This window comes from Globicephala melas, chromosome 4, assembly GCF_963455315.2.
Source record: "Globicephala melas chromosome 4, mGloMel1.2, whole genome shotgun sequence".
In the NCBI taxonomy this organism is placed as follows: domain Eukaryota; kingdom Metazoa; phylum Chordata; class Mammalia; order Artiodactyla; family Delphinidae; genus Globicephala; species Globicephala melas.
Window position 1 is genome coordinate 5,868,351 of NC_083317.1, and position 144,179 is coordinate 6,012,529.

The following is a 144,179-nucleotide window of genomic DNA, read 5'->3' on the forward strand; positions in this document are numbered from 1 at the left end:
TTTTTTTTTTTTTTTTTTTTTCAGTACGCGGGCCTCTCACTGCTGTGGCCTCTCCCGTTGTGGAGCACAGGCTCCGGACGCGCAGGCTCAGCGGCCATGGCTCACGGGCCCAGCCGCTCTGCGGCATGTGGGATCTTCCCGAACCGGGGCACGAACCCGTGTCCCCTGCATCGGCAGGCGGACTCTCAACCACTGCGCCACCAGGGAAGCCCCTCTCACCTTATTTTTAACTAGGGAGAAATGTCTTCAAAGTAGTGTACTTCAACAATTTGGAATAAAATCATCTTCATTCTCCTCAAAATGCCACTTTTTGTTACTAAGGTAACAAGAAAAGAGCTGTTTGCCAGAGATCTGTGAGCCACACGACTTCTGCCACCAGAGACTACATTCCCCAAAGACACCAACAGGCTTAGCTGCAAAATCAATAGGCAGATTCAGAAGGAGGAAAAGCTCATGGCCACTCAACCGATGGCCATCATTGTCCTTAATTAGGAAAACAGCAGGGGAAGGGCCCTTCTGAGAGTACAGAAGCAACGTTGGCTGCAAGAAAAAGACACAGAGCAGCACATTCACGTGTAGGGGAGAGATGTCAGCAACTTCTTACCATAAAGAAAAACATAGCTATCAGACACTGAGATGGGACAGGTGAGCAGAGAATCGCTTCAAACCTACCTGGTGAACAAGTCATGGGGCCGGACCCGCTCTTGCTGAACAGACACTCAGCATCAAGAGGCAAAATTACAGTCACGGGCTTTGCACGTAGCAGCCATGACTGCAAATCAACCAACGCCAACGCGAGAGAAGCAGAAGCAGCCACTCCCTCCAGCATAGAAACGAGCAAAGGGCACTGGGTGGAGAATTTATTTGTCTGCATCCTGACCCCTACACATGTGGACGGCAGTGACATTTAAACAAGGCTTCAGAGACAGTGTATGCAGCGGTGTGTAATATAAATACGACATAACAAGACATGACATTTGAAAACATGGACCGAATAATCAGTGCAACAAAAAGGATCAATCCCAATGGAGACAGAAAAGTTCTGCTGAGCATTCAGGCTCTGCAAGAGACAGATTGAGTTCAGGTTATACACAGAGAGACTAGAAATGAAGAAATCTCCTCCTTGGGACAAGATATTTGCTATTCATCTTTATTAGTATGATTGTTCTCTATAAATCTCTTCATTTTCAAAGCTAATTCTGAGAAAAGTAGCATAAGGCACATACAAAGAAATACTTTTGTCATATCACAAAGAGAAGTTCTATATTTTGAAATTTTTTCAGGGTATTAGAAGGTCTATTCATGCAGAGCAAAAAATTAAGCAAAGGCCACAAATGTCAGGCCCATGAAGGTGTGCATGTGCTATCTTCACATTTGATTTCATGTTGATATGATTAAGCAGGTATATGCATGGAGATCTAACCGTGTCGGATCATACAATTCCTCGGTGAACCCTGGATGTACTGACAGACGTGTGCTAGCTTCGGGCCAAAGCATTTTGTTGAATTTGGTTTGTGGGAAGAGAGTTGAAATGGTGCTTCGTGGCTTGAGTTTCCTAAAAGAAAGGGAAAATATTAGGGAGAAAACTGTTAACGAGAGACAGAGAATGTTTATCAAAAACTGAACTCTTCAACAGGCAATCAAGGGAAGTATTGCTTTTTATTCTAGAAACCACTACTCATCAAGTGCAAAGAAAGGAAATTAATTTTTTCTCATGGAAAACCAAATGATGTTTATATCCTTTCTCTGTGCTAAACTATCAAACATAGAAGGAAGTTGGTATCTTCCACAGACGTAGAGAACAAACTTATGGTTACCAAGGAGAGAAGGAGGGGCTGGGACTAATTGGGAGACTGGAATTGACATATATACACCGCTATGTATAAAATAGTTAACTAATGAGAACCTACGGTATAGCACAGGGAACCCTACTCAATGATCTGTGGTGACCTAAATGGGAAGGAAATCCAAAAAAGAGTGGATATATGTATACGCATAGCTGATTCACTTTGCTGTACAGCAGAAACTAACACAACATTGTAAAGCAACTATACACCAATAAAAATTGATAAAAAATTTAAAAAATTTTAAATGCAAAAGGAATTGAGAATGATTAACAGGGAAGTGTTAAGTAAATACTAAGCAGGTATTATCGTAAAAGGGATGTAGACATTGTCTCCTAATACTGGTAGGGATGTCTGTGGGCCGTTTCTCTTATAATTTTGAAATTAAATAGTCATAAAATACCATTGCTTCAGGCAAGAAAATGTAAGAATGTAAAAATAAAGACATAAGAGCCTTTGGAAATAAATTGGATTTCAACATTAAAAAAAAAAGAAGGAAGTTGACACCTTCAATTATAGTTTCCCCACCGCATTTTCATGGAAAATGGAGAGGCTGAATTTATAACTTAGTCCTGGGGGAGGAAATTGAAATGGGCCACAGCTAGACTGGAGGACAGTATTAAGCAGCAGCCTGTAAGGAGACAGAACTCAGTCTCAGACTATACACTGTTTCTCCTGGGGCATCAATTTAGCATCAATTTCAAACACAGGAAATGAGAAATGTTTCATAGTTCCATTCATTGCCACAGTCCTAGAACCATCTTTTCAAATAAAATGCCTGGCAGATCCATGAGCTATGAGATGGGTTTGTCTTTAGACCCTGAATGGTCTGCCCAGTGAAATGCCTTATTGCACAGCCATGTTGCATTTTCAAGAAGGACATTGGATCTCTCCGGGGGTCGGGAGTGGGTTTTAGGAAACTGTCTGATTCCCTCCTTCAGTGTCAGGCATTTTGACCTCATGACAAATATAGTAATTCCAAACTAGAAGCCATCAGAGAAACAGTCAAAATGGGCTGGCCACAGCGATATATGCCTTTTTCTTTTTCCCATAATCAGCCTATCAAGCCATCTGGCTACGTGAAGGATTTCCTCTCAGCTGTGTCATTTCACATTCAACATTTTTTAATAATTACATTAAAATTGAATAATTTTAAAAGAACTTTACAAACGGAGTGAAAGGAAATGAATTTAAACAGTATTTATGAGTCTTTTACTGTTGGGGGAGTTGGTATAATGATAAATATTGGCATATTTTCCTTTCCCATCATTCTTCAGATAAAATGTCTAAAAGTAAAACTCACCAGTTTTCTTTTTTGCCAAAACTGAGCCCCTATTCATTCCTTAGAAATGGGGTTAGGGACACTAATCAGACTGACAACAGACTGCTCAATAGTAATTTTTTATTTTCTTTTATTTAGAAGAAAATAAAAAATAAAGAAAGGAAATGGGATCACTTCCAAAAAGACAATCATTGGCCCTAAAATAGATGTCTATGTGTCCACAACATGAAAGAAACCACCTGGGAAAACATCAAATGATGGGCTGGATTTGCTTTGTAATTTGAATAAAGGAGTGATGAAACTTTCGTGGTCCGATAATAAAATGTGATGGCTACTCCCACCAGCTCCAAGATTTCCTAAAAATATATTCATTTTTAATAGTAGTATTTTATGTATAAGTGTAAGTAAATTAAGAGGGGAGATTCTAATATTCAAATCGGTCTTTGGTACATAGAGCAGAGCTGTTTGTTAGCCGATATTTACAAGCACTGGGGATTTCTTTTTCTTTATCCAGCGGAAGCCTTTTGTCCGCCCTTCACTAGGCAGGCTCCACGTGTGACCGCAGACCTTAACTGAAGATCTGCTGTGTGTCCAGCGCTCACTCCGTCATCCTCCTCTTCTTCCTGCTCCCCTGATATCAACAGCCCCCAAATCTCTCTTACATGTTTCAGCGGAGGCATAATGTGGACAGAAAGGAGACTAAAATTTTTTTAATTTAAATTAACAAGAACACTTATGGCACCAGAGCAAACTGTAAGCCTCACTGCCCTAGAGAATAAACAGCTGCCTTGGTTGCAAGGTCAAATAAAAAAGGTCAATAAAAACTAAAATAAATAAAATTAAATTAAAAAATAAAATAAAAAAGGTCAATAAAAACATAACAGTTACATGGGTATTTGCTAACTGTCTGTTAAACCAGATATTTTTATAGCTCTTAATGATCTTTTGATGTTTTCATACCTACCGTCTTATCTGTATGGCCCACAATATTTGAGCATTTCCCCTGTGATCTCAATATCCACTATAATTATCTTATTAATATATTTATGTGGCACTCACCAGACTATTAAGAAGTACATAATTCTTTTTTAATGGTCAGTATAAGTTTAAAATTACAAGGCAGCACTATGGAGAACAGTATGGAGGTTCCTTAAAAAACTAAAAATAGAACTACCATACGACCCAGCAATCCCACTACTGGGCATATACCCTGAGAATACCATAATTCAAAAACAGTCATGCACCACAATGTTCATTGCAGCTCTATTTACAATATCCAGGACATGGAAGCAACCTAAGTGTCCATCGACTGATAAATGGATAAAGAAGATGTGGCACATATATACAATGGAATATTACTCAGCAATAAAAGAAACGAAATTGAGTTATTTGTAGTGAGGTGGATGGACCTAGAGTCTGTCATACAGAGTGAAGCAAGTCAGAAAGAGAAAAACGAATACCGTATGCTAACACATATATATGGAATCTAAAAAAAAAAAAAGGTTATGAAGAACCTAGGGGCAGGACAGAAATAAACACGCAGATGTAGAGAATGGACTTGAGGACACAGGGAGGGGGAAGGGTAAGCTGGGATGAAGTGAGAGAGAGGCATGGACATATATACACTACCAAATGTAAAATAGACAGCTAGTGGGAAGCAGCCGCATAGCACAGGGAGATCAGCTTGGTTCTCTATGACCACCTGGAGGGGTGGCACAGGGAGGGTGGGAGGGAGGGAGATGCAAGAGGGAGGAGATATGAGGATATATGTATATGTATAGCTGATTCACTTTGTTATAAAGCAGAAACTAACACACCATTGTAAAGCAATTATATTCCAATAAAGATGTTAAAAAAAAAATTACAAGGCAGCAAGTGTACCTGTCAAAGTTACCTCAAGTGACTTCACCATATTCCAAAGTGTTTCCACATGAGTGTTTGGGCTAATATTGAATAAACGAATATGTTGATATAAATCAATGAATATAATTGAATAAATGTAATATCAAGCACTTATCGTTGAATCTCTAGTAGCAATATCTTTTTTCATGAGCAGCCAGCTCTGTGGTATTTTTAGGTTGTAATTTATTGCCATCGTCATGAACATCGATTGTAAACTCTCCTATGGATACGTAAGTATGTTGGTCAGTAAAGGAGTCCATGTGATAGAACGCTGATAACACAACACGTCCTGTGCTTTCACTTAAATAAAGAGGAAGAGGAGGGAGCAAGTACAAAACAAACTCTTCCTCACCTCAAAGTTATGCTTTTTCCTAGAAATCATACCAACCACAGGCCTTTCTCGCCCTAGTGCCCAAGAAACGGGTCCGGTAGAGTTCACCAGCCCTGCGGCTCCAGGAAGGGGCAGCCCAGGGCCTCGGGAAGACAGACAAATAGATCGAATTGAAATCCACTTCTATCACCAAGAGAAATGTGCTCTACATGGCAGACTGTAATAAACGAACCTTCAACCCCAGAGCGATGTGGCTACCTGGACAAGTGGAAGAATAAAGCATGAAAAGGCCTAAGAATCTTCTTCCTCTTCTCCTTCTTCCTCTTCTCCTTCTTCTTCTTCTCCTGGCCCCTCCTCTTCTCCTTTCTCAGCTTCCTCTTCCTCCGCTTCCCCTTCTGCTCCCTCCGCAGTTATTTCTTCCGTCTTATTCTAACAAAAATTACATTATTATTGAAAAGTGTAAGGTCAACAGATACAGTAAGGAAAAGAGTGCAAAACATCAGACTAGAGTTGAGGGCCTCCTACACACCCCACCCGACACACACGCACGCGCGCACACACACACACACACACACACGCAAAGATATCATCTTCCTAAACACAGACCCCACAGGCTGAGACGGTTCTGCAGGGCAAAGCATTCATTCTAACAGGTTTCATGACTCCCCTTGAGCATATAGTCTTTACTCATATTAACAGACTGCTCTCATCTTGTTGCCTTTAAAAATTCAGAAGGCAGGTGGAAGAATAAAATACAAAAAGAATCTCAGCAAATAGAATTTTGTCAGAAAAGATGAAGGTTTTAAATGTATACGCTGGTTATATTTGTTATAGCAAGCTAATTTCTTGAAGCCAAAGTTATCAGTAACCTACATATATAATCTGAAACTACTTTCAAATTAATAATACATTTGTCTTATTTTTATATATAAAGATGGGATTTTAAATAATGGAAGCTTATCTAGTAAGAGAGAAACTAAAGAAATTATTATTGGAAAGATATATAGATAATGAAAAGTCACTGTATGGAATAGGTTAAAAATAACTTTTAGGTCTAAGAATAGGGATTAGTTTGATAAAATAATTTTAAAAATAATGAAGCAGATCTATATTTACCATCCCCCCAAAAACATATAGATTAATTACATGAACAAAAGTAGATTACAGAGCGTATTCATCAAAGTTTGATAAATATGTGTATGCGTATATAGCTAGTGGTTGTCTCTGGGTAACGGGGTTGTAAGATATTTTTATTTTCTGTTTTTATCTGTATTTTCTAAATTTTCTATAAAGATTATGAATTTTTTGTAATTTCAAAAATCAACAGAAGTTTTGGGAAGGAGTTTCTTTTGACATTTGGGACCTTATTTAATGTTGATGATCTCCACTGAAATACCTAGACAATACATGTGACCTTTGGTAAATATTCTCTCTGTCCTTGAGTTTTCATTTTTAATTTAGCCCTCTGATCATTTTTAAATGATTAACCCCAAAATGTTCAAAAACAATATTCTTAAAAGTCTTGATTACAATAAAGGTCACTGAGATTTAGCTAACATGAGAGGATGGAATAGAAGTAGAGAGAATCCGAGAATGTCACTTTGGACCTGCCCCCAGAATCCACTAACATCCTCGGAAAAGATTCATCCTCACGTTCACATGATGCCATCCTTGTTAGGGGTTAAAGTGAAAACTCCCCAACACCCAGCTAATAAAGTGCAGATTCCACAGGCAAGCGGCAGGTGAGAATCTCAGTCCTGCTTCACTGTGACACATGTACCTCTTCCCCATTGTCAGCAAAAGGGGAAACAGCATGCTGACCTTGCCATGCTCAATTAATGAAAATTGTCATAAAGTTCCTCACCATGGAGTCCTCCCCCAGTGCCTGTGAGGAAGCAAAACAAAATTTCTCAAACAAAAAAGAGACCATTCTTTGAAGCTTTCACAATAAAACCAGTAGAATTTGAGTGTTTCAACAAGCAGGGAAAGAATGGGAAAGGAGAGGATTCATTTGTGAAAACTTAGATTGAGTTAAAGACTGTCCTCGGTCTTGGCAGCCTGCTCTTTCTCCTTGCTCATTTTCTATTACTCATTTCCATCACCAAAAGAAACTTAAAAGCTCTTTTTCTTTCAACCAACTGCAAGTTCCTAATGTAAAATAAATATGATTGTGTTGGAGATCAGACGGACTTTTTATCATGAGCATCAGAACAGTAGGAGTTCTTGTCTTGACCTCTACTTGGCAACACATGGGTCACCTAGAACCTATGTTCTAATCCAGTGGTTCTCAGCCTTGACGGAGTATCAGAATCGCCTGAAGGGCTTCTCAAAGCAATCTGCTGCCGGGCTCCACCTCAGGATTTCTGATTCAGTAGTTGGGGGCCAACCCTGAAAATGTGTATTTGTAGAGGTTCCCAGGTGAGGCTGCTGCTGCTCTGGGAACCCCACTTTGAGAACCTCTGCTGCAGTCTGTATTCTTTCTCTTAAATCACACTGGTTGATTAAGGCACTGTGAGCCCTGGCAACTAGCAGGTTTGGCATCACCACCCACCAAAGTCTTCACTTACCAGGGTGGGTTATGTTTGTTCCCATGCTGGTGTATCCAAGTTAGTCTTATTGTAATTACACAATTTAAATAAGTATCATGGAAGTCAATGAAATATGAGCATGAAAAGAACATTTTTCCCTGGGGCTTCCCTGGTGGCACAGTGGTTGACAGCCCGCCTGCCGATGCAGGGGACACGGGTTCGTGCCCCGGTCCGGGAAGATCCCACATGCCGCAGAGCGGCTAGGCCCGTGAGCCATAGCCGCTGAGCCTGCGCGTCTGGAGCCTGTGCTCCGCAACGGGAGAGGCCACAGCAGTGAGAGGCCCGCGTACCTCAAAAAAAAAAAAAAAAGAAAAAAGAAAAAGAAAAGAACTTTTTTCCCTATGTAAAATTAATGGAGTACTTTGAAAAGACCCATATATGTAAGTCACCTTAAAAACTTGTCATCAAGTGATGTGTCATAAAGCTCGGGTGGCAGGGGGCAATCTGAAATCCAGAGAGATTTATGCATTTAGAGTACTTTGCGAGTGCTTTAAATTTCTCCTCTATTTTTAAAGAAATCAAAACTGGAATTCCTAGACAGACCAATGAGTATGTTCGTTAGAGAGACAGTGGGTAGTTCTAATCACGGGACTATTATTTAAAGAAAAGACCTTTGTCCTACATCCAAAAAATTGGCAGTAAATATACATTTACATATTTCAAGTTAAAATAAATGTTTAAGGCCTCTACATTTTTATGATTTACGACTTTAATTGAATTATTCAGCTGGTCAACTAGCCTCCAGTTCCAAACATGGGATATGAGGTCTTCCTGGGAATGTTCGTTATTATTTAAGCATAGACCCTATAAACAAACATGTCAGCCAGCCCCCACATAGTTTAAATTGCATGTTACAGAGGATAAATTTTATCCCTTGAAATTTTATCCTTAATAACACTAATACTGTTTTCTAATTTTTCTTTTAATGTTTTAAATGTACTTTTAAATCTTATATCCTCAGTACTCAATTTTTTAATACTGCTTATTTTGTGCAATTCTTAATCTTTTATCTTTGTGAAACTTGATTACCTTATATTTCAGTTCCTCTTATTTTACCTTTATTCATTAAGACATGTCTTTCTTAAATTCTTTATCTTAAACTGTATATGTTTCTTTTACATTCCTAATTTTAATTCTTTTTATAATCTTTTTCTTTCTTGTTGTTGCTGTTTCCTCTCACGGGCATAGGAAGGACAGCAAAGAGGAAGGCTCTGTCCCACACAGGCGGAGGCTCTTATTATCTCTCTGTTTGTCTCCATGCGCTCTGTCCTCCCCTTCGATCCTGGCTCCCCACAATGAAGATTCTCCACCTCAGCTCTACAGGCAGGCTGAAGGCGTGCTCAGCCCTGGAGGGTCTTATCCATGGGCTGACAGAGGCAGGCTTCTGAAGGTTCAAACACACCACGGGTGATTCTAACACACACCACCAGGTGAGAACCACTGTTCTACTATAACCTCAAGTTGGAGAGGCAGGTTAAAAATCCTTCTCAAGGCTCTGCCATCGCCGCCGCTGCTGCCGCCGCGATGCTGTCCCGGTCCCGCTGCCTGTCCCGGGCGTTCAGCGGCTCGCTCTCCGCCTTCCGGAAGGGGAACTGCCCTCTAGGGAGACGTTCCCTGCCTGGGATCTCCTTATGTCAGGGACCAGGTTCCTCTGACAGCAGGAAGATTGTCATTTACAGCAGTAGTGTCTTCAGGGTTCGCTTTTTCGGAGCTACAGCTGTGTGCGAGGACGATGTCCTTGCAGAATCTGTCACGGAAGGGGATGTCAGGTGGGAGAAAGCTTCACCTTGCAGAAGGTGAAGTGGTTTGTGAGACTGAAACTAACAAGACATCTGTGCAGGTTCCATCACCAGCAAATGGCACGATTGAAGCTCTTTTGGTACCTGATGGGGGAGAAGTAGGAGGCACTCCTCTTTTCACACTCAGGAAAACTGGCACTGCTGCTGCTAAGGCCAAGCCAGCCGGAGCTCCTGCTGCCACAGCCCGAAAAGCAGAACCTGCAGCGTCGGCAGTTCCTCCTCCCCCTGCAGTATCCACACCCACTCAGATGCCACCAGTGCCCTCGCCCTCACAACCTCTCACTAGCAAACCGGTGTCTGCCGTAAAACCCACGGCTGCCCCTCCAGTAGCTGAGCCAGGAGCTGGCACGGGTCTGCGTTCAGAACATCGGGAGAAAATGAATAGGATGCGGCAGCGCATTGCTCAGCATCTAAGGGAGGCTCAGAACACCTGAGCAGCGCTTACCACTTTCAGTGAGATTGACAGGAGTAACACCCAGGAGATGAGGGCTCGGCACAAAGATGCTTTTCTGAAGCAACATAACCTCACACTAGGCTTCATGTCGGCATTTGTGAAGGCCTCGGCCTGTGCCTGGAAGCAGCAGCCTGTTGTAAATGCAGCGATCGACGATACAACCGAAGAGGTGGTGTATAGGGATTATATTGACATCAGCTTTGCGGTGGCCACCCCTCGGGGTCTGGTGTTTCCCGTTATCAGGAATGCGGAAACTAGGAATTATGCCGATATTGAGCGAACCATCAGTGAACTGGGAGAGAAGGCCCGGAAGAATGAACTTGCCATTGAAGATACGGATGGTGGTACCTTCACTGTCAGCAACGGAGGCGTTTTGGCTCGCTCTTCGGAACGCCCATCATCAACCCCCCTCAGTCTGCCATCCTGGGCATGCACGCCATCTTTGATAGGCCAGTGGTCGTGGGAGGCAAGTTGGAGATGCAGCCCATAATGTACGTGACCCTGACGTATGATCACCGGCTGATGGACGGCAGAGAGGCCGTGACTTTCCTCCGCAAAATCAAGGCAGCAGTAGAGGATCCCAGAGACCTCCTGTTGGACCTGTAGGAGGAAGCCAGGTGCCCTACACATCAACCATGCAGGAACTGAAAACCAGCCTTCTCCCTGTCCCCTCACGGGCCCCGGGTTAGCCTGGTGACAGACAGGCATATGCTGTTGTTCTGAAGCAAGGAAACCAGGGCACTATGTATCCAGCAGTCACAGCTCTCTCCTTGGTGTTCCTGCCAGGCTCTCTCCCTCTCTGCACCTTCTCTTACATTCGAATGTCTGATTTCCTCAGGCTTGAGGGAGAGAGAGAGCCTTAACGGATGCTCATTAATATTCCCGCCTTTCCTCCATCAGCCCTCCGCAGAGATAATTTTGCTTCTCCCCCATCCAGTATACCACAGGGAAACTGCCGGGGACCATGTGATTAAGTTTCTATCTCTTGAAAGTCTGTTCTCCAGAGATGCCTAGGAGGGTGCTGTGCCTCCCAAGCTCGGAGCAGCCTCTGTCCTGGCTGTGCACGTCCTTACTCGGTTCCACCCGTGTGGAGGTATTGACCAGAGGCCAGGAGGTGCTGCTTTGCTTCTTAAATGGCATCTTCATTCTCAGCTGTCATTGACTTCAAGCTGCCTCTTCTACCTTTTCCAGGAAGCACAGGCTGGGGGATCTGGAGGGGCAGGGGATGGGTAGGCAGTGTTGAGGGGGAGGACAGATTCTGAGGTCAGAGGTTATCAATGAGACTGGAGCAGAGCCCAGGCCTGCCCTCACACTCTCCGTCATAGCTCTGTACCAGGAAGACCCATTTTGGCACAAGCACGCCCAGTCGTTGTGGTGCCGACCTTTCCAGACTGCTGGGACCTTTCTACCACATTGTTCTCAACTAGAGCAGATCCTAGCACATCTTGGCAGGGAGACAGTGTGTCCCAACCAAGGGCTGGATGGCGCCTGGCAGAGATTGGAGTGAAGGAGGCTTCCTGTGGACTGGCTCACATTGTCTTGAGCTTTTAAATTCCATTGGTTTAAGCCTGTGAGCTGAAGAAGCAGTTCTGTTCCTTCCTGTATCATGGCCCTTAGGGGGCAGAGCTTTAGCTCTTCCGCCACAGAACACAGGTCTGGGAGAGGATGGATTGTGGTGGAAACCAGCCCAAGATGCCAGTACACAGTGGGGAAACGGCCGATGTCAACTCTGAGGTACTGCCTTGGGTCTGGGCACAATCATTGGCGTTCTTCGGAGCATGGTTAAATGCACACATCCTGTCATGAAAGCTACTGGGCTTCATCGCTTCGTATCCAACTGCATCCAGGCCTGAGGCTGCTGACACTTGACACGGGGAGCCATTTATTTAGTGCAGGATGTCCATATGCATTTTGAGCAAAGAAGCAAGGCTTCGGGGTTGGGGTAGGGGGAAGGGGTGGGAGCCAGTACTGATTGCCTGCAGCATCTCCTATGTCTTCATATTCAGAATTTGTAACTAAAATATTTAAAGAAGCGGATTTTAAATGCAAATTAAAGGGCAAATGTTCCCAAACAGGGTTAAAAAAAAAAAAGAATTCTTCTCAAGTCGCTACTGCTCCCCTTGTGGGAAGGGATGAATTAGGAGCTCAGGATCGACATATACACACTACTAGGTAAAAACCAGATAACCAGCAAGGACCTACTGTATAGCAAGGAAACTATACTCAATAGTTCATAATAACCTATAAGGGAAAAGAATCTGAAAAAAAATATATATATATATTCTATATATAGAATATATTGAATATAAATATGGATATATATTATATATAGATATATAGAATATAGATATGGATATATATTTTTTCTATATATAGAATATATAGAATATAGATATGGATATATCTATTCTATGTATAGAATATATAGAATATATATGGATATATATTCTATGAATAGAATACATAGAATATAGATATATATATTCTATGTCTGGAATACATAGAATATATATGCATATATATATTCTATGTACAGAATACATAGGATATATATGGATATATTTCTATATATAGAATATGTAGAATATATATATTCTATGTGTAGAATATATATGGATATATATAGTCTATATATAGAATATATAGAATATATGGATATATATACTCTATGTATAGAATATATAGAATGTATATATGGACATATATATTCTATGTATTGAATATATATGGATATATAGAGAATACATATATATATATATATATATATATATCACTTTGTTGTACACCTGAAACTAACACAACATTGTAAATCAACTCTACTCCAAAAAAAAAAAAAAGCCCCCCATACACACATACAAATAATAATGCTCCCCCTGGGTAGATCCCCACTAGAAACTCTGGAACCATGTGGTTACCTAATGTCAAATATCTTCCAGATGTTAAGCGATGAGCTGCATGTTTAAACCTCATGGTGTCTAAGGCACACACCTATAGTGCAAGACCTAAAATTAAGACTCAGTACTATCTGCTGCCTTAACATCTGGTAAAATCGGGAAGACTTAAAATGGTCTGACCACTGGTTCACCTCCCCTTCTGCTCCCACAGATTGGGTCTCCCACCCGAGCAGCCCTCCTTATCAAGGGACCAGACACAGTGCCTCCTTATCCCCCAAAACTATGCAAACAGGCCAATCACATCCTCCATGTGGACCAGGGGACACCCCACCCTCTTGATACTACAAAGCCTACCTCCCACTGCCCCCAATTGTTCACTGTGGTCCCACGTGACCCCCCCCCCAGTGGGGCCCTGCATGCATGGATAGCCTCATCCCTTGGGCTTGGAGAACGTGTGTCTAATAAGCCACTGTCCATCTCACCTGTCCAGTGGCAGGTGTTGTGCCATTCCTGTAACCAGAGGGAGAGAATCCCTCCCTCACCAACAAAGTGAATAGGAGGCAATCAAACAACACCAGTAAGCACCATGCAAGCTGCATAAAGTGTGTGCTACTCAAGGGGGTGAGAAGAAAAAAATGGAGAAGAAAACTCCACTGAAGGACTTGGCCCAGCCCGGCCAGACTTCACTGACGACACCTTCATCACAGGAGGCTCAGAAAGCCACACCCTGTTTCCCCATCAATCTCCCTTTGATAAATGTATCTCCATCTTATTTTATTTCTCTTCTTGGCAGGCTAAAGGAGGACTTTCTGGGAGTGTGGGTTGCATCCGCTTCTCTGTGTCATGAAGAACAAGGAGAATGTGGCTAAAGCTGCAACTCTCTCACCTGAAAGATGCTTTTGTTAAGCACAACACGATTGTGAAATATGCTACTGTACCTCTTCTGTTGCTGTCTCTCCCTCTTCTTCCTTAAGTCCACAAACAGAAATGAAAGAAAAACATAAATTCGCATAAGTTTTTAAGTTGAATCTAAAAATTAAGCAAACTGTATAGCCAATATTTTGTAATACTGTAAATGAAAAGTAACCTTTAAAAATTGTATAAAAATAAAAAAATTAAAACACATAAAAATTTTTTAATTTAAAAAATAAATGGGAATTAAGCAAACTATAATAAAATGCATGTTTATCAAAACGAAAGACATCTATTTATTGAGAAAACATATCAATAGCAAAGATATGATAACTGAGCAATGCCTACATAGTTCATGCATTAGATTTCAATATTATGAAATTAAAGACATATTTTCATCACTCTTACTCCTGAGAAATATAACTAATTAGTAATACTGCTTAATTATATGTTTGATACTGTATCTATATCCAAAGCATATTGCAGACCTATAGAGCTATCAGGGAAAATTCAAACCATATATGTAAGCAATTAGAAAATTTGAACAAAATTATGGCTTTTTGGCTTTTATGTCCTTATAATCATGCCTTTAATTAAGTTTTGAACCAATTAATAAAAACAGATCAAAACCTTTTTCACCATCAGAACAAAATGATAACATTTCTGAACGATGTAATATTTAAACACGGATTTCTGGTTAAAGAAAGAAACTTTAAAGTAAGAAAGGATGAGGCCATCCTGGGCTCAAACATGTCTCCACTCTGCCAACCCACTGGAATTTCTATTTCCCCCTGATCAAAGTGGGAGAACCAGGCGATATCTCCTAAAATTGCAAAGAAATAAGAACCTTCCCATCCCTGAGCTCATGGAATTTTGGACTGAGGGAGTTGAAAGCAATCTCATATTTGCTTATATCCTCTTACCCAGTCGCTTCTATAGACAGATGAGGACACCGAGACCATAGAGTTAAGTAATTTGCCCAGAATCAGAGCACAAGTAAGTAACATGATCAGGACTCACTTCAAGATTCCTGGTTCCTAATTTAGTCTCTTTCCTACTCTACCACGCTGCCTCTCAAGATTCTCGTGGAAGGCAAGTGGTGGAGGAGCTACCACACTGCCACCTTCTCTGGCCCAGCCTCACGTTTTTGGCCAGTTCCAGAACAATACTCTCAGATTTCTGAGACTGGCAAAGAAAATACAAAATGTGAAAACCTGATCCAGCCAGCCAAGACTGAGTCAGCCCAAGACGTTCCCCAGCACTGGGAATCTCCAAATCAATTCTGGCAACATAGCAAGTTTTAAAGCTAAAATAAAGTCCAGGAAAAGAGAGTCCTTCACTTGTTGCAAAATCCAGGTGTTGGTTTTTTGGTGATGTGTTGATTGCACCTCTTTAATAGTCTCATTCTGCCCATGCCTTGTCCTTCCTTTGCCAGGACCGCCATCTTCTCTCACCAGGGTTACATCACCTCTAGTCTTCCTTATCTCCAACCTGTTCTCCACACAGTAGCCAGAGATACCACTCTAGAAGACAACCCACCTTACCATGCTGCCCTCGTGTTGAAAACTTTCCATCTTTTCAAGATAAATCCATAATCCTTAGAACGGTTGATAAGGCCACCATGATCTGACCCCTGCTCACCCCTCTAGCCTCATGATTCTTTATTTCAGCTAACAGTCACATACAACTTTCTCACATCAGCGACACCTTCCAGGACACTGCTTAAAACAATCTTTTCAAGGAAGACTTTCCTGACCCATAAGCCTGAGTTAGGGGACTTCCTTATTTGCTACCATAATCATCATTTATTTTTCTGTCTCCCTAACTAGTCTGTGTACTCCTTGGGGCACAACTTGTGTCTTTATTCATTTTTGGATCTCCGGGACCCAGCCACTGTCTGGAACCAAGGTATAAGCTCAATAAATGTGTTAAGTGACTAGATAAATGAACCTATAAAGTCTCTTATTAACTCTTTAGATCTCAAAGAACATTCATTTTCTTCTTATCCACATGAGATCAAATTAAAATTCACTATATGCAACACAGAATTGTTAGCTATGTAGAGTTTTACACTTCTCTAAATCCAATTATTTTTATTAATTGTGTACAGCTGAAACAAATGAATTAACAAAAAACACACTATTAAAAATGGGATTATCCTTAGAGCTAGGCTGGAGAGCAGTAGGGGTTCTTACAGGAATAAGTGCTAATCTCAACTTTTACAGGTTAGCTAGCAGCAATTACCGAGGGACCTAGGGCTTTATCAGTATCTGAATTGACTTTAATTTCTTGAAAGAGATATTAAATAGAGAAAGTAACTGCTCAGAGAATTTATAGAAATACTTAGCCTCAAAAGGTCAGGTAAGCTTTGAAGAACCTTGGCTATGACCATCACCAGCTCCACCAGAATAGAAGCTCATTTTCAGTCCCTGGACTGCCTCGCATATGGCAGCATTCAGTCTGTCAATAAAATGTTGAATGAAGGTATTTATGTATGCCACTCATGCCTCAAATCTTTCTTAGGAGGAGGTGGGATATATTAATAAAATAAACTTAAACATCCATCCTTAGCTCACAGAATTATAAAGTGTCAAAATTAGGTAGATCCTTAAAAGTCATCTATATACAACGCTTGAATTGATTTTTATGGTTGGCAAATAATTGTATTGGCAAAAGGTTATTTTTAAGATAATTATAATCACATGGTCAATTAAGTTGAGATTCTGCAGGATCTTAGGATAGGGTATGAATCATTCACTTGACGAAGCTACAACTTAAAATCATTTTACCTTGTTGCTCTTCTAAGAAAGCTAATCAGAGGAAGCCTTCAAAGTCTTAGAACCTCACCAACAGTTATTTCTGTTGGGAACCTGGCCAGGGAGGCAGGCTGCTGATGCGGCACGTGGCCAGGACTAAGGACAGCTGTCAGCCACGGTGAGTGTCAGGCAGTGGCTGGTTAGGACAAGTGGCTGGTGTGGAAGGAGGGTGGGGGCCAGTCCAGAGGGACCTGAGGAGGGCAGCCAGCCTCAGAGCAGCTGAAGGTCAGGGGCAAGAGCAGGGTTCTCTCCATCTGCAGACAGTACAGGGACGCAGCCTTAGGCTCACGAGCTTGTGGAGGACCTAAACCAATGCCCACCCCTTGGTTGAGCAGCTATCCTCAAGATAGATTTTGGAGGAAGCAAAGTGGGGAAGATTTATAGACCATAATCATGTAGTCAGTCAAGCCAAGGTCTTAGAAGATTTTGGAGAGGACCATTGAGTTAGCAGAGAATACCATGTAAAATACTTTGACCTCGATGGAAACCAAACACCAAGATACACAAGCTGCGTCTTTTCCATTTCCAGGGTTTCATAATGTTCTCAGGACACCCCCAGTCTGTAGTCCTCTTCTCAGTGTGCCCAGAAGCTGAGGGGGCCTGCTTTCCTCCTTTACTCCTCTGGTACTGTTCACAAGCCTCCCCTCTCCTCTTTATCCCCTCATCCCTCCCTGGGTCAGCAGGGAAGGGGACCATGAAGTCTCCTCTCTACAGGGGGACTGAAGCTACAGGTGACATCTTCTTAGGCAGGAATGAATGATCTTTTCAGTGTGCACCATCTTGCCTCCCAAACGCTGCCCCAACCTGTCAGCAAGTAGGAAATATACACCTCGGCATCTTGTGTGTAAGAACCCCAGAGGCTTGGGCTGGTGGTCAGGGGAAGTCCATCTCGCTAAAGGAGATAACAGTTTCTGTCCTGATCTCTTTTTATCAAATCAACGTGATATTCTTCGGTAAATATTTTCCCCATTAAAATGGCATCCTTTGAACATTTGCAAGTGTGTACTGAGTAAACATGTGCAATAGTTGAGATCAGATGAACACAACTCAGACACTCACTTAGCTGGTCTGTCACTCGTTTTAACACTGCCAGCTGCTGGAGGGAGCTGTTACCACTGTACACTTGAAAATGGTTCTTAACACACAGAGGAATGACTTTTAACACACAAATGAGAGGTTTGAAAAAAATGGCCAACCCTGAATAAGGTCTGCAAGTCTACTTAACAGAGATGCACCAATGTCATACTCCTGGTTTCCATCTCCTACTGCAGCCATCTGAGATGTCATCATTAGCGGAAGCCCGGCAAAGGGCACACAGGACTCTGTACTACGTCCCTGTGAGTCTGTAATCATTTCAGAACAAGAGGTTAAAATACATTTGTGTTCCTTGTCATGAATAGTATGGCTGTATATACCAGAATAAGAATTCTCATTTTGTTCTCCCTACTACCCAAAATTAGAGGGAGGGAATAGAGTTACTGTCATTCCCCACACTCCAAGAAGACAGCCACATACTTGTTCTGGTTCTCCGCCTCTAGGGAAGAAGTTATAAGCCTTGCTTATCAAAATCCTGGGCTGAAAGAGGTGAGGAAGCTAGATAATCCCTGGAAAAACGAGCTTGGAGCTTAGGGCTTGGAGCTGAGGAGATGAAGCAGATTGAAGACAGAAGGGGGCAGAAGGAGGTGGGTGTTCCAGGAGGTGCTACCCAGGCCCTGCTTAATGTAGACGCTGAACCAGGGACCACTGAGGCATCTGGGAAGCACCTGGGCACGATGTACGAGGAGGCATACAACTGGTCACTGTGAGAGGCATGGCCACTTCCAGCCAGGGCAGAGGACCTGAACCAAGCTGAGGGACCAGCGTCAACAGCTGCCAATAGGCAGCAGGAAACCCATGTCAGAAAGCCACCACCACAAAGAACCAGGGCCCTCTCCCCTCCAGTCACCACTGAAGACCCCATGATGACTCTAAGTCCCCAAGAAGGAGTGAGTCTCCAAACGCTTCACCCAGATTGAATCTCCTGCCAGCCAGGAGGTGGGGGCATAAAGCAGATATTATGGTGTCTAGAGAAATTAGTGACGCTGACGGTCCACGGCCAGAAGTGTTATGAACCAGATCTGAACCCGCAAAGATTATGTTATTTATATCCCTCACGGAATGTTGATTAGAGAAGGAAGCACAGGGAGCTGCTGTTTAGATACAATGGGCTGGAGGAGCAAAAGGTACAATTCCATGAGATTTCCCCAAGATGGTTTCAACAGAGCCAGAGATTTTATCTAAAAGCCTTGGATTTATCTGAGAAGAATCTACTGGATGTGACTGGTACTTTAAAAATTCACTTTAACAATTTATTGGGTTGGCCAGAAAGTTCGTCCGGCTTTTTCCCATAACATCTTAGGGAAAAACCCAAAGGAACCTTTTGGCCAACCTAGTACAATAGCCAACACATGGAAACAACCTAAATGTCCATCGACAGATGAATGGATAAAGACGATGTGGTACATACATACAATGGAATACTACTCGGCCATAAAGAAGAATGAAATAATGCCATTTGCAGCAACATGGATGGACCTAGGGATAATCCTACTAAGTGAAGTAAGTCAGAACGAGAAAGACAAATACCATATGATATCACTTATATGTGGAATTTAAAATACAACACAAACGAACTTATCTACAATCAAAAACAGACTCACAAGTATAGAGAACAGACTTGTGGTTGCCAAAGGGAAGGGGTAGTGGAGGAGGGAAGGATTGGGAATGTGGGGTTAGCACATGCCAGCTATTATATAGAGAATGGATGAACAAGAAGGTCCTACTATACAGCATAGGAAACTATGTCCAATATCCTGTGATAAACCATAATGGAAAAGAATATGAAAAAGGATATATATATAATATGTATAACTGAATCACTGTGCTATACGGCAGAAATTAAATACAACATTGTGAATCAACTATACTTCAATAAAATTTTAAAAATAAAATAAAATAAAAAATCATGGTAAAGAGGTAAAACACATGATCTAATTGGCCTTTCTGATCATCACAAATAAGCCCATGTAAGCCTGGGTGCACAGCCGGGAAAGATGTGATGTCAAATAGCCAAGACGGCCTTCCCATCTTAACCTTGAAAAACAACCCCAAAACCAGAAAAAGACAGAAGGTTCTTGAAGCACAAAATCCAAGCAACCCAAATATCAGATAGTTTTTGTCTCTTTCTTAAATGTCAATCGAGTTTCCTATATATTCAGTCCCAAAGCTAATCACGTTATGTCATTTTTAATGTTCACTGACCAATCATAGTTTTTTCCTTACTTAACTGAATTACAGCAAGTCAAAGAGCACGTACCACTTGTCAAACGGGAAAAAGTCAAAATCTCTCTTTATGTAGAATAAATATTATTAAAGAGTTGATCATTAATGTTAATACTATATTCATCTAAAATAAAAATGTCTTCTATGTAGTCATTTCTTCATCGCAGCCCAAGCAAACATAACACAGCGATGTTTTTAATTCCTGTTAGGATTCACAAGACTATAATTTACTTTGTAAAGGGCTCACAATTTTTAAAAATATTAGCAAAGAGAATCCCCAAGCTGGATGGCTCATCACTTCACTGAACTAACCAGCCCAGAGGCTGAGACACTGAAGCCAACCCTGCCCCTGCTGTAGAAGTCAGGGTCTGATTTTAAAAATGCTGTCTTCCTCTTGGTCTCGTGGGAGAAAGGGATTGGGGTGTAATGTTTTTACCTTTGTCTCTCTGTCTTAAAAGGAGCAAACTGAATTTCAACATGCAAATCAATAATGCTGTACCAGTGCATTAGGCAATCCATGACAAGTTCAAATTATAAAATGTTTTTAAAGATGTTTATAAATTACAGGATAATTAAATTGTCACTCTATTTCACCTTAAATTGATTGTTTCTGAATTATACAGGCTGCCATGAAAGCCCACCTAACTTCTAGATCAAGACAGACGATTTCCTCTTTCTTCAAAACAGAAACGTCAAAGGGTCTTAAATCATCAACATTTTGAAATAGCAGTATTCAAACACAAGGGAATTTACTGCCTCGGTTCCTCCCAAATTTAAATTCCTTATGATAAAGACAAGCTGATGTCACCCCCATTTTCCACAACATGGTTGTCAGTCTTGGCCCCTTTCCTAGTCACATTCCATCTGCTGGGAACAAGAATCCAGTGATCTTAAAAGCTGTCCACATCTCTCCTGGAATCAATAAATAGGTACAAATGCAAACCATCGGGGTTTGGTAAATAGTCTTCGCTACAATTGGCCCAAGGCAGAAGCCCACTGAAATTCTCCCAAGAGGAGGCTCAGCCCATTCAGGCTCCCTCGGTGGCTCCAGGGTTTCCCCTTTGCCTGGCTTCCCAACCACATTTTCAGAATTCCTTGAATAAGTAGCCCATCTGATCCACCATTATCTTAGCTTGGTGCTTCCAGAACCACAGTCTCCCCTCGGCCCTTTACCCTGCGGCCCCTGCATTGGAACGCATTAGAATTAGCTCACAGGCCTTGCATCAGTGGGGCCCTGAGAGTCCCCTGATTGGCTTTGAATTGGTGTCAGTTTCCCTCCCCCAGGGACCCTATTATCCTCAGCTCCCATTGGCTTCCCACAAATCTTCTTGGTGGAATTGCCAACTACAAACGGGCACTTGCCATCTGCCTCTACAAGGATTAAATCATGAGCTGTTGCAGTTGCTGACCTTCAACACCCCTTGAAAGGAGTTCAGGGTAGAGATCAGGAACGAGGCACTCTGTGCTCTGGGAAAAACTCGCAGAACAGGTCTTCAGATAGTTAGATGCTTCCAGGAGAAGATTTTATGAGCCCAATTCTTGCATCTCCTTGTATCTAGAAAAGCACTAAAATCCTTCATGGTGACGTCTGCTCCTCGTGACAAGCAGTAACCTTCACGAGACGAGCAGAACCTTCTGCAAAAAATATGCTCTTAATGGCATGGACTCCCTTTATCAAAATCACATATGTACTGACGTTTCCAGCTACCTCTTAGGAGCAGTTTCTCAGAGCTCTCTGAGGTGCTATCTCCCGGGCTATAGTACTCATTCTGCCCCAAACAAAACTTAACTCACAACGTTCACGTTGTACATTTTTTTTAAGTCGACAAGTGTGATAAGAGTCCATCACTACGCATGACCAAGGCATAAGGTCCCTTGCTTTAGAAAGAACATGAACCCAACCTAACCGTAACACACAAGGACAAATCATTAAAGCCTTGCGTAGCCTGTCACTCCAGGCCTGGGTTCAGGGTCCTTCCTCTGGCTTCCTTTCAGCCCTCTACTCACCTTGAGCACAGCAGTTAACACATTAAGTGAAAATTACCTGCTGCCTCCTGGCTAAACCCTCAGTTCCTTACTTTCACGCCCACTCTCGTGTGCCCAGAAAGATTCCTGGCACCTGGCAGAGCTAAATAAATGCTTGTTGAACAGAACTGAATCCAGTGAAACTACAGTGAAAACAGCAAACACTCACATTCTTTTCTGGGGATCCGGTGAGGTCGCCCGCATCTTCACTGCCTTCTTTTTGTGCCTCGTGTTGTCCACTTTCTTCAGCCTTCTCTGTTCCCTGGTCATAAAGGAAACCCATGGTATCACTAACCTTGGATAAGCTTCTAAGGCGACACCAGACCACACGTGCTGTGGTTTCCTTATTTAGATACACAATACATAAACAAAGCAAACGTGGACGTCTGTGTATTAGTCACTGAACCCCTAGAGTATGGGATCACCAACCCTCGACATTGTTGATTGGATCTGTCGGTGTAAGTCCATAGAACCGACTCATGTGCATGGTAGAGTAATAAAGACCCTAATAGGAGTTAATTCACCCATTTAAGTCTTGTGAAGAGAACTCCAAAGGATTCCATATTTAGGGAATATTTATTTTCTATTGCTTTTGTGGAAAGAAGCTTTATAATTTTAGAGATTAAAAAAGAAAGATAGATAGATGAGGTAGACAGATAGACAAACAGATATGAAAAGATTAGAACCTAGTAGACATTCTGAGTAAACGGGTCTCCAGGAGATGGTTCAAGATACCAGCTCTTACCTCTGTGTTGCTCTGTGCTTCTCCTGCCACATCACCATTGGGAAGGGAAGATGCTTCCTTGGGCGATTTTGTCACCTGCATCATAGAAATTGAGAATGTCTGAGAATTTTCTTGAGGATAAATAGCTTGCATTTCAATACCATTTAACTATCCAAATTATGTTTGTCTTCATCCTTCATTTTATCTTCACTACGACACTGTAACCTAATTCCATAGGTCAGTCACCACCACTCACACCTTAGAGGCAAGAAAATAAAGGCAAAATATGTTACATTGCAAGTTAGGGGCAGGGCTAGAATATACCTTCTACTTTATGTTCTCTTGACTTAACCAGTGGTTCCCAGTCTCTTAAAATATTAGGTTATTTTTCTCACCAGAAGGAAAAAAATTGTAACTATGTGAGGTGATGGATGTTAACTTATTGTGGAGATCATTTCACACCACCTACATATATTAAATCATTATGTTGTACCCCTTAAACTCATACAATGTTATATTTCAATTATATCAGTAAAAATGGGGTGGGAGTAGGATTCGGTGATTTTTATTACAAAGGCACTTCAAGCTCACGGGAAAAAATTAAGCCATATACACAATTTCCAGTTCCAAGCTTCTATGATACTCTATATTAAAAATTTTATATGTACCTAACTCTACCTTAATACATACATAGAGGCTATTTTTGTTTCATTTTTGTGGTTTTTTTAAACAGATATGGGAACATACTATGCACAATTTGATTTTTTAGCTTAGTACATCATGTACATTTGTCCAGATTAATTCATATGGTTGTAACTCACTGTTATTAACATCTGCTTAATATTAAATATATAACAACTTATTCAAATATTTCCCAGTTTATGGTTTTTCAGAAAGTTCACACGTTTGTGCCTGTACAAACAATGCTATATTAAAATGAATAAAATGGTGGGGAGGATTAATTTCTTTCTAAAAAAAGGAATTGTAGCAATTTACATTCCATCGTAATATGTGCCTGGCCCCTTTCCCTTTATCTCCATGAGCAATGAAGATGATTGCACTTTTTAATCTTTGCCAACCTGTTGGGAGAAAATGGAATTTCATTTTTGTTTGTTTGTTTTGTTTTGTTTGCGGTACACGGGCCTCTCACTGTTGTGGCCTCTCCCGTTGCAGAGCACAGGCTCCTGACGCGCAGGCTCAGCGGCCATGGCTCACAGGCCCAGCCGCTCCGCGGCATGTGGGATCTTCCCGCACCAGGGCACGAACCCATGTCCCCTGCATCGGCAGGTGGACTCTCAACCACTGCGCCACCAGGGAAGCCCTCATTTTTGTTTTAATTTACATTTTCCTCATTACTGGAAAGGAAAGGCATATTTTTCATGAGTTTTAGCCACTTATATTTGCTATTCAGATAAATGCCTTCATATGTTTTGCCCATTTTTACGAGTTGTTTGTGTTTTATTATCAATTTTTATAGGTTCTTTATACAATAGAAATATTAGCCCTTTGTCAGGTTACAAGGTTTTTTCTCCAGTCTATAACTTTTTACAAATTTTGTTGGGTTTTTTTGTTTTGTTTTGTCGCCCTTTATATACACAAATTTATCTAAGTTTTATTCTCTGAAATGTATTTCTATTATTTTGTATTAATTATTAACATCTAGAGACTTAATCCACCTGGAATCTAATTTTGTATATGCTATAAAGTAGGGCTCTGTTTTCTTTCAGATAGATGACAAATTATGCCCGTACCATTATTTTTCCCTTGAATTGAGATGTTATTTTTGTCGTTTATAAAGTTCTATGTATGCATTTGGATCTGTTAACACACTAGTCTATATATAAATATATAAACATATCCATGGATGTATTTATCAGTTCCCATGCCGATATACAGCTTTTATCACTGTAGTTTTTAACATAAATTTCAATATTCAGAAAGGCAAGACTTTGCTACACAAAATCTCCTTTTTCAAGATTTTCTTGGCTCTTCTCAGACATGTATTATTCCAATTCATTTTAAGATCATTTTTCCTAGTGTCAAAAATATTAAATAGGCTTTTCATTGAAATAGCACTAAATGTATTTATTAGTTTAGGAATTATCACTTCTTATTGTTAAGTCATCCTACTCAGGGCATCATAGGTCTCTCCATTGCTTTAATATTTGTTGGTGTCTTTCAGATAAATCTATTCCTAAACATTTTAGAGATTTTTATCACCATTGTGAGTGAGATATGTTTTTTACATTTTAACTTCCTATCCATTATAGTTGATATAAATAAAAGCTACTAATTTTTGCATTTTTTTAATCCAGAAACTTAATAAACTATAATAATAATTCTAATGGATTTTATTGGAGTTTGTTGAGATTTCTAGGCATACAATTACATCATACACAAATAAAGATAATTTTTATATTTCATATATGCTAAATATATATAAGATATTTCATTTTCTTACTTTTTTGTAATAACTACAGCTTCTAAAACAATGTTTAATAATATGGTGATGACAGGCATGCCTATCTTTCTTCTGATTTTAATGCTTCAGTATTTCATGGTTCATTAGGATACAGTTTTCTTTTGATAATTGGTTTTTATAATATTTACTCAGTTTCCTTCTACTTATATTTTAATCCATGTTTATTTTAACTAGGAGTGTCTGATGAATTGTATCAAATATCTTCTTGGTATTTATGGACACAATCTTACAGTTTTTCTCCATCAATAAGTTCATGTAATGAACTACTTTGATAGAAAAAATTCTGTTCCAGTTTGGTGTATTACCTTTAATTCATTGCTGGATACAGTTTGCTAATATATTATTTAGACTTCCCATCTGAATTCGTAACAGAAATTGATCTAGGTATAACTGAAAGTTTTCTAAGTAATATATCAACTGGTCAGGGATTTCATCTATTTCATATGTCTGTTCAAGTTATATATAGTCAAATTACATATAAATGTATTCAAGTTGTATATATTCAAATTATATATAAATTGTATTCATATATGCACACACAGAGGCACACAGACACACACTTTCTCTTTTGTATTAAATTAATCTTGTTTTTTCTTTTTATTGATTCACTGCCTACTCTTTTTTTCTATTTTCCTAATTTTATAAGTTGAATATTTATTTTACTAAGTTTTTACCTTTCTCCTTTAATTATAAGAATATTTAAAGTTAACAATTTTCCTCTGTATAGAGATTTGGCTGTATATTGGGGTTTGTGTACGAAATAATATCTTTTGCTTATTATTTGATGACTTGTAATATCAGTTTTGTTTTCCCTTGGATATGGAGTTATTTGAAATGGCATATATTTATTTCTTAAGTTTTTATGGTATTTCTCTTCCAGATTGTAATTCTATACTTGGGATAAAAATGTATCCTGTAAAATCATCTCTTTTTGAAATTTATGAAAGTTTCCTTTGTGACCAAGAATGTAATAGATTTGGAAATTGTTTAAGAACGTAATAGATTTGGAAATTGTTTAATAAGTGTAAGAGAAGAATACATTCTATTAATATCTATCTAATATATTCTATTAAATTGTTTGCTGTCACAGAAGATCCCAAGTAACCAAAATAACCTTAAGAAGGAAAGACAAAACTGGAAGTATTATGCTCCCTAGTTTCAAACTATACTACAAAGCTACAAAATCAAAACTGTATGGTACTGGCACAAAAACAGACATACAGATTGATAGAACAGAATAGGGACACTGAAAATAAACCCACACATTTAGGGTCACTTAACCTATGACAAAGGAGGCAAGAATACACAATAAGGAAAAAAAAGTGTCTTCAGTGAATGGTGTTGGGAAAACTGGAAAGCTACACGGAAAAGAATCAAACTGGACTACTTTCTCATACCATATACAAAAATTAACTCAGGGCTTCCCTGGTGACACAGTGGTTGAGAGTCCGCCTGCCGATGCAGGGGACACAGGTTTGTGCCCCGGTCCAGGAAGATCCCACATGCCGCGGAGCAGCTAGGCCCGTGAGCCACGGCTGCTGAGCCTGTGCATCCGGAGCCTGTGCTCCACAACAGGAGAGGCCACAACAGTGAGACGCCAGCGTACCGCAAAAAATAAATAAATAAATAAATAAACTCAAAATAGATTAAAGACTTAAATGTAAGACCTGAAACCATAAAACTTCTAGAAGAAAACATAAGCAGTATGCTCTTTGACATCAGTCTTAGCAATATTTTTTTGGATCTGTCTCCTCAGACAAGGGAAACAAAAGTAAAATAAATAAACTGAACTACATCAAACTAAAAGACTTTTGCACAGCAAAGGAAACTATCAACGAAACAAAAAGACTGCCTACCGAATTAAAGAAGATATTGCAAATACTACATCTGATAAGGGATTAATATCCAAATATACAAAGAACTCATATAGGGAATTCAATGGTTAGGACTCCACTCTTCCACTGCAGGGGGCATGGGTTCGATCCCTCGTCAGGGAACTATTGATAAGATCCCACAACCCACATGGCATGGCCAAAAAATAAAAATTAAAAAAACCCATGGGCTTCCCTGGTGGCTCAGTGGTTAAGAATCTGCCTGCCAATGCAGGGGACATGGGTTCGAGCCCTGGTCTGGGAAGATCCCACATTCCGCAGAGCAATGAAGCCTGTGTGTCACAACTACTGAGCCCATATGCCACAACTACTGAAGCCCACACACCTAGAGGCTGTGCTCCACAACAAGAGAACACCACAATGAGAAGCCCACACACCACAATGAAGAGTAGCCCCCGCTTGACACAACCAGGGAAAAGCTCACATGCAGCAACGAAGACCCAACACAGCCAAAAATAAAATATATTAAATAAAATAAATTTATTTCTTTAAAAAGTTAAAAAAAAATAAAACTCATATAACTCAACATAAAAAAATGTTAAATGGGCAGAGGACCTGAATAGACATTTTTCCAAAGAAGACATACAGATGGGCAACAGGCACATAAAAAGATGTTCAACATCACTAATCGTCATGGAAATGAAAATCAAAACCACAATGAGATATCACCTCTTACGTGTCAGAATGGCTATTATCAAAAAGACAACAAATAACAAGCACTGGTGAGGATATGGAGAAAAGAGAATCCTCATGCACTGTTGATAAAAATGTAGATTGGTGCAACTACTAAAGGAGACATTATGGAGATTCCTCAAAAAATTAAAGGTAGAACTGCCACACAATCCATCTACTGCACTCCTGGGTATTTATCTGAAGAAAATGAAAACACTAATCTGAAAAAATATATGCCCCAATGTTCATCGCAACATTATTTACAATAGCCAAGGTATGGTAGCCACCTCAGTGCCCATCAATAGACGAGTGGATAAAGAAGATGTGGCATATATATATATGGAATATTACACAACCTTATAAAAGAATGGAATTTGCAACAACATGGATGGACCTAGAGGGTATTATGCTAAGTGAAATAAGTCAGAAAGAGAAAGACAAATACTGTATGACTTCGCTTAAATGTGGAATCTAAACAAAGCAAATGAACAAACATAACCAAACAGAAACAGAGTCATAAATACAGAGTGGTTGCCAGAGTGGAAGGAGATGGAGGGAGGAAAGAAATAGGTGAGGGAGATTAAGAGATACAAACTTTCAGTTACAAAATAAATGTCACTGTTATGAAATGTACAGTATGGGGAATACAGTCAATAATTCTGTAATATCTTTGTATGGTGACAGATGGTAACTAGACTTATGGTGGCCATTTTGAAATGTACAGAAATATTAAATCATTATGTTGTATACCGGGAACTAACATAGTGTTGTTGGTCAGTTATACTTCAAAAACAAACAAACTCATAGAAAAAAGTCTGTGGTTACCAGAGGCAGCGTGTGGGGAGAGGGGAATTGGATGAGGTAGACAAAAGGTACAAATTTCCAGTTACAAGATAAATGAGTACCAGGGATGTACTGTACAACATGATAAATATAATTACCACTACTCTGTGTTATATACGAAAGCTGTCAAGAGAGCAAATCCTAAGAGTTCTCACACAAGGAAAAAATTTTTTTTTCTAATTCTTTCATTTTGTGTCTGTACAGGATGATGGATGGTCACTAAACTTCATTTCATGATATATGTAAGTCAAATCATTATGCTGTATACCTTAAACTGCAGTGCTGTATATATACAGTGCTGCAGTTATATCTCAATAAAGCTAGAAGAAAAATTTTTAATTTTTAAACTTTTAAAAATTAAGTTGGCTGATTACATTTGTTTTTTTTGCTGTAAATTGTGCCTGACATGTAATAAGTACAATATATTTATTGAAAGGTATGTTTTTAACAAGTTTTCATTGTATGTCTAGGAGTTTCTGATTTATGAATTTGACTGCCATGTAGTATGATCCATAAAGATCCATGACTACTAGATTTTCTTTATAGATTTTTACAATTTCTCATAATACCTCTTTTACCTAGTTAATGCTTTTGGTCTTGAATTCCTCTATATCTAATATTATTAATGTCACTCCAGCTTTCTTTTTGTTTGTTTATGCCCTTCATTTCCAGTTTTCTTTGAATTATTGTTTTATTGTTATAAATAACATATGTCTCAATCTATGTTAAAATCTAATACCACTGACAACTCCAATTCCAGTGTAGGCAAGTAATATCCTATAAACTGTCTAACAAATAATGACTATAAACTCTGGGTGAATTTTTTTAAATAAATTTTCTTTAAAACAGACGTAAAGGAAAAACAAGAGGAAAATGAACCAAAGTAAGAAGATTCAAGAGGAAGTTGACTTAAAAGATGAGAATGATTTGCACACTCAGGTTCACAGCTGCATTATTCACAACAGCCAAGAGGTGGAAACAATTCAAATATCATCAGTGGATGAATGGATGAGCATACATACAATGGAATACTATTCAGCCTTAAAAAAGAAGGAAAGGAAATCCTGACACATGCTACAACATAGATGAACCCTGAGTACATTATGCTAAGTGAAAGAAGCCAGTCACAAAAATACAATACTGTTTGATTTCACTTATATGAGGAATCGAAAATCGAAAAATTCATAGAAACAGAAAGTAAAATAGTGGTTACCAGGGACTGGGATAGGGAGAAATGAGGAGTTGTACGAGTATGGAGTTTCAGTTTTACAAAATGAAAAAGTTCTGGAGATCTTTTGCACAACAATGTAAATATACTTAACACTACTGAACAGTAAGGTTTTTGAAAAATGGTTAAAAAAAAAAGTGAGAATGGCACTGGGTGAGTTGCCGTTCTCAGGGCTTAAGCCTGAGAAAAAGCAAATCTTGTGAGAGACATAAAACCACAACAGTAAACCCACAGGTTTTTTGCCTGAAAAATCCAAAAAAACAGAATTCAGGGCACCCACAGCCCCTAGAAAATGAGGACAGAATCCTGGACAGGTGAGAGGCAGATGGAGGGAGCCCCAAATTCTGTTTATAAACTCTGTCAAAATCTCCAGCTGAGCCCAGAACAATGTGTGTATGGGACTGGTTTCAGCTAAAGAAAAAAGAGCTCAACTCAGATTTAAGCTGCTACTAGAAACATAGAGTTTGCAGTTTGAGTACGACAAAGTAAATGCCTACTGAAACAAACAAACAAAAAATCAACATTTTTCAGAGGAATGTAACAAAATACAGTCTGCACAACACAACCTTCACTATCTCCAAGTATCCAAAACACTTGAAGTATAAAGAACAGGAAAATGTGACCCATCCTCAAAAGAAAAAACAATAAATAGAGACCAATCCAGAAAGAACCCAGATGTTGGAATTAGCAGACAAAACTTTAAAGCAGCTATTATAACTGTGCTCAAAGATGTAAAGGAAAATATGCATACGATGCTGAAACAATTAGAAATCTCAGCAGAGAAATAAAAACTATAAAAATCAAACAAGTGGGACATTCTATAACAGAAAAAATACAATATCTGAAATTTAAAACTCACTAGACTGAATGCAGAATGAAGATGACAGAAGAAAAAATAAGTGAACTTAAAGGCAGGTCAACCGAAATTATCCAATTTGAAGACCAGAGAGAAAGAAGATTTTTAAAAAATAAAAAAAGCTTCAGGGAAATATGGGATAATGACAAAAGACTTATCATATGTAATTAGAGTGTCAGAAGGGGAGATGAAAAAAATGGGGCAGAAATAATATCTGAAAATATAATGGCTGAAAACTTCCTAAATGTGGTAAAAGACATATATATTTACAGATTCCAGAATCTCAGCAAATCCCAATAAGGATAAACAGAAAGAAAACTATGCCCAGGTACACCATAATCAAATAGCTGAAAACCAAAGATGAAGAGAAAATCTTGAAAGCTACCACAGAAAAATGACTTATTACATACAGGGAACAAAGATTCAAGTAATCTTCATGTCTCATTAGAAACAATGAAGACCAGAAGACAGAAAGAAACAACATATTTAAAGTGTCAAAAAATTGTCTAAGTAAATGTAAAAGGTTAGATTTACTCTTTTTTAAAAAAAATACATAGGATTGTTCAATGCAAAAATTATAATACTGTATAGTTGAGGTGATGATATACAAAAATGTAATATACATGATACATACAGCACAAAGGATGGGGGATGGTAAATGGATATATATGATTGCAATGTTTGTTCATATTATAAAGTGTTATAAGATTAACTATAGACCATGAAATAGTAAGAATGTACACTACAATCACTAGAGCAACCAAAAATAGTTTTGCATTACAAAAAAAAATGGAAGAAGTATCGCTAAAAAGCCAAAAAATAAATTAAAAGGGAATTCTAAAGTACATCCAAATAACCCAAAACAAAGCAAGAGCACATAGAATAGAGGAATAAAAGGAGAGGGGACAAATAAAAAACAAGTAATAAATGATAAATCTAAACACAATTCAACGATTACTTAAATATTAACAAACTAAATGGTCCAGTTGACAACAGAGATTGTCAGAATGAATAAAAAATGCACAGGATCCAATTCTATGTTGTCTACATGGGTAAGCTGAAAGTAAATGGATGGAAAAAGATATACCATGCAGACAGTAAGCATAAGAAGTCTGGAACATCTTTTTAAAACAGCTTTTTTTTTAATCATTATATACAGATAAAAAGACAAAGAGTATTACCAGGGATTTTAAAAAGATATTTGATAATAATAAAAGGGTCAATTCATTAGAAAGTCATAATCATAAATATGATTGTGCTTTTAAAACGTATGAAGCATAAATTAGCCAGATTAAAGGGAAGAACAGACAATTCACATAACTGGAGATCCAACTGTACAGCAACTATTCAAGAATCCAGGCTAGGAAGTTTCAGCCTCTCCAAATTTTTTAGAACAACTGATAGAGTTGGTTTGATTCTTTCTACCATATTAATTCATTAGAGCTCGTCTGTCTTCTCTCATGTTTTTCCTTCCCTTCATTTTGCTGACTTAAGTTTGTCTCCATTCTGTTTTCCTCAGCTCTGCCCCCGTTCTGCTAATCTAGATGTTCTGAAATGCTTTTCTCTTTCACTATTGCTTACCTTTCTGTTCATAAAACTCACAGTTCTCTCTTAATAAATCACAGTTACATAATATGAACGATCCCCAACAAAATGATTTACCTCCCCTGCCCCCCACTGAGCCCAGACCTTCAGAACATTGGTATTTCCCTGCTTTTCTCCATATCCCCAAACCAGAATGGATATTCTCACATATGTCATTGTTCCCATATGGCCTTCCACAACTCCTGGCTATTTCTGAGGTTGTTTAAAATTCCTGACATCACTATTTTGACAAGGTTTTCCTCTACAGAAGTGGTTCTCAGCTTTAGGAGCACATTAAAGTCCTCTGGGGCCTCCCCACCCAGAGATTTCCATTCAGCTCATCTTGGCTACGGCCCTGGCATCTCCTGGTACTAACAGCTCCCCTGGTGCTTCTGCTGTGCATCTAGGGCTGAGGCCGACTGCCAGGGTCTGCCTGCACCAGGTTTCTCGGGGGCCTGCCCCGCCCCCAACCCAGCTCACACTCACCACTTCTCCCAGGGAAGACCCCTCTGTGGGCCACCGCCGGGACTAAGGGCAGGATGGAGGTGGGGTGAGAGGGGTTCAGCTGCCAGGCTGCTCCAAATCACTGCCCAGGGCCCCTCCTGCAGTGCGAATGCCCCATCTGGGCCTGCAGGGCCCTGAGAGCTGAGCCCACCTTGGCCAACACCAGGGCTCGGTTCCTCCTTCAAAGCAGCCCTTTCTGCTTTCCATCTTGCAAGGACTCTTGCCTAGTTTCTGGTCCTCAGACAGCACCCTCTGGTTTTCCTGCCCAGTCAGGAGACGAGGGGCTGGAGGGGAGGCTGCAGCATCACCTTCAAGTGGAGAGCCCTCTGCTCTCTCTTAGTCATGAGTTCTCTTCTCCTGCTCTTCACGCTTTTTTTTTTCTCCTCACTCTTTTTATTTATTTATTTTTGCAGTAGGTCCTTGTTGGTTATCCATTTTATTTTTTTTTTAATTTTTTTTTACTGTGCTAAAACTCACATAATCTAAAACATACTATTTTAACCATATTTAACTGTACATTTCAGTGGCACTAAGTACATTCACATTGTTGTGCAACTCTCACCATCAACCATCTCCCAAATGTTTCACCTTCCTAAACTGAAACTCTGTCCCCATTAAACACTAATTCCCATTCCCTCTCCCCACCCTCCCCACCCCCTGGCCCCTGGCATCTACCGATGTACTTTCTGACTATGAATTTGACTATTCTAGGTACCTCGTATAAGTGGAATCAAACAGTATTTGTCTGCACCTAACGTATACTGGAACGCATTTGAACACATATATTACATTTTAATATATTTCCGGCAAACAGATTCTACCTTCCTTTTTTGCCCCTGTGCTATTCAGTAGGCCCTCACCAGCCATCGACTTCATACATAGGAGTGTACATACGTCAATCCCAATCTCCAAATCCATCCCACCTCCCCAACTTGGTATCCATACGTTAGTTCTCTACATCTGTGTCTCTATTTCTGCTTTGCAAATAGGTTCATCTGTACCATTTTTCTAAATTCCACATATATGTGTTAATACACAATATTTGTTTTTCTCTTCCTGACTTACTTCGCTCTGTATGACAGTCTCTAAGTCCATCCACGTCTCTGCAAATGGCACAATTTCATTCCTTTTTATGGCTGAGTAATATTCCATTGTATATATGTACCACATCTTCTTTATCCATTCCATTCCTCTGTTGATGGACGGTTATCCATTTTAAATACAGTAGTGTGTACATGTCAATCCCAAACTCCCAATCTATCCCTCCCCCCGACAATTCTCCCCAGTAACCATAAGTTCATTCTCTAAGTCTGTGAGTTTCTTTCTATTTTGTAAATAAGTTCAATTGTATCATTTTTTTTAGATTCCACATATAAGCAATAGCATACGACATTTGTCTTTCTCTGTCTTACTTAACTTCACCTAGTATGATAATCTTCGCTCTTTCTGGAACTACTCTTGTTCATGTCCTAGGTCTCCTGTGGCTGACTTCCAGGCTCTGGCTTTCCCAAATGATTTCTATTTCTTTGCATTTTATTTTGTGTTGGAGGTATTTCCTCCTGTTGATCTTGAACCACACGTGGGTCTCAATGGCATCCACTCCACCGCTCATCTTGCAGTTTTAAATTAGGAAATTTCAGAATGTCTGTTTCTGCTCCAAATTCATGTCTTGTACAGTCCTCATCAAATGTTTCTGTCTCCCTCTCCTTCTTCCTTTCATGCTCCTTCCTTTGAAGGCAACAGGATCCTCTGTTCAGTCTGGTCTTCCTCCTTCAGGTTACTGGGAAACCCTGCACTTATTGAAATATTTTTGCCGTGACTCAAAATTGCTTTCAACGGAAGCTCACTAGTCACACCAGAAAATAAGGATCAAAACTTTTAATCACACGTCATTTGGGGCCCCAAACTACATTATCCAGACATAGTATCTGCACCTTCTTCACCAGACTTGGATGCATCCTAAGAGAGAATCCATCTTCTGCTAGAGGATGCGACCATGACCCCATCAGACGATTGGAACCCTCTTGAGCAATGTCAGTGTCACTGTGGGAAATGTCAGAACATCCTGGGGTGGCTGCTGTGACGACGGTCCCCACTGGGATGTTCAGATTCTGATACTGAATAGTCACACCCTGACAGCATTCTGTAAACGTGATGCTTTGTCATTGTGATGACTGTACGTACCTCTACCAGTTACGGGAAAATCTATTTACATATATACATATATATAACTGGATATTTTCCATTGGTGTCTTAATAATACTCCCCTGACTAAAATAACATATAGAAGACGTTGGTCCTAGTGGTTCCTTGTATGATATGTGACAATGATGGTATAGGTTATCAATCCTAACTTTAGTTATTTGCTTTAAATGTTAACTCGATTATCTTTTACTTCTTTAATTTCAATCTAGCATGATCCAGGGTAGTAATTTTCAATTAGAGATTCCCATCATATACTGTAGTGGAATAACTGAGGACGTGGAAAGGAGACGTGACCCATGAGCCCCCCCGCCCCAACAAACTGGAGGCTGGCGAATAAGCCAGAACTGCAAACAGTCCTGATTGCTTTGAGCGCCCCCACCCCCCGGCAAACCGGGGGCCTGCGAAGAAGCCTTGAGTGCTTTGGGCACTGATCCGTGAGATGTCCTCAGTATAATCAGAGTGGTGGGAACGCAAGGAAGTGTCCTTGGGCTACTTCAGTATAATCAGAATAATGGTGGGAACTTTGTGCTGCTTTTGCGCTCAAGGACGAAGCACGGCAGGTGCTCACGAAAGCCAATTATTGCTTGTATAATTAATAAAAACATAGGTCGCTGCTTTGGCACTTCTGAAATGTTAAGAAAACAACTCTTAAAATGTAAACCTAGATAATGCTTTAATAAAAGCTACCACAGCAGGAAAGACGGCGCTGTTTTGCCTGAGCGAGCGGCAGCCCTCTACTGCTGTGCTTCGGCACAATTCATCTCGTGTGATGAGCTTACTTTCGGCCCTGTCATAAGATAAACTACAACAATATACTCATGTAGTTTTACTAATATATAGTTGTTCAGGATCTACTCCAGACCGACTGAATCTCATTACTTGATATTCTTGATATATTCCTACCATATATGGTAAGAATATGCTTGTCATTCATAGCATATTGCATGGTACATATGCTTGGTATATTCACAGTATAGTTCTCTGGATAATTTTGTTGTATCAAGATTTTTCCTCTATTCATTCATTTTTATAAATAAGATAGAATGATTGCTGTTGTCTTTGAAAATAGACTTAGTGATTACATTTATATTTTGCCTAAAACTTTTTTGGAGTGACTATTACTTCATTTTGCATGCCACAGAAACAGCCTATAATTTTTTTTTTTTTTTTTGCGGTAAGCGGGCCTCTCACTGTTGTGGCCTTTCCCGTTGCGGAGCTCAGGCTCAGCGGCCATGGCTCATGGGCCCAGCCGCTCCGCAGCATGTGGGATCTTCTGGGACCGGGGCACGAACCCGTGTCCCCTGCATCGGCAGGCGGACTCTCAACCACTGCGCCACCAGGGAAGCCCACAACCTATAATTTTTTAACCTATCACTAAGTACTTTTTGAGGTAACATTGATTTATAACATTGTATAAGTTTCGTGTATACATTACATTTCTACTTCTGTATATCCTACAACGTGCTCACCACCAAAAATTTAGTTTCCATCCATCACTATACAGTTGATCACCTTTACCCATATCGTCCTCTCCCTCACCCATCCCCTCTGGTGACCACTACTCTGTTCTCTGTATCTATGTGTTTGGTTCTGTTTGTTCATTTATTTTGTTTGTTTGTTTGTTTGTTCATTAGATTTTTATGTTGCACATATTGAGTGAAATCATACAGTATTTGTCTTTTTCCATCTAATTTATTTCACTTCTCATAATACCTTCAAGGTCCATCCACGTTGTCACAAATGGCAAGATTTCGTCTTTTTATGGCTGAATAGTATTCCAGTGAGTGCATGTGTGTGTGTGTGTGTGTGTGTATCACATCTTCTTTATCCATTCATCTATTGATGGGCACCTAGGTTGCTTCCATATCTCAGCTATTGTAAATAATGCCACAATAAACATCAAGGTGCATATATCTTTTAGAATTTGAATTCCTTTTTGAGGAATCGCCATACTGTCTTCCATAGTGGCTTCACCAACTTACATTCCCACCAACAGTGTATAAGGGTTCCCTTTTCTCCAAATCCTCCTCCACACTTTTTACTTGTTGTCTTTTTGTTGACAGCCCTGCTGACAGGTGTGAAGTGATATCTCTTTGTGGTTTGGGTTCCCATTTCCCTGATGATTAGTGATGCTGAGCATCTTTTCACGCAACTGTTGGCCATCTGTATGTCTTCTTTGGAAAAATGTCTATTCAGGTTCTCTGCCCACTTTTAATTGGGTTTATTGGTTTTCTGATGTCAAATTATATGCGTTCTTTGTATATTTTGGATATTAATCCCTTGTCAGATACATTGTTTGCAAATATCTTCTCCCATTCAGTAGGTGGGAGAAGAAGTAGACTTTTTGTTTTGTTGATCTCTTCCTTTGCTGTGCAAAAGCTTTTTAGTTTGATGTCATTCAGTTTGTTTATTTTTGCTTTTGTTTCCCTTGCCTGAGGAGAAAGATCCAAAAAAATACTGCTAGACCAATGTCAAACAGTGTACTACCTACGTTTTCTTCCAGAAGTTTCACGGTTTCAGGTCTTACATTCAAGTCTCTAATCCATTTTAACTTTGGTGTATGGTGTGAGATGGTTGTCTGATTTCAATTTTTTTACATCTTACTGTCCAATTGTCCCAATAACATTTAACGAAGAGTCTATCCTTTCACAATTTTACGTTCTTTGCTCTTTTGTCTTTTCTTTCCCTGAGAGTTTCGGATTAGCAGATGCAAACTATTACATTTAGAATGGATAGCACAGGGAACTATATCCAATATCTGGGGATAAACCGTAATGGAAAAGAATATAAAAAAAGAATGTCTATATGTGTATAACTGAGTCACTTTGCTGTACAGCAGAGACTGCCATCACACTGTAAATCAGCTATACTTCAATAAGAAAAATAAAATAATGATGCTCATTGAAGCAGATATGACCAGATGCCTGTGAAGAACTGAGGTTGATTTTATGGAGGCAATGCTTACTTACAAAGCTCTCTTGGGAGAACTGACCTGGTACTTGGCCTGGTACAGCCTGCCTAAGAAAACTGTTCTACAAGCAATAATGCTGCTTGTAATGCTTAATATCATTTTATAAGCATACATTTTCTCCATAATAGTCAAGAGTATCTATTTTTAGCTTGAACAAGATTGATTTCCTTGCTGACACTTCTCCACCATATTGTTTGCTACAAAACGATACTTGACAAATAATATCGCTTCCATAAATCATCAAGTGTCTGTCTTCCCAAAGGATACTTGAAGGACTTTGCCCCAAGTACACACCAACACCTATAAACCCGAGCAATGCTGACAGCACCACAGGTTCTAGCATGGACTGTGCTGCTAATTAGTGGAGTATCTTTGTGCAAATCACCTAAACTTCTCGGGCTTCGAGTTCCTCCTTTGTGAAGAGAAGGCTCTGAACTGGATGTTAAGTCCCTCTAGGCTGAGCTGTATAATTCCATGGCCACCCTTTCTTCTACTTGGCCAAAAAGAATTTCATGCAATAGGACAAAACCTAAACACAAACCAGGGTGAGATCTAAAATCTGAGATTAGGTAATATTTTTAATGGGACAAGATGACGCAGAGCAGAGGGTGAGATAGAATTACATATATTAGGGTGGTTGTGTCTAAAACGTAATGAAAAAAGCAATTTGCAGAAAATTCCAAAAAAAATATGATACCAATTAAGCATTAAAAATACAAAACAACACATGTACTGCTTGTGGAGATGAATACATAGTTTTATATATAGTCTTAAAATACCCATGATGTTAGTGGCCCCTAAGGAGCGAGGGAAACAAGGATGGGGAGAGAAACAAAGTGAGCTCATTGTTTCTCTGTAATGTGTGAGTTCTTTAACTAAAGCAAATATGATATCACCTTTACTTTGGCGAGGCATATCTATGAATATTTGCTAAATGAGTCCTTAACTTAGTGGTTGTTAAACAGGAGTGTGCATCAGAATCAACCAAAGAGCTTTTTAAAAGTGAAGGTCGGGCTTCCCTGGTGGCGCAGTGGTTGAGAGTCCGCCTGCCGATTCAGGGGACGCGGGTTCGTGCCCCGGTCCGGGAAGATCCCACATGCCACAGAGCGGCTGGGCCCGTGAGCCATGGCTGCTGAGCCTGCGCGTCTGGAGCCTGTGCTCCACAACGGGAGAGGCCACAACAGTGAGAGGCCAGCGTACCGCAAAAAAAAAAAAAAAGAAGGTCCCTGACCCTCTCCCCTTATAATTCAGGGTCAGTAGGTCTGAAGCAGAACTCAAGCATCTTAATTTTTTAAAAACTGTCCAAGTGATTCTTCTGCAGAGCAGCCTATAATACAATACTAATATTTAAGATAAAATTAAACAAAAGATACAAATGGTCATAACAGCATTATTCATAATAGTCCCAAAGTGGAAACAACCCAAATGTCCGTCAACTGATGAATCAATAAATAAAATATGGTCTATTCATACAATGGAATATCATTCTGCCATAAAAAGAAAATAAGTACTGATGCATACTACTACATAGATGAACCTTGACAGCATTATGCTAAGTGAAAGAACCAGAAGCAAAGAACAAAATATTGTATGATTAGTCCAGGAGGCCCAGCAGTCAAATAAGAGGAATTTCAAAAAGAGCAAAGAAAAGAAAATGGAAACTAATGGGAAAAGAATGACCACAGAAAGAGTACCTCCAACATCTTCCAGAACTGAAGGACATGACTTTCCAGATTGAAAAAAGGCCCAGCAAGTGCCCAGCACAAACAAGGAAGAAAAGACCATTCCAAGCAGCTCATCATACACCTTCAAAGCAAAAGAGAGGAACCTAAATTCTCCCAGGAATGAGAAAAACAAAAACAGACACAAATACAGGGTCAGTAGGCAGACTGGCACCAAGTTTCTCAACAACAGCCCTGGAAACTACTAAGAATATGGACCCGCAGCTTTCCAGTCCTGAGCAGAAGTGATGTCTGGCCTGGAGCTCTGCACCTTAGCACACAGAAAAGTCATCCATGAGGGGTGAAGGCAGGACCTACCATTTTCTGTAATAACCCTTGTAATAACCCTTGACCTTTTCAAAATTATACACATATTAATTGGATAAAAATTAAATTTTAATATTCAAAGAACAGTCTTTTCAAGAGAAATGAAGATACGCATTGGGGTACAAAGATGCACTTAAGATAAAAACTCCTCACGGTACAGTCCCTCTTCAGAGCACAACAGAACCAGAAACCAAATTGTAAAATAGAATCTGATGGTCCTAAAATCAAGGAGGTTAAACCCTCTCATTGCTGATTCAATCCATCAGCAATTCTTACCAATTCTTCCTCCAAAACAGATACTAAAATCATCCACTTCTGTACTGTTCTATCCCCACCACCCTAGTCCACGCCACCATGACATCTCATCCGTTTTACTACAGTAATTTGTACCACTTCAATCCATTCATCCCATTGTAGCCAAAAAGAGTTCTAGACAAGGAAATAAAATTACTCCTCTGCTTAAAACCCTTACAATGTCTTAACGGCCCCTAAGATAGACTCCAGAGCACTGCTGTGGCCCATGGGCTGCCCACCTGCTGCTCCCACCTCCCATGGTGCCCCTTCCCTCTTCACTTCGGCAACTCAGGACTCAGCGCAGTCATGGCAGGTCTTAGGAGTCTCCAAGCCCTTTCCTGCCTCAGGGCCTTTGCATTTGCTCTTACCTTTGCCTGGAATACTCTTCCCTCCACCCTTCCTGTCCTTCTTCAAGACCCAAGTGACCTGAGTGTCCCCACCAAGAAATATACCTTAACAGTAAGGTACCATCTCTTAAACATAATAGCTAAACTAACGTGACCCAGTTAACAAACTCCTATACCAAATAAAAAATATCAAATTGCATATAACAGCTTTTAGCACTTTTTTAAATGGTTAATAACGTGTATGAGATATGTTGCATTTAAGTTGACCAAAGCCAGAAAGGTATTTCATTAAAAGGGAAATATCTTTATTTCTCTGTATAGAACCATTATCCCCTTATAGAACATTAACCAACTGTAAAATCTACATGTTACCATTTGGAGAAGGAATTCGTGTTACACCTGCATGTGTTAACCTAAGCACTAAGAGACCTCAGGTGTCATTACCTGAAGAATGTGGACACATGGAAGACAGCACATCCACATGCCTCTGAGACACACCCATCTCTATAAGGTAGGATTTTTAGTTGTGTCTCCTATGGTGAGAATTAATTGGGACTCAGTCATCACAAATCTCTTTTGAAATGAAGCTGGGCATAAACAGATTAGTTAAGAAATAAATGAATTAGACAAATGTGTGCTTGTCTTGTATCTATGGAGAGTCATGTATGAGATGCTTGGTAGAGGTAAGGAATGCAGTGAAGGTAAGGAATAAAACCAGGTGATCTCTGGGGCTTCCCTGGTGGCGCAATGGTAGAGAGTCCGCCTGCTGATGCAGGGGACACGGGTTCGTGCCCCAGTCCGGGAAGATCCCACATGCTGCGGAGCGGCTGGGCCCGTGAGCCATGGCCGCTGGGCCTGCGCATCCAGAGCCTGTGCTCCACAACGGGAGAGGCCACAACAGTGAGAGGCCCACGTACCGCAAAAAAAAAAACAGAAAAAAAACAGGTGATCTCCACCAGACATTCAAATTCACGGTATTTGCTTTATTAGCATAATTCTTTATTTAATTGGTATAATTATACATAATCAAAGATGAAACAACACCAGAGGGGAAAAGAAACCTGATGAAATTTATCTTGTTCTTGAGTCTAGATCTTACTTTTTCCCTCCTCATCAGAAAAAAAAAGGAAAATTCAATTCATTTTCAATAGAAATAATTAATATAGGAGTACATATCATTATAAAATTAACTAACATAAGCTGTCATGAGAAATTCATAACAAAATAATTTCATAGACACCACCTGAGAATTTATACTTTTACATATTTAATTAACACACTTAAGATTATTGAATGCAATGATATTTCTTAGGTATTGTAAAGCTTACTATAACAAGGTGTAAACAGAGCAAAAATAATAAAAGCATAGTTTTGAAACATGCTTTAGTAGAAACCATGCATTATCTCTATGCATAAGACTTCATCAGAATAAGAAGTGTATTAAAATCATGTTAATTTAAAGATCATCACTTATTAAACAGTGTTGGTGCTGATTTTATCCTCACTTCTTATGACCTATATTGGACCCCAAGGGGGTGTTCAAGCTTACCTTTGAGCCTGGAGGGGGAGCCAAGCCAAGGAAGGAATAAATAATATTCTCTTCTTTTGCAGAGAAGAAAGAGTCAAAATCCTTGAAGCAAAGAAAAAGAATGATTAAACCCAGTGCACACTTGTGAGCCAGTATATTGACCTAAGTTAATATTTTTTATTTATTAGTCATTAAGTGAGGAGCTAACACAAAATGTTATCCCCATTTGCTTTACCAAAATGATCAAGCCCAAATTTAGGAAATTGAAGCATGAAGTTTACACTTGTTTTTACACACCTTCATTGTGCCTATTACAGTACAGTGAGAACACACACACACACACACACACACACAAATTGTTCCTGCTCAGGAATTGCTGACAACACGCAAACATACATACTGAGGAAGAACCTAGGGGCAGGACAGGAATAAAGCAGACGTTGAGAATGGACTTGAGGACACGGGGACGGGGAAGGGTAAGCTGGGACGAAGTGAGAGAGTGGCATGGACATATATACACTACCAAATGTAAAACAGATAGCTAGTGGGAAACAGCCGCATAGCACAGGGAGATCAGCTCGGTGCTTTGTGACCACCTAGAGGGGTGGGATAGGGAAGGTGAGAGGGAGACGCAACAAGGAGGAGATATGGGGATATATGTATATGTATAGCTGATTCACTTTGTTATAAAGCAGAAATTAACACACCACTGTAAAGCAATTATACTCCAATAAAGATGTGAAAAAGAAACATACATAGTGGAAGGCTTCTCTAAAAGTTTCACATCTTTAGCTGTTTCCTTATAATTTGACCCTATGGATTTGGACCCTAATCAGGGTCCAAACAACACAGGACTAAAACAATTAAACCAACACAGGATTTCTCTGCTGTTATTATAGTAGCTTCTAAGGGCCCAGACCTGTCTCAGGCCCTTCTGATATCAGGAGCCACAAGATTACTGAGGGTTTAGAAAGGCGCTTGTTTTGCCAAAATGGGAAAAACTGCACAGCGATCTGAAACCTGGTAGCTGACAGAAACCGGAAGCTCAGTGAAACTCCACCCCATGCCAGACCACATCCAGGCCAGTGCTTCACCAGGTGGGTCCAGCCCTAAACCAACTCTCCAGTAGTGTAGTTGTCAATAACTCGGAAGAGTTTCACTTTTTATCATTAAACATAAAAGATACTCCCTGGCCACTTTCTTACTGCCAATCTTTGTCATTGGGGCTGTGATGTAATTTCAACAGTGTTGCCAAAAGGCTCAGAAGGTACAGGGTTAGTCTGGCCTGAACTGAACAGGACACTCAAACCAACGTCGTCATCTTATTGCCTACCCTCCTCTTACATGTGTTAAGAGCATAAAACCAAAGACAGGCCACCCTATATTGGGAAGAAAATGTTATGTACTTCTCATGTGTTTATCTTAGCCTAAGATTTATTTTCCTACCTGTAGCCCTGATTCTCTCAGTGATTAATTTTCTTCTGTCCTACTGAAGGTGTTTTTGTAAACTGCCTCAGATCTTAGCTGAGGGAAATATAGCATGGTAAGTGATTCTTTGGTATCAGAAATTCTCACGAATTCCCAGAGCACATACGTACTAGGTGGTTGTTAAAGATTACATGATAGAATTCATTAGTAGTATAGCACTAGTAAGTAGGTAAAAGGTAATAAAGTAAATTTATGCCAGTTTCTTAAAATTCCATAGATAAATATCTGACGATCGCTAGTTGTCAACTCTAGAAGCTTTCAAGTCAAGATAAGTTTTCTTATAATTGAACAGATTGTGTTTTGCTTCAACTTAAGTCCATATAGCTTCTTCAGAATTTCAGAGGACTGAAGAACAGTTTGTTCATATTTTTTACTTGATGTTAACAAATAGATATAGAAAATAATGAGTATGAAATGGTTTTTCAACTTCCAGTTACGTTAGTGTGGCAGATTAGATGCCCTAAAACACCATCTCGAAAAAGAAATTTTTAAGCCAGGTTAAGAAAAAAAGTATAAATTCATTGCTAAGCTGGTACCGGAAAAAAAAAAAAAAAGTATAGCCAAGTGAGATCAAGAATCCTAAGAATAAGCACACAACAAGGCCACCATCCATGTTGAGAGTTTCTTACAAAACCAGGAAATCTTTATCTTCCACTCTGATGCCACAGAGAGAAAAGAGGCAAGTGGATAAATCCTGGGCCTCCTTAAGGTGGGGAGTTCTATAAAACACACACACATAAAGATACACACACATACATACACACACAGAGATATACATTTGCACATATAGACACATACATATACATGTGCACATATAAACACATACATACACGTATATACATAGATGTATAGATACACGTACAGACACATATATATACACATACATATGCACATGCATACACACATATACATAGATACACACATACATGCACATATATACATATATACACAGACACACACACCAGAACCCCACTGAGGGTTCTACTCTCAATGTAAATATAAATAAGAAAAAACTTTGCCATGAAAAATAGAATGGAAGAAAACTTCCCTGATTCAACTTTGGTGCTCAGTGAAAGAGAAAACATTCTCTGAGAATTTATAACTACAAGCCAAAATTCATGAGAGTTTTTGATCCAAATTCCCACGACATGTGTTGTCCAGAAAATCTTCAAAGGAAATCAAGTTAAAAGGGTTCTAACTTTTATGGATCTCCCAGGAAACTAGCAGAAACAAATTCCAGCCTCAAAGAGTATCTGAAAATAGCATTTTTTTAATGAGCAATTCAGAGTCAAAAATCACAAAATAAAAATATACCATGTGTGAAAGCCAGCAGAAATAATGGAAAGCAGAATCAGACACTGGAATTATCAGGCAGAAAATATCAAATATCTATATTTCATATACATAAAGAAATGAAAGAGAAGCTTGAAAACACAAGAAATAAACTAGAAAGAACAATTAAGCAAATTTGGAAAGAACCAGAAAGTCCTCCTAACAATGAAAATGTGGATTAAATAGCTAATTAGACCACATCAGAAGAAAACAATTTAGCTAACTGGGAGATTCAACCAAAGACATTATCTGGAGAGGGGGGATAAAGGATGAAAAATATGGAAGAAATATTATTATAGGAAGACAGAATGAGAAGGTCTAACACACATCTTATAGGAGAAGCTAACAGAGACAATGGGGGAAAGCCATACTCAAACATATATGGCTAATAATCTTCTAGACTTGCTGAAGATACCAATCCTTAGACTCAGGAAGCCCAAAAATAATCCTAAACTGGATAAATAAGAAGAATTCTAGGGAATTCCCTGCTGGTCCAGTGGTTAGGACTTGGCGCTTTCACTGCCATGTGGCAAAAAAAAAAAAAAACCTCTAAATCTAGACACATCCTAGAGAAAGATTATAATGCAGCCCATGGAGGGAGGGGTAGAAGGGAGGGGAAAAGGAAAACGTTTCCCCTGCAAAGTATGGCATTAGATTGACAACTGGCTTCTCAATAGCAATGCAGAAGTCAGAAGAAAGTAAAATAATTTCAACATGCTTACAAAAAAAATAACCCTCGACTCAGAATTCTAGACTTAGTGAAACTATTTTTCATACATGAGTGAAATAAAGACACTTGTCTGGAAAAATGTCTTTTTTAAACAAAAAAAATTTAGAGGATTTACCACCAACAGACCCTCACTTAAAGAAACTCTTATAGGACGCATTTAGGCAGAAGGAAAATGATTCCAGGTGGATTATCTAAGATGCAAGAAGAAATAATGAGCAAAGATATTAATAAATATGTGAGCAAATCTAAATCTAAACAAACCTTGACTATAAAAACAACAAGTAGAAATGTTGTGAGGTGGTATAATGGCCAACAAATTAAAATACTAAAATAACCAAACACATGTAAATAGGGAAAGGGTGATTAGGGTTAAAGTAAAGATACAATCTTACCTAATTTAAATTAAGTATGGTTGTTAAAATAACTAAAGTAACCACTAAGAGAACAGATAGCTTATATTAAGTAAACGGAGAAATATAATTAGGAAAAAAGACTTTAGTCAAAATAAAGTCAAGAAAAGATAAAAAAAGAAAGAAACTGCAAAAGTTGGAAAAATAAAAAGTACATAACAAAATAATAGAAGTTACTCCAAATATATCCAAATCTCAATGCATGGGTCAAAAAAGAAATCATATTATGGACTACAATTGTTTTAGAAACAACAATGAAAATACTGCATATCAAAATACATGGAATGAGCTAAAGAAGTACACAGAGGGCAATTTATAGCCTTAAATACCTACATTAGAAAAGAAAAAAGCTTTAAAAGTAGTGAGTCAAGCATTAAAGTTGGGGGAAAAAAGAAACCAAAGAGTATGGAAGGAAAAAATAAAGATGAGCAGAGATTTAGCAAATAGGAAAAAAATTATATATAGATAGAGATGTATATAGATAGAGATCAGTAAGAATCAATAAGACAAAAAAAAATTGAAAAAAAAATTGAAAGTTGCTAAGAGACTAGATCATATAAGTTCTCATCACAAGGAAAAAATGGTAACTATATGAAGTGATAGATGTTAATGAAATTTATTGTGGTAATCATTTTGCAGTATATACATATATCAAATCATTGTGTTGCACACCTAAAACTAATATAATGTTATATGCCAATTACATCTCCATTTTTAAAAAAGAAATAAGGGTAAATTTTTTAATAATTTTTTTAATTTTTTTAAATCACCAGTTATTTCATCTAATTGTTTCATCCACATTTATTAAAAAGTCCATTCTTTCCCCATCTATCTGCCATGCCAGCACTGTCTTAACCAGTTGTGTATTGTGTGGGACTCTATTTCCGGACATTAGGTCTACCTGTCTATTTATCCTTCAATATCACACTGTCTTCATGATCAGAGCTTTATAATGAGACTTGCTTATTTTCTGCTTCTTCTTGCTATTCTTAGACCCTGCCTTGTTCATTTTAGGTAAATTATCTTGCTTGGTTCTACAAAAATTCTTTCTGGGATTTTGATTGAAAAAGCATTGGATCTATAGATCAATTTGGGAAGAATTAGGATCTTTAAGATACTACCTTTTTATAGAGATGGTCAACCCAAGGATATGTTCTCTAGCATCATTTATTTAAGTCTTCCGTAACATTTAAATTTTCTCCAGACATCTCTTGTTAGATTCTTTTGGAGGGACTTCACATTTTTTATGCTCTTCTTAATTATGTGTGTGTGTATATATATATAAAATGCTTGTCCTTTTTCCATCATAAGGAAAAGGCAAAAACTCAATAGAAAAGTGTTCTAAATATATACAGAAGAGGACACACAAACATGAAGAGCTATGCAATCTCTTTACTAACAGCCACAGTTAAAGATGCCTCCTGTGGGGCCTACCCTGAGCTGCCACAGGGAGCCAGAGCAGATGGTTTAGAACATTTTTTAAATGGGAGAGGGGTTGAAATAGAGTTGATGGATTATTTTGTTAAGGAGGAAAATATTTTTAAATTGTCAGCCACTGTCACCATCTTTTTTCATAAAATTGAAAAATATATTTTACCAAAAAAAAAGTGGTAAAAATGTGCAACTCGCAAAGGTTCTACTCCACTTGACCCCAGTCCTGACTCCCAGGACCTAGAGGGAAGGTCAGATCAAAACAACAACAAAAACCTTCTCAGAGTGACTGGAAATGTGGGGGCGATCTCACCAGTGCTTCAAACATCCACGAATCTGTCTTCCCTCTCCTGGAATCACTGCCATCATTAGTTTCAAAGTGTGACCATCCCTCAGCTCAGCTTTAAAAAACTCTTTGTATTGTCTGTTAGAGCTAAACATACTGAGAGTGATGACCTAGGTCATGAAGGTGGAGCCCTCGTGAATGGAATTAGTGCCCTTTATGAGGAGATCCCCCAGAGTTCCCTCATCCCTTCCATCACGTGAGGACAAAGCAAGAAGGCACCAGCTGTGAAACAGGTGGCCCTTATCAGAACTCAACCACGCTGACACCTTGATCTTGGACTCCCCAGCCTCCAGAACAATGAGAAATAAATTTCTCTTGTTCATAAGCCACTAAGTCTGTGACATTTTGTTATAGCAGCTCAGACAAACTAAGACACACACCAGTGTCTACTCTGAAGCAATGAAAATGAATAAACTAGGAACAACAACAATCAACATGGTTGTATCTTTGAAATATGTTGGTGAAAGAAGCAACTCAAAAAATACAGATAGTATGAGTCCATTTATATAAAGCTCAAAAATAGGCAGAACAAAACAATGTATTCCTTGGATGTGTATACATGGGAGATGGGAGAAAAGGAAAGGAACGGTAAACACAAAATTCACTACCCTGGCTCCCTCTTGTGCAAAAGGAGCTGCACACGATCAGGGAGAAGCACGCAGTGTGCTTTTAAATTTCTGGAGATATCACGCTACTCAAAGCGATGGTGTGCACATGGTTGTTCATTTTTATTATCCCTCTTGAAACTACGTATTTTTTATCATCTATGGCACATTTCATAATAAAATTTTAATAACATAAAATAGCTTGTTCAAGACTTGTGGTTGCCAAGGAGGAGGGGGTGGGGGAGGGAAGGACTGGGAGGTTGGGATTAGCAGATGCAAACGATTATACAGAGGATGGATAAACGACAAGGGCCTACTGTAGAGCACAGGGAACTAGATTCAATATCCTGTGATAAACTATAATGGAAAAGAATATAAAAAGGATATATATGTATAACTGAGTCACTTTGCTGTATAGCAGAAATTAACACAACATTGTAAATAAGTTATACTTCAATAAATTTTCTTTTTTAAAGGCAAGGAGGGCTTCCCTGGTGGTGCAGTGGTTGAGAGTCCGCCTGCCGATGCAGGGGACACGGGTTCATGCCCGGTCTGGGAAGATCCCACATGCCGCAGAGCGGCTGGGCCCGTGAGCCATGGCCGCTGAGCCTGAGCGTCCGGAGCCTGTGCTCCGCAACGGGAGAGGCTACAACAGTGGGAGGCCCGCGTACCGCAAAAAAAAAAAAAAAAGGCAAGGAAAAATTGCCCATAATGGCAAAACAAAAAGTAACTTTTATTAACGTGTTGGTATATGTACTGTCAAAGTTATATATAAGATAGATATAATTATATATATATAGATAGATAGATAGATAGATAGATAGATACATATATATATATGGACTTCCCTGGTGGTGCAGTGGTTGAGAGTCCGCCTGCCGATGCAGGGGACACGGGTTCGTGCCCCGGTCCGGGAAGATCCCACATGCCGCGGAGCGGCTGGGCCCATAAGCCGTGGCCACTGAGCCTGCGCGTCCGGAGCCTGTGCTCCGCAATGGGAGAGGCCACAACAGTGAGAGGCCCGCGTACCGCAAAAAAAAAAAAAAAAAAAAAAAAGATATAATAAAATTGTGATCATACTGAAAAAGAAATTTTAATTAAAAAATAAAATAAAATACCCTGTTCAGTAACATCAGTGTGTTGAGAACGCCCTCCCCCTGCCCTAATTGGACGGGCATCCTGTCCTCCCTTGCAGTCCTGTGTCCCCACAGATACTTGCCTCTCAGCTGAATGGTCAAGGTCCCCTTTGGCTGCTGCGTCCAGGCCCAGGCAGGCACCCCAGCCCTCACCTAGGCAAAAATGCACAGACTCCGACTTGGCATCAACAGACAAGTTGGCTACTTCCTGTTAGTGTTCTTCTGCCAGGCGGGTGACCCGGCCTCCACTGTGCTGCTTCTCGGTGGTGTGCCCTTTCTGTAGGCAACAGTTGTCTGCCACGCCCTCACGATAACATCTTCATCTATTCTGCCCAGAGCAACAGGGGTTCAGGCTGGCAGGGACACGATGGTACTCAGAACTACCTGTGACATCCAGCCCTCTCACTGCCCTGGTGCAGAGAAAGCCACTGCTTGCCCTTGAGGTCCCCTCTCCCTGCTGCCGTCATCAGGTACGGCATATAGGTGACCATTCAAGAATCCAGAGTCCAGTGATTCAACTTAAATGGTAGCATTATTCTGACCGTCCACATTTCAATCGTGTGGAAAGACACATCGACCATCCAGATTTATGCCATTTTATTTTTTTAAAGCAGGTTTATCACTTTCTTTTTTTATTTAATTTTTATTTTATATTGGAATATAGTTGATTTACAATGTTGTGTTAGTTTCAGGTGTGCAGTAAAGTGATTCAGTTATACATACACATCTATCCATTCTTTTTCAGATTCTTTTCCCATATAGTTTATTACAGAATATTGAGTAGATTTATGCCACTTTAAACCTGACATATCCTTCATAACTTTTGAGTCTCCTTTCAAAATCAGAACCTACAATACAAATAGTCATTTTTACCTACTTTCTGAAAACAAAGTCCTTTGCCTCATTAATGAACTTTTGTTAAGAATATCCACAGACTGCAGAAAAGCAAATTTAGCAAAGTTGCTAGTAAGAAAAACGTCTAATACCTCTCTGAAGGCAGAACTGAAAAGAATTAAAAACAGTTAAACATAAAATAATTTGTATGCTTACTCATTAGAGCCATACTTGTAATAGGAAAATACATCTTAAAAATAGAAGCCTTTTTTCTTACTTGGGAACTCTTTTCTTCTTCTTCCACAATTAAAATGAAAAGCATTGCTAGATCACAGCAAAACAGAATAAAAAATGCCTTTGAGGTTTTATTTTTATAGCAGAAAATAACTGCAGAACTTTTACCCTGGAAGTTAACATAGATTGAAAGAAAATGCTTCAATATTGTTTCTACCGTAACTTGCCTTGATTGAAAAGGACAGCTAAAATAAGCAAAAGTAAGAGGTTTTAAATCCTACTTTCACTGGAAAAGTACTAGAAGAAAACATGAGATGATTCCTTTGATGATTTTAGAGGGCAGAACAATTTTCTAAACAAGACAGGAACCATTTTTTTAAAAAAGGTTAATAGATCTGTCTGCACAAAAAAATTTAAGTCCTGCATTCCAAAAAAGTCACTTTAAAAAGTCAAGAGACAAATAAGAAACATGGGAAAATATTTGCAACATGGTAGTGACAGGGCTACTTTCCTTCAAAAGTAAAGACTATTACAAACCAGTAAACGTTACCTGGAACCAAATAGAAAAATAGTAAGTCATAGAAAAAAACACAGAGAGCTTATAAACAGAGAAAAAGATGTTCAGCCTCACCCATTAAGACAGAAATCCAAGTCAAAGCAATGAGAACACATTTTTCACTTAGATTGGCAAAGATCCAAAAGTGTGCATATAGAGTGTTGTCAAAGTCACAGGGAAACAGTCACACTCAAATTACATTTGAAAATGTAAATTGGTGCAACTATAGTCCAGGTTTAATATCTATTGAAGGGTGAGAAGCGTATATGCTGTAAGTCAGCACACCTTCTAGGAATTTATCCTATACATATACTCAGACTGAATACAAAGCACTGTACCCATAAAGAGGTTTCCTGCAGCATCGTTCGTAGCTGAGAAAGACTGGAAACAACCTGAATGTTCCCCATTAGAGGACTGTGCCAATAAATTATGTCACATCCAATGGAATGTTGTGCAGCCATTAAAATAAACAGTATATGATCCAGCAATCCCATTCCTGGGCATATATCTGGAGAAACACATGGCTTGAAAAGATCCATGCACCCCAATGTTCATTGCAGCACAGCTTACAGTAGCCAAGACATGGAAGCAACCTAAATGTCCACTGACAGATGAATAGATAAAGAAGATGTGGTACACATATACAATGGAATATTACTCAGCCATTAAAAAGAATGAAATAATGCCATTTGAAAAATGACAAATACTGAATCGATCAATCAATAAATAATAAAATTTAAAATGATATAAATGAATTTATTTATAAACAGAAATAGAGCAAAGACATAAAAAACAAACTTATGGTTACCAAAGGGGACAGGGAGGAAGGGATTAAAAAAAAAAAAGAAATAGTGCCATTTGCAGCAACATGGATAGACCTGGAGATTATCATACTAAGTGAAGTAAGTCAGACAGAGAAAGACAAATATCATATGCTATCACTTATATTTGGAATCTTAAAAACTGATACAAATGAACTTATTGACAAAATAGAAACAAATTCACAGCCCTAGAGAATGAACTTATGATTACCAGGTGGGAAGGATAGGGGAGAGGGATAGATTGGGAGTTTGGGGTTGACATGTACACGCTGCTATATTTAAAACGGATAACCAGGGACTTCCCTGGTGGCTCAGTGGTTAAGAATCCACCTGCCAATGCAGGGGACAACGGTTCGAGCCCTGGTCCGGGAAGATCCCACATGCTGCGGAGCAACTAAGCCCGTGCGCCACAACTACTGAGCCTGCGCTCTAGAGCCCACGAGCCACAACTACTGAAGCCCGTGTGCCACAACTACTGAAGCCCACACGCCTAGAGCCCACGCTCCACAACAAGAGAAGCCATCGCAATGAGAAGCCCACACACCGCAACCAAGAGTAGCCCCCGCTCGCCACAACTAGAGAAAGCCTGCAGCAATGAAGACCCAACGCAGCCAAAAAATTAATTAATTTAAGAAAAACAAAAACGGATAACCAACAGGGACCTACTGTATAGCACAGGGAACTCTGCTCAATATTCTGCAGTAACCTAAACGGGAAAAGAATTTGAAAAAGCATAGATACATGTATATGTATAACTGAATCACTTTGCTGTACACCTGAAACTAACACAACATTGTTAATCAACTATACTCCAATATAAAATGAAACTGTTTTTAAAAAAAGAGTATGTGCAGCTATGCAATGATCTCTGAGATGTGGTTATTAAGTGAAAAGAACAAAGTGTATAGAGTACACCCCCTCTTTTAAGTGATATGCAATTGTTAATGCACATAGAAAATTCCTGGAAGGCCAAACAAGAAATTGCCAGCATTGGTTGCTCCAGAGCAGGACTGGCTACATAATTTGCAGGCCCCGGTGCAAAATAACAACAATGCTTCCCTTGTTCAAAAATCATTGTGAATTTCAAGACAGCACCAGTAGAGCGTGAAACCAAGCTGAGAGCTCTCTTGAGCGGGGTCTGGTGTGACTTCCCAGATGGCAGATCCATGAAGCTGGCCCACCTGAGAGGAAGGAACTAGAGGGGGATGAAATGGGAGGGAGAAGAATCTTCACTGCAGGCAACTTTGGAAGCATTTTAATTTTTCCGTGTGCACATCTATCAATTTTTCAATTGTTAAAAAATTTTATGAAAAATAAAAATTGCTCATCACCACTACCTCCCCCGAAAAAACTTATTCTCCCTTTCTTTATCCAAGAAGAGTTGCAGTTCTTAAAAATTCAGCTCAGGGATTTCCCTAGTGGTGCACTGGTTAAGAATCTGCCTGCCAATGCAGGGGACACAGGTTAGAGCCCTGGTCCGGGAAGATCCCACATGCCACAGAGCAACTAAGCCCGTGCACCACAACTACCGAGCCTGCGCTCTAGAGCCCATGAGCCACAACTACTGAACCCTGCATGCCACAACTACTGAAGCCCCTGCGCCTAGAACCCGCGCTCCACCACAAGAGAAGCTACCGCAATGAGAAGCCCGCCCACCACAACCAAGAGTAGCCCTGGCTCACCACAACTAGAGAAAGCCCACGTGCAGCAACAGGGACCCAATGCAGCCAAAAATATAAATAAATAAATAAATAAACAAACAAACATAAGGTCAAATTCAAAAAGAAAAATTCAGGGCTTCCCTGGTGGCACAGTGGTTGAGAGTCCGCCTGCCGATGCAGTGGACACAGGATCATGCCCCGGTCCGGGAAGATCCCACATGCCGCGGAGCAGCTAGGCCCGTGAGCCATGGCCACTGAGCCTGCGCGTCCGGAGCCTGTGCTTTGCAACGGGAGAGGCCACAGCAGTGAGAGGCCCGTGTACCGCAAAAAAAAAAAAAAATTCAGCTCAGGGTTGAGGGATGTCTGGAGGCCAGGAGGTCTGCACTGGGTGGGGAGAGAAGTGGGGGGTGCAGGGGAGGGACTTTTCCTCACAGAGCAAGTGCTCTCTACACTCTGGGAAGCTCCAACTTCAATCCCAGGAGAGCTGGACTGGATCATATGTTCCACTAAATAACTGCTTGCCACATTAAGACTGTTTGAAGACACTCCCACATTCACAGGACTTTGAGCTAAGCCTCTGAGGAATCCTAACACAGCCATGTAAATTCACACAGCCTGTACTGTCCCCTATAAAGCCATGTCCACCCAGGACCTCAGAAAGTGACCTCATTTGGAGATAAAGGTATTTACAGAGGTAGTTAGTTATGATGAGGCCGTGTTGTACTAGGATGGACCCTATTCCAATGAATTTTTGTCCTTATAAGAAGGCCATGTGGGGACTTCCCTGATGGCGCAGTGGTTAAGAATCCACCTGCCAGTGCAGGGGACATGGGTTTGAGCCCTGGTCTGGGAAGATCTCACATGCTGCAGAGCAACTAAGCCCCTGCGCCACAACTACTGAACCTGCACTCTAGAACCTGTGAGCCACAACTAGTGAACCCAAGTGCCACAACTACTGAAACCCACACACCTAGAGCCTGTGCTCTGCAAGAAGAGAAGCCACCACAATGAGAAGCCCTGCCACAAAGAATAGCCCCCACTCGCTGCAACTTGAGAAAGCCCATGCACAGCAATGAAGACCCAACACAGCCAAAAATAAATTATTTATTTATTTATTTTAAAAAAAGAAGGCCATGTGAAGACACAAAGAGACCTGCAAGAAGATCATGTAAAGACAGAGGCAGAGATGGGCATAATATGTCAACAAGTCAAAGGATGCCAGAGATTGTTGTCAGCCACCAGAAGCCAGGAGAAAGGCAGGGAACAGATTTTCCCTCAGAGCCTACAGAAGAAACCAACACTATTGACACCTTGATTTCAAACTTTGGCCTCCAGAACTGTGAGAGAATAAATTTTTGTTATTTTAAGACACTGTAATATCTCGGGCTGCCATAACAAAATACCATAGACTGGGTGGCTTAAATATCAGAAATGCATCCTGGGTGCAGCATAGTTGGGTTCTGCTCTCTTCCTGGCTTACAGAGAGTTGCCTCTGGCTGTTTGTTCACATGGTGAAGAGAAACCGTTCTCTCTCTCTCTTCCTCTTCCTGTAAGGGCACTAATCCCATCATGGGGACCCCACCCTCAGCACCTCATCTAACCCTAATCACCTCCCAAAGGCCCCATCTCCAAACACCATCACATTGGGCATTAGGACTTCAACATATGAATTTGGGGGGGACACAAACACACAGTCCATAAGAACCACCAGGTTTGTGGTGTTTTGTTACATCAGCCCTAGGAAACTAATGCAAACCCCCAACAACGAAACAATTCATGATTCAAATAAAAGGCCTGAAAGCTTTTCTGTAAATGGGCAGATCATAAATATTTCTGGCTTTGTGGGTCATATGGTCTCTGTTGCAACTGCTCAACTCTGCCATCATGCAAAATTAGCTATAGGCACTAGGTAAGTGAATTAGTGCAGATGTGTCCAATAAAATTTTACCAAAACAGGCAGCTGCAGGCCTTGGCCCTCTGGCTATCGTTTGATGACACCTGCTTTAGGTGAGAAACATAACAGTAAAGAGAAGCTAAGCTAAAGGACCAACAGTTTTGTGCAGCAAGAAGAGAAGAGGTGAGTGAAGATTCCTACACCAGGCTCTAGCCTTCAGAAGTAGTCAGCTCTGGGACTTCCCTGATGGCACAGTGGTTAAGAATCCACCTGCCAATGCAGGGGACATGTGTTTGAGCCCTGGTCCAGGAAGATCCCACATGCCACGGAACAACTAAGCCCATGCACCACAACTACTGAGCCTGCCCTCTAGAGCCCGCGAGCCACAACTACTGAAGCCTGCGTACCTAGAGCCCGTGCTCTGCAACAAGAGAAGCCACCGCAATGAGAAGCCCATGCACAGCAACTAAGAGTAGCCCCCGCTCACCACAACTAGAGAAAGCCCACGCGCAGCAATGAAGACCCAATACAGCCAAAAATTAATTAATTAATTAGAAAAAAAAGAAGTCGTCCGCTCTGGGCCATTGATTCCCTCTGCCTTCCAGAACCCTGATTGCTGCGTCTGAAAAACGGCCTAGAAGATTTAGAGGACCCCTAAGATAACTCCAGTTTCATGCTCCAAAGCCCTTTGAGTTTTTAAATGTTTCCTTTCAACAATTTGATTTACTAAGCAGAATCTATAAACTCTGAGGAAAAAGTGATTTTATGGTAAAATGGACTACTAAATGTATAAAATAAAATTGTTATTATGATGAAATGTCCAGAACAGATTTTGTTTTTTGTGTTTGGGTGGTTTATGAACAACAGCTATTTATTTCTCAGAGTTCTGGAAGTCCAAGATCAAGGCAGCAGCAGATTCAGTGTCTGGTGAGCCCCCTTCTTGGTTGATAAATGGCCATCTTCTTGCTGTGTCCTCACAAGGAGGAAGGGTGTCCAGACCAGTTTTTAAACTGTTTAGATACACTTACACCAAACTCTACTTTTGCAAATTATTCTTTACAAAATTGAAAACATACCCAGTGTCCCTGTGGGAGCATGTATGTGTACCCTGCAAGGTTGACCAGAATTTCTTTCCAACTAAATGTGTATTTTGCTTAAACAAGTGACCTCAATTCTTCAAAACAAAATAAGGAAGCTAAAAGAAACCCAAGAACTTCTGAATCATTATTTTATTGTTTCCATCATTTTGTAAGTCTTAACTATTATTGATCCTTCACCATGGATCTACCATCCAGGTACTGAATGGTAGAAATAGATCATGACCTGAAAAATGTCAAAAAATTCAAATGCTGCCTTGAAATCGATCTGCTTTAAATGACTTCTGATAAACACACATGCAGAAGACTTTTCCAAAAAACCAAACCTCACCCCACAGTACTGCTCTTCGTTGAATATCTGTGGGGGCAGAGGAATCCCATTTTGAGGTTTCTTCTCTCCAGGAACGTTCTCTCTCATCCACCTCCGATTGTCTTCATCTCCAGCAATATCGAACTCCTTAAAATCGATTTTATTAGCTTCCAAAAAGCCCACTACTTCTTGCTGTTTCTTCCTAATCTGGTCAAGAGTAGAGAGATTACTATTAGACAGTTTGTAAAAAACCATTTTATTTATATTTACATAACTTAAGCCCTTCCTTCAACTGTACCATACAACACAAATAATATCGCTAAATATTTAAACAAGGAAATCCATAAAATCATAGCTCTTCATTCCATAGGATCAACAGGGTCATCATTTAAATTCGGAAATCTTAATCTCATCAATGTTTAAATCATTGATGTATAATTGACGTAATAAAAATGGCAATGCTCTCATCATAGCTTTTATTTGAAGCCTTCAAAATACTTTTAATTCTCTGCTAAGCTTTAATGCCAAAAAATAAGTAAGAATCGTTTACAAAGAAAAAGATGATAGAGAGAAGGAAAAAAAGACAATTTACTATGAAACTCAAATACCAAGTATACCCACGTTAAACGGCACTTTACTGACAGTTATGAAAATAGGAACAAGTCACATTGAACAAAAGCAGTTTTAGAAATAATACAGGAAACTGAAAAGCCCACATGGAGATTATTAGAAGAGAAAGAGAGAAAAAAAGCTAGAAAAGCTGGTGGATATTTCTCCCAGAATATTGAAGAGAAATGCAGTAAAATAACCCTGTTCTCCTTTCGCACTCACACCCAGCTCTTCACCTGAGATCATAGTGCCAGCCACACCTAAGAGAGAACATCCTAGGGCCCTTTTCTCTACCCTTGGTTCACGTACAAGGACTGTATCTACCAAATGCCATTTCTTTGTGAATGTGGCCATCTTGAAGGCTTAGAACTCCTTCCCCAGAAACAATTACAGTTTTCTCGCTTCAAAGAATTCACTCCCAGAATGAATGATGCCCTCTTTTATTTTTTTTATAAATTTATCTTTTTATTTATTTATTTTTGGCTGTGTTGGGTCTTCATTGCTGTGCACAGGCTTTCTCTAGTTGCAGTGAAGGGGGCTACTCTTCATTGCAGTGCACGGGCTTCTCATTGCAGTGGCTTCTCTTGTTGCAGAGCACGGGCTCTAGGCACATGGGCTCAGTAGTTGTGGCACGTGGGCTCAGTAGTTGTGGCTTGCGGGCTTTTGAGGGTAGGCTCAGTAGTTGTGGCACACGGGCTTAGTTGCTCCACAGCATGTGAGATCTTCCCGGACCAGGGCTCAAACCCGTGTCCCCTGCATTGGCAGGCGGATTCTTAATCACTCAGGCAGATTTACTTTTAATTAAATATTCAAAAGGCAATATCCTTTATTCTGTCCAAACCCCTGTCTTCCTTCCCCCTCAAATACCCTCCCGGGAGCCTCAGCCTGGCTGAGGTCCACTCCCTCACCAGCGTTATTTCCATCTCTATTAATCATGCCTCAGGACTTAACTGAATCACTGTGCTGTACACTTGAAACTAACACAACATTGTAAATTAACTATACTTCAATTTAAAAAAAGAATTTTAAAAGAAAATCATGCCTCAGGACCCGAGGTGGGTTGGAAAAGGATTTCATTTCGTTGCACAGTTTCTGCACAGATGAACATTTCCCGAAGTCTTGACTTACGTTTCTTCTGCTGGAAAGTCAAAGAAAGATGGAGAAAACAGGAGAGGAAGATTTGTTTATTATGTAAAAATAGAACTACCATATGACCCAGCAATCCCACTACTGGGCATATACCCTGAGAAAACCATAAACTCTTCAAAAAGAGTCATATACCACAATGTTCATTGCAGCTCTATTTACAATAGGCAGGACATGGAAGCAACCTAAGTGCCCATCGACAGATGAATGGATAAAGAAGATGTGGCACATATATACAATGGAATATTACTCAGCCATAAAAAGAAACGAAGTTGAGTTATTTGTAGTGAGGTGGATGGACCTAGAGTCTGTCATACAGAGTAAAGTAAGTCAGAAAGAGAAAAACAAATACCAGATGCTAAGACATATATAGGGAATCTAAAAAAAAAAAAAAGAAAATGGTCATGAAGAACCTAGGGGCAAGACGGGAATAAAGACGCAGCAGACCTACTAGAGAATGGACTTGAGGACACGGGGAGGGGGAAGGGTAAGCTGGGACGAAGTGAGAGAGTGGCAGGGACATATATACACTACCAAAGTTTGCGGTCCAACAAATGTTTAATTTATATGCATCAGTTAATTCAATTGCTAAATGTTTTCCTATAATATCTTTTTAGAATTAGAAATATAAAAATGGGGCAGCTCAGAGCTAACTGGGATGCTTTGATAAACAGAATATATTCCAGAATTTCTATGCTACCAGTCTCTACAAAAGAAGTTTTCCACTCTTTGACCATTTCATTGAAAGTAACAGTTACAGTGAATAAGTATTCTTAAATTTCAGGACTCCAGACACTTTTACTCCATACATTTTGCCTTATAAGATTGGGATTTGTGAAATTATTCCTCCTCTCATTATTATGTTTGCTTACCAAACGTAAGATAGATAGCTAGTGGGAAGCAGCCTCATAGCACAGGGAGATCAGCTCGGTGCTTTGTGACTACCTAGAGGGGTGGGATAGGGAGGGTGGGAGGGAGACGCCAGAGGGAAGAGATATGGGGACATATGTATACGTATAGCTGATTCACTTTATTATACAGCAGAAACTAACACAACATTGTAGAGCAATTATACTCCAATAAAGATGTAAAAAAAAAAAAGAATCTGTTTATGATGATTTCTCTCAAGAAAAGCAATTACGTCTACAGGAAATTGACTGAGTGTTGGCTGCATGGTATTGTGCTACATTTTATTTCTCAGCACTGCCCCCAAATAAAGAAAAGAAAAATAAAATCTGCCCCTCCGGACTCTCCAAACACCAGCAACTTAAACTCAGTCAAGAGCATGGCTCTCCTGGCTGTTTGGAGCTCTTGGCTTCTGCCTGGGTCTGGAGAAGTGTCTTAGGATGAACCCAGAGGAGGGAGAGGGGGAGCAGGGAGTGCACGAGCTCACCTGGCTGGCACGTGGCCTTTGCAGCACTCTGATGCCCACGTGAGCAGGGCGCACCCCCCGGACCCCCCCCCCGGTGGTCCTTGTTCAAGGGTCCCTACTAGATGCCGCTCCCACCACAAAGTACAGCCTTTCTCCGTGTGGCCTCCTGAGCTGACCCTAGGGACACAGCATCGGTCCCCAAAGGCCACCCCCCCTTTGTGGTTTCAAGGGTAGGGGTGTGCACAGCACCCCAGTAGCCCTCACCACAGATACACTCCCCCCTGCACCTCTCACCCCCTCTCCCCTCTCCAGGGCGCCATGGCCATTGCTGGTCCCACAGGCTGTACCGTCCTTCTGGGCAGCCCCTCTGGAGGATCCAGGGTCCTTGGGGTGTGTGTCACTTGGAGGCTTTGGGACCTCAGTGGAGGCTGAGAGAGTTCTGTTTTCTTATCCTGTTACATTGGGAATTCCCTGGCGAACCAGTGCTTAGGACCCCGTGCTTTCACTTCCTATCCTGTTACGTGGACTCACAAGAATGTGCCGTTCTCCTAGAGAACAGACCTGTGGTGGCCCAGGGGGAGGGGGTGGGGGAGGGGCGGACTGGGAGTTTGGGATTAGCAGACGCAAACTGTTACATAGAGAATGGATCAACAACAAAGTCCTCCTGTAGAGCACGGGGAACTATATTCAGTATTCTGTGATAAACCATCATGGAAAAGAATCTGAAAACTGAATCACTTTGCTGTACAGCAGAAATTAACACAACACTGTAAATCAAAAAAATCAATAAAACAATAAAAAAAAAAATCCTTCTCTGTCCTGAAGTCACCAGCCACTCTTGGTGACTGTGCTGCATCAGAGTGATCTTTGGGTCTCTCGCTTGGCATGTTCCGTTTATTGTCTGTACAGTGAGGAACCTTTCCGAACAAGCTCACCGTATTGTAGTAAAAAGCACGGTGCATTTGAGTGAGAGGTGACCTGCATTTCCATCCTGGCCGGGAAGGTTGCTCTCTGAGCACAAGTTCTGCCCGTCCATTGCCTCATCTGCAAAATGGATAGAACGCCGCCTTCATCCTGGGTGCTGGTGAGAATTAAGAAAGCGTGGAAAAGCATTTTGCACCACAAGTCGAGAAGCTGTGCAGTCGGGCACCCTGGCCTGACGCGTCCTGACTGCCATGCCAGGCAAGAATTCTGATCACCATTTTTTTTTTTTTTTTTTTTTCGGTACGCGGGCCTCTCACTGTTGTGGCCTCTCCCGTTGCGGAGCACAGGCTCCGGACGCGCAGGCTCAGCGGCCACGGCTCACGGGCCCAGCCGCTCCGCGGCACGTGGGATCCTCCCGGACCGGGGCACGAACCCGCATCCCCTGCTTCGGCAGGCGGACCCCCAACCACTGCGCCGCCAGGGAAGCCCCTGATCACCATTTTAAGATAACAAAGCTGAGGTGCCAGTGAATTAAAGAATTTTCCAAGGTTCACATCCAGATCCATCTAATTCAAAAACCATGTTTTTCCCTCTATATTTACACTCAGTCAAGACTGGAAAAAGGATTGCAAAATCCGGGGGCCACCATGAGGGTCTGTCCTTAAAGATGGTGGTCCAGGGGCTGTGCATCTTGAAAACAGGGAGGACCGTCCTCTCTCCCTTTGTCCCCCAACCCCTGTGGCGATGGCCTTCAGGAGGAGAGGAGGGTCATCCACGAAGATACAACAACTTTCTCCCCTACTCCCGGGGTCTCTTCACCCAAATCTGTGTGTAAAGTGGTAAAACATGGAACCACGCTTTGGCATCAGCTGTTAAAATAGAGATGTGATACACAGCTGCATGCCTAAACCTCATCAAGAGATTACAATTGGCTTTTTCCTTTTTCATTTATTTCATTCATCCAACAGAAGTCATAATGCCCTCTTTGATGAGGTCACAGGCAAGAACCTGTTTTTAAAGTATACAGACTGAACAAGTAAGTAGCAAAGACCAACTGCCACACAGCGTAAGTACTGGCAGCTGCTCTGGGGTCGTCCTGCAAAGAAGCTTCTGGGTGAGATTCCCCAGCCGGGAAAAATCATTAGCACTGACACCGTGGGAAAAATCAGTTCTCATTCTTTAGGATAAGACAGAAATTCTTCCATTTATGTGGCTTGAGACAGTTCTGAAACATCGTCACAGATGCAGATCTTCTAATATTAACTAATAAATATAACTACAAAAATATTCATTAATATTAACTAACATTAACTAATAACCAATAGTTATAATAATTATAATACTAACTAACCATAGCTGATAACTATAACATTAACTAATAATAATAGGACTTCCCTGGTGGCGCAGTGGTTAAGAGTCTGCCTCTCAATGCAGGGGACATAGGTTCGAGCCCTGGTCCAGGAAGATCCCACATGCGGCGGAGCAACTAGGCCCATGCACCACAACTACTGAGCCTGTGCTCTAGAGCCCGTGGGCCACAACTACTGAAGCCCGTGCACCTAGAGCCGGTGCCCTGCAAAAAGAGAAGCCACCGCAATGAGAAGCCCGTGCACCGCAACGAAGAGACACCCCCACTCGCCACAACTAGAGAAAAGCCCGTGCGCAGCAACGAAGACCCAACGCAGCCATAAATAAATTTTAAAAAACTAATAATGATAATATTTATTAAGCACTTGACACCCTGCTGGGCACCCTTTGCTTATTTCGTAAGTCCTCATGACAACACTATGAGATGAGTACTATTCTTACCCTCATTTTACAGATAAGGAAATTGAGGCTCAGCAAGGGGCAATAACTTTCCCAAGGTCACATAGTCCCAAGTGGCACCAAAACATTTGCTTCCGGCAGCAGAATGAACTTGGATTTTCTAAGATCCTGGAAAAAACAGTACCCCTCCAGATCCCCCCAGGCTAACTAAATCATGTTCCCAAACTTCAAGAATGTAGGACATCAGATAATCCTAAGAAATCCATCAGTTTGTTCACTGTCTCCGGAAGGATGCATGGGGCCACTCAGACCTGATCTATGGAACATGTAGAAGATTGGCAGGTTAGTGGAAAAATTTTTCAGCAATGAGTGTGTCAACAGCATATTTGAAGCCCACAAAAGCCATTTTCTACAAAAAAAAATTTTTTTTAATCTAAACAATCCAAAAATGTGCTTTTTGTAGATCAACTAAAAGTTTCTGAGGTCATCAACAGCCACAAAAGATTTTGCAGTTTTGCATTTGGAATTGTTCCTCGTCGTTTTCTGTTAAAAGATGTTCGAGAGCTCACTAAACAGGTGCCCACCAGTTGTGCTCAGAAGGAGTGACCAGGCTCTTTTCTCGTGTTTTCCTCTCGTCCTCTCTGGAAACCGCGTGAACTTTCAGGGCTGGAGGGGGCGAGGTGGGGGCAACGCGGGTGGCATTCAGGAGCTGCCATTAGGACAGTTCCCTGGGCCAACCATTTGTCTAGGGTATCATCCCTGGCTGAGGGACCACTGAAACCCAAGCTGCAACCCGAGAAGTTCCAGGAATCAGATATAAAAGGAAACAGCCCCTTTGCTGGTCTTCAACTCTCAGGATTAATAAAACTCTGTTTCTCTCCACAGCCTCCTAGATGATAAAATGCTGGTCGAAATGTCGGTCCCAGATAGACACTGCAGGTTCAAGCCTAAAATCAAAGCCTGAATCATTTCCAAGGATAAACGAGTCCCTCCCTTACTCCTATTTCTTAAGGCACAGAATGAAAGCTGGACTTAGAGAGATGGACGTGTGGTTCCCAGCCTGGTCCCAAGGAAATCAGACAAAGCAATGCTTTGGAGGTCGGCTTTTAGTACCTGTTTTTGGTCTGTCTGGATTCCTAGAGAATTTAAACCTTTAGCCTTAGAGATGTTTGTTCTTGTCACTGTGACATTATTATCCTCAAATAATAGCATTACACATGCTAACTTGACACTTTCATTAGGATTACATTACATACACAAGTTATTACACCCAGGAGTCATTTTAGTAATCTGGCCCATCATACGCCAGATGATACATACATACATACAATACATACCAATTATTGTTACACAAAGTGTCATTTATTTGCAATTTTAAATTAGTCTGTCTTGCAGAAAGAATGGCAGAAACATTCCACCAAAAAAAAAAGCCTCCCATTTTATCATATATGAGACACAACATGACACAAATCACATGTTAAAAGTTCTAGTATCGGGAACTTCTCTGGTGGCGCAGTGGTTAGAAGTCTGCCTGCCGGTGCAGGGGACACGGGTTCGAGCCCTGGTCCGGGAAGATCCCACATGCCGTGGAGCAGCTAAGCCCGTGCGCCACAACTACTGAGCCCGCGCTCTGGAGCCTGTGTGCCACAACTACTGAGCCCATGTGCTGCAACTACTGAAGCCCGCGCACCTAGAGCCCGTGCTCCTCAACAAGAGAAGCCACCGCAACGAGAAGTCCACGCACCGCAACGAAGAGTAGCCCCCGCTCGCCGCAACTAGACCCACGTGCAGAAACGAAGACCCAACGTGGCCATAAAAAAAAAAAAAAAAAGTTCTAGTATCAAACACACCCCCTTCCTTGAATCCCCTTCCACACACAGCTGTCCCAGATCACACACACTTCTTCAACACCATTCAAACCAAGGCAGAAAGCAAAGGGCTCACAGGCTTACTTACACACGCCCCAAAAAGACATGTAAAGCCAGCACTGGGCCATACCCCCTCCTTCTACTTCCAAGTCTGAGTTATTCAGAAAATAGGACAGGAAGAAAGCCCCCAAATTCCATCAGACACCTACCGCTATGGACCCAGATGATGTGGCAACAAACACTTTGATAACCATTTTGAGGGTTGCAAAGAGGACTCCCCCCAACACACCCCTGCGAGGGAACGCGGAGTCAGACAAATCCTGACAGTGACACAAACAAGTGCCAGGTGGGGACTGGCGAGGGGCCCAAGGCTGTCCGAGCTCACGCCTCTCAGCTCCACTGAAGCCCTGCCTCTCCCACGAGCGGCCCAGGCACCTCGGGCTCTCCCCGCCATTGGCCAGGGAATATTTGGGGATCTGTCAGGAAAACAGTTGATTGGTTGATATAAGCAGCCGCTGGACCCTTTCCCTAATCCCCTTGAAAGCCCGACAACAGTCCCTAAAAGGCAAGGCTGCGCTCCGCACCAATCAGAGACCTGCGGGGAGATGCCTCGGGCAGCGGGAGGTGGAGCCCCGGGTAGCGGAGGAGGAGAGAAGAGGAGGGAGGCGCTCCCCGGAGCTGGAAAAGCCCGAACACCACCAGCTCGGTGCCGGAGGGGGACTTGTTTACAGGGTTTTTGGCAGGCACACAGCACGGGTCAGAACAGCCACAGAAGCCTTTACCTAAATAAAGAGCGGCTTCCTTACTTTAAAATTTTCTGGCAGATTCAAAAAAACTCAATGCCCGTCAACTGGAGTCAGCTTTAATTAATCTCCACTTTAATTCTGTGATGCATATGTCATGCTTTATTATATTTTGCTTCAGATAAATTTCACTGAGCAAGAAAAATCAAGGGAGCACAGTGGGTGAAAATTTACTCAAGAAATTAAGTTTGTCATTAATACAAATGATAGGCCATCTGGATCAGCAATAAGGGTCTGTTACTAAAGCGTGTTTTTAAAGGGTGCATGATTTTTATTCTTACACCGCTCGGCAATGGCACCTAATGTACAAAGCGTGTATTTTAATCAGAGAAGGCGGCATGCTAATTAAACAATACTTAATAATTGTCACTATCATTTATGAATAGTGACATTCAAGTCTACCACATTCAAGTCTACTCTGAGGAATACCTGGAAACTTAGTGAAACCTTCAAACACAATTCCTATGGATAGAATTAAAAAGTAAAAATAATCATCGTTTTGCATTGAAAAAAAAGATTCAATGAACTGTCATACAGCAGATTCCTTTAGGAGTGGCCTGTTCCCAGTTTTCCCCCTTTACCACCTGATTCTCCTGAAGAACAGAGGCTGACAAGCTGAGGACCGTGTCAGGTTTCGCTGACATCCCCAACCCAGCAGGGAGGGCTGGCTTTCAAGCAAATTGCTTCCACTGTTTTAGAGACTTTGGGGGGAAGAAATGAATGATCTGTTTGTAACAGGCTCTCTCTCTGTGTCTTATCTGTATAGATAATTTGAATTGTGTTAAACGTTAGAGACATTAAAAATCTACTAAGAAGCCCAAATGGTAGCCACCCCACTCTCCTGGTGGGTTTCAAAGTCAAGATCAAAGTCTTTAGGGGCAAAGGCAGGAGGGTATATTTAGTCTTCTTAACATGGCTGAGTCTCTCTCTTAGTTTAAGTCCCTGACTGCTCATGAAGGTCGTGGCTGTAAGATCCTGGGACCGGGGAGGGATCTTTTGGGTTTTGACCTCCAGCCCCCTCACCAGAGCCCAGAAGGTCTGGAGGCCTGCTCCCCTTCCCCTCAGGTAGGTGCCCTCCACGAAAGGTCACCCTGACCCTAGAATATAGCTCAGCTTCATTTAGATCAGGATGAATGGTTGAGATGACCCCGCAACAATTTAACTTAGGGCATGCAAAGTTTACTCCCCAAATTAGGTGAAGATGACTCATGGTTCCCCAAATTTAAGTAACAAGCATTATAAATTGTATTTATTTTTTAACATCTTTATTGGAGTATAATTGCTTTGCAATGGTGTGTTAATTTCTGCTTTATAACAAAGTGAATCAGCTATATATATACATATATCCCCCTATCCCCTCCCTCTTGCCTCTCCCTCCCACCCTCCCTATCCAACCCCTCTGAGTGGTCACAAAGCACGGAGCTGATCTCCCCATGCCATGCAGCTGCTTCCCACTAGCTATCTATTTTACATTTGGTAGTGTATATATGTCCATGCCACTCTCTCACTTCGTCCCAGTAAATTTTATTTGAAAGCCCACCAAAATTTTATGTTAAAGCCCACCATCATTTTTGCTTTTCTTCTTTGCTGTATTTTCCAAAATTTCTACAGTGAGTATATACTATTTTTGTCACACGAAATATTTTTTCAAACACCTTAGTCTTAAATCCACCACATGAGCATACTATTTTGCTGCAAATGTTATTTAAGAAAGTAATAAGCTCTGTGTATTTCTTAATGCCTTTGTAAGTTAGTGACATAAACTGTGGCTCATGTGCCCTAGAGAATATACATCTGCTGATCATATAGTATAACTGAGGAAGACCCTATGGGGCCTCCCTGGACAGACCCCTCCCCCCATATCCTCTGCCTGCCTCTTGTCTGTAGAAAACCTATAGTTATCTCAGGCCTCCCCTGAGTCACAAAAGCCTGGCTCAAGAATTAATGATTGAAAGGATGTGAACATGTAGTGACAAAAGTATCAGTGGGCCAGGAGAACTGGTAACAATTTAAACAGTAAATCAGCCATGTGGCAGTCACAGAACCTTTAGTTCCTCCCTGAAGGACATAGATAAAAGTATTTGATGCTTGAGTATTTGACTTGAGGTTATGGGGAGGGGGAAGGGTGAGCTGTGACAGGGCGAGAGAGAGTCATGGGCATATACACACTAACAAACGCAGTAAGGTAGATAGCTAGTGGGAAGCAGCCGCATGGCACAGGGATATTGGCTCGGTGCTTTGTGACAGCCTGGAGGGGTGGGATGGGGAGGGTGGGAGGGAGGGAGACGCAACAGGGAAGACATATGGGAACATGTGTTTGTGTATGACTGATTCACTTTGTTGTGGGGCAGAAGCTAGCACACCATTGTAAAGCAATTATACCCCAATAAAGATGTTTAAAAAAAAAAAAAAAAAAGTATTTGATGCACATTCCTGAGCTGTTTTACAGATACTAAAGCCTCCCCCAAATGGAAGAAGCTAACTGCATGATGATGGTGAGCACGTAGCCCCCAGAGCAACTGGAGCCTGAGGATTGATGACGTTAACTCCTATGACACCATCCTGATGACTGGTTCCCTCACCATCAACCAATCAGATACTTGTGCACAAGCTGACCACCCACCCTACAGCACCCCCCTCCCTCACTTTACCCTTGAAAACACTTTCCTGAAACCCATCAGGAAGTTCTGGGGTTTTGACCATCAGTTGCCCACACTCCTTGTTTGGTGCCTACAGTAAGTCCTGCACATTCCTTCACACCTGCATACCACAACCCAGTAGATTGTCAGTAGATTGGCTTTACCGCACACAAGGCCAGAGGACCCAATATTGGTAACAACAGGGCAAAACCTACCTCAATCTTGACACCCCCTCCAGCTGCCTGCCCTAGGGAGAAACAAATTTCCTACTTGAACTAATAGCTAACAATTTTGAGGTGTTTGCCAAGCCAGACCTGCTCTAAGGGCTTTGCATAAACCACTCCCTTAAACCACACAACAGCCCTAAAACTGGGTCCTATTACTATCCATCCTCACCGGTGAGGACTTAGAATGGGAGATGAGGGAATTCCCTGGCAGTCCAGTGGTTAAGGTTCGGCACTTTCACTGCCGAGGGCCCGGGTTCCATCCCTGGTCAGGGAACTAAGATCCCACAAGCCTCGAGGTATGGCAAAAAAAAAAAAAAAGAAGAATGGGAGATGATAGGAAAGGTAACGGTGTATCCAGGATTTGAACCCAACCCCATTTATGTCCACACCACACAAGAAAAACTCCTGATTTCCTACCCTCAAATTCCCAGCGCTCCTTTATTTCACTATGAATTACTTTTAGAAGCTTATCCTTTTAATAATGACCATGAAAATGTACAAATCAGAAATTTGAAAACTCCAGCTGACACATCTTTTGTTACAGCGACATCAGTGAGCTTCAAGATAATTAAAAGGAATACAAAACATTCCAAATGAGTCTTAAAAGAAAGCTCAATGAATCTCCGACTTTGAAAATTCAATTCAGAAATAAGTTGTCTACGGCTTCCATGGTGGTGCAGTGGTTGAGAGTATAATTTTACAGGTAAAATAAAATGAGAAATAAAGGCTGATTTTTTTTTAATTTTTATTATTTATTTATATTTTTTATTTTCCTTATTTATATTATTTATTTATATTTTTATTATTATAACAGTGGTGACCACCATAGTAGCAGTAGTGGGTAGAATATTGTCCCGCCAAAATTCATGTTCCCCCCAAACCTCAGAACGTGATCTTATTTGGAAACAGGGTCTTTGCAGATGAAATCGATTAAGGATCTTGAAATGAAATCATCCTGGATTTCAGGTGGGCCCTAAATCCAATAACTGATATCCTCATAAGAAGGGGAGAAAACACACAGAGAGACACAGAGAAAAACACTATGTGAAGACAGAGGCAGAGATTGGAGTGATGTGGCCACAAGCCAAGGAACACCAGGAGCCACCAGGAGATGGAAGAGGCAGGAAGGATCCTCCCCAGGAGACTTCAGAGGGAACACAGCCATGCTGACACCTTGATTTTGGACTTCGGTCTCCAGACCCATGAAAGAATAAATTTCTGCTGTCTTAAGCCATCAGTTCTGTGGTAATTTGTTACAGCAGCCTTAGGAAACTCATACAGAGCTATAAAGGCCTATGTTAATATGTAGCATGATGGAGGTGACCACCATAATTACTAAAAGGCAGTTCTTCAGCTTCGTACAGTAAGGGCCTCTCCCCCTTTCATAACACACAGACAGGAAAGAAGTACTTCTTTCCAAGGCAGAAACAAAGGTGATAGACTGGAAAGAGCTAGAAAAAAAGAGAGGGAGAGACCATTCAGATGGGAAAGGACGTTCTGAGGAGCCTCCATCTTTCAGGTTCCTCCAGTCCTGAGAACCAGGGTTGGGATGTTCTCTTAATAATAAACAGCCACTTTTGGACTTCCCTGGTGGTGCAATGGTTAAGAATCCGCCTGCCAATGCAGGGGACACAGGTTCGAGCCCTGGTCCGGGAAGATCCCACATGCCGTGGAGCAACTAAGCCCATGTGCCACAACTACTGAGCCCTCACGCTACAACTACTGAAGCACGCGCGCCTAGAGCCTGTGCTCCGCAACAAGAGAAGCCACCGCTATGAGAAGCCCGCACACTGCAACGAAGAGTAGCCCCTGCTTGCTGCAACTAGAGAAAGACTGCATGCAACGAAGACCCAACGCAGCCAAAAATAAATAATAAATTTGTTAAAAATAATCATAATACTAAACAGCCACTTTTGTTACTGTCTTGGGAGCACCAGCAGCAATGAACCAGCCATCTTTCCATGAATGACAAGTCTAGGGCAACACTTGTCTAATGTATGTCTACTTGGAGATGGTGCCCAGCTCACCCACAACAAAAACCACTACCCAGCTTATATGAATAACTCACCACCCAAGGTTGTAGAAACACATAACGCAGCAAAATTAAGAGTGGGCACTCTAGGGCTTCCCTGGTGGCGCAGTGGTTGCGAGCCCACCTGCCGATGCAGGGGACACGGGTTTGTGCCCCGGTCAAAGAGGATCCCACATGCCGTGGAGCGGCTGGGCCCGTGAGCCATGGCCGCTAAGCCTGCGCGTCCAGAGCCTGTGCTCTGCAACAGAGAGGCCACAACAGTGAGAGGCCTGCGTACCGCAAAAAAAAAAAAAAAAAAAAGAGTGGGCACTCTAACAGGATAGGGAGGAGCAGGTGGTGATGGGACAGGAAAGCCTTGTCTGGCACCAACCCCTAAAAAGCCAGAATTAAATGCGGTTGGCTTGAATCCCACTTCTGGGCATATGCCCAGACAAAACTATAATTGGAAAAGATACATACACCCCTACGTTCATAGCAGCACTGTTTACAAGACATGGAAGCAACCTAAATGTCTATCGACAGATGAATGGATAAAGAAGATGCGGTACATATACACAATGGAATATTACTCAGCCATGAAAAAGAATGAAATAATGTCATTTGCAGCAACATGGATGGACCTAGAGATTACCATACTAAGTGAAGTAAGTCAGACAGAGGAGACCAATACCATATGCTATCACTTATATGTGGAATCTAAAATAAGATACAAATCAACATACCTAGGAAACAAAAACAGACTCACAGATATAGAGAACAGACTTGTGGTTGCCAAGTGGGAGGGGTGTAGGGGAAGGAAGGAATGGGAGTTTGGGATTAGCAGATGCAAACTATTATATACAGAATGGAAAAACAACAAGGTCTTACTGTATAGCACAGGGAACTATGTTCAATATACTTTGATAAGCCATAATGGAAAAGAATATGAAGAGGAATATATATATATATGTGTGTGTGTGTGTGTGTGTATATATATATAACTGAGTCATTTTGCTGTACAGAAGAAATTAACACAACATTGTAAATCAACTATACTTCAATAAAATTAAAAAAAAAAAAGAAAAAACAGGGTCTGCTTGGAGATGCCCACTGCCCCCTATTACATAAAAACAAAATGAAAAAACCATAAAGGGAAATGTGATAAATTTGAGCTACACAAATACAAGATACAGTATAAACAAAATTCAAAGGTAATTGACAAACTGAAGGAAATATCTGCAGCATATACCATAGTCCGAGTTTTACAGAATGTCAAAAGTTCTAACAAATCAATTTTTACAAAGATGAACGCCAACTGAAAAAGTGGGCAAAAGGCAAATCACAAAATAAGTACAAATGGTCACTGAAAGTACGACAAAAATGCCTATCCTTCCTAGTAATCGAAGTTGTGAAAAACTCAAAGTAAGGTGTCACTTTTTGACAATAACATGGGCATACTTTTTTTTAATTTTTAAATTTTATTTATTTATTTTTGGCTGCATTGGGTCTTCATTGCTGCACACAGGCTTTCTCTAGTTGTGGCGAGCGGGGGCTACTCTGTTGCACCGCGTGGGCTTCTCATTGCGGTGGCTTCTCTTGTTGTGGAGCATGGGCTCTAGGTGTGTGTAGCTGTGGCACATGGGCTCAGTAGTTGTGGCACACGGGCTTAGGTGCTACGTGGCATGTGGGATCTTCCCGGACCAGGGCTTAAACCCGTGTCCCCTGCATCGGCAGGCGGACTCTCAACCACTGCGCCACCAGGGTAGCCCCTACATGGACATCCATTTTTAAAAGAAATAAGATTATCCGCAAATGTGGATTAAGGATTGGAGACATTTGCCTGGAAGGCAAACTTTCGTATACCTTCAGAAAGCCTCAAAGTGGGTCTATCCTTTGATCCTTCAACTTCACATGTAGGAATTTATCCTAAAAAAACAGTCGGGTGACCCCTAGGATTCATCTACAAGGACATTCAACAGGGCATTGATACAATGGGAGGGTGAGGAGGCAGGAAGAGGAAAAAAAGAAATAATGTTATTGTTCGTTAATTATGCCTACGCATCACTGAAAACTCCTATGCAATCACTAAGAATAACCTATAGGGCTTCCCTGGTGGCGCAGTGGTTGGGAGTCTGACTGCTGATGCAGGGGACACGGGTTCAAGCCCTGATCTGGGAAGATCCCGCGTGCCGCGGAGCAACTGGGCCCCTGAGCCATGGCGCGTCCGGAGCCTGTGCTCCGCAACGAGAGCCCGCGGTATTCAGAGGCCCGCGCACCGCGATGAAGAGTGGCCCCCGCTCGCCGCAACTAGAGAAAGCCCTCGCACAGAAACGAAGACGCAACACGGCCATAAATAATTTTTTTTTTTTTACAAAATCACCTATAATTTTTATAGGTGATTTTTACTTTTTCTTGGTACTTTCCTGTACATGGTAACTTCTCTACACCAAACATGCATTGCTTTGTGATCAGATTTTCTTCCACCAAGAAATCCATCTTTATAAAGGTTAACAGAAGCGCTCTGCGCTTAGTCCACGGCCCTCCCAGGCTGGGAACCGGACATGTGCATCGGACTCAGATTCAAAACACCCGGTGCGCGGGCGAGAGCTACCGGGCGAGGGAAGGAACCGCGGGGTCAGCTCGCTCGGCCCGAGCGCGGCCAGGGCGTAGGCGGGATCCTGGGCGCCGAGGAGGGGTGGCTGGAGGCTTGTTTGCGAAAGTCTATGCAGCCAGATAAGTTCACCCTCACGGAAGAGTCAGGTGAGGCAGGCCTCACAACCCGACCCTGGACACCTGGCCCGGGACAGAGGCGCGGACCCGGGTGCGCGTGCGCGCAGGCCTCGCGGCCCCGCCTCTCGTTCCTCCCCTCCTGCCCGGCCAGTCCCAGAAAGCCCCGCGCGCCGGTTTCCAGGGCGACGCGTCAGAGCCAGGAGGCCGCGAGGTTGGCGCTGCAGCGGCAGCCGCGCGGAGCAGGTAACAGACCCGCTGCCGCCGCGCCCCACAGCCGAAAGTCTCCGCCCTGCCCCAGCCGAGCCTGCTGCTAAACTTTCCGAGTCTTCCGGTGTCGCCCGGTTCCTCAGTCCTGGCCCCTGCCCAGCTCGGGCCTCGCTGCTTGGCTCTGCAGTTGGTAACGTAGGCAGGCCGTGAGGCCGCTTCCTCCTGCAAAGCGCAGCCTGGTGAAGAGCGGCCCTCGGCGTCCTTCTTCCCAGTTCAGACACTGTAACTGCGCCCACGCAACACACTCACAAACCCACCCTGGCCCGGGGACCCGCGGACCCGCCCGCACGCGGACTGGCCGCTGGAGGCTTTCGGGCAGGGGGCGGTGCCGAGCTGGCCCGGGTATGGCCCGGGGGAGGGGCCCGGCCAGTCACCTTACCCCGCCTTCCGGCCACGCCTTCTTCCTGCCCCGCCACGCTGGGGCCGATTTCACCCCTTCACCAACTTGCAGGCTTTCGCCGACATTTTTCTTTTATATCTGAATCTGTTACCTTAAATTTTGCATCTGCCTGCTTGCTTTTGCTTTGTTTTTTCCTTCTAACCTTAGCGCTGACATTTCCCTAATCCCCATCCCTGGGAAATCTGAATCCTTTGCAGTGTCTTCTGTGTTTTTGTCCCTCACCCGCTCAACTCAGCCTTGGAGCCCTCTGTCCACAATTTCCCGGTGGTGCGTTAACATTTCCTTGCCACACGTGTGCCAGCGGTTAAGTTTTCAGGCCAGTTTTTCACTGCCACCCATGACCTCGAACTTTTTTTTTTTAATCTACCCTCACTTCCTAGGTGAATTCATCCAGTCTCATAGGCTCAAAACCCATCTAAATGCGAGTGAACCCCACATGTGTATCTGCAGTCCTGACCCTCCTCTGAACTTCAGACGCATGTCTGCCTGCCCATATCTCTGCTTAGATGTCTAAGGCATCTCCAGCACAGCAAGTCGAGAACATTCCCGCAAACCTGCTCCTCCCTTGCTTTTACCCACCCCAGTTACTGGAAGCCATTCTCCCAAGTTGTCTGGGCATTAGTGTCCTCCTTGACTCCTGTTTCTCTCCCTCCCCACATTCAGTCTGTCAACACATCCTTCAGAACGTATCCAACGCCCACTGTCAGCACCCTGGTCCAGGCCTGGATTATTTCAGTAGCCTCCTAATTGGTCTCCCTGCTTTGAGTATAGACAGCCTTATGCTGTTTTCTTTTTCTGTGTTATTTCATGTACGTTTTTTTTTGAAGTATATGAATTTTATAGTTTCCATAGATAAAAATACAACATTTTTAGTATGCATTTTTGCGACTTTTAAACAAAGTAGACGAAGCTACGTAAGCACCTTACGATTAAGCTAAAAATTGAAAGATGCCCTTTAGCTTTCTGAGATATATGACAGTGTCTCTGGATAGATCTATGGCAAGAACTTTAAAACTGACTTTACGGAAGAATGAAAGAATTCTTCCAAGTGAGAAAAAAAGTCACGTAGGAATTTATGCTCTGTCTGTTCTGTATTCTTTCTTTTTTGGTTTTTTAGAGAAGCACCAAAAGAGGCAAATTGAAATGAAGACAAGTGAGCATTCCTACGCTGATCACTTTGATAGTAAGTACCTGGGCGCTGATACTCCAGTCAGGCACAGAGTGAGGCAGTGATTGATATGACAGGTCCCTGCCCTCAGGGAGCTAATGGCCCCAGACACCTGTCCCCTTGCCAGTTGCAAACCCCCAGCCTCCGTTGTCTCTTTTTCCATCTAGTGAAACCCTGACGGACCAAAGTATAATGGTAGGGCAGCTGCAACTTGCAGAGGGTCTATAGGATGTTCCGCCCTCCAGCCTCCCCTTGTCCTGTCACTTCATAGAGGCTCTTAAAGCCACCTGAGGGGAATCTCCTCCATCTTCAGCTGACACAACTGCAACCCCCCTGTGGTTTGGATCTCACCCACTCCCACTTGCTGTCACTCTCGGCTGTCCATTCTCTCACCTGTGTCATCACCTCTTCCATCTTGACTGGCGCTTTCCCTCGGCTTTTAAACATGCTCAAGGGCTTCCCTGGTGGCGCAGTGGTTGGGAGTCCGCCTGCCGATGCAGGGGACGCAGATTCGTGTCTCAGTCCAGGAGGATCCCACATGCCGCGGAGCGGCTGGGCCCGTGAGCCGTGGCCGCTGAGCCTGCGCGTCCGGAGCCTGTGCCCCGCAACGGGAGAGGCCACAACAGTGAGAGGCCCGCGTACCGCAAAAAAAAACATGCTCAAGACCTCCCATCACAAAAGAAACAGAAACAAACTCCCTTGACCTCAGTTCTCTTTCATTTTCCAGTTATTGCTCAATTTCTCATCCCCCTTGACAGGCAAACTTTGGTAAAGAATTGCCATATTCAGTGTGTGCATTCCCTGCCTCTCATTCCTCGACCCACTCCAGTCTGCCCTGCACTAACACCGCTCATCAGACGTTCCCGGCCACGTCTTGTTCAGTCTCTCAGCAGCACGTAAGTTTGACACTGCTGCTCCCCTCCCACTCGCGAAGCACTGTCTTCCCTGGGCTTCTGCACCCTCAGCCACGCCCAGCCTTCTGATCCTCCGGCTCCCATAGGTCCAGCTGCTGGGCAGCAGTGCCTCTTCATACCTCTCAGACCCCTGCAACTCAACACGCGCGAGACCTGGCAGTCTCCCACCACCCCACCCACTGGGACCCCTTGACCTTTTCCCTCACCCCAGCATCCAGTGGGTCACCAAGCCCTGGTGACATTGTCCCCTGTGCATCTTTCACATCATCACGGGCGCCTTGGTCCAAGCTCCCGCCTTCCTTCGTCCCGCCTCCTGCATCCGCTGCTCTCTGACTCTTCCATCTTCTGTTCTCCCCCGCTGCAGCCAGAGTCACCTCTTCGGGAGGCAGCGCACATCATCCCTTCCCCAGCCTCTCTCTCTTTTGCTTACTGCTAGCTGGCTGTTCCTCTTGGATGAAAGATCCAGACCATAAACATGCCTTCCAGTGACCCTGCAGCTGTTCACCCCCCTAACCTCTGGAGCCCCATCTGGAACCGCTGGCCCTTGTCACGGGGCCCAGCCACAGGGGCCTCCTCTACGCGCCAGCCCTGGCACTGCCTTCTCTGTGCTGTTCTTCCTTCCCACCCTCCATTCCTCTTTGCCCAGTCAATTCCCACTGACCCTGCATATCTCAACTTAGAATGCACCGCTCTAGGGAAACTCCCAGGTCACTGTCTAGATCAGGCTTCTTTGCCATATATCCTCACAGAGTTGTAGCTCTTTCCTTTAAAACACTTAGAACAGTCACTGTTGTGATTATTTTATTACCGACGTGTTAGCTCCACGAAAACAGACATGTTTCTGTGTTCATTATACCCTCCACACCTCACACAGCTCCTGGCACATGGTACACACTCAAATGTGTGTTGAAAGAATGAATGAAACGGACATTCGAATGTGTAACATCAAATGTGGGATATTTTCGTAGAATTTTATTAAAATAGACAGAGTGAAAATTCTAGTAAAAAGGAATCAGGTCAACACTTTAAATTAAAAAGAAATGTGGCAGTGGCCGGGAGGGGGCGCTAAAAGTTCACGCGTCTGTGCATGTAGCCCTAGAGTGTGGGCTCTTCCTGTAGCCCATGCAGGAGCTGCATTTGCCGCCACCTGGTGGGAGCAGAGAGGCACAGCTTCTAACCCTGAAGGCGCTGCCTTGGGAAGCTGAGTCTGGGGATGAATTTGAGCTCTTTGTCAAAAATCAATTAAATATATAAAATTGTTAAATAACCAAAACCTACATAACTTGTCTATAACCATCCAAAGCTTGAATGGCACAATTCCATGTTATCCAATAAAGCCTGAGATTTCTGATGTATATAGGTATATTTAATTGATGGACTTTCATGCCGGACTAAACCTTAAACGTCATTGAAAACAGCAAATTTCGTACATTAAACCATTGAGGCCAGGCAGCTAGCTAGTAGTGGCAGAGCTGGAACTAGAACTCAGACATCTCGCCACACAAGCCTTTTTCCTTCTGTAGCATACTTCCTCTCTTCTTAATTCCAGTGTTCATTCCTTTCTTTTTTCGGCTGCGTTGGGTCTTCGTTGCTGCGCGTGGGCTTTCTCTAGTTGTGGAGAGCAGGGGCTACTCTTCGTTGCGGTGCACGGGCTTCTCATTGCGGTGGCTTCTCTCGTTGCAGAGCACGTGCTTTAGGCACGCGGGCTTCAGTACTTGTGGCTCATGGGCTTCAGTACTTGTGGCTCGCAGGCTCTAGAGCACAGGCTCAGTAGTTATGGTGCACGGGCTTAGCTGCTCCATGGCATGTGGGATCTTCCCAGACCAGGGATCGAACCCATGTTCCCTGCATTGACAGGCAGATTCTTAACCACTGCGCCACCAGGGAAGTCCCCCAGTGTTCATTCTTAAGCTTCCTTTCTTCAATATTAGAGCAACCACATTTCTGAAGCCAAAAATTGGGACACATCATCTTAAAAGTGGACACAGTGTTAGAAATCGTGTTCTTGAAAGCCTTGAGGTATGTGATCATCTTGCCTGTTTTTATAACTATTTTAATAAGCTAAGGGAAGAGCTTTTCTGGTCATTTAACATTCTGCTGAACTTTAAGTCAAAGAGTTCAGGCCTTTTGTTCTGTAGGAAGACCCTCAACCTGGGTCTGGTCGGTGTCTCCCCCGACCTGACTCGGGCCTGATCCTGGCAGGGAGACCACAGGGATGACCCTGTGCTCTTCTCAGTTTCCGGGAGGCACATGAGGTCCCCCTGTCCCACTGGTGGTGCGGGCCTTGCTGACCTGGTGATGGTCAAGGTGTCTGCCAGGTTTCTCCACAAAGCCACCCTCTTTCCTTTTGTATTTGATTAGTGTTATCCCAGATCCCGTTCTTTATCGGACTTCTGTTCACTGGCCTTTAGCATCCACTGACAAGTCCTGCCTGTTTCAACTACCTCTCTGATGCCATCAAACAGTCATTGACCCTTTCAGCCATTCCTTGTACATTTATTAGCTGTCATTCTACCATAAGGAAGAGCTTTCTCTTCCTTTCTCTGTTTATTTATTCATTTGTATTAGTATGGACTCATGGGTTCCTATCTTATTTAATAGGTTGTCATCTTATTTCATCCTTATTTATTTTGATGCTCAAATTGTCCTAGATTTGATCAGTGAAAACTTCAAGTTGGCTTCTGTGTCCTTTTTCACATACCAGCCTTATCTTGTACTTTGCCTGCCCCAAGCCTGGAATCGTCCATTTCTCTGAGGAACCCTAATTCCCTTTAGTAGAGAATGGTATTTAGTGGAGAATGATGCTGAGTGTGCTTATTGTTACTGGGGTGTCATTGCTTCTAGGCCTTCAGCAGAGTTAGGAAAATTACCCCCACACACACACGTGCGTACACACACACACACAGGCACGCACATATGCACATATACGCACATAGATTGGTAACTAGCTATCCTCGTGTGTGTATATATATATATATATATATATATATAATATATATAAAATATGTGTGTATATATATATTAACCCAATATTCCCTATTCTAATCGCACACCTCAGAGTTATTTCTAGACGTCCCCCTTTCTATGTAAGTAAAACCCTTTCAGGCAGAAATAAACTTGTCTTCTATGATTCTAAATATATTTATTTATTTCCTCAATTATCTTGTTTGCTCTGTGTAATTAATTTCCTGATCTTGCCACTACCTGTCACCTTTTGTCACACACCCCCACACTTCTCCTCCCCACCCAGCCCTCTCAGCCTCCGGGCATGCCTCCACCGAAGCCCCTGCGCAAGGGCCAGCCTTCTTGCTCTTTAAAATCCCCATCCTGAGTGCTTGATAAGGGAGTTTGCTCGTTTCCCCAGCTAGTTTTTCTGAAACCATCCCACCAGCTCCCCAGAGTTGGTGATCTTTCTCCTAGGTGTAGTCCAGACAAGGTATAGCAAGATGGTTTTGAGAGCGTTAAGTTATTTCCCCAAAGCACGTGAAGTCATCCTCTTCATTGACTTCTTGAAGTTGATAATAGTATGTTTCATTTACATTTTAATAGCCTGCTTTTAGTCTCATTTTGATTTATGATGTTTTTCATGATAACTTCTATTAGTCTCCTGTTGCTGCTCTAACAAATACCACAAACTCTGGCTTAAAACAACACAGATTTATTCTCTTATAGTTCTGGAGGTCAGAAGTCTGAAGTGAGTCTCATAAGGCTAAAAATTAAGATATCAGCAGGGTTGGTCCCTTCCAGGGATTCCAGGGGAGAATCCATTCCCTTGCCTCTTAACAGCTTCTAGAACAGCCAGTATTTGGCCTGTGACCCCCTTCCAACACCCTCAAAGCCAGCAGGAAAACATCTGTCTCTGCCTCTTCCTCCCTCATCCCACTGCTATCTTCTGACTGACTCCCCCTGTGTACCTCTTATAAAGGTTTTTGTAATTGTATCAGGCCCACGTGGATAAACCAGGATAATTCAGGATAATCTCCCCACCTCAATCAATATCCTTCAAGTGGTCATCTGCAAAGTTCCTTTTGCTCTATGCAGGTATCACATTGTGTTCACAGGTCCTGGGGATTCACAGTTTCTAGGGATTAAGATGTGGACATCCTTCGGGGCAGGGGACAGTATTCAGCCTAACACAGTACCAAATGTGGCCTAAATCTTAAAACTAGGATTTTAACTCCTTTCTTTATGGCAGGTGATGAGCAACATGTAGACAATGATTAGGAACATGACTTGGAGATCTTTGCATATCCACACATACAAAGATATATTTCAGTCTTTTATTTTTTTTTATTTTTTTTTGCGGTACGCGGGCCTCTCACTGCTGTGGCCTCTCCCATTGTGGAGCACAGGCTCCGGACGCGCAGGCTCAGCTGCCATGGCTCACGGGCCCAGCCGCTCCGCAGCATGTGGGATCTTCCCGGACCAGGGCACGAACCCGTGTCCCCTGCATCGGCAGGCGGACTCTCAACCACTGCGCCACCAGGGAAGCCCCAGTCTTTTATTTTTTTAACAACCATGCAGTATCAGCATTACTATTAATCATGGGTACAATAACAACGTTTCATCCAATTTTTAAATTTTTGCCATTCTGATAGGTGAAACTGGAATCTAATTCTTTTGATTGGCATTTCATTAATTAAGAGCAAGTTTGAAAAACATTTTATATATATTTTTGGTTGTCTGTGTTGCTGTAATGTGCTTGTTCTGTAATGTGTTCATACCCTTTGCCCATTTTACTTATGGAGTATCATAAGAGTTCTTTGTAAGTTAAGGAATTAGCTCTTTGTCATATGTGTTGAAAATAGTTTTCTCAGTTTCTGAAGTGCCTTTTAACATTATGATTTTTTTTTTGTTATAGAGAAGTTTTAAATTTTTATATATGCATCCAAAATAGGAGCACTTAAATACATAACAGAAAAAAAAGGGAGAAATTGACAGCAGCACAATAATAATAGGGGACGTTAACACTCCACTTACATTGATGGACAGATCATCCAGACAGAAAATCAATAAGGAAGTTCTGGCTTTAAATGACATATTAGAACACATATATATATAATAGATAGATTTTTTTGGGGGGGGGTGCTTTTTCCATCCAAAAGCAGCAGAATACACATTCTTTTTACGTGCACATGGGACATTCTTCAGGACAGATTACATACTAGGCTACAAAACAAGTCTCGGTAAATTTAAGAATATTGAAATATATCAAGCATCTTTTCTGACTGCAATGCTATGAGACTAGAAATCAACTGCAAGGAGAAAAAAAAGACAGCAAAAAAAACAAACACATGGAGGCTAAATAATATGCTACTAAACAACCAATGGATCACTGAAGAAATCAAATCAGATATTAAAAAAACACCTGGAGACAAATGAAAGCAAGAACACAAGGATCCAAAATCCATGGGATGCAGCAAAAGCATTTCTAAGAGGGAAGCTTATAGCAGTACAAGCTTACCTCAGGAAACAAAAAATCTCATATAAACAACCTAACCTTACATCTAAAGGAACTAGAGAAAGAAGAACAAACAAGACCCAAAGTTAGTAGAAGGAAAGAAATCATTAAGATCAGAGCAGAAATAAATAGAGACTAAGAAACAATAGAAAAGATCGATGAAACTAAGAGCTGGTTCTCTGAAAAGATACACAAAATTGATAAAACTTTAGCCAGACTCATCAAAAAAAAAAAAAAAAAGAGGCCCGAATCAATAAAATCAGAAATGAAAAAGAAGTTACAACTGACACCACAGAAAAACAAAGGATCATAAAAGATTACTACGACCAACTATATTCCAATAAAATGTACAACCTAGAAGAAATGGACAAATTCCTAGAAATGTACAGTTTCCCAAGACTGAACCAGGAAGAAATAGAAAATATGAACAGACCAATTACAATTTCATTAGTAATGAAATTGAATCAGAAATAATAAATTTTTTAAAAGTTTCAACAAACTAAAGTCCAGGACCAGATGGCTTCACAGGTGAATTCTACCAAACATTAGAGAAGAGTTAACACCTATCCTTCTCAAACTATTCCAAAAAAATTGCAGAGGAAGGAATGTTTCTGAACTCATTTTACAAGGCCAGCATCACCCTGATACCAAAACCAGACAAAGATATCACCAAAAAAAAAAAAAAATTATAGGCCAATATCACTGATGAACATAGATGCAAAAATGCTCAACAAAATATTAGCAAACCAAATCCAACAATACATTAAAAGGGTCATACACCATTATCAAGCAGGATTTATCCCAGGGATGCAAGGATGATTCAATATCTGCAAATCAATCAATCAATGTGATACACCACATTAACAAATTGAAGAATAAATACCATATGACCATCTCAGTAGATGCAGAAAAAGCTTTTGACAAAAGCTAACATCAATTTATGATTACAAAAAAAAAAACCCTCCAGAGAGTGAGTATAGAGACCCAACATAATAAATGCTATATACGGCATAATAAATGCTATATATATATATATTTTATATATATATATATATATATATATATATATATATATATATATACAGTTCACAGCTAACATCATACTCAATGATGAAAAGCTGAAAGCGTTTCCCCTAAGATCAGGAACCAGACAAGGATGCCCACTCTCACCACTTTTATTCAACATAGTGTTGGAAGTCCTAACCACAGCAATCGGACAAGAAAAAGAAATAAAAGGAATCCAAATTGGAAAGGAAGCAGTAAAACTGTCACTGTTTGCAGATGACATGATACTATACATAGAAAATCCTTAAGACGCCACCAAAAAACTCCTGGAACTCATCAATCAATAAAGTTGAAGGATACAAAATTAATATAGAGAAATCTGTTGCATTTCTATATACTAACAACAAGCTATCAGAAAGAGAAATTAAGGAAACAGTCCCATTTACCATCACATTAAAAAGAATAAAATACCTAGGAATAAACCTACCTAAGGATGTAGAAGACCTGTACTTGGAAAACTATAAGACACCAATTAAATATACTGAAGATGACACAAACAGATGGAAAGATATACTGTGTTCATGGATTGGAAGAATTAGTATTGTTAAAATAACCATCCTACCAAAGGCAATCTACAGATTCAATGCAATCCCTAGCAAAATACCAAGGACACTTTTCACAGAACTAGAACAAATAATTTTAAAATTTGTATGGAGGCACAAAAGACCCCAAATACCCAAAACAATCTTGAAAAAGAACAGAGCTGGTGGTATCACACTCCCTGACTTCAGACTATACTACAAAGCTACATTAATCAAAACAGTATGGTACTGGCACAAAAACAGCCACATAGATCAATGAAACAGAATAGAGAGCCCAGAAACAAAACCATGCACTTATGGTCAACTAATCTAACACAGAGGAGGCAAGAACATACCATGGAGAAAAGACAGCCTCTTCAATAAGTAGTGCTGGGAAAACTGGACTGCTCCATGTAGAAGAATGAAATTAGAGCATATTCTAACACCATATACAAGAATAAACTCAAGGATACACTAATATGTATAAAACAGATAAGTAATAATAACCTGCTGTATAAAAAAATAAATAAAATTTTAAAAATAAATAAATAAACTCAAGGAACTTCCCTGGTGGTCCAGTGGTAAAGAACCTGCCTTCCAATGCAGGAGACGTGGGTTTGATCCCTGGTTAGGGAACTAAGATCCCACATGCCACGGGGCAACTAAGCCCAGGCACCACAACTACTGAGCCCACACAACTCAACTAGAGAAACTGCGTGCCACAAACTACAGAGCCCACATGCTCTCGAGCCTGCACGCCACAACTATAGAAGAGAAAACCCGCATGCCACACCTAGAGAGAAGCCTGTATGCTGCAACGAAAGATCCTGCACGCCTCGACAAAGATCCCATGTGCCAAAACTAAGACCCAACACAGCCAAATAAATAAATAACTAACAAATAAATCTTTTAATAAATAATAAAAATAAACTCAAAATGGATTAAAGACCTAAATGCAAGACTGGAAACCATAAAACTCCTAGAAGAAAACATAGGTGGGATGCTTTTCTTTTTTTGACCGCACCATGCAGCATGTGAGATCTTAGTTCCCGGATTCCCTACAGGGGGGGATCTTAGTTCCCCCCCTGTAGGAAGTGCGGAGTCTTAACTACTGGACCACCAAGAAGTCCAGGTGGGACACTCTGACATAAATTGTAGCAATATTTTTTTTGATCTGTCTCCTAAGGCAAAGGAAACAAAAACAAGAATAAACAAGCAGGACCTAATTAAACTTAAAAGCTTATGCACAGCCAGGGAAGCCACTGACAAAACAAGAAGACAACCTATGGACTGGGAGAAAATGTATGCAAATGATATAACCTATAAGGGGTTAATATCCAAAAATATATAAACAGCTCATACAACTCAATGTCAGAAAAACAAACAACCCCATTAAAAAATGGGCAAAAGATCTGAATAGACATTTCTTCAAAGGAGATATACAAATGGCCAAAAGGCACATGAAAGATGCTCAACATCATTAATCATCTGAGAAATGTAAATCGAAACCAAAATGAGATATCACCTGAAGCCTGTTAGAATGACTATGATCAAAAAGACCATAAATAACAAATGTTGGGGAGGATGTGGAGGAAAGGGAGCCCTTGTGCACGGCTGATAAAAATGCAGGTTGGTGCAGCCACTGTGGAAAGCAGTATGGAATTTCCTCAAAAAACAAAAAATAGAACTACCACATGACCCAGCAATTCTACTCCTGGGTATATATCTGAAGACAATGAAAACATCGATTCAAAAACATATATGCACCACAATGTTCATAGCAGCATTATGTACAATAGCCAAGATTTGGATGCAACTTAAGTGTCCATTACCAAATGAATGGATAAAGAAGATGTGGTATATATGTGTGTGTATACACACACACACACACACACACACATACATACATATACATATACATGGAATACTACTTAGTCATAAAAAAGAATGAAATATTGCCATTTGCAACAACATGGATGGACTTGGAGGTTTTTATGCTAAGTAAAAATAGAGAAAGACAAATATTGTATGGTATCACTTATATGTGGAATCTAAAAAATAAAATAAACTAGTAAATGTAACAAAAAAGAAATAGACTCACAGATATAGAGAACAAACTAGTGGTTATGAGTGAGGATAGGGAGTGGAGAAGGGTAGGTGATAAGTACAAATTATCATGTATAAAATAAATAACCTACAAGGCTATATTGTACAGCACAGGGAATATAGCCAAAAATTTATAATAACTGTAAATGGAGTATAACCTTTAAAAATTGTGAGAATCACTATGTTGTACACATGAAACATATAATATTGTAAATCAAGTATATCTGAATAAAAAAGCTTTTAAAAAATTTTATGCAGCCATTTTTACTAATTGTTTCCTTTGTGGTTTGTGAGCTTTATTTCTTACACTCCATGTTTTCTTTCAACATTTACATTTTTAATTCATCTAATATTTAAGTGTAAGAAATGTAATAAGAATTCACTTTTGTTCTGATTTCCAGACAGATGTCTAGCCTGTTGCCCCACACCATCATTTCTTGGAAGTCTGCTTTTCTCCACCTTTATCTTATACTAGGTTTCCATATGTATTTGTTTCTGTTTCTGAACTCTTTATTACATTATACTGCTCTGTCTATTCAAGCACTATTATCAGACTCTTTTAATGACTATAGCTTTATATCACAATATCTGATAGAGGTAGTCCCTTCTCATCATTTTTTAAAAATCCTTTTGTTCTTATGCATTTTTCATATTCATAATTATATGAATTTAGTATGATCTTGTCACATTTCCAAAAAAAATTACTCTTGACATTTTTACTAGGAATACTGTGATTATGTACATTAAATTAGGGAGAATTTACATCTTTATCACCTTGGTCCTTCTTATATAAGAACACTATATGTCTTTCCAATTACATAAATCTTCTTTTATTTCTTTCAGTAGTTTAAAAGTTTTTTTCATATTATTTGTATTAAACCTGTATCAGATGTTCTAAATTTTTAGCTGATATATAGTAAGTGGGATCTTTTTATCTATTTTCCAAGTCATTTCAGTTAACATATAGAAAAGATTGATTTTTATATCCATTTAATAGCCAATAGTTTTATTGAATTCCCTTTATTTTATACTGTTGTATGGGGTTTTATAAGTTTAAAATCATGTTACCTGCAAATAATAAATGATTTGCCCTTTCTTTTCCAATATTTATACATGTTATTTCTTTCTCATGTCTAATTTCATTGGCTAGTACCTCCAGAGCAATATTAATTAGCAGAAGTGATCGTTGACATCTTTATCTAAATCCTTACAGCAATGTAAATTAATGGTTCACTGTTAAGCATGAGATTAGTTTTTAGTTTGAGATATGTATTAATATTTCTTTATCATATTGGGAAAGCATTCATTTAGGGCATCTTGAGTTGGGTCAGCACTAGTGAGAAGTTTTTCAGGAGTAATGGATATGGAGAAAGGACTTAAGAAGCATAGAGGCACCCTGAACATTCATTTATTTAGTCAATCTTTATTGAACACATTATTTCCCAGGAACTCCTCTAGGCACAGGGGATACAGCAGTAGACAAAACAGTAAAAAATACTGCCATTATGAAGCATACAATTTAATTGAGAAGTCGGGCAACAAATCAGATGAATAAAATATGTATGAAATTAGACTAGTGATATGTTCTAAGAGGAAATATAGTGGGAAAGAGAATAGGAAGTGTTGAGAATGGGTGAGAAAAGAGGGAAAACTTGTAAGTCAAACTACCGTTTCCCACGAAGCAGGACTGAGAATACAGTTAAGAATACAGTTACCTACCCACACAATAATTTGGGTTGGTAAACATAGCCGTAACCACTTTTTGAAAACTAAATGGTCCCTATAAATTAATTATAACTTCACTACAGAATATTTACCTTTAAGAATTAGGATTTTCTGGTTGTAATAAAAGCCAAGAATCTGACAATTTGTGAGATAGATTGTTGAGTCAGAAGGTTACATTTCAGTACATAATACTAAAGTCTATCAATATCAGTGCTTCTAAGATAAGATCCAGTGCCCACCAGTAGTACCTGCTGCTTTCAGGCAAGTAACACATAATCCAAAAACTTTCATTATTCATGTTCAAATTTTTATTAGAATGGAAGAACAGGCAGGTGGGCCACACGATCTTTTGTTTTGTGCCCCAAATTTTGAGATGCACTGCTCTGCTGTGGCCCCTTCAAATCTTATTTCAGCAGGACTGTTTGATAACTACAACCAAGAATTTCCCAATCAACTGCCAATAACTGATTCACTTTGATAGAGAGAAAGCCTTATAGTGTGTGAAGTATAAAGCAATCCATATGCAAATGAATATATATAAATTAATACTGGTTCAAAACTTTTAATTTCCAATTATATAAATGTTTATTGATGAGCTCTTAACATTTGCCTTTTGTAATATCATTCTAGGTTTTTTGAAATGTATTAGTTTCTTTTTTTAATATAAATGTATTTATCTGTTTAATTTTGGCTGCATTGAGTTTTTGTTGCTGCACGCGGGCTTTCTCTAGTTGCGGCGAGCGGGGGCTACTCTTCGTTGCGGTGTGCGGGCTTCCCATTGCAGTGGCTTCTCTTGTTGTGGAGCATGGGCTCTAGGCACGTGGGCTTCGGTAGCTGTGGCTCGCAGGCTAAGTAGTTATGGCTCGCAGGCTCTAGAGCGCAGGCTCAGTAGTTGTGGCACACTGGGCTTAGTTGCTCCAAGGCATGTGGGATCTTCCCAGATGAGGGCTTGAACCCGAGTCCCCTGCGTTGGCAGGCGGATTCTTAACCCACTGAGCCACCAGGGACGTCCCTGAAATATATTATTTTCTTAGAAATAGACCAAAGAATGTCAGAAAACACTACCCTGGAAACTTCATAAATATTACAGTGTGAAGAACCCTCCGCTCAGGACACAAAGTTGATTTCTCATACATCTTAGGAACATTTGGTAAAGAACGGCAGATACGCATTAATTCATTTTAAAACATTTTTGCATGTGTTTAGGTTTTGGTCCGCCTTGTTGTAAAAGTAGAATTGAAGGCAACTACACAAGACTGTAGTATTCAGAATTATTCAGATGTATATCTCAATCTTGAACATTCTCATTTCTCATTCTATAATTAAATGAATGTGATATACAAACTTACTGTATTTATAAGCAGCCACCCCTTTTCACCACTGTGCATTCCAGAAAAAACATATCATCAACAGGGTCACATTTTTCCATTAGGTTTTTAATTGTGGGTTGTATTCCTGAGTCATACACAACAGCAAAGAAACTACTATAAACTCTATAATGATAGCAATATAGTGAAATTATGTTTCAAGTGCAATAAAATGGGCACTGTTATACTGTAAACACTAATTGTTTAAAATATGGTGCCAAAAATTTGAACTATACACTATCATAAATTTGATATCAAAAACTGGTATGCTAACTATATAGTGAGCATTAATTACATAATTACTAACTTTATTTTCAAATCCTTGAAGGCAGAGTTTGCCTTTTTCCTAACCCCAGTGCCTGGCAGACACTAAATAAATGACATTTGACTGAACATTTTAAATTAATTAATTAATCAATTAATTAAAAGGAACATTAAGGAAATAAAAAGAATCCAAATCGGAAAAGAAGAAGTAAAGCTGTCACTGTTTGCAGATGATATGATACTATATATAGAGAAACCTGAAGATGCTACCAGAAAACTACTAGAGCTAATCAATGAATTTGGTAAACTAGCAGGATACAAAATTAATGCACAGAAATCTCTGGCCTTCCTATACACTAGTGATGAAAAATCTGAAAGTGAAATTAAGAAAATACTCCCATTTACCACTGCAACAAAAAGAATAAAATATCTAGGAATAAACCTACCTAAGGAGAAAAAAGACTTGTATGCAGAAAATTATAAGACACTGATGAAAGAAATTAAAGATGATACATATAGATGGAGAGATATACCATGTTCTTGGATTGGAAGAATCAACATTGTGAAAATGACTCTACTACCCAAAGCAATCTACAGATTCAATGCAATCCCTATCAAACTACCACTGGCATTTTTCACAGAACAAGAACAAAAAATTTCACAATTTGTATGGAAACACAAAAGACCCCGAATAGCCAAAGCAATCTTGAGAATGAAAAACGGAGCTGGGGGAATCAGGCTCCCTGACTTCAGACTATACTACAAAGCTACAGTAATCAAGACAGTATGGTACTGGCACAAAAACAGAAAGATAGATCAATGGAACAGGATAGAAAGCCCAGAGATAAACCCACACACATATGGTCACCTTATCTTTGATAAAGGAGGCAGGAATGTACAGTGGAGAAAGGACAGCCTCTTCAATAAGTGGTGCTGGGAAAACTGGACAGGTACATGTAAAAGTATGAGATTAGAACACTCCCTAACACCATACACAAAAATAAGCTCAAAATGGATTAAAGACCTAAATGTAAGGCCAGAAACTATCAAACTCTTAGAGGAAAACATAAGCAAAACACTCTATGACATAAATCACAGGAAGATCCTTTTTGACCCACCTCCCAGAGAAATGGAAATAAAAACAAAAATAAACAAATGGGACCTAATGAAATTTAAAAGCTTTTACACAGCAAAGTAAACCATAAACAAGACCAAAAGACAACCCTCAGAATGGGAGAAAATATTTGCAAATGAAGCAACTGACAAAGGATTAATCTCCAAAATTTACAAGCAGCTCATGCAGTTCAATATCAAAAAAACAAACAACCCAAATTAAACATGGGCAGGAGACCTAAATAGACATTTCTCCAAAGATGTACAGAGTGCCAACGAACACATGAAAGAATGCTCAACATCATTAATCATTAGAGAAATGCAAATCAAAACTGCAGTGAGATATCATCTCACACCAGTCAAAATGGCCATCATCAAAAAATCTAGAAACAATAAATGCTGGAGAGGGTGTGGAGAAAAGGGAACACTCTTGCCCTGTTGGTGGGAATGTGAATTGGTACAGCCACTATGGAGAACAGTATGGAGGTTCCTTAAAAAACTACAAATAGAACTACCATATGACCCAGCAATCCCACTATGGGCATATACCCTGAGAAAACCATAATTCAAAAAGAGTCATGTACCAAAATGTTCATTGCAGCTCTATTTACAATAGCCAGGAGATGGAAGCAACCTAAGTGTCCATCATCGAATGAATGGATAAAGAAGATGTGGCACGTATATACAATGGAATATTACTCAGCCATAAAAAGAAACGAAATTGAGTTATTTGTAGTGAGGTGGATGGACCTAGAGTCTGTCATACAGAGTGAAGTAAGTCAGAAAGAGAAAGACAAATACCGTATGCTAACACATATATATGGAATCTAAGGGGAAAAAAATGTCATGAAGAACCTAGGGGCAAGATGGGAATAAAGACACAGACCACTAGAGAATAGACTTGAGGATATGGGGAGGGGGAAGGGTAAGCTGTGACAAAGCGAGAGAGTGGCATGGACATATATACACTACCAAACGTAAAATAGATAGCTAGTGGGAAGCAGCCGCATAGCACAGGGAGATCAGCTCGGTGCTTTGTAACCACCTAGAGGGGTGGGATATGGAGGGTGGGAGGGAGGGAGACTCAAGAGGGAAGAGATATGGGAACATATGTACATGTATAACTGATTCACTTTGTTATAAAGCAGAAACTAACACACCATTGTAAAGCAATTATACTCCAATAAAGATGTAAAAAAAAAAAAAGTAAATAAATAGTCATCTTTCTCCCGGCTCTTTAGTTCCAAAAAAAAAAAAGGAACATTAGATGGTTTGCTTAAAGCCTAGATTTTTAAATAATACACCACATAATCAGAAATCCATATATGTGGAGACTGCTTACATTTTTTTATTGATAACAATGTGGTGTAGCCCTACTTACATTAATACAAATATACTCTAAAACAATTTAATCAACTTAAAGGTAGTTATAGGCCTGATACTAGCCCTCTATCAATTTTTAACAGATCAATGAGAAAACTACCATTTAACAGACTGAATATTCCAGAGAGCTGCTTAATATGTGCTTTCAAGGTACATGCTGACTAGGAATAGCCAAAAATCAAAATTGGGGGGCTTCCCTGGTGGCGCAGTGGTTGAGAGTCCGCCTGCCGATGCAGGGGACGCAGGTTCGTGCCCCGGTCCGGGAAGATCCCACATGCCGCGGAGCGGCTGGGCCCGTGAGCCATGGCCGCTGAGCCTGCGCGTCCGGAGCCTGTGCTCCGCAACGGGAGAGGCCACAACAGTGAGAGGCCCGCGTACCGCAAAAAAAAAAAAAAAAAATCAAACTTGGTTTTACCTTGCTGATGACTCTTAGATTCAGTTTCATGAATTAGAATGGAATTCTCACAGGTGAACCCAAACAAACCCATATTCCGATTATATAAGTAGAAATTTTAGAACAGTTCTGGGTCCTGGGATTTTCAGAATTCTAAAAATGTTCTCTCTTGGGGGACTTCCCTGGTGGTCCAGTGGTTAAGAATCCGCCTTTCAATGCATGGGACGCAGGTTTGATCCCTGGCCTGGGAACTAAGATCCCACATGCCTCAGGGCAACTAAGCCTGTGAGCCGCAACTAAGATTTGACACAGCCAAATAAATTAAAAAATAAATAAAAATGTTCTCTCTCTCTGGTAGGTATAATTTGTGTTAAGCCCAAGTAACTCTTTTGGAAACTGAACCACCCTGGGAAGATACATCTGAGTGTATGAGTGACCTACACCTGTGTAACAAATCACCCCAAAACTTAACAGCTGAAAACAACAGTGTGTTTGGCCACCACTCCAAAAAACTACTTTGATAAGATCATGATTTTATTAAAATTAATGGATTAGAGATAGAGAAAATATGGTATTATATAGATTTTTTCAAAATTAAGTAAATACACATTCTAGAAAGCATCTATTAACCTAAATAAACTAAGTTGTTTAGCATAAAATCCCGTTCTTCCATTTTTCTGCAAGATCACTGTGGTTTCATAACCTCCTGGGATCGATTCACACGGAAGTTTGCTGTTTTATAAGTCTGTCTCCCGTTCTCAAATGAACACCTACTGGCTAGAAAAACAACAACGAACGTTTTTTATCCGGTGGGTCAGGAATCCGGGCACAGCTGGGTCCTTTGGCTCAGGATGTCCCGCAAGGCTGCTTCAGCATGTCGGCTGGGGCTGCAGTTACCTCCAGACTCGGGGGGAAGTTCCAAGCTCACCCGAACGACTGGTGGTAGGATTCCGCTCCTGCAGCCCGATCGACGGAGGGCCTCAGGTCCTCCCTGGCTGTGGGCCTGAGGCTTCAGTTTTCTGCCATGTGTGCTTCCCCGTGGGTCAGCTTACAATACGGCAATTGGCTTCCATCAATGTGAGCAAATGAGAGAAAAAGCGAGGGTGATTAAGAAGGAAGTCAGAATCCTTTAGTTACCTTACCTTGGAAGCGATACCTGAGTCACACTGGAGGGGACGGGATTATACCAGGAAGTGGGAGTCAGCGGAGGCCCTTAGAAGCTGCCCCCCACGCTGTGTGCGTTCCAAAGACAGCCTCAGAAAGGTACGTGGTAACTCCCTTCTTTATCACTCTCTGCGGAAGGAAAAGTGACTGACTACACATGGAAGAATCACCCGGTTGTTTTCCCAGCTGAATGAATGTCTGCAGTTAGGTGACCCTCAGCATCCAGTAGACAACAGTGAGGGGCTACTTCTGCCTCTTGATAACCAGTGGAGAGGCCTTGGTATCTTCCAGACAGTGCCTGATCACCCTTTCCCAGAGCCAAACACAGTTCAGACTGAGTCTAAGGAAGCTCGAAGCGGTTCTTACAGAAAGATTCGGGAATAGAACTGGTTTGGGGACTTAGAGCATTCTTTTTTTGTTCTAGCATGTATATGTATATGTATATATATATATATGTATACATATGACTGAATCACTTTTCTGTACAACTGAAACTAACACAACATTGTAAGTCAACTATACTTCAATTAAAAAAAAAACAAAACAGCCAGCCTTAGAGAATGAGACTGTAATTCACTAACTTTTAAATTGTTGTCATTGTTGTCACCTGATGTGAACTTTATATTTCCTGTGAATATAATCTCCCCAAAGTCCAGTCTCAGGAGTCTTACATTTTAGGTAGAAAAAAATATAAAAACCAAACTGAAAATTTTTCCAGAAAATACTTCAAAATAATGTGTTGTTTTGTATTCCTAATTATTCATTTATAGTTAAATATATTAAAGCACAGGTTCATTTCAATGTCAATAGCTATAAATCTAAAAATACCTTTCTTCTATTAGGTTGTTTACTATGTCATTGGCTGATCTAACAGAAAGGAATCTAGATGGACATTTCCCCAGTGTGGCCTTAGAAAACGGCAGGAGGTCTGCAAAATGCCAGAGCAGCCGCCCAGGTTTTCCCAGGAACAGCAACGATTCCGACAAGAGTGTTGATTACAGCAGATCTCAGTGTTCCTGCAGAAGTTCAAGTTCTCACTACGATTATTCAGAAGACTTTCTCTCTGAATGCTCAGAAACCGCGGCTAAAAATAATTATTTAGAGAAGCCTGTAGTGAAAGCAAAAAAGGAGAAGAAAAAGTATAATGTTTCTAAAATCTCCCAACCTAAAGGTAAGAAGCAAAACTTCCCAACCAAGACCAAATTTCTGGTTATAATGACATTATTATTTAATGCACTACTATCTGAAGTGGTCCATATTCAGTTTTATTGTTTTTCCAGATTGTAAATCATACACATTATAAGTGAATTTTTATAGAAGGAATGGGAAATAGAGAAATTAAGGATAATTACAAAATAACAGAAAGTTAGGCTTAAAACATAAAGCCTAGCCCTCTTGCGGTTTTTAGTTAACAGGTGGACTTGTTACAGAATACCACAGTACTTGGAATTCACTGGCCTCTTGCCTTTCATCTCAGCTGAAGAATCAAGGTTTCAATCACCAATGAAATGTAAATATCTGTCTCAGCACCCCAGGAAGATGGTCTTCACATCCGGTGAGGCATATTGGCAAAGATGCTCTTTAGAAACAAGGATGGTTCAAGAGGCTGTTAATAATGTCATTTCCCTGTGGATTTTAAAAGGACTCCATCAGCTCCTAGCTATCCGAATTGGGATTAGCTTTGCAACATCCTAGACCTCTTCACTCCCCGCCCCCTGCCCAGGCGGTTATTATTCCCAGACAGGCAATCCTAGGCTTATAAATATTCCCTATGTAGAAATAGCTGGAACTCTTTTTCCACTGTGACTATCAGAACTGCCCACTCAGTAGCTGGAAAATAATTAAGAGCCTACTCTAACTGGAGCACATGTAGTGTCACATTTACCCAGTACCTGCCTCCCATCCCCAGCCTGCCATGACCAGCTGTGCCTAGGACCCCCAGTGAAGATCTACAATCTTCAATTGCCCTTCTTCCCAGCTGTAGAGCAGGGATTCTTCGTCTAAGACCCACATCTGCAAACCCCAGGGAATCCTTTGCATTTTTGTGTGTATTTAATTGCATTTGTGAACTTTCTAGGGAGAAGGACCCATAGTTTTCATCCAGATTCTCGGAAGGTTAACAGCCCTTTCTCTGGAGAGGTGGAAGTCCCACACATCCTGGCAAGGCCCAGGGCAGAAGACTCTGCCATGGGAAGTCTGTTCGGGCATTTGTAGATATAATCACAACAGCACATACATCATGGACAGGCTCTACAGTCATACTCCCTCAGCCACATTTGAAATTTACGGAACTCTGAAAACCAAACGTTTTTTATATCTTTGGCACCAACACTGCTTTGGCAACAAAAACCTGATTTGAACTGACATGAGATTCATCTTTATTTATTTCACTTTGTGCAAAATATAATCATATAAATTTCACTACAAAAATATTCATTACAAAAACAAAGTGTGATGTCCCCAGCCCTACTGGGCGTACTTTGGAAAATACTATATATGCATCACGAAGAATAAACCCCCCAAAATTCAGAAACAGTTTGGCCCCAGGGGTTTATGACAAGAAATCCTCAAACGATATACTACATCTTACGTGGAGTCTGGGCTTTTGTGGGACTGCGTGAGAATGCAGTTAGCATTTATAAAACCATTTCTACAAGAAACGAACTGTATTTTGAGTTCTTAGCACCTTATAATTTGACTTTTAAAAACTGATTCCTCATTTATTTATTCCACAAATATTTATTGTGTCCTTTATGCAAGATACCTGTTCATAAATTGGGAGCAGCCTAAATGAACTGTCACTTCACAGGGGACTAGAACCTAAATTCCATGATCCGAGTGAGGGCTTGCTCTCCCTTGGGTACGCTTTCGTGTATAAATACTCTGAAATTATTTTAAGCAAATCTTGGCTGCATCATTAACCCAAATTATATGTCCCTGAGGATCCTCGTACTGGTGTATGATGACCTTAAAACACTCATTGTAACATCAAGCTTTGTCACAGAATGATAAAAGTGTCTCTTGGTTTATTCTTTTATTCTTTTGTTCTCTCCCAGCTCATGTTTTGCAAGTGTTTGCCAAAAAAATTTAATCAGCAAGTAATTGATGAATTAATGCTGGGTTAATGTAATTCTAAGCAAAAAGGCGTTACGTTTTAGCCAGTGCAGTCCATTCTCCAGTGAAGGTTCAATTTCTGTTCAGCTTTCTTATATATAAAAGTAGACCTCTGACCCTCAGGGGCTGGTAACACTGGATCAGGAACCACCACTACAGACCCAGAATTCACTCAAGAATAGTAACATCAGAGATTATTTTCAATTCCCATCTTAGAAAAGCAAATTTTATAGCAGAAAAACATTTCATAGAGAAAAATTATAGGGATAAAAAGAGGACTTCAGTATGATAGGATATTTGCTCTGGTCAGATATTGGAGATTTATTTAAATCAATGTAAATAGCGAACAATATATTCCTATAATTTGATTTTTCTTCCTTTTGTAGAAAAATGTACTTTCAGAATTCCTTCAATTATATATCCCTCCTTGATGTGTTTTGTCAACACAGTGCTAAACTATGTGATAGTCATTCCAAAACTGGTATACAGAAAACAGTTATTCTACTGCATTCAATTGCTCTGGACAGCTTTTGCCCTGTTGTCTTTAGTCGGGGGAAGGTGGAAGCCCTGCGGTGGGGTTGAGGGGATGCCCTCTCCAACACTAATGCCAGGGCTCTGGAGAACAGGAAAGGGAAAGGCCTGCCTTTGAACCTCTTCTTACCCTGGTCCTTGAAGGAAGTGAGCTACGTCTTTTAAGGTGACCTGGAAGACAGAGAGAACCTGGCAGAGGACAGAGCCAGCGCCAGCAGGGACGTGGCTCAGGCTAAGGACCAGAACCAGATTGAGGGTGTGGACGACTTCGCGAACAGAATGGGACCGAGAGACCAAAGAGGAAAGTGACCAGGAGACGGGGCTACGACGGGGCCAGGGAAAACGGGTGAAGAGACAGCATGGGTACAGCAGTGAGACAGGAGGACAATCGTGCTTTTAAAAGGAGGGGCAGGGGCTTCCCTGTTGGCGCAGTGGTTGAGAGTCCGCCTGCCGATGCAGGGGACAGGGGTGCGTGCCCCGGTCCGGGAAGATCCCACATGCCGCGGAGCGACTGGGCCCATGAGCCATGGCCGCTGAGCCTGCGCGTCCGGAGCCTGTGCTCCGCAACGGGAGAGGCCGCAGCAGTGAGAGGCCCGCGTACCGCACACACACACACAAAAAGGCGGGGCTGAGGATGAGGATATGCACCTGGGGAAATGGACGGGCTGGAGCCGGTGAAGAGGCGAGTGCGCGGCTGTCCTTAGGTCTATTCAAAAGAACACAGTTCACTCTTTGTAGTAGGAAGCATGCCTACTCTTAAGCAATGAGAAGAGTCCCTTTTTGGCTAACATGGACTTAAATGTACATGTTTTTGGTGAATTAAGTGTTTTAGCTTAGTGGTTTAACAATTAGTTATCTTAAGAATAGCTAAATCATTCAGCTAAATCTGCCTTATTGTGTGAAATGGGACAGAAATTGTAAGCTTTACCATTCTTACGTATAGGTTAGGATAATGAGATATAAATCTTTAAGGATTAAACCCTATTTCAAGTTTCCTAACCTTTATTATTATACAAGCATGCATGACATATATAGTATGGATTCATTCTACATCACTCCAATGCAAGTGAGATATTTACCTTCCTGAAGCAAAACAGTCTGGTTCATTCTCTCACACGCACCCACTAGGGTAGGTAAGACACTGAATCTCAGTTATGTTCGGGGAATGAAGGGCGTATGGGGGGGCCTTACACAGACAAGGACGTTTGGGGAAGGGTCTCTGGCCCTTCCATTTTCATCACGGCTGTGTTCCTTGTCCAGGCCCATGTGATCCTTAAAAGGCTGACACCTCCTGTTTTCGAAGCACCCAGGCCCTCGGTGCACATCTCGACCTGGGGCCTTGGCCAGTGCCCCATGCCCGTGGGGTTTAGTCCCCACTCATGCTGACTCTGCCCTCCCATCACTCGAGTCCAGCATGAGGTGGGGACACAAGCCTCCAGTGCCCACGGAACCCACCACCCCTCATCCCTCCAGGCTCAGGAGAATCTCTTTCTCCTCCACGGTCACACCACCCAAGAGCTGGAAGGCATTACAAGCTGGGGTCAAGTTCAATCATGCCGGACATGGTGTGGAGCCTGAGAGCCCTCAGCCACCCCTGTTTTCATCCAGCCTGATCCACACTGCCTGGGTCTAGAACTCCCCCAGCCAGTGCCCAAGGTATTAGAGTATCCGGCCTGATACAACCACAGACACCTCTTCTCTGGCCTTCTAGTAGGTGTCTTAAGAGTCTGACCTCTGCTTCCCAGTTTTCAGTGTGCTCAAAAGTCTATTCCAAGATACTCAAGTATTCAACCATAGCCCCTACTACATTGTTCCCAGTGGGAAAATAAAAACCTCTGGAGGCATAGTTGTAAAGACAGTCCATTGGTTATTGATTTGATACTGATCCTGTGATCATTGTGAAATCTGTGTGGTCTGTCATGCTCAAGATTCACATGCTTTATCCTCAGAAAGCATCTTCTGTTTCTGTTGACTCATTGTTTCCATCACAGGCAGAAATGCCTTTCCCACCACCTAGACCAAACATGCTAATAAGCCATGTCTCAGATGATGTGTCCACACTCGGCCAATAGCTTAGGGTTAGGACTCCAATGACACTGGCCACTAAGAGCTTTTCTCTCTCCACGATGAGGACAATATTTTTTTCAGATTCTAGAATCCAGTTTCAATCTCTTTCTTTCTCAGAGTATAGATATACTAATATGTGCACATGCACACACACATATAGTTACATACACAGATGCACATATGAATATCATACAGATGCACATACAATACATATGGGGCAGTGACAAAGGTACATAGACGTGAGTCTGTCTCACCACTTACCAGTTGTGTGCCCATTGATAAATGACATCACTCAGCACAGTTTTTTCATCTTTAAAATGGGATAATAATACAATGAGGTTACACATACATTTGACATACTCGAATTCGGTTACATAAGCTTCGTGTAATATCGTTTAGATGCTTTTTGTTCAAAATAGAATCCCAAATACAAACCATCTAACTGGTTAATTTAGTGCTCACTCAAAAGTAACAGAGGAAAAACTGGTTGTGTTGGGTTTATTGAGAGATGGAATCCTTATATGAATACTCTAAGCAGTTTAATGGCTTTTTAAGGTTCTTTTTAAATATATGAGATCATCACATATATAACATTAGGCTCTAATGTTACACTGTGATTGCCTTGTAACGTTTTGTTGGAAGAATTACGTCAGATAATCTACATAAAGCATTTAATTCAATGCTTCACATATGGTAAACCCTTAGTAAATGTTATCGAGTATTATGATTTTCAGTATACCTTTTATGATAGAAATAAGTACAGGTTTTAGAGTCAGAGAAGACCTGGTTTTCAGTTCATTTTATGTCACTTTGTGGTTATGTAACCTTTGAAAAATGACTTATAATCTCCAGCTCTAAAATAGACTACTACTGACGTTAAAGGATTGTATTAAATGAGATACCTAAACATAAAGTACCCAGCCTAAAGCATGGGTGTTCATTCAGTGTTAGTTCCTTCCCCTTCTAGTTGGCATGTGTGTATGTATATGTGTGAGGGCAGGGGGCGGGGGGCATTACACACGCCTGTATATTTACATATCTACATATCTATATACACATTACTAGTAACAAACTGGATTATCTGCTTACACAGGCCAGAAGGAGATCGCGGTGGAGAAAAAGCACAACTGGAATGCACCATTTTTAAATTCTCAGATCAATGTGGCTGCCCAGAGACGAGATGCCATAACTCACCGCATACTCTCAGCAAGGCTTCATAAAATTAAAGAACTGAAAAATGAATTAGCCGATCTACACCGCAAGCTGGAGGCCACCGTCGCAGAAAACCAATTTCTGAAACAACTCCAGCTTAAGCACTTGAAAGCTATAGGAAAATATGAGAATTCACAAAATAATCTACCTCAAATTGTGGTTAAACATCAGAACGAAGTAAAAACTTTAAGGCAGCTACTCAGGAAATCCCAGGGAAAGGAAAGAGCCGTGTCTGGGAAACTTAGAGAAACAGACAGCGAGCTGTTGAAGACTAAAGATGCCTTGCAGGCACTGCAGAAACTTTCTGAAGACAAACATCTTGCAGAGAGGGATGAGCTTACTCAAAGATTGTCTGTTCTTACAACAAAAATGGAGGGGAATGACAGACAAATACAGGTCTGTATTTCAGAGGTCTAGAAACGTTAAGTTTCCAAAGTTAATAGAGAGAGGGTGCACATTCATCATATATGCCTGTGGGATGAAGCACTACCAGCTGCTGTGCTGAGCAAGAGCACACGGATGGTGGTGTCTGATGGGGGGGGGGGGAAGGGGAAGGGGAAGGGGAGGGGCACAGGAGAGAGAGAAACAGCTCCTTCTGTTGTGCACTGAGCGAGAGGTCCTGTGGCTATGTTACCCAACCTAACTCGGGTCCGCTCGCCCGTGCACAGTAAAGCCAATCTACTGACACTGGGCTGCAGTGAAGGAAGGTGTTTACTGCAGAGCACCAAGCAAGGAGTCCAGGCAGCTAGTGCTCAAAAGGCCCAAACTCCCTGATGGCTTTCAGGGAAAGGTTTTTAAAGACAGGGTGAGGGAGGGGGGATGTGGGCTGTGTGATCACCTCGTGGACATTCTTCTGATTGGTTGGTGGTGAGGTAATCGGGAGTCAGTATCATCAGCCTTCTGGTTCCAACCCGACTGCAGTCTCCATGCTGGTGGGCAGCATGCAGTTAACTTCTTCTACCTGATAGGGTTTCAGTATCTACAGAACAGCTCACAGGACATGGCTCAGAATATTAACTGTAGGCCCTGAGGAGGGACTAAAGTTCCTTTACTTTGTTTAATGGCTAAACTGTTATTACTTTGTCTTTCTTGACTATTTTCCTTTCTTTCTTCATTTTCTCATTTCTCTGATTAAATTTACTCTTTGGAACTCAGGAAAGGCCTAAGAGGATAAAGCTTTTCTACAGACCAGAGGCAGGTGGAGGACACTGCAGGGGGTGGGGTGAGGGGTTCTGTCCTGGGAAGGCCCTGTGCGGTTCTGCTTAGCTACGGCTGGGCTCATTTATCTGGAAATGACCATTCTCTCAGGCAGTCCAGCTGCTGAGGTCAAGGGAGTTTGTTCACATGCTGAAGGGGGTTGTGCTGTGCTGTGTTGTGGGAAACCTCTCCTAGAAAGCAAGCCTCTACTCCAAACTGCCTTCTTAAAAGGCTACTTCCCTAAACCCTGAGTGCATCTCCTCGCCAGCCCCCTCCTTGTTCTGTCCCTCATCAGTCTGTCGAGACATTTCTAATGTCCTAGAAATAGAAAATTTCCCCAGGTAATATTCCTGGGGACAGATAGGGAAAGGGAATTTAAATAATTTTAGAAATGAATAGATAGATAATCCTCAAGGGTACATGGTGGTCAAAAGCCTGGGGATTACATTACAAGGGATGATTTGGGAGAACACTCTGATCATATTGAGAATTCTGCCTATTTTACATTAGGTAGTTTCGGTCTCTATGGACATAAACACAAATGGAAGTGATTTACTGTTTAATTCCCTAAAGGTGAGAGACAAGTATTTTCAATGATCTTGAAATAATAATAAGATATCAAGTTCATTTCAGCCACTGTTTTTTCTGTTATTTCTTTTTTGGTGAAACCCTCCTCTATTTTCAAAGAGAATTTTTTCACATAAAATGGATATGGAAGCTACAGGAAATAATGAGCCACCTCATTTTTCATTCATGTAAATAGTGTACCAAACTTCTAAAGTTTGGCCTTTCGGGTAGGATTGGATCCATCTTAGCATCTGTCTGTCATGTGAAAGTAAATGTATTTGTATCTCATCTACATATTTTTTACACAAACGTGTTCAAGTAGCTCATGTTTTTAAACTACAACCAAAACCAAAAAGAATTTGAGAACTAATTAGCTATTTTCTTATCGGAGGCACTTGGTTGTATGAGAAATTTCATTTGGTTGTAGGGCATTTGGTGGGAGAAAAAGTTTGTGGGCCAAAACATGTCGGTATTTTTTTTAATGTTAATATGTTAGGAAATGGGATTTTTAGCGATTATTTCGCCCTATTAGCTTACCATATTTTCCACTTTAATGAGAAAGTATTAATGTCGTAACGAGGGAAACCACACTTTATGGAAAAGAAGGAAAGAAAAGGCCTTTTGGCCAAGTTCCTGTCAAAGACCCGCGCAAACAGTTCTCCAGTAAAACAGTTCTCATTCCACAGAGAAGGCAAATATGCAACAGTGAGTCCTTCGTATTTATAGATGGTTACTGTGCTAAGTCAGTCGTTTCATTGGCTTATAATTCATCCACGTGGTGTGGCTCTGTGAGACCCCATCGTAACTTCCCGTCTCAGTTATCTGAGAATCACAGTCCGAGCGTGATGATCTGCACTGACGCTGGTCAACCCTTTGGCAAGAGAGATTTGAAAGGTTTTCACGGAGTGCACCATGCTAAGTTAGTGGTATACTTCATTTCAACAGAACTGCTTAGGTTTAGTTGTAAAGTATAACGTTGATTTTACTTATTGATTTTTCAGGATCTGTTCCAAAAATTTTTTTACCAAATTCCAGAGTGTAAAAAAACATTAGGCTGGAAACATGATATTTATTCCCTAGAGTTGGGATCTGGAATTTTTTGGCTTTTTGTGTGTGTGGTAATATTTAGTTCTAATATGTGTCCTCTAGACAAGCCATCCACTAAAATTGTATTAAAATTTTGCACTTTTCATAAATGTAATTAGTTCCATTAGAGTCGAATTATTTTATAATACTACACTGGTTCCAGAGAGTTGAAATATATACTATTTTCAGAGCTTGGAGAAACAACTGAGGCTGAACAATAAAGCCTTTACTCGGCAGTTGGCCTTTGAGAACCAGAAGACCTTAGCAGCTCAAGCAGCTACAAAGACTCTGCAAATGGAAATAAAACACCTTCAACAAAAACTTAAGGTACTTCTTTTAAAGCAAAATGTAACAAAATTTGTGAAATGCTGCTTCCCAAACTATCAGAGCTATTTATGCCTAATATATCTTTGAATTACTTAACTTCAAGTATAGCTTTCTCAAATTAACTTTTTTCCCTACAACCATATGAAGAGAGGATCTGAAATTATGAGAATCAGTTAACAGCCTGGTGAATATGTAATTAGAAAAATTAAAACTCTTGTCTATTCATTCACAAGACTTATTATCATTTTTATCTCATCACATGAAGTAATATTGTACTTTGTTAACATTTTAGTGGAACCCAAAATAAGTTTTTCTATTTAAAAAATTCACTTATAACATTAAAATATTTAGAGTAATTTTTGTAGCCCATAAATTCATTTTTTCATTTTTTGTATTGAAGTATAGTTGATTTATAATATTGTGTCAGTTTCGGGTGTACAGCAAAGTGATGCAGTTATATTTTTTTCAGGTTATTTTCTGTTATCGTTTATTACAAGATATTGAATATTGTTCTCTGTGTTGTACAATAAATCCTTGTTGCTTATCTACTTTATATATACATAAATCATTTTAAGGCCTCACTTGCAAATATGCTTACAAAACTGTCTTTTAAAATGTGCCCTCACTTGGAGAGTATTATGCTAAGTGAAAAGTCAGACAGAGAAAGACAAATACTCTATGACATCACTTATTTGTGGAATCTAAAAAATACAACAAACTAGTGAATATAACAAAAAAGAAGCAGACTCACAGATAGAACAAACTAGTGGTTACCAGGGGGGAGAGGGAAGGGGGAGGGGCAATATAGGGGTAGAGGAGTAAGAGGTTCAAATTATTAGGTATAAAATAAGCTACAAGGATGTATTGTACAACACAGGGAATATAGCCAATATTTTATAATAACTATAAATGGAGTTTAACCCTTAAAAATTGTGAATCACTATACCGTACACCTGTAACATATAATATTGTACAGCAACTATACTTCAATTTTTTAAAAATCTGCCCTAAAAGTGAGAATTAAAAATATTTTCTTTGGGGAGTTCCCTGGCGGTCCAGTGGTTAAGACTCAGTACTTTCACTGCCGGGGCCCAGGTTCCATCCCTGGTTGGGGAACTAAGATGCCACAAGCTGTGCAGTGCAGCCAAAAGAAAAAAAAAAAAAAATTAAAAAAATTTACTTTTCAGACTTTTGTTCTTTCTGCCTTCAAGATTTCTAAAATGTGCAACAAGTTGGAAAAGCTAGATAAAATACTTAAGAAATATAGGTCGTTCAAGCCTCAGTTAGTAAATCTTAAGCATGATTCTTTAAGACAAGAATCTTTAGCTTTTATGTCAAATAGGAAATACAGGTTTCCCAGGAGCCTTGAGAGCACTCAGAGACAGGGAAGAAAGTTGGATGTAAACTCTCCCTTTGTAAAGCAGGGGAAAGAGTTCTGTTTCATTCTTCTCTGGAGCCTCAGGAAACTTCAGAGAGAAGAATATGCCAGAAAATGGGCGTGGCTACAGGAACTACCTTAGAAGTCTAACAGAAGAGGCTTCAAGATCCACTGGTCAAAGCAAACACACACACATATGGAGACACAATCAGGGAATTTTAAAATAAAGTTTGTGCTTTCATATGCAGCCATGTGCACATATATACTATACAGTCATTAAAAAACAATTTTGACAGGAGAAAAGCTTAATAATTAATGAAATGCTTAATGAAAAGAAAGATACAAAATTCTATATTCAGTAACATCCAAATTTATTTTAAAAAGAAAAGTAAATATACGCAATGGATTTCTGTGCATCTGTAAAATGGCATGAGGGTTCTTTATGTTGTAATATGGAGTAATCGCCAGGATATATTGATAAGTGAAAAAAGGAAGGCAGAGGGAAGTGTGTAGTATGCCATCACGTAAGGAAAGGAGACAATACAAATATATCGACAAAGTTGCTTCTAGTTTGAAAAAAGCATAGTAGGATAATAGTGGAAATGGGGAAAAAATAGAGTAGAAGGGACAGCTATAGAACCTAGATTTCCTTGAATATCTTTTTGGTAGATTTGACTTTGGAAATATGTAAATATTTTGTGTAATTATGAAGCAGAATGAAATGTAAAAAAAAAATCAAAAAACGTTCCCTAAAAATCCAGAGTAAAATGAAAAAAAAAAAGAGCCCACTGTGTATTCCAGTGTAGGCATAATGTCACAGAGAGACACCATTCCAAGAGACTTAAAACACGTCAATTTCACTGCATATGCCTAGTGAAATACACTCTTGATGACAGAGTTGGTACGGTTATTTTGAGACTGTTGTATGTATCTTATGGGATAAAGCACATAATGAACTATGTTGGTGTCACTGAGAACTGGGATTTGGGAGATGGAAGAAAGAAAATACAGAAGTAGGATAAGGTCAAATAAAAATCCTGTAGTCTTGATTGTGAACTGAAGTGAAGGTATGATTTTATGATACATTTTTATCTTTAAAAATAAATACATATTTCCTAATGTGACCCACTCACTAACAATGAATACCCCTAATGACATACTATCATCTTCAAAATCCATAACCCACTAAAAAGAACTAAGGCACCTTAAAAAAATTCTAGGTCTGGAGCATGAACTATACTACGTGAGCCTGGGACATATAGAGAAGCAAGGAAACTACAAAGAACCATTAGGGTAATGTCAAAGAGATTCAGGAGCCAAAGATGGTTCTTACTGGCCAAAGATGGGGCAATTTAGGATCAGTAAAGATAACTGTGTGGATTGAAACTTAGCAAATATACAGAAATCAGAAAGTTCATAAGGATATTTACAAAACAAAACACCTCAGTGATTACTCAGTCACCTTTAGGGGATGCTAGGGAACCAGCACACTGTTTCAAAAACTGGTAAATAAAGGAAAAGAAACAATTACTTTTACCTTTCCTATACTCAGAGTAACCAAATAACTTGTGAGAAGGGAAGACCTTCCTTGTAAAGGCCTTTCCATCAATAATGAAGGAATGAAAGGATGAGAATATCACTATTTTGGAACTTCTAATGAAATAGTGGATCTGAGCAATGATCGCCACAAAGGGAAACCATCCGATGCTATGCACTTCCTGACAGACGTACACACCTCCACCTAAGGAGTACTATTGCCAGAAAAAAACATACCTAGATATGATTAAATATTTAGCTCTAACAACCAATTTAAGAGAAATATGGTAGCAGGGGAACATGATAAGCAATGCCTCAGGGATGCGATCAGCAACATCAGACTGTGGCAAACTCTACAGCACAAACTACCCTGTTTCCACAACAAATAAATATCAATGTGAAACAAATAAAAGAGATGAGGGTGGGAACTTATAGAATAAAAGAGACTGTGAGGAAAAACTCAACAACCAAAAAACAAATAACCCAATTCAAAAATGGGGCTTCCCTGGTGGCTCAGTGGTTAAGAATTCACCTGCCAATGCAGGGGACATGGGTTCGAGCCCTGGTTCGGGAAGATCCCACATGCCGCAGAGCAGCTAAGCCCATGTGCCACAACTACTGAGCCTGCGCTCTAGAGCCCGCGAGCCACAACTACTGAAGCCCACGTGCCTAGAGCCCGCACTCCGCAACAAGAGAAGCCACCGCGGTGAGAAGCCCGCGCACCACAACGAAGAGTAGCCTCCGCTTGCTGCAACTAGAGAAAGCCCGTGCGCAGCAACGAAGACCCAATGCAGCCAAAAATTAATTAATTAATTAATTTAAAAAATATATATTGTCCACTCACAATGGTTTGTTACTCTGTTAAAAAGCTAGTGTTTTTGTTTTTTTTTTTTAAAGCTAGTGCTTTTTGATGTCGGGAATGATATATAATGATATGGCCCATTTCTGTTTCTGCTGGAACCTATAGATTTTATCCAAAGAACACTGAGCTCACTTTAAATTGTTTTTTTACAAGAAATCAAGGTTGATAAAAGCAAACAATTATAGAAATATTGGTATTGTGGTTCTCTTTAGGAGAAGGGTCGAGAGCTGGAAATTAGAAACATCTATACTAACCAGATACTTAGAAATTTACGTGACAAAGAAGATTATCCAAAAGGTAAAGTATGTTTTAATTATTTTTGCTCGAAATCTATTTTGAAGTATCTAGTCAGATTTTCTAACTTATATCACCAAGATAACAGACATTTTAAAAACTCGTTTTTGTTAAGCATTGAGACACATTTTGTGATTCTAGAATAACAAAACTGTGACACGGTTGAAACAGCTAGAAGAGAATAGAGAGGCTTTCCCGTGTTCCCATCCTCCACTCAGTCTTTTATGTCCCTACTCGGGTGAATGAGACGGTAACTTTCAACGTGATGCAAAACGTCTGCCAAATACTGGACTTTCTAGGTAGATCTGTTAGCCACTGTGTGGATTCTTAAGGTTAACTTTATTTAGGTACAGTTTACCCCAATACGATGCACCCGTTTTAAGCGTGCAATTCCATGGGTTTTGACAAGTGCTTATACCCATGCAACCACCACCTCCCTCAAGATTTAGAACACCCACCCATCTCCTCAGGAGGTGCCCCCTCATGCCCCTGGCAGTCAGGGGTCCCCCAGCCCCAGCCCAAGACAACCTCGGATTTCCTCGGTCACAATAGCTCAGTTTGCCTGTTGTAGAATTTCATGAGTGGGATTGTACAGCAGGTCCTCTTTGCTGTCTGGCTTCTCTTGGCCAGCATGTTTTTGAGACGCATCTGTGCTGTGCTACTATCACTAGTTTGTACCTTTTTATTGCTGAGTAGTATCTTTTCCTTCAAGACAAGATGTACTTATTCCCTCCCCCTCAAGATCTCCCAGCGTAAGATTCTGCTCAGAAGAGGCACAATAGGAACACTTGCCTCTCATTTTGCTACAAGTAACTATGTGTTTACTTTTCAAGGCAACAACCTCAGATTTCCTTGCCTGCCTTTGTTTGCTTTTGGTTTATAATCCAGAACAACAGCCAGCAGAGAAGATGATAAAATCAAACGTGGGGTCATTTAAATGGGATAACACTTCAAGGAAAGTGACTACTAGGTTTGGCGTTCATGCACTTTAGCGTGGGCAATCCAACCATCGACAACCAAGAGCTCTGACACAGGAGACACGATGGCGCACACTCTCTGCACAGCTACGGTTCTGAATCCCTTCTGCCAGCAGGGACAGCCGTGTCCTCCAATGGCAATGCCGACCCATCCTAACGCCTGCTTCTTTGGTACTTTACCACTGTGATCGCCATAACCTCTGGGGCCCAAAATAAGACAAAACAGGCGAGATGCTAGGGCAAAAAGTGAAACTGGCAAATGTTATACATTTACTGAAAATCTTTAGAAAACATCTACTATACTTTGTTTTATAATTACATTACAAACTTCAGTTGTTATTTTACATTTAAAATCAGTATTGCTTCCAAATGTAAAATATGTTTCTTACATATAATACACCTGTTCTGTAGTTTCTTCAACCAAGTCAGTACAAGCAGAAAGGAAAAGTGTTTCACTTACAAGTATGCGACACCAGGAAACCCAAATATCGGAAGATGTTCCATCTTTGACAACTAAGGTACAGCAAATTTGAATTCTTGCAGTGTCTAATTAAACATATCTTTACAAAAATAAGCTTTACTCACTTGTTCTATACAAAAAGTATTTGTATTCATTAAATAAAACACAATTTAAAATTACCTCTACTGCCAAAAATATGTTTTTGCCACTTTTCTAAATTATAGGGTAAAAAGACAAGAGGAAACATTGGTCATAAAGAAAAATCGATTGAAATAATCCATGCAAGTTCTCACTGTATCAGTAAACTACCAAACCAAGAGGATTCCAAGAGAAAATATGAAGGTAATTTTAACAACTTTCAAAAGTCTCCTTTGCTTTTTTTTTTTGGCTGTGTTGGGTCTTCATTGCTGCATGCGGGCTTTTCTCTAGCTGCGGCAAGCGGGTTGCTCTTCGTTGCAGTGCGCTGTCTTCTCATAGCAGTGGCGTCTCTTGTTGCGGAGCACGGGGTCTAGGCGCAGGGGCTTCAGTAGTTGTGGCTTGTGGGCTTAGTTGCTCCACGGCATGTGGGATCTTCCTGGACCAGGGCTCGAACCCGTGTCCCCTGCGTTGGCAGGCAGATTCCTAACCACTGCGCCACCAGGGAAGCCCCTCTCCTTTACTCTTACTTTATTTTTTTTAACTTGTGAATTACTCAGTGTGTGTATAAAAGTATATATAAAACATATATATTCAATTTAAAGAACTGTTATAAAACGAACTCCACTACCTGCTTAAGACGTGGAATATTACTGTCCCTTGGGGACACCCTGCGGGCCCTTCATAACCATAACCCTCCCGCCGCCCACCACAAACAACCACGATCTTCCATTTTATGCCAGCTTTTCCGCACAACTCCCGATCCCATGTGTATTCTTAGACAACATGTTCAGTTTTAAAAAACTGAGTCTCAATCTCAAACCCAGCTGAGTAAAGGGCAGCACTGCCCCTAAAGAAGATTCCACAGCAGGCAGGCTGGCCGCAGCTTCCCTGAAGGCACCGGGGCCCAGCCAGGGCCAACGTCATGCCGGGTCCTGGGAGCTGGGGACCCATCGGAGACAGGCAGCAGCAGGGCTGCTCTGCACATGGGGTGTGGGGAGAGGCCCCGTGTGCTGGACCCCCGAGAGAGAGCAGAGGGCTCTGTGTGGTGAAATGAGGGTCCTCAGCCCACCCAGGCTGCAGGCACCATAGTGAGGGCGACAGCTTGGCCAGGCCCCGCGTGGTCAGGTCAGACCAAGGACACTGGAGGCTGGGGGGTTAGCGGGGCAGGGGCTTGGTGGTGCAAGCCCTTAATGCTTAAGCCCTTGCCTTGGTGCCCTCTGCGGTCCTGGGGCCTCCCTTCACCCTTCCTGCTGGTTCCTGTCACCCCTTCGCCACCAGATCTCTTTCCTACCCTGTGTCCTTCCCTTTCCTGGTAAACGCCATCATGTCCTACGAGTACAACCTCTACTGGCTTCTTGAGAACACTTGCGTGGAAGGCAAATCTGTGTGCATTTCCTCTGGAGATGTCATGTTTCTACTTAGACTTGATTAATAATTGACTGGAAAGAAAATTCTAGGCTGGAGATCATCTTCCCTCAGAACGTTGATGACACTGCCCCATTGTTTCCATGTTAAGTTATTGCTAAAGGGACATCTGGGCGACACCCCACCGGGCTGGGCAAGCACAACCTCCCTGGAAAGAGCAGCCGCGGGAACAGCCCCCGAGGGGCCCAGGGCCGTGCCGGGAGGGGCCACCTTTTAGCAGTGAGGCCAGACTGGCTTTAGAACGAGGTTTAAATAACACCGAGGGTGGGCAGAACCCCTGGAAAGCCACTGGCTCCCATGCGGTTCCTTCTGTGGTCACTGGTCAGTTTACATTTTCCACCTATTTTTTAGTCCATTTTCGTAATTTTTTTTTAAATAAACTTATTTATTTTTGGCTGCATTGGGTCTTCATTGCTGCACGCGGGCTTTCTCTAGTTGCGGCGGGTGGGGGCTACTCATTGTTGTGGTGCGCGGGCTTCTCATTGCCGTGGCAGAGCACCGGCTCTCGGTGCACCGGCTTCAGTAGTTGTGGCTCATGGGCTCTAGGTGCGCGGGCTCAGTAGTTGTGGCGCACGGGCTTAGTTGCTCCGCGGCATGTGGGATCTTCCCGGACCAGGGCTCGAACCCGTGTCCCCTGCATTGGCAGGTGGATTCTTAACCACTGCGCCACCAGGGAAGCCCCATTTTGGTAATTCTTACTGTCCTAGAAAGTTTCCTCATTCACTTGACAAATATTTTCTGCGCATATGCTGTGTCAGGCACTGCTCCGGGCCCTGGGGACAAGATGCCCCGCCCTCGGAGCCTGTGCCCTTGGAGAAGACCTGTGGGGCTGCGAGAGGGCGGTGGGTGCTGGAAAGAAGGTCCCCACCGAGAAGGGGACAGGGAAGGGGCTGAGGGTGAGCTGACGGCAGCTCAGGAGACTAGAAGGAAGTGATCCACGTGGAACCCCGAGAAGAGATGGTCCCACGGACGCTGGGCCCAGAGGAGGGGTCGCACGGGGGCGAGGAAGTAGGAGGTGGTGTGTCGGAGGGGGCGGTGGGCAGGGCGCTTCGGCCACGATGAGGACCGTGGAGCCGGGAAGGAGCTGGTGCGGAGGAGGGACCAGACCCGCTACTGGGCGGCAGCGGGGAGGCCAGGCGGGGCTGGGGAGATCGTGGAAAATAAGTACTTTCCCCCATGTTCTCAAATGTTAACATTCTCATCAGGTATCATAGGGCATAATATTAACAGCTATTTAGAGTTAATTGTACGTTTGACTGGCTTCCAGGCTCAGCATTAATTCTTTTTTTTTAAATCTACTTTTTTTTAACTTTTTATTTTATATTGGAGTACACCATTCTTGAAACATACTTCTTTCTCCTGCTAGTATTATTTTCATTCTCCTAGAGTATAAGTGAATAATTTTATTCCAGAATGTAGTCACATGAGGAAACGTTCCAACTCTTTGCACACCCGATATTGTCCCCATCCTCCCTCACAAACGATGGCCTCACTGAGCGGTTCGCCGTTAGCGATGCTGTTTGCTCAGAACCCGCGAGGGTCTGGTCCTCTGAGGAGGGGAGAGCTGCACACAGGGCTTCCTCGGTGCCTGGGGAAGGATCTGCAGAGGAAGGGACATCTTTCCATACAACAGTATTCTGCGATCATCTCCTCCTGGCAGTGCATGCTCACCTCCTCATTCAGTAACTCATTTTCCACAATCCCACGCGCTCTAATTCTTTTAACCAGGAATCCTTGAACAGATGTTCAGGATGTTTCACTCTTACTAAACCAGGCTACAGGACTTCCCTGGTGGTGCAGTGGTTAAGAATCTGCCTGCCAATGCGGGGGACACGGGTTTGAGCCCTGGTCCAGGAAGATCCCACATGCTGTGGAGCAACTAAGCCGGTGTGCCACCACTACTGAGCCTGCGCTCTAGAGCCTGCGAGCCACAACTACTGAGCCTGTGTGCTGCAACTACTGAAGCCCGCATGCCTAGAACCCATGCTCCACAACAAGAAAAGCCACCGCAGTGAGAAGCCCGCGCACCCCAACAAAGAGTAGCCCACACTCGCCACAACTAGAGAAAGCCCATGCGCAGCAACAAAGACCCAATGCAGTCAAAAATTAAATAAATAAATTTATTGGGGGAAAAAAAAACACAAACAGGCTGCAGTGAACATCCTTAGACGCATCTTTGTGTATCTTTGTAGGGTTTGGTTCTACGAGTGAAGTTGTTGGGTCTAAGAGCATGTTCCCTTAAAGTTTTGATAGATACTACCAACCTGCCATCCAAACTGCACACCAGCTTACAAAGCCACCAATGGGGAACCAAAGTTCCAATGTCCCCATATTCTGGCCAACTCTGGAAATTATCTGCCAATTGGATGAGTAAAAAATATTCTCTTGTTTTAACGGGCACTACTTCTAGCTGGTGGTGTTGAACACCTATTAATAACATATTGGCAAAGTTTATGAATATCATTTTCTTTTGGTTTCATAATTCTCATTTATCTGGTATGTTCTAGGAAAGTATAACATTTCAAGCTTGTTAATACCACCTTTCCCTGTATTTGCTTTCCTTTTTGTCATTGTAACGTGCTTGTCAGTAGGTGTAAATAACTGTGTTCAACATGCCATCTTGAAATAGAAATCCATTCATTTTAAACGTCAGTAAATTAACTATTTTTCTACTACAGATTTATCAAAGGAAGAGGAACATATAGAAGAAGCACAGCCATCTCTAGAGAATATTGGACAACAGAGAGAGAGAACAGAAGATCAAGAAAAGAAAACCACTTTAGTAAAAGAAGAACAGGAACTACCACCAGAAAGAATTCAAGTAATCCATCCCGAAGGGGAAAGTGGTCAGGAAGACGATACAGTAAATGAAAAGTCTAAAAGAAGTCCAGAAATAAGTGAAATGGGTGAAATGCCAGATAAAAATCCTGCTCCAAATATCAAAATACCCTTCAGACAAAGAAAGCATTATTCATTCACAGAAGCGATCGAAAACTTGCATCATGGGCTTCCTGCCTCCAGCGGGCTGGCCAATGCAGGCAGCACGAGGTGCACTCATAGCACAGGCAAGCACCACAGCCACAGGGGAGAAGTGAGGCTGGAGCACCCTACTGTCACCTATGAACCCTCTTTTGGTACATCTTCCAGAACAAAAGCAAATGACACAGCTTTCAGAGAGAAGAAAAGCAGTCTAATGGAAGAACTCTTTGGATCAGGCTGTGTCTTAAAACAGAACCAAACAAGCACTGCTGTCATGAAGGGGCCTGAGGAGACTTTGCAGAGTAAGAAGATGCACCACCTACCCGCTAGTCAGGCCTCTGCCAGCAATGCTTTCGGAGACTCTAAAGTAACTGTGGTAAGTTCTATTAAGTCATCTTCACCTACAGAAGGAAAGAGAAAAATAATTATTTAAATATATTCCAATATCCTAATCCACTCTGGTTTGATATTCTGGTCTTATGTGCCTTTAATCTCGTAGTTTTAATGTGTGTGTGTGTGTGTGTGTGTGTGTGTGTGTGTTTTCAGTACTTAAATTGACTTTGAATAATTAAGGCTTTGTTTTATTGCTAATCTAATTTTTAGAAGTTCATTGTATATTAGCCAATGACAACAAACACAAAATTACATCTTTTTTCTTCTACAACTGACACATGTCCATTATCTTTTGGAAGACTGATTTACTACATGGCTTCAATATACTATGGGATTCCATAGCTAGTTAAGTGTAAGGTAGTCAACCTAAGACATACACATGTCACGCATGTAAGAACCTTATCAGGAATCAAATTACATTGTAGCTTAAAAACACGGAAGCAGCTCTGAAAGGAAACAATATAAGAAGCCTCTATTTAAAAAAAAAAAAAAAAGCACAGCAATTACCAAACTTGGTTTTATGAAAATTACTTTTGAGCATTCTCTTATTCAGCTAAACTGGGCATCTAATATCCTGCCCTTGTGGGTGACACTTTCCTCATATACACCCAAGATTCAGTATTTTTTATCTGTTGCATACCCTGTACCCTAACCCTTTTTCTGTTAATCTTGCTCTTTAAAAAGAGCACATTGGTATAATCAGGGTCCATGCAAGTTAGCTGCTCAGTCCTAATGAATATATTCATTATACTTAGATTATTTTATATTAGGACTATACAAAGGAGGCTGTACTCCCAATGTTAATCAATTAACTTACTTTCATTTATTTATAAGGGCAACCTATTTGCAATGTAGACCATACTATTTCCAAACATGTTTATGGGTTGGTGTGTAATACTGGCAATGAAAAAAATTAATCAATAGTTGATCTAAGAAAGAAATGGAAAATTTTATTCAAGCCAACCTAAGGATTATAACCTGGCAGTCCTTCAGGAAGTTCTGAGAACTGTTCCACCCGTTAGAAGTCAAAGTGCGGTTATATAAGTTTTTGAGGCAGAGGGCTATATATCAAGTGATGTATTATTGACAGTTTACACAACCCAGATCTACAGTATGAAGCGAGTAGTGTGCATCATCATGACCCCTTATAAGACTAAGAAGGAAGGTTATCTCCTAAACAGTTGTGACCCTTCCTAAGATTAAGAAGGAATGTTATCTCCCAAGGAGGTCTGGTTAATGCAGATGCACAACGCATACTAAAGTGGAGAGAGAAGGCCCAAATGGGCAGAGAAAATTTTTATGTTTAAAGTCTTGCCATAAAATGTGAATTTTATTTCATTAATATCAACACACTTTTGAAAATTGAGAATAGTAAACTTTCAAAAGGGAATGAAAGTCATGGTGGGAAAAAAACTGTATTTAAAACCAAAGATGAGATAAATACTACAATTGGCATAAGCTTTGATCTTTATGAAAATCACAGTGGAAAAAAAAAAAAAGAGAGAGAAGGAAAGAAGGGGAGAGAGGGAGGGAGGAGAGTTAGAATTCTCAGAGGCGTAACATGGGGAGATACACAAATACACATGAAATGACACAACTACCAAGCTCAAAATTCTAGAGAAATGTACTAAAAGGATTTAGAAATGGTGTACAGAGTAATATTATAATATTGCAATGCCTACTCCTGCTTTATAGCAGACGGAGGATTTTTCAAGGGGTCTTTTCTTATGCCTACTCACAACAAAAGCACAAATGATAACATTAAATCAGCGCAGTCTAAAAGTGCTTCTGGGGAATTCCCTGGCAGTATAGTGGTTATGACTCCACACTCATCACTGACAGAAGGCCCGGGGTTCAATCCCTGGTCAGGGAACTAAGATCCCACAAGCCGTGAGGGGCACGGCCAAAAAACATTAAAACTTAAAATAAAAAATTAGAAGTGCTTTTGTACAGAATAACTATTGAAATATAATCTAAGCCTGTTACCTTCTGGTCATCTTGTTTAAAAAATTATATGCATAGGAAGTTGCGGGGTAATAAATTAAAATGTTCACTTTTTATATCTGAGGAATGAGATTGTGGCCAATTTTTAAATTTATTCTTGGTAATTTTTTTTTTACTATGATTTTCTATAATGAACATGACCTTGTAATCAGGAGGAAAAAAGGTTTCAAAATAAAAACAAGAGATCCATTTCCTGTAGTCTGGTAGAGAAGGTACTCTGGCACTCCTGCTGTAAAAAAGCTAAAAATGCCATATTAACTATACAAACATGTTTTTTAATCAGTTGTTCAGCTGGTAAACACTCAGGAAAGTGGTGGGCATCAGGGAGGCAGGTAAACAGAGCTCTGAAGTCAGCTCACCGAATGGGCTGTCAACTGAAAAAAAAAAAAAATGAACAAACTAAAAATTGAGAGTTGTGTTTTATTCGGCGGACAAAATTGAAGACCCAAGCCCAGGACAACAGCATCTCAGATGGCTCTGAGGGACTGCTCTGAAGAGGCAAAGCGGGGGCCAGGATATACAGGAGTTTTTGCAGCAAAGACCAGGTAATAGGAACATCAAAAGATTACTATTAAAGAAAACCAGACATCTCAAGTTAAGGAATTTAGTGCTTTTCTGTATATGGGAAGATGCAAGTCTGGGCTCACTGAAATCATTCCTTTGATGTGCACCTGTTCTGTCTGGGGCCAGGAGCCTGTGTTTTCCCATCCTGAGTCTCCTCAGGGTGCACCCTTGGGGGGGGGGGGTGTGGGTGGGTGGGTGTGTAGCTGCCGTGGCTGACAGCTTGATGGCGGGCATCCTGTTTCCATCCTGAGTTCCCTCAGGGCTCACCTTCAGGGAGGCTGTATTATGATGGCTGCAACATTCTTTGTTTACTGATACGGCAGGAGACATTTTTAGTTCACAGGGCATTTGCTGAGCACCCAAAAAGCCTCCAGGACAAAACCCAGGGGACAAAACCAGCCTAAGTAGGGGCCTAGGAAGAGGTCCCTCTCACAAACTGGGACATCCAACCTGAGTGAGCTACCAAACTTAAACTCTGTTGACATTAATCAGCCCTCATCCTATTGGAGAGCCTGAAATTGGGTTACCCGGTCTCTGTAATTTAAAGTTTAAAGCGATTTAGGCTGGTAGTACCCCCAGGGCAGTGGAGATGCAAACCCTCTCTGGAAGAAACTACCTTTAATCCAGGCCTCAAGAAATTCCCCTAGAGAGGTCAGAGAAAGACACAAGAAAACAAGGTGCTATGAGAACCAACAGGAACAACAGATATCTGGGTCAGATCTACGAAAACTTCACATATCAGCGTTATTACTGTGGACAGAGAATGCCGCCTGCCGTTTCACTAAACGAAGGATGCTGTGGCCAGAAAACCATCAGCCACTGCAGCTGCCCCTGACTGCTGAGGGGATTCAGGATGGAGAAAAACAGGACACAGGCCCTAGACAGGAAAGATGCATATCAAAGGAATAATTTCAGTAAGCCCGGACACCTCAGGATATGGCTGAGTTCCAATAAAATCAACACACTCGAGCCTATAGGCCAAGTCCAGCTGCTCCCTGATTTTGCAAATAGTGGTTTGTTAACCCTGTTCTAACAGATAAACTTCAAGCAGGAGGAAAGTGATTTGAGATAAAAGGTCTCGTATGCAAGAGACTGGTAATTCTAAGAGAACATTACCGTTTTATACAACTCGTGGCGTTACAGAAAAGTAAGATATAGCTAAAGTATCAGGTATCTATCACATAGGTTTATGACAAGAGTAGCAAATACGTCGGGAGGGAAAGACTGGAGCTAAACTGTTGTGAGTCTTACACTGCTGATGAGGCGAGAAGAATATTAACTTTAAGCACTGATAAATTTTCTAGTATAAGCACTATAGCAAAAGTCAAATAACTTCAACACGTATGGGCGAGAGGGACGTGAAAAACAAAAGGTAATTGTGAGATAACAGAGTGTATGTATTGGTCTCTGCCCCCAGTTCTCGGCACAGGGCTCCTGAAACCTGGTAACTGAGTGATGAGACCACCAGGTGCATCTTTGGTTCTAGTATTTCATCCTTGACCCCAGTTCCTGACACGGAGCTCCTAAAACCCTTGTCATTTCCTGGGTGATAGGAGTGTCTTTTGTCCTAAGAACGCGACTCTTGGCGGGCTCCTGAATGGCTCCTGGATGGGGGCTGGTCTTGGTTAGAAGCTTAGACTGTAGCTCCGCACCCCACTGTCTAGAGAGGGGGAGAGGCTGAAAATGGAGTTAATGATCGAACATGCCTACGTAATGCAGCCTCCATAAAATCCCAAAAGTACAGGGTTGGGGAGCTTCCGGGTTGGTGACCCCATGAAGATCTGGGGAGACCGGTGTGCCCAGAGGGCACGGAATCTCCCGCCCCTCCCCACATACCTTGCCCTGTGCTTCTCTTCCTCTGGATGTGCATCTGTGTCCTTTATCCCATCCTTTATCATGAACTGGTAAACAGTAAGTAAATGGTTTTCCTGAGTTCTGTGAGCTGCTCTAGCAAATTAATCGAAGCTGAGGAGGGGGTCGTGGGAACCTCTGAGTTCTAGCTGGTCGTTCAGAAGCACAGGTGACAACCTGGACTTGGGGCTGGCATCTGAAGTGGGGGGGCAGGGGAAGGGGGAGGAGGGCAGTCTTGTGGGACTGAGCCCTCAACCTGTGGGATCTGATGCCATCTCCAGGTAAAAGAGTATCAGAACTGAGTTAAACTGTTGGACACCCAGCTGGTGTCCCAGAGAACTGCTTGTTATGGGGTAAAACCCACACGCATTTGGTGATCAGAAGCGTCAGGAGTTAAGTATTCTGTGTGTGTTGTAAAGGGGACAGAGGAGAAACGCAGGAGGAGGAAAGAACTGTAGGTTCTCCTAAAACAACAAATAAGGAGGAAAAAGAAAACAGGAAAGTGGAACGAATACAAACAAAAATAAAAGTACAAAATAATATGACATAAACCAAATATATCAGTAATTTCAATAAGTGTAAATGGGCTATATGTTCTAATTAAAAGACAATATAGATTGGATTTTTAAAATACAGCCATGTGCTTTTTATACACATATCTAAGCCACTGAGATACAGAAAGTCAAAGGGTGAGAAAAGGTCTGCCAGGCAAATACCATCCAAATGAAAGTTGGTGTAAAAAAAAAAAAAAAAAGACCTGAAGGCAAAAATTATTGCTACAGATAACACAGGTTACTATAACACAACAAAGAGTTCAATCCACCAGGAAGCTGTATGAGTTCTAAACATGCATACATTTAACAATAACTTAAAAACATAAAGCAAAATTGACATAACTACAAGTCTGCATCATAACGGCAGACTTTTATATACCTTTCTCAGTAATGGATGGCTCAGGAAATAAAAGAACAGCAGTAAAGATAAAGATTTGAATAAGACAACTGGTAAGTCTGACCTAATGGACATATACAGAAGCCATACCCCAAAACTTTAAAACTTGTATTTTCCACCACCAACAGAGTATTTACAAAAATTCTATCCAAATATATTTGAAAGTTGAAAAGAAATGGATAAATCCCTACCCTAACATGCCTAATATGACTCAAGAAGAAATATAAAACTGAATAACCCCAGAATCATTATTAAGACACTGAAATCAGTAGTTTAAAATCTTCCAATAAAAATAAGAGAAAACCCAAGCAAGTTTTTACGAGCAAGTTCATGATATATTCAAAGAATAAATAATTCAGATCTTAAGCAATCTAGTCCAGAATATAGAAGGAGGAACACTCTCCAACCCATTCTTATGAGGCTTGCAGAACCTTGATACCAAACCAGATAAGGAAAAAGGCAGTAATTCCACACTCATCATTTCTACAGCATCATACCAAACATCCCAGCCAGAGCAATTAGGCAAAAAAGAAATAAAAGGCATTAATCGGAAAGGAAGAAGTAAAACTACCTATATTCACAGATTACATGATTTTTACATGGAAAATCCTATGGAATCCACTAAAAAACTGTTGAATTGCTAAATGAGTTCTGAAGGTTACATAAAACAAGATCAATGTACAAAAATCAATTTCTGTACACTTGTAACAATCTGAAATTAAATTTTAAAACAATCCCATTTATAATAGCTTCAAAACAAGAGATGTGGGACTTCCCTGGTGGCACAGTGGTTAAGAATCCGCCTGCCAATGCAGGCAGGGGACACAGGTTCGATCCCTGGTCCGGAAGATCCCATGTGCCGCGGAGCAACTAAGCCCATGGGCCACAGCTACTGAGGCTGTGCTCCAGAGCCCATGAGCCACAACTACTGAGCCCGGTGCTGCAACTACTGAAGCCCGTGCTCCGCAACAAGAGAAGCCACCGCAATAAGAATCCCACGCACTGCAACCAAGAGTAGCCCCCGCTCGCCGCAGCAACAAAGACCTAAAACAGTAATGAAAACCCAATGCAGCCAAAAATAAATAAATAAAATAAATTTATAAAAAAATTTTTTAAATAGTGACACGTTTAAAAATTAAAAAAAAAAAAGATTGAACTCAGTGGCAAGAGTCAGTATTCTGAGTGTTGAAAGAGGGATGCATACACTTTACATTCCAAACATGCAGGCAGAAAAGGTGACCCACACAAACAATAGTGAACCCAGAGAGAAAATGAACCGTCTGCCCTGCGATCCACATGGTGTGCAAACCAACTACACAAAGAGCTTTAAATCTTGTGACACCACCAAAAGGCTCTGTCATGAAGGACCGGTAAGAAAACAGCACCCTAGAAAATTTCCCTGTTAACTGGTAACCCCCCAACTATGAAAATGTACTCCCTGTAAAAGGTATACGTGGCCCTAGTGGAAAACCATTATGTGTGTTTTTTTTCAAGTTAAATATCCCTGGGTACTGACTTAACACGCTGGAAGGGGTATAAAAAAGTCTAAGGAACAGTCTCTGGCCGTAAAGGCACTTGCGGCATCGACAGAAAACCCTTTATCACAAAAGTATCTAAAACATTAGAAATAAAAACACACAACAATAGACACCAGAAGTCAATACAAAATTAGTTGACAGAGCAGTCATATTGATATTACTTAAGATGTTCTGACGAGGAAGGGAAGAAAAAAGAAATCACTATTATCTAAAGCGGTCAGAGAAGGCTTAAAGGTCCAATAAAATATAGATTGGACAGGAGGGGCCAGTGTGCGCACCACACACATACGCGCGCACACACACACACACACACACACACACACACACACACAGCCCCCACACACACACAGAGCTATGTATGTGTAAGAAAAACCATGGGAGGCCACAAAGTCTGGCCAGGTCAGGGAAGAGGAAACTAGTTGAGCTAGCTTTCCACCCACTTGCACTGGCAACAGAAGAACTGTATTAACCCCATACAAAAATGACTGTGGGTTTGTACATAAAGATTTCCCTGCTTGACTCACCATAAATATAAAGCAAACAAAATTGGCGTGATGAGAGCTTTAGATGTATTTTTTTTATATATATTTATTTATTTTATTTTATTTTTGGCTGCATTGGGTCTTCGTTGCTGCGCGCGGGCTTTCTCTAGTTGCGGTGAGCGGGGGCTACTCTTTGTTGTGGTGCGCGGGCTTCTCATTGCGGTGGCTTCTCTTGTTGCGGAGCACGGACTCTAGGCGCGTGGGCTCAGTAGTTGTGGCTCGCGGGCTCTAGAGTGCAGGCTCAGTAGGTGTGGCGCACAGGCTTAGTTGCTCCGCGGCATGTGGGATCCTTCCAGACCAGGGCCCGGATCCGTGTCCCCTGCATTGGCAGGCAGATTCTCAACCACTGCACTACCAGGGAAGCCCACTTTAGATGTATTTTAAATCAAACAGATGTCTATTCTCACATGAAACTATAAACTATACCCAGTAATTTTAAATAGAAACACAAAACCTACAGCTATCCATAAAATTTTAGAAAAGAGCGAAAAGCACAAATGTTAACACCAGTTGTCCCACTTCTGTGGAATCACAGGAGACTTTGCTTCCTCACTCCTTTTCTGTACTTTCCAGGTAGGATTTAAAAAAAAAAAAAGCAAACAGTTTTTGTGGGGGTTTTTTTTAGGTATTACTTTTTTTTTTTTTTTTTTGGTACACGGGCCTCTTACTGCTGTGGCCTCTCCCGTTGCAGAGCACAGGCTCCAGACGCACAGGCTCCGCGGCCATGGCTCACGGGCCCAGCCGCTCCGCAGCAGGCGGACTCTCAACCACTGCACCACCAGGGAAGCCCTAGGTATTACTTTTTAAAAGCTATTTTAAAAGCACGTACATCGATATTCATAAATGTATGGAATACCATGGGAAGAATCATAAAGAAACTAGTAATAGTGGAAAAGTGGGTGACACGACAGTAGAAGGTCAGAAGATGTACTTTCATCACATCCCTTTCTGTGTCTTTTGAATTCAGTGCCACGTTTACTACCTATTTAAAAACAAACACCAGGGATTTCCCACTGCAGAGGGCACAGGTTTGATCCCTGGTCAGGGACCTAAGATCCCCCACAAGCCACTGCACACCCAAAAATAAATAAATAATAAAAACTTTAAAAACACACACCATTTTTCAAAAACCACAAGAATGTGAAATGTGATGGACATTTAAATTTCCCTTATTTCATCTTCACAAACTATTAATGTATGTGGAAAGAGTGAACAGCTGTGAATTATAAATTTTTTCCTCTAGCCTCAGTAAAACCTGTCAAAAATCTTGCAGTATTAATTGCAAGAACATATCCTTGGGAGATAAATACGGGTCTTGTCAGGGAGACTTTCACCAATTAGTGATCCCAGGATGGTCCACAGTGCGCGTACCTGGCCACCCGACTGTTGACTGTGTGACCTGCCATTCACGCCACAGTTCACGAATCACGTAGGGCCTGTGGCCTCGAAGGGGCCCAAGACCCCGAAGCTTCCTTCTGCTGCTATCATGTCCTCGGCAGGTCATCTGCTCATGCTCTGTGGCTAAAACGTACCTGTGAGGTGACTGGACGCTGGACACTGGTGTTTGCTGTAAATACAGCCGTATTCCCAGTTCTACATCCTCTCCCAGAGCTGCAACAGCCTGGGGCCGGGTGAGTCTGAGTGATGAGGGGAACCCAAAACCCACTCTGTGACCATCAACTAAAGCAGCACAGTGCTCCGTCTCTACACAGCTCGATTACCAGAAATAATAACGAACTTACTATCACACCGTCAGGGAACACAAGGATACAAAAGTGATCTTTTAAACACTCGTGCTAGAAGTTCGCTTCACAGGGCCGTGGCCCACTTAGTGATCGTTTCAGGCCCTCTGCCACCGATCGGTCGTAGCAAGTAAGTGGCCGTAAGGAAGGAAGTCACACAAGCACTTGCAAGATTGTAATTAGAAAAAAGTGTTTTTAAAGATACTGAGCAGAATTATACTTGACGGGGCAAACATGTAGCCGTTGAAATTAACTTAATCAGGCTTCCCAGTTTGTTTTTTAAGTTTGTTCCATTCTACAGAGCATAAATATTAAATGCTTTAAAAATACCCTTCATTCGAAATACATTAAATATAAAACACACTGTTCAAACACAAAACAATGCATTATGGGCTCATGAATACATTTATAAAACACAGTAATGAAAAGTTAACAGCTTCAAATAAGTGGATAACACCATCCAAAGGCTTGCCCAACAAATGACATTTTAGGAAGGAAAAAGCACAAGCAATGTCAATTAGTGTTATTCTCCTGGTAGTACTGCATGAGATTAAAAAACAAATTTTCAAATTCTAGTAGTAGTATTAAAATTAAGTTACTTTCTAATCTGGATTAAAAATAGCACAAAGTCTTTAAAGTACTTAAGTTATTAGAAAAGTTTGACTTTCCAGTTGGCAATGTGACCTTTAAAATATGCCGAGAGTGCAAATCACAAGTAACAACATGTAGCCCATAATGTCACACACTTCTTATCACAAATCTGGTGCCGTGCTGGCTGGTACACACGAGACTGGCCTCCATGGCTCACAACAAATGTACAAAACTGTGATTCTTCTAAGAATCTCAACATGAAGTCCAAGAACAAACACGTTCAACAACAACAACTAACCTGTGGCTTGTGTTTCCTTTTTTAAAAAAACAAGCAAACAAAAATAAACAAAACAATAAAACAGTATAAATCAGATTTGTAATCTCCTAAGTGAAAATTCGTTTTTGAAAGTGCTGTAGCCAAATTCATCTTCTTTTTCAGCTGAAAGGGTGAAGCACAATGGCCACAACTTTGTTACAGACTAAAATCCAACAGGTAATTCCAACACCACCTAAAAATAAAGAAATTCAACATGAGAGCATGCCAGGAGTTCCGCCCACATTTCCTGCCTCTGCTACCTTTGACTTTAGGAAATAGAGCACTTCAGTCCTTTTTGAGTAGTGTTGGGCTAACACCAAGTTTGTGTTTCCTGGGTTCAAATTGATCAATTTTTGGGGGGGGGGGCTGCTCTGGGTCTTCGTTGCTGCACGCAGGCTTTCTCTAGTTGTGGCGAGCGGGGGCTACTCTTTTGTTGCGGCGCGCGGGCTTCTCATTGCAGTGGCTTCTCTTGTTGCGGAGCACGGGCTCTAGGTGCGCATGGGCTTCAGTAGTTGTGGCACGCGGGCTTCAGTAGTTGTGGCTCTCAGGCTCTAGAGCGTGGGCTCAGTAGTTGTGGCTCTCAGGCTCTAGAGCGCAGGCTCAGTAGTTGTGGCACACGGGCTTAGCTGCTCCGTGGCATGTGGGATCTTCCCGGACCAGGGCTCGAACCCGTGTCCCCTGCATTGGCAGGCAGATTCTTAACCACTGCGCCACCAGGGAAGCCCACAGACTTTCTACTGATTCACAGAGCTGCCTTCTTTACTAAGCAGGAACTACTCAAAACAACAAACCATGATTTGAATTTATCTTTCCTGCCAGAGGGATGTGCATCATTATTTATGATATTAATAGACTGTAAGACCACCCTGTCAGATGATCTGTTTTTCCCTTCCCACCAAAGCATTACAAGCACGAAGGAATGTTTACCCACACCTTTCTTGCCCCACTGATGCTGAGAGACAGGAAGAGAGGCCACAAGATGCCCGGAAGGGTGGCCTCTGGCTCCTCAGCTCAGCAACACTGAGAGCCACCAGCTACAACAATCCTGGCTGGGTCCGGGAAGAGGGAGGGGCAGGGGAAGGAAGGGGCCTGGCTAAATTGGAAATCTTTGACACGGTCATCCCTTTGACTTAGCAATTCACCTCCAGCGTGATCACAAATCACAGCCAAAGACTGGCTGACCAGGATGTGTACTGCAGCGTCATCTCTACAGCAAAAACTGGGGACTTAAATAAATATCCTTTAACAGGGAAATTAGTAAATTATGACACATCCAAATCAAGAACAGCTATTCAAAATTCCTTAATAAAGAAATTTATTAAGCTGCCCTCTCAGCACACCCAGCAGCACGTCCGTCTCTACTCTGAAGAAATTTATTGATGTGGAAAAAGACTGACATAATAAGAGGGGTAAAAAATTGTATGTGCCAGATAACCTTAACCATACAAAAATAAATAGAAAAGAAAACTGGAAAAAATATACTGCAATGTTAAGAGCGGTTCTCCACAGCTACTGAGTCTTTTTAAAAGTTTTTTCTTATATTTCTAATCATTCTACGATGACATGTACTAATTTTAACACCCAAAAGAAATTCTTTCAGAAGTCAAAGAATGGCCGATAGCAGGAAATGCTGCAGAGGGGCTAAGCATAGCGTGAATTGAAAAGGAGTCACAGAATTTGGGAACCAGAGGTGATGTTTCAATAAACGGGGTATCAGACCCCAGGTATTGGGCTTGGATCACGGAGGCAGGCTTGGGTTGAACTGTAGCCCTGCTACTTCACATTTCGGTGACACTGGACACGTAAGTCCTCTAGACGTCAGCTCCTTTGCTGCAAGCCCTGTGTGAGGCGGAGACGCAGAGCTCTCACTGTGGGCGTCAGGCTGAGCTCAGCTGACCGAACCTCCCGCCACACGCCCCTAGGTCAACCTGGCCACGCTCTCCCACCGCGTCTGCCAGCGCCCACGTACCTGCCACTCCAGTGGGAAATGCTACCAGGCGGTCTAGTGGAGTTATCCACCGACTCGGCACCACGGCCACAGGGACAGAGTAGTACGTCCAGATGAGTGTGACCATCAGGGCAGCCTGCAAAGACACGGCTGGTGAGTGGAAACATCCCGCCAGGCACACAACCGATCACCACGGAAGACGAGGAAACATGGAAACAAACCAAGGAAACTCTCCAGATCGGTGACCTCAAACCCTACCCATCCAGTCCTCACAGCCAGCACATACACACTACCAGATTAGCTGATAGAGTAACCAAGGTCTCCCCCAGCGTAAGTGTTCTTTCCTCACTGAGCACCTCCTCTAAGCAGCCAGCTTACGCTAACTACACCTCATCAGTGACAAAAGTGACCTCACGCCTCTCAGATCCTTGAAAAACTAGCTACCGCTCTCACCCACACACCCAAGTGCAGAGGTGAGCCCTCTGCGAGGTTAAGTGGCGGGACGAGAAGCGCTGCCTGCCCTCTCCTCCTTTCCCAGCAGCGCTCGGGCAGCTGTCTTCCATCCCCTTCGTGGCCTTGAACGTGCCACTCGAGCGATCGGACCTCAGACCGCGGCTTGCTCAACTCCTCTCCCTGTGAAACCGCTCTCGCACCAAAGGGACAACGCCTCAGGATCAATGTCCTCAAACAAACCCAAACCACCTGGGCTTTGGGGGGGCTGGGCGCAAATCTTGTCCCCCAGGAAAGATCACACATAGGACTGAAACTCGGAGACCATTTACAGCAGCCACTAAGTGTGCGAGCGGCACTTCCACACCCTCGGCTGAAGGAAGCAGCCACAAACAGAACAAGTAAACATCCCCCAGGTAAGAACGTTGGGAATCAAAGGTCTTGGACTGACGTGAGAATGACGTGTTCCCTGCCTGAGAGCAGGCATCTACACGTCACCTACATGTCTGCACACCAGGTGACAAGCAACGGCCACAGTCACTGACCACCTTAGAAAATACAATGCCTAAATATCTACAGTCACTGACCCCCTTAGAAAATACAACGTCTAAATAAGCTCTCTCACTCCATACACCCCCAGGCTCCCAACACTGCACTGAAACAAAGGCAAAATGAAAGAACTCCAGAGAAGCGCATCTGCTAAAACATCCCAACATTTAACAACTCTAAAAGACAAAGGCTAAAAGAGACTAAGAGAAACAAAGGCTTCATTTTAGTCTAACATAGAAATTCACAGAGTGTTCAGAGTTACACGCTAGCAGGACCACACAGCACAGCAGCTGAAAGTGGAAAAGCCAGAATTCCCAGGCCCGGATTCTGGGCCACATGGTTCTGGAGGACAGTCCTTTACCAACTTCAATGACCCCAGGTGACAGAATAGGACACTTACTTGCAATATGTAGAAAGCAACACTTATAACCCATTTTATCTTGGCCAACTGAGCTGTCCGTGCTTTCACTGAAAGGAAAAACAGGATGAAATGGTATCAGTCCTAAAAAAAATGAAGAAGATATTCAAGCACACAGAAATGTTATTTCTTCTCATAAACTATTTTCTAACTATGTATGTAACATCTGCTCAATATACTTAGAAAAGCAAGTTCCCTGATGGTCCAGTGGTTGGGACTCTGCACTCTCACTGCCGAGGGCCTGGGTTTGATCCCTGGTCGGGGAGCTAGGATCCCACAAGCTGCGCAGCACAGCCAAAAAGCAAACAAACAAAATACACACACACACACACACACACACACACACACACACACACTTAGAAAATATAAAATAGAATTTCTTAGAAGTCACCCACTGTGCCGTTACTTAAAACAGAATCACCCACAGATTATGAGATTTGAAGCTTTAATTTTAAAAACTCTTAAAGCTATTCATCTAAATCAGAGATTCTTTTACGAGGCACTTACCAACGGGACTACCTTTTTCTTCCTGGATTTCCCAGACCACACAGCACACTAATCCGTAAGTGGGAGTCAGGTCTGTCTCAGGCCTGGGCAGGCCCCTGTGCATGTTCTACTAGCCACGCACTCTCTCAGCACACAAGCTGACCTCCTATCCATCAGAGGAGACTGTTAGGAACGGTGGCCAACATAAAGCTGAGTGAGACCTGATCCCCAGCCTGAAGTCTACACTTGGATAAGGACACTGCTGGGCATTTTTTAGAGCCTTCACAAAAGCTCCTGGGAATCCACCATGAGATTTTTCTAGGCTTCTCTCAGAAAAGTGTTGAATTTGAAAATGTCAACCTACAGAGAATGAAGAAAATCAAAGATGTTAGAGGTTTCTGTGTGGTTGCGTGTTTTTTTTTTGTTGTTCTTCTTTTTTTTTTTTTTTTTTGGCCATGACTCTCGGCTTGCGGGATCTTAGTTCCCGGGCCAGGGATCGAACCCGGGACCACAGCAGTGAAAGTGCCGAGTCCTAACAACTAGACCACAAGGGAAGTCCCCAGGCTTCTGTGTTTAGAAAGCAAAGGTTCACCAGCAAATAAGGAGAAAGTAACAATTATTATTACTGGGTCTCTTCTAGACAACTCAAAAGTCTCTGTCAGCATCAGAACCTCAAAGATCAAAGCACATGTGCCGTGCCTCTTTCTATAAAGATTTCTCTGTTAATCAGCTCGTACGAAGCTTCCCACGCTACACACGAGAACAGTACCGTGAGTTTTGAGCTTATCAGTCATCTTGTTGATCTTCCTCTCCAGCCTGGCGTATCTGGCAAACTCATCCATCATGCTGACGGTGGAGAGCTCCTGCTTCATGCCCTGGATCTCTGCTCGCATCTGTGACTCCTGCTTCACGTCCTTCTGCAGCACCCTGGACATCTGGTGGAGGTGGCAGCCGGGATCAGCCTTCTCCCCCACCCCCTCCCCCATCCGCTTGCTGCCTCCTGCAGCTGGGCACGCTGCCCTTTACCCCCACGGCCAGGCTCTGCTGCCCGGTCCCGGTCCTGCTGCCCCCGACCACAGAAACGAAAACTCCCCCCCACCACACCCCGCCCCGTGAGTCTTTATTCAATTACGTTTTTCCTTCTGCAGATATGCCCACGGACTGCTACAGCACAAATGTATGTATCCCTCACTTTTACTGCAAAATTGTGATTACAGGGTGAAAACCGATTCCATCCCCAGAGCTCCATTCAGGTGACAAGGACCGTGCACGCCCCTCATTCCTGTACAATTCTGTGCTAAATTAGGTGGGCCGAGCAAGGGGGGTGCCGGCGGTCAGGGATGAAGCGGTGGCAGGTGAAGAGGGCATTCCCGCAGAGGGGCTGCCTGGCGTGAGAGTCGGGGTCCCACAGCAGGAGGGGCACACGTGACAAGAGGAGGTGGTGGTGGAGGCCGAGGGCCAGTTACAAAGGATTGCGCAAGTCACGGAGACCTACTGAGGATACTGTGAGCCAGTTTTCTCACCGTGAGAAAAGGGAGTGAGAAACATGCATCGGGAGAGAACCAGAATGAATCCCGTGGGACTGGACGAGACCTGGAGGCACAGGTGTGACCTCGTGGTTTTCCATAGATACACAGACAGATGAAATAACAGACGTAAATGTTTGTGAAGAGGAGCCTCTGACCGCCAGGCCCCACGTGGGACACGACCGGCCCAGGAGCCCTCCTGGCCGCCTGGACAGTGGAGGGGACCCAAGTGTGACGGCACCTGCCCGCACCGTCCCCAGACGCCCCCCACAGACACACACAACGGCCAGGACACCGCCAGCGGCCCGGGTACACATGCAGTGGCTGCCAGGTAGCACCCAACAACCCACCGGGACAGGTGAAGGTCCCAGGAGAGCGAAGGGAGAGCAAGGGGACCACACTCGCACCAGCGCGGGGAGGTCCACGGGCGACCTCGTAGGGGACTGAGAATTCCTCAGGGACTGACCCGGAGTGATGAGTGTACCTCCCCAAATCAACGCCCATGGTACCTGGTGAGATGCAAAGAGAACACAGCATCCTTTATGTGACATCCTCGCCAAACACTGGACAAAGATGTCCACAGGAGGCCATTGTGCAAAGTCACTGCCCTGCGACATTCGGAAATGTCATCCTCGCAATTCAAGGCAAGACCAAGACTCCTTCTAGACTGAAGAGACATGACAAGTATGTGCTATACATGGTGCTGACTGGGGTCCTTCTGCTACAAAGGACGTCACTGGGACGAGGAAACCCTGAACGAGACGGGAGGATTGTACCTGACAGCTGTACTGCGGCCAAGGCCCTGTTTATACACTAATGTACTGGGGAAAGAGGGCACTCGGGTTGACAACTTACTTTCAAATGGTTCAGGAAACAAAACCAGTTCTTTCTAATGAATGTATAACTTTTTTTGCACATTTGTGTTTGTTTCACCTTCTTAAAAATATATTAATAAAGATACATTAATAAACTATATTAATATATTTCCCTGTACTGGTACATAGCTGGTGCACAATAAATCAGTCTGTTCCTCTAGCCCCTGATCCCCCCTGCCTGGTGCACAGGAGGGTGACTCTTCAGTTCGAGCTGGCCAAGGACATACACTCTAGCCAGATCCACCCTAGAGCAGAAAACAGGAATGCACCAAATTATCTTTAAAAATCACAGAATCATCTTAAAGAGCAAGGAATTCATAGATGCTGCTTCAACTCTGTAAATCAAGAAACAGGGGCAGGGACTTCCCTGGCGATCCAGTGGTTAAGACTCTGTGCTTCCATTGCAGGGGTTGTGGGTTGGATCCCTGGTCCGGGAACTAAGATTCCCGAATGCCATGTGAAACAGTGAGGCACAGCCAAAAATTCAAATAAAGGTGTATTTTTTAAAAATTTGATTAAAAAAAAACAGGTGCAGGGTGGAGAAAGGACTTTCAGAGGTGATGGAGATATTCTCTACCTTGATTGTTTCAGTGGTTACCCTGATTAAGTGTGCCAAAACTCATCAAACTGCCCATGTACAAGAAGTGAATTTCACTGAATGCAAATTACACATCAATAAACCTGACTTTTAAAACTAGGATTTAGGGCTTCCCTGGTGGCGCAGTGGTTGAGAGCCCGCCTGCCAATGCAGGGGACACGGGTTCGTGCCCCGGTCTGGGAAGATCCCACATGCCGCGGAGCGGCTGGGCCCATGAGCCATGGCCACTGAGCCTGTGCGTCCGGAGCCTGTGCTCCGCAACAGAAGAGGCCACAACAGTGAGAGACCCGCATACCGCAGAAAAAAAAAACAACTAGGATTTAAAAAGAAATAGAGGGGGGACTTCCCTGGTGGCGCAGTTAAGAATCTGCCTGCCAATGCAGGCAACACAGGTTCGAGCCCTGGTCCAGGAAGATGCCACATGCCGCACAGCAACTAAGCCCATGTGCCATAACTACTGAGCCTGCGCTCTAGAGCCCGCGAGCCACAACTACTGAGCCTGTGAACCACAACTACCAAAGCCCACGCGCCTAGAGCCCATGCTCTGCAAAAAGAGAAGCCACCACATGAGAAGCCCTCGCACAGCAACAAAGACCCAACGCAGCCAAAAATAAATTAAAAAAAAAAAAGAAATAGAGGGGCAAACACATTACGTACATAGCATTATAGAGAATACGGCTGTGCTTCACAGATTTTTTTAATCGAAGGCTTGTAGCAACCCTGCATCAACCAAGTTTACTGGCACCATTTTTCCAACAGTATTTGCTCATTTCACGTCTCTGTGTTACATTCTGGTAGTTCTCATAATATTTCAAACTTTTTTATTATTGTTATATTTGTTATGGTGTTCTTTGATTAGTGGTTTGTTTTTTTTTAGGCCACACCACGGGGCTTGCGGGATCTTAGTTCCTGGACCAGGGATCGAATCCCAGCCCTCAGCGGTGAAACGGCAGAGTCCTAACCACTGGATCAGCAGGGTATTCCCTGATTAGTGATCTGTGATGTTACTACTACAACTCACTAAAGGCTCAGATGATGGTTAGCATTTTTTAGCAATAAACAAATTTTTAATTAAGGCATGTATACTTTTTTTACACAATGCTATGCTACTGCACACTTAATAGACTCTAGTGTAAACGTAAGTTTTTTATGCACTGGGAAGCCAGAAATTGCATGTGACTCACTTTACTTCAATATTCACTTTATTGCAGTAGCCTGGAACCAAACCCACAATATTTCCGAGGTACGCTGTACATAAAACAATTAAAAACTGGAAAGACCAAAAATGGTTACTCAGGAGTGGAAAGTGAGTGAGGACAGGAGAATAAACTTGAGGGGAACTGAAGAGATTTGTGGTTAAAATTAGGAAATGCAGCGCTTGAAGAAAAAATGAATATATTACATCTACAAGTACAAAAAAAGCAAATTTGGAAGTGTTTAAGTTTGCAAATAGGTACCAACATTAATCCAAGACCTCCTTACAAATAACTGTTAAAATATACTAGAATTATGAATTGAAATGTAAGATTTAAGGAGATTTGAATTTTTTAAATGTTCTTAATATTAATTTTTTTTAATATTTATTTACTTGGCTGCGCCAGGTCTTAGTTGCGGCATGTGGGATCCAGTTCCCCAACCAGGGATCGAACCTGGGACCCCTACACTGGGAGCACGGAGCCCTAGCCACTGGACCACCAGGTAAGTCCCAATATTAATTTTTAAAACATAAACATCTGGGGCTTCCCTGGTGGCACAGTGGTTAAGAATCCACCTGCCAATGCAGGGGACACAGGTTTGAGCCCTGGTCCGGGAAGATCCCACATGCCACGCAGCAACTAAGCCAGTGCGCCACAACTACTGAGCCTGCACTCAAGAGCCCGCGAGCCACAACTACTGAGCCAGCGCACCACAACTACTGAGCCCGCACGCTTAGAGCCCATGCTCCGCAACAAGAGGAGCCACCACAATGAGAAGCCCGCACATGGCAACGAAGACCCAAAGCAGCCAAAAATAAATTAATTAAATAAATAAATTTTAAAAATATATATCTTAAGTCTTTTCTTTTTAAATGTCTATCCGGTTTTTAATTTTTTTTGGGGGCTGCGTTGGGTCTTCGTTGCTGCATGCGCGCTTTCTCTAGTTGCGGTGAGCGGGGGCCACTCTTCCTTGCAGGGTACGGGCTTCTCATTGCGGTGGCTTCTTCTGTTGTGGAGCACAGGATCTAGGCGCACAGGCTTCAGTAGTCTCTTAACCGCTGTGCCACCAGGGAAGTCCCCTGAAGTTTTTATGTACTCAAAGGTGTATTAAATCTCCCACTTGACAGAAGCTGATAAACTGTGTAGGGTATGGTTTTTCAAAGACCTGGAGATGGGTCCACAAGTAATTCTAAAGCAGAAAAGAAAATAAGTTTTTAAAGATCAGTGAGGGAATTCCCCAGTGGACCAGTGGTTAGGGCTTGGCACTTTCACTGCCTGCTGCCCAGGATCAAATCCTGGTCAGGGAACTGAGATCCCGCAAGCCATCAATCAATAAACAAACAAACAAACAAACAAAATTTGCTTATCATAAAAAAAAGTACGGTGGGAGAATCTGGAGAGAAAACAAGGGCAGAACCAATTCTTTGCTTCTCTTGTCTCCAGACACTGGCCCTCTGCCTCTGTGAGATCACAGTGTCCTCCTCAGTCACCCTCTGATCCTGTCCAAGTTGGACACTCCCTCTGCCAACAAAATGCCAGGACTTGCGGTGGCACTGGGGTTGTTCAAATCCTCACTCCCCCACTCAATGGCTGGCAACTCTCTGGACCAGTCCCATCTGAAAATCGTGCCCGACGACATTTACAGCCCAAAGGCTCCTCCCTCCCGGAACACAGCAGGCATCCCTGGGAATGGCGGCTCAGGCGTGTCCCTAACACCGCAGGGAGACCCCTCACCCCGGGAAGGGCCAAGGTCCAGAACAACCCCACATGCCCCTCAGCCAGGACCGGCCAAGTCGGGCCCACTCCTCGCAGCCCTGGCCCCCGGCACGGGGGAGTCCGCATCCGCCAGGCCGCACCTGCTCGTGCGCACTCAACCCCCCTCGCCGCCTCTGTCACCCCCTCAAACAGCACTTGGGGCTCATGCTTGTCCACAGCAAGAACTCTCTAGGCGACCGTGCTCCCTGGAAACGGGGAGGGTCTCAGCAAGGCCCTCAGCGGCAGGCCCTGCAGTGTCCACCCCTCACCTCAGTGGCCCAGGCCCCTAAAGAGAAAAGGGAAACGGCCCCTTTTTAGACCAGCAAGTTAAGTGATTTTGAAGTTATCAAACACAAAAGTGGCGGCCAGTCCCACACACCAAGTCCCAGAGGACAGCCTGCGCTGCACCCATGCTCAAGGTCTGCAAAGCAGGGAAGTCTGTGAGGAAGGGGCCCCTGGCGCCTGTGCACCGCACGCGGCTCTCAGGGACCCGCAGGCAGCCCTCCCGCGCGTAGGTCCTGGGGCGCCTGCGCAGGGCACGCATCTCTCCGCAACCCGCAGGCCGCCCTCCAGCGCATAGGCCCTGGCACGCCTGAGCAGGGCACATGGCTAACTAGGAGCTCCCCCCGCCCTCGGCCACGCCAGTCCTGGGGCCCGGGGCGCCTGCACAGCGCGCCTCCGGCCACGGAGGGGGGCGCTCCGCAGGGTGGTCTTTGTCCCCTCTGCCTCCGCCTTTGGTTGTGCTGGATCGCAAATGCATCCTGTGGCTGGAAAGGAAACATGAAAGAACTCGCAGGAAAATTCTAACCAAGTCAACGCCGAGGATTGGGCGTCCTTATCCAGGCACCCAGCCCCCACCCCAGTATTTGGCTGAGGTCCCATCCCAGGACCTTGCAGCACTCTGCTAGGAGAGGACTTCTTGAACTTGAGAGACTTCCTCAAAGGGCCTCTCCTGACTAATGGGAAGGTGCGCCCCTTCCCTGCTCTGGCTGAAGGGAAGAAGCTTCGGAAACCCTGGAAGGAAGGCTACAGTCTGAGGTGCAGGGGGCATGGCCCGTTCCCAGTCAAACTGATCCTCACTGGAGTCTTTCCCACGTGCATCCTCAGATCAGCGCCTGTGATGGGGCAGCCTGTAACGGTCAAGAAGCAGCAGCATTTTACCCTACACGGGACCAGCGCGTTCCTTACAGCTTTTCACTGACCCTCAACACAAACCATATCTCTTTATTACTTTTCCCTGTTTGAACACCAGCAACTGTACTCTGCTAGGATAATGTTATCCTTCTGAACCTGGCTAACAATTCTGACAGTGTTACAACCAAGGGAAAACGGGTCTAAGAAGGCTAACTGGTTGGAGGTTAGAGAGGTTACACAGCCGGTAGGATGCAGCAAAGGACGTGACACAGGTCCAAGGACAAACCCAGTGTTCATTCACCTGAACGACAAACAGCCACCCTGATAAGGCACAAACCTCGTGCATGTGTAGACTGCAGCAGTAACTTCTTATGAGAGTGTGCTAGCTGCAGGGCACAGGTTTGGTGAAGGAGCCAGAGGTGATGACAGTTCTTATTTACAGCCACTGCCATATCCCAAACACTCTCCTCCTTCCCCCTCAGCTTATGAGAAACTAGGAACAATTCACAGAGGACTACAAAACCAACACAGCCTCTTTCAGCAATTGAGGTTAGTTTTGTGTGTGCGGTTCCAATATAAGGTGAAATGAGATGGGGTACATAGGAAGAATCGAAGTGATACTGCATGTAAGATGGGCAGGCAACCCACAGAATGGGAGAAGATGTTTGCAAATCATGTATCTGATAAGGAGCTAATATCCAGACTATATAGAGAACTCCTAACTTAACCACAAAAACGCAGCCACTCACACTCGATGTGGGCCTCCAGAGTGCCCTTCCCCTAGGGAGAGCGCCTGCAGCCCCATTAGAAAAGGGGCCACAGACCTGAATAGACTGTTTTTCAAAGATATACAGATGGCCAATAAGCAAATGAAATGTTCAACATCACTAATCATTAGGAAAATGCAAATCAAAACCACAAAGAGAAGCCACTTTGCATCCATTAGGATGGCTATTATCCAAAAAGGAAAAATAATAACTAAAAATAACAAGTGTTGGAGAATGTGGAGAAACTGGAACACTTGTGCATTGCTGGTGAGAATGTACATGATGCAGCCACTGTGGAAAACAGTACAGCAGTTTCTCAAAAAGATTAAAAACAGAATTACCATATGATCCAGCAATTCCACTTCTGGGTATTTACCCAAAAGAACTGAAAGCAGAGATTTGAATAAACACTCGTACACGAACGTTCTAGCAGCATTATTCACAATGGCCAAAAGGCAGAAACAATCCAAGTGTCCATCAAAAGATGAATGAACAAACAAAATGTGGTATATACATACCGTGGAATATTATTCAGCCTTATGAAGGACAGAAATGCTAACACAGGCTGCAACAGGGATGAACCCTAAGGACATTGTGCTGAGTGAAGTAAGCCAGTCATAAAAGGACAAATATTATACGATTTCACTTACATGAGGTGCCTAGAATAGTCAGATTCATAGAGACGGAAAGTAAAACGGTGGTTGCCAGGGACTGGGGGAAGGGGCATGTGGATAACGCCCCGTGTTTACTCAGGACAGAGTCTCAGTTTAGGAAGCTGCAGTTCTGGAGACGAAGGGTGATGAACAGTTGCACAACAATGTGAATGTACTCAATACCACTGAACTATATACCTAAAAATGGTTAAAATGGTAAATTTTATGTTATGTATATTTTACCACAATTTTTAAAAAGTAAGAAAAAAGAAAAGTGGGCTGGGGCCTACTCTTCAAGAGTCTTTTATGCAATGCTGAGTACTTCGGACACCATGTTAAAGACAAGGAAGCATCAGGAAAGATTCCCAACAGGGGATGGGATTAAGAGAGAATTGCCTCAGGACAACTTGGGTGATAAGGTCCTAGAATAGAGTTTTACACAAAACAGGCACCCGATGGATACCAGTAGAGTAGAACAAAAAGAAGTAGAAACCCTGTCTAGTCTCATATACCCCACCACCACCACCAATTTATACCAGGAGAGAAAAGCAGAACTGAGTTCCCAGGACACTGGTATAGTGTGTGCACCCCATCTTTGAGTCTCGGCCTAAGTCAGACAGCCCCTCACTCCCACTGTCGGCCTACAGAGGGCGCCCTTCCGCGGAGAACAGCTCCTCACCTTCTCCACACGCACCTCCCATCAAATATGCCACCAAACCCCCTATTCACGCTCCAACAGGCAGAGGGGCAGACCTCGGAGAATCACACACCAAGGATCAAACCTCCACCCCAGCAATCACTAGCTGGATGTCTTAGGACAACTACTAGACTCTGAGTCAAACACACCTCCTCTGGGAGGTACAGGAAGATGGCATGACAGTCACGGCAACCGTGGCGACTGGACACGAGGAAATTACTCATGATGGACAAAACGCCCCGCAGAGAGTGCTCCCAAGTGCCCGTCGCTCCTCTGGGTATAGGAAACATCACAGAGCACTGGGATTCTAAGTCTACACTGTCTCCAACCCCTCCCGCCCCAAGAATGGGGGCCCCTGCATCCTGAGACCCGTCCCCAGGGACCCTGCACAGCTGCACTGCACGCGAGAAGGCGAGACTTCCCGGAGCCCCGGACGCCGTGCTGCAGGCACTGGCCCTCCCCACGCCCCCACCCCAGCAGCCTGAGGCTGCTCGACGCCCCCAGGAACCAGAGAATAATGGAAATGAGTGCGGCTGGCAGAAGGGCACTGAGAACTCCAGACCGCTGCCACGCGAAAACGTGGCCAAGCGTTATCAGGCATTTTTTTTTTCTCCCCAAGAATCCAGAAAACCGGATATGGGGGTAAAGCGTTGGGACTTGACATTAGCAACTCACTCAAAAACATCTTAAAACACAGAACGGCCCAACCAAGACGCCTCTGCAGGCCGAATCCGGCCGTCGGGCGGCCAGTTTGAGACCCGTGTCTACGGCACGCTGGGGCGGCAACCCCACCGGCCCCTGGAAGGCCAGATAGCCACTTACGAAGGAGGAGAAGGACGGGAGGAGGATCCTGAGTACATTGCACCCAAACACGAAGCTGAGCACCAGCAGCCAAGCCCAGCGGTCGGCCTCGGCCGCGCTCATCTCGGAAGCTCACGGCGGCGCCAGCTCGGCTAAATCAGCTCCACCTGGGACCAAGCCGGAGGCCGCGCGTGCGCAGTGAGCCCAGCGGCCCGCAGAGGGGCGCCGCCGCGCCTGCGCACTGCGCCGCACGCGGGGAGGCGGGGCCGTCTCTTGCTCCGCGCTCTGGTTAACGCCAGCCTTGCCCTTGGCCTTCCCGGCTTCCGTAGGCTTCTCGCACCCGCCCCACCATCCCGCGGAACCTGTTTTCCAGATTCGGCCTCCACCATGTCTCTGGTTTTGTTGTATCTGCAAACCACTTGTGTGGTTATGTAATTAATACTTATTTTAAACTGACTCACCTTTATTCCTAAATAAATGTATTTTTAAATAAACCTTTCCGTAAATAGAAGCCTACGGTAATGATAGTAGCAAGTAACCGTAAAAAGAAAAACGTTTTGTAAGTAGTTTTTAGTAAGTCGTGTTTACATTTCAAAGCTAAACATTGTAGTAAATCTAAGTAATTTACAAAACTGCATACCTGAGGTCCTGGTTACATTCAGCCTGTAATAAAGTAGCCTACATTTATGGGAAGATGAGGTTTTACAGCGAAAGAATCCTAACTCACAGTTATGTGTAGTAGGTAAAGCAAAAGATGATTAGCTGCCTCTTCTGCCCTGGTTGGAGTCTGAGAACTAATTCCCAATCAGAATGAATGGAGGAGCTGTGGTTCTACAAATTTCTGATTAAAGAAAACATGTGAAGCGAAACTATTCGATAGAGGTAGAGGGAATTATTTCCATGGAGAGGTTTCTTGGCCGGTAGGTGATGCTGAACTGACCAAAACAAAAGACAGGCTTGGAGCCTGCTTCTGCTCCATAGCCTTCCCCTCCAGCTGGACCATCCAAGGCAGCCTGGCTGCTAGCTCCTCTACCCACTAAAGGTTTGGAAGGATTGGAGGTAGAAACCACCTCGTGAAAAGTGACAGCAGATCCTCCGGCCTCCATCTCCCGGCCCCCAGTCTCTGCTTTTCAGGCGGAAGAGGAGAGCATCGCCTGCTCCCCACCCGTACCACACCCCATCCCAGTGCCACATCCCCGCAGGAGGAGGATCACCAATTCCTGGTGAGATGAGAATTTGACAGAAAACCCTGGAGAATGTCCTGGACTGTACAACAGTGGTAGGAGAGGACCAGCTGTACCTGGCCAGTGTGAACAACTCAGCTCTCTCCTATTGCTCCATCTGGGCAGCTCTTAAGAAGTGCGCTAACAAAGGCTGCCAACACCATCCGAGTACCACACTAGGCCATCAAGTTAAAAAGAAAAAAGTATCCGTCCCATAGAAAATAAAGACTGTGATAATGTCACAAATGGATTTCAGTCCAGAGCAAGACTGGCAGAAAATACTAACACCATTGGGGGTTTTCATCAAACCATTTCTTGTTCAGAACAAACAAGTCTTGGAACCTCTAACATAATACAACAATTCCTCTTCATAGGACTTCAGAGAATGTGTTTAGCAAGCCCTATATCAGTGACTTTTATGTTGATTTTAAACCAATCACGACTGAGATTGGAGAAATGAGTACTCTAATAGAGACCAACTCTCCGTCAGAGACTCAGAGGAGTGTCAGCAGGGACCAGAGACGTGCCCAGAACTGAGCGATTTAGGGCCAGTGACTGAGGGTGGCCCACCTGAGGCAGAGTCTTCTCAAGACAGGCACACCCAGAAGGCAACACTGAAATGCAAAGTGAAAATGAGATTGCCTCAACTATTCCCAAAACAGGGAAAACAGAGTGGACAAAGAGAAGAAACAATTTAGCAGGAACTGAATTTACCTCTTCTTAGCTTTGCCCGCTTGGTTTTACTAAATGAAAATGATGATGATGATCACATACCAGGTTGAATCAAAGAACAGACTATCTTTCCACCGGGAACTAGGGGTACATCAATATTCAGAGTAACTTAGGTAAAAATCTGCAGTGTTTATTTCAGTAACTGGCTGTCACAAACTAAGCGCAGGCAGATACCTCATTTGCACAAATTTTATAGCCAGCATATTGCTCAGTGGCTGTCAGAGGACTGGACATGTCCATATGTTGGCAGCCAGTTTTAGGTCCAAGATAGCTAACGATGAATGAAGTATTAGGATCTCTTGGAAAACTGCATTTTAACGTAGTTGAATGTTCAAGCATTCTTGTGTGTGTGTGTGTGTGTGTGTGTGTGTGTGGTGTGTATGTGTGTGAGGAAGTAATCAGAGAGGAAAATATCATAGATTGTAATTCAAGCTATTTTGTTGTTTTTTAAACTTGTTAAACTTGTTTAACTAGTTTTAAAAAAGCATTTCTGCAAAATTTTTAAATGCAAATGTTAAATATCTTTAAAAGCAGCGAGGTTATTGCTAGATGGTGGTCGAACAACATTGTGAATGTACTAAATGCCACTGGACTGTATGCTTTAAAATGGTTAATTCATGTCATGTGGATTTCACCTCAATTTAAGAAAAATATTGCTACAGCCAAATAACCTTTAAAATGTTTTTATTTTTGTCTCTTTGTTATGCTAAGTCCTTCTGAACATGCAAAATTCAACAGGTTAAAAATTAATCTTCTTATTGTTATTAGTGCAATAAATTTCATTTAGACCTCAAATTTTCACAGGCTTTTACTATGTCCAGAAATTTATCCCTAAATAAAACTGTCATTAGCTTTTTCTTTTTAAAAAATTATTCTAAAATAATTTCAAACTGAGAAAAATTACAAAAAATATAAATGGTATCAAGAACACCCAGTACCCTTTTTTTATATTCACCTACTTTAACATTAACATTTTAGCCCATTTGCTTTATCTCTTTCAAAATACCACTAAGAATATTCCCTTATATAATCACAGTACATTCATCAACTTCAGTGAAGTTGACGTTGATACAATACTTTAATCTGCCATTTGTGTTCGTTCCAGTTTTGTCAGTTGACTGAATAATGTCCTTTGTAACATTTTCCCTCCATTACAAGATCTAGCCCAGGGTCAGGCATTGCATTTAATTAACATGTCTCTTTGGCCTCCTTTAATCTGGACCATTTCCATAGCCTTGCTTTGTCTCTTATTACATTAACATTTTGGAAGAATTTGAGTCCAGTTCCTCTACATTCTCACCAATACTCGCATGGTCAGTCTTTTAAATCTTAGTCATTCTAATAGGTGTGTAGTTGCATCTCACTATAGTTTTTTGCTATATTTGCATTTCCCTAGTGACTACTAATATTGAGCAGGTTTTTACATGCCTATTTGTCATTCTTATATCTTCCTTGATGAAGTATCTGTTCAAATCTTTTGCCCCCATTTTTACTGAGTTGTTTATTTTCTTAGTATAGAGCTTTGAGTTCATTCTGGACACAAGTCCTCTCTTTCGTATATCCTTTACAAATATTTTCTCAGTCTGTGGTTTATCGTTTCATTCTTCTAGAGGTGTCCTTTGAGGAGTAGATTTTAAACTATAGTAACAGAAAGTTAATCTGCCTGGGGCTGACGATGTGATCAAGATTGGCTGAGAAAGGACAGCAGGGATTTTTATCCAGGTGATTTGCATGTTCTAAAACTGGATAGTGGTGATGATTGCACAACTGTGTAGACTTACTAAGAATCATTGAATTTTACACTTAAGGCAGGTGAGTTTTATGCAGTGGGTTTTTACCACAATTAAAATTTTTTTTAATTTTAAAGATTAAAAAAATGTTTAATTTAAAGGGATTAAAGGCTTCTGTGTCTCAGACACTTTACTAACTGCAGGATATAATATTTTAAATAGAATATTGATTTATTTTTTTTTAATTTATTTATTTTTTTATTTTTGGCTGCGATGGGTCTTCATTGCTGCACGCAGGCTTTCTCTAGTTGTGGTGAGCGGGGGCTACCCTTCAGTGCGGTGCAGGGGCTTCTCATTGCGATGGCCTCTCTTGCTGTGGAGCATGGGCTCTAGACGCGTGGGCTCAGTAGTTGTGGCACACGGGCTTAGTTGCTCCACAGGCATGTGGGATCTTCGCGGACCAGGGCTTGAACCCGCGTCCCTTGCCTTATCAGGCGGATTCTTAACCACTGTGCTACCAGGGAAGCCCTGCAGAGTATAATATGTTGAGGAACCAAATGTCCTCAGTCCTTGTTCTCCTGGGGCTTAACTAAACAAATAACTGTAAGTACTGTCAGTAATTGCCAGCAGGGCTTCCCTGGTGGCGCACTGGTTGAGAGTCCGCCTGCCGATGCCGGGGACACGGGTTCGTGCCCTGGTCCGCGAAGATCCCACGTGCCGCGGAGCGGCTGGGCCCGTGAGCCATGGCCGCTGAGCCTGCGCGTCCGGAGCCTGTGCTCCGCAACGGGAGAGGCCCACGTACCGCAAAATAAAAATAAAATAAAATAATTGCAGCATACAAGTCTTTAGAAGGTGCACACAGATTCATCTAAGCAACTGCCGCTCTCCTAGTTCCCAGGCGGGATGACAGGTTTATGGGTGCTCATTAGATTGTTAGTAAATAACATAAAACAAAAGAGGGTGGGAATTCCCTGGCGGTCCAGTGGTTAGGACTCTGTCCTTTCCCTGCCGAGGGCGCAGGTTCGATCCCTGGTTGGGGAAATAGGATCCCCCAAGCCGCGCATGGCATGGCCAAAAAAATAAAAAATAAAAATAAATAAATAAAAGACCTCGAAACGGGTCTCCCTGCTTCTGCCCTTGAGCCTCTAAGACCCAGAGCAGTCAGAGTGGTCCTTTAAAAGAAATAAAATAAAATATAATAGGGTATGGATGAAATAATAACGTTACGTGCACCACTTAAAATTGTTTTTCAAAAATGTCGTACGAGGAGGGGGACTTCCCCAGTGGCGCGGTGGATAAGACTCTGCCCTCCCAACGAAGGGGGTCCCTGGTTCGATCCCTGGTCAGGGAACTAGATCCCACACACATGCCGAAACTAAGAGTTCGCATGCCACAAACTAAGGAGCCCACGTGCTGCAACTAAGGAGCCCACCAGCCACAGCTAAGGAGCCCGCCTGCCACAACTAAGACCCTGTGCAACCAAATAAATAAATATATATATATATTTTTTTATGTAGTATGAGGAGGGAGGGATAAACTAGGAGTTTGGGATTAACATTTACACACTACTATATATAAAATAGGTAACTAACAGGACCTACTGTAGAGCACAGGGAACCGTACGCAATATTTTGTAGCAACCTATAAGAGAAAAGAAGATATATATATATAAATAACTGAGTCACCTTGCTGTACACCTGAAACTAACAGAACCTTGTAAATCAACTATACTTCAACTTTAAAAATGTAGTACAGGATGCTATTAAATACAAAGGGGCCTGATCTAGTGTGTGGCTTGAGCCTGTAAGAACTAACGAAGGACTTCATATACTTCATTCTTTTCATCTCACACCCCCGGAAAAATACACTAGATTGATTAATGGGTCTCTGTTAGAAAGTTCCAAAAGAAAGAGAGAAAAATACAGCTTTCTGATGCCCTCCCACCAACCGTGAACTTACTCGCAGTACACCGGAAGAGGCAATTCTCTTTTCCCTTAGGTGGGCTCAGAGATGAGAGAGGTGGAAGGTTCCACATCAAGTTTCACCATGTCTTGTATACAAGACAAGCACACAAGTGGTTTCAGTGAATCTACAAGTCTGAGATCACTCATCCCACTTAGGGCTGTTAATGGCAAGAATAACTTTGCTGGTCCAGTTAACAGGACAGGTAACTTTTGGTAATAGGAAAGCTCTTTTTAGATCGAACCTAAATTTATGGTATTTCATACACAACGTGGTAGGCTGAGCTGATCACATAGGCTAGTATCACTGAAAGGAGCAAAGAGCATTGTATGACGTGCAAATATGATCAATACAAGCGACAGGAAAATTATGCCAAATGATGTGAAGTAAAGACCATAAGTCAGAGAATTAAACTGGATTACACTTGGGCTCAAAAAGCAGGAAAAGATATCTAAGACTCATCTATTTTTGCTAATTATTCTCTGAATGGAAAGGAAAATGAGAGGTCATTCAGATGGGAATCACATTCTATATCATTTAACTGTAATGAAATGTCACATTCTGATCCCTTTCTTCCCATTTTTTCCTTAATGAAAATTACACCAAAGGGAGTTCTTCATCAATTACAATGTGTCAGTTACAAACTAAGAAAGGATTCAGAAAGAAATCTTTTTTATTATTATTATTATCTGAAAAATGTAGAAGTAGAATTAAGAAAACATTTTTTTTCTGCTTTTAATTGTTATTCTAGCCAACACTCCAAACCACAGATGTGGGGCAACATCTCACCAAATTTGGGACAGCTTCCTCCTGTAGGTTTATGAATGGGGCAACCCTCAAACCATGTCAGCTGAACACATCTACACCATTGCCTCTGCTTTTATTTTATTTAATTAATTAATTTTTTTTTTTTTTTTTTGCCTCTGTTTTTAGAGTTCACACAAGCCAGGGAAACCTTGAACACTTTCATGTGATTTCAAGAGTTGGGTAGAACAAGTGCCCCTTAATGATGGAGTAGACTCTTTCTGCTCAAGCCTCAAATATTACAAAGTGGCTGCCCATTTGAAGGGGTGATTCTTTTTTGAAGCCACAGAAGCTGAGCAATCTGGAAGAGATGCAGGGAGTGTTCCTGCTATAGACGGAATATTTGTGTTCCTCCAAAATTCAAAAGTTGAAACATAATCCTTCATGTGATGGTGTTAGGAGGTGGGGCCTTTGGGGTGATTAGGTCATGGGTGTGGAGCCTCCATGAATAGGATTAGTGCCCTTATAAAAGAGACCCCAGAGAGCTGCTTTCCCCCTCCTGCCACTTGAGGACACAGCTCAAGACAGCCATCTATGAACCAGGAAGTGGGTTCTCACCAGACAATGAATCTGCCAGCACCTTGATCTTGAGCT

General features: G+C 42.0%; 3 protein-coding genes and 1 pseudogene across 5 annotated transcripts; 2 read left to right on the forward strand and 2 right to left on the reverse strand.

The window, feature by feature from the left end:
* Positions 1-1,134: 1,134 nt before the first annotated feature.
* On the reverse strand, positions 1,135-65,356 carry SH3BGR (SH3 domain binding glutamate rich protein). Of its 2 annotated transcripts, none has more exons than XR_009563651.1 (8): positions 65,127-65,310; positions 57,253-57,438; positions 42,368-42,448; positions 22,914-22,988; positions 22,338-22,430; positions 14,033-14,062; positions 5,592-5,788; positions 1,135-1,555 (listed from the first exon to the last, which is right to left on the reverse strand). XR_009563651.1 is itself a non-coding variant. In XM_030835435.2 (8 exons), exons 1-7 carry the CDS (start codon positions 65,169-65,171, stop codon positions 5,651-5,653), a joined length of 648 nt encoding a protein of 215 aa, XP_030691295.1. In that variant the 5' UTR covers positions 65,172-65,356; the 3' UTR covers positions 1,135-1,555; positions 5,618-5,650. The 2 variants fall into 2 exon arrangements, 1 of the variants encoding a protein (XP_030691295.1); XM_030835435.2 differs by having other exon boundaries at positions 5,618-5,788; positions 65,127-65,356.
* Positions 9,462-11,647, forward strand: LOC115841481 (dihydrolipoyllysine-residue succinyltransferase component of 2-oxoglutarate dehydrogenase complex, mitochondrial pseudogene; annotated as a pseudogene).
* Positions 65,357-73,531: 8,175 nt separating the features above from the next.
* LCA5L (lebercilin LCA5 like) lies at positions 73,532-113,222 on the forward strand. The gene is made up of 9 exons (XM_060297788.1): positions 73,532-73,570; positions 75,112-75,177; positions 93,482-93,810; positions 99,445-99,959; positions 102,603-102,740; positions 106,729-106,813; positions 108,199-108,305; positions 108,472-108,589; positions 112,489-113,222. The coding sequence occupies exons 3-9, from the start codon at positions 93,492-93,494 to the stop codon at positions 113,220-113,222; spliced, it is 2,016 nt and encodes a 671-aa protein (XP_060153771.1). The 5' UTR covers positions 73,532-73,570; positions 75,112-75,177; positions 93,482-93,491.
* Positions 113,223-122,547: 9,325 nt separating this feature from the next.
* Positions 122,548-137,353, reverse strand: GET1 (guided entry of tail-anchored proteins factor 1). 2 transcript variants are annotated; one of them, XM_030835437.2, is made up of 5 exons: positions 137,156-137,346; positions 127,902-128,067; positions 126,629-126,696; positions 125,251-125,365; positions 122,548-123,474 (listed from the first exon to the last, which is right to left on the reverse strand). In XM_030835437.2, the coding sequence occupies exons 1-5, from the start codon at positions 137,255-137,257 to the stop codon at positions 123,401-123,403; spliced, it is 525 nt and encodes a 174-aa protein (XP_030691297.1). In that variant the 5' UTR covers positions 137,258-137,346; the 3' UTR covers positions 122,548-123,400. The 2 variants fall into 2 exon arrangements, with proteins under 2 accessions (XP_030691297.1, XP_030691296.1); XM_030835436.3 differs by lacking the exon at positions 122,548-123,474 and adding an exon at positions 123,680-125,120 and having other exon boundaries at positions 137,156-137,353.
* Positions 137,354-144,179: the final 6,826 nt, after the last annotated feature.

What these genes read in the sequence shown, in the direction of transcription:
- SH3BGR (XM_030835435.2), bottom strand. Translation starts at nt 65,171, where the DNA reads ATGGTTATCAAAGTGTTTGTTGCCACATCATCTGGGTCCATAGCG. An exon ending in ACGAAGAGCAGTACTGTGGG is followed by an intron (nt 42,449 to 57,252) that starts GTGAGGTTTGGT and finishes CTTTGCTTCAAG; the next exon opens with GATTTTGACTCTTTCTTCTC. An exon ending in CTCCCCCTCCAGGCTCAAAG is followed by an intron (nt 22,989 to 42,367) that starts GTAAGCTTGAAC and finishes TCTATGATGCAG; the next exon opens with GTGACAAAATCGCCCAAGGA.
- LCA5L (XM_060297788.1), top strand. Translation starts at nt 93,492, where the DNA reads ATGTCATTGGCTGATCTAACAGAAAGGAATCTAGATGGACATTTCCCC. An exon ending in ACCTTCAACAAAAACTTAAG is followed by an intron (nt 102,741 to 106,728) that starts GTACTTCTTTTA and finishes GGTTCTCTTTAG; the next exon opens with GAGAAGGGTCGAGAGCTGGA. An exon ending in CAAAGAAGATTATCCAAAAG is followed by an intron (nt 106,814 to 108,198) that starts GTAAAGTATGTT and finishes CCTGTTCTGTAG; the next exon opens with TTTCTTCAACCAAGTCAGTA.
- GET1 (XM_030835436.3), bottom strand. Translation starts at nt 137,257, where the DNA reads ATGAGCGCGGCCGAGGCCGACCGCTGGGCTTGGCTGCTGGTGCTCAGC. An exon ending in TGATAAGCTCAAAACTCACG is followed by an intron (nt 126,697 to 127,901) that starts GTACTGTTCTCG and finishes TTTTCCTTTCAG; the next exon opens with TGAAAGCACGGACAGCTCAG. An exon ending in ATTTCCCACTGGAGTGGCAG is followed by an intron (nt 125,121 to 125,250) that starts GTACGTGGGCGC and finishes CGCCTCACACAG; the next exon opens with GGCTTGCAGCAAAGGAGCTG.